Here is a 144,179-nt window from a genome sequence, read left to right as displayed (position 1 = left end):
CACTGTGTGTGTGTATGTGTGTGTGTGTGTGTGTGTGTGGGAAGAACAACCATTTTTAGAGATTTTGGCAGAAATCCAATAAATAATTTGAGACGGCCTAACTCTAGGTGGGAGAAATACAAGCAAATAAAAAAGTGTATGGACTCCAACTCGAGTACAGCGGATTTCAATTTACAAATCCAATATGTGAATAATGACACAATATATTTGCACACAGAACACATTAAGTTTTTTTTTTTCTTAATTAAATTATAATACACCGTTACTTAGCCAAAATTCAAAAATATATTAAAGAAATAAAAATAAACCTTTTCTTGATCCGATTATAAGGTCCTAAGATTACTGGGGAGATTTGGGAAAAAATAAAGGCTATCCCAACATGGAAGCAAAATATAGCATACACAAACTATAGCATATATATATATATATATAGCACACACGGGATATAGGCGACCTCTAGCCAAGGTCAACCAAGAGCATAGGGAAGGGATTTCAAGTCAGGTGATGGAAAGATGGAAACCTATTCGGAAAAACAACCCTATAGATAAAACTAGGTTTAAAAAGAAATACCCCGTTAAAAAGGAGAATTAAATTTTTTTGACCTAAATTCTTTTACATAATATAAAACATACAACACATGGGGGGGGGGGGATAAATACACATAAAACACTATAATTTTTTGGAAAAGTGGGGTGGGGGTCTGTCTGGTGCCGGCCCCCCCCCCCAGTACTTCGTCTTGTGGGGATAAATGTACGTCATTTCCTGCTGGCGTCCTCTATAGGTGGAAAATCCTATCTAAGTAACAGTGATGTATACTTTTATTTCGAGAAATTACATTATTTTTTCTGTACACTTTATAGGTTTTTTTGGTTCTTTTTGTTCAAGTATAACTACTTTTAATCATGTTATGCAAATCTGATGTATAAAGAAAAATGTTGGTGCATGGCCGGTAACTTTTATACGTCATGGCAACGGAAAATAAATTCCGCGCATGCGCATTTTGTGTGGGAGCACAAAAAAAAAACACCACACAAAAACAAGCAATCTACTAAAACAAGCCATTACGTGAGAACTTGGCCTGAAAAGAGCAAATATAGGTACTATAAAATATTGCTAGTCTCGGATTTGACAATCCTTAGTTTTTTATGCTGATGAAACATTTTTCAGTAGAATTTTTTTTCCTACAGTTTAAATGCCTAATTTTACTGTTTATAATCATACATGTTCAAATGTACTGGTCACATATAACAATATCGTCGAAATATTAACTGATACCATGCTGGATTTATATAGAATGTCTAAATAATCATAAAACTAAAGGTGTAATTGATTATAACCAATATATATTTTTTGCAATAACAAGATAATGAGATCCGAACATTGACCAAACAGTACTTAGAGAAATTCAATATCGATTAGTTCATCCTCAACCTCCAACTGATATACTTTATTGCAAGGGGTAAATGGTACCGTATTGAAAGACGTGTTAGGATAAAAGATACCGTTGTTAAAGAATATCCTGACCGACTGAGATCTTAACATCGTACATCATAGCTGAAAACAGTGCAAGCCAGTATACATATTTGCATTATGCTCACGCAAGAAATATTGTATCAACCAAATGGGTTTCTTGACCGAGCGATGTCAAGCCCTTGCGCGAATCCCGCTACGAGTCATAGGTTTCCCCGATTCAAAGGAATCCTGTACAACTACTTCTGCAAACTGGAAAGTCCAACGCGTCCAGTCTATCAGTAATGTTACTCTAATTAATACATGACCACAAATCCCAACTTCCCAATTGTATGTCAATGTCACAACTGCAAAGCTTCTCTTCGTTAACTTTTCCGTAACTTACCGCCAGTTTTTCACGCCCTGAAACTATACAACTCAACAACCTAATACAGGGAACCGTTTTTACTACGCCACCTTAGGCCTTTTAAATCATGATTTTTAGCTTCATTTCGCCTGTAACTTTGTAACATATTTACCACCACAGCAACAATAAATGGCGCCCGCCGACGGCGGAACAGTCCTTTTCTGTTGATTCCATTGTATAATTTACCAATCTCCAGTCATAAATACTGCACCTGGAGTCACACGATCAAGTCACGCAATTAGATTTGAATAGGGACTACTGAGTGACAGGGATACTCATGCGGCTCTTACCTGAATTCACCAAAAGTAAACCATGTCATCTTGAAACTCACTTACACTTCACTCCGTAACGTTTGCCCCTAGTAATTGGCTAATTATTTTGGTCTAAAGACTATAATCCCAGCACCGACTTCCCATATTCAAGCAAGTATATAAGGAATCCTTAAAATGGAGAGCGGTAAACAAATGCGCATACTCCAAAATATATTACAATATTATACATACCTTGGAATTTTATTAACTATTTTTGTTTACATATTTTCATTGTACTCGTGGATGGGTAATGTGATTTTGCGTTCTGCCTTGCTTATAAAATGTATTGTCTTTGGTCAACAAAAGTTGATTTAGAGAGGATAAGAAAAGAAGTTTTGTTAAACGATGATGGAATTAAATAAACACTGAGGACAATACCGTACGTTGCACATAAATCGCAGAGATTAATTGAGATTTTGCTTAACGGTCAATCAGTCCGCACTCGAAGTAGGGAAATAAGCGAATAGTGCAAAAGCCGACCATTGTCTGGTAATCGACGTACATCTGCCACAGCCATATATTGTAAAAATCCCATTACTACAGGTAAAAAAGAATCAACTACAGCTGCTTCTTTGGGGCGTCATGTGTGACCAGTGTATATTAGTACTGTGTTAGAAAAATATTGCGACAAACCAAAGTAAAGAAAACAGTCACTTTTATCAATCAGTCCATATCGTTTTACAAATTATACTGAATAACTGACTTCAGTAGAACTCAGAAGAATGTATTCCTGTAAGCACATCACGATTGCGGTGTTTGTACATTTATATAAAGTGGGATCATTTTACAAGCAAAGTATACATTTAAAAATTAACACTACAAATGAGACAACGCTTAAGTACATACGGATTATAATCGTGAGATGGCAAAGAATGGTTCATATGTTGAGAGGTAACCAATACACCAACAAAATAAGAGTTTGTAAGAACATCTTATTTCCTTCTTAGATATACTTAGCCATAATGCAAATTGTTTCCTAATATGAAACATGTAAACATATTCCGACCATGCTGGAAACAAAAATAGTAAATTTAATTTAGTTCAGCGTAAACTGTAAGTTAGTTCTTTCCTTTTGGCATGGTGTCTGAATAAAAAGTATATTTCTCAAATTTGCTAACCACTACACTGTCATTATGTAATTAGATACCTAATTGATGTACCATGGTTGTATACATATATCTATAAATATATATAGTTTTGTGGACATGTACGGTTGAATAATACCATCCCGTGTTTGTGTAGGGAAATGCGTACATCACAATCGCACTCGTAAATTTGAATCAATACCATCTCATGAATGGTTAGGGGCCGTCCATTTAGTATTTACACAGAGATTTGTGGGGGTGGGATAACCCAAATGCATAGCCTTGAGCATGGAGGTATGCTGATAATATATGTACGCATTTAAGGGGGGGGGGGGCGCTGAAACCTCGAAAATAAGTTGTATAATACGTAACCTGTTCGACTTGGTTCAGTAGGCTTTTGCATTTTAGCGGACATAAGACAAACTTGTCCCACCCAGTCACACTATCCTGACACCAGGCCGACTAATCCGAACACTAACCTCTTAATGATCGGCACCAAAAGAGGCAGCTGCTAGTACCATTTTTATGTCTTTAGTATGATTCGGCCGGGGTTTGAATACGCGACCCCTCGCATCCGAGGCGGACGCTCTATAGACACATTGCACCATCGGAGAAGTCGCTTAGTAAAGAATGTACGATACTGGTTCCTGTTTTTCATGACAACTCGACCTGGAGACCTACCTGATGGAAAATGAAGGCGCATTATAAGGTTATAATATACGAGTCCATAAATACATAAATATTTTTTAAATTATAATTTTCGAGCAATTAGTGTCTCTTAGCATTTGACAAAGTCTGCTTGCAGTAGCGTACTAAGGGGAGGGGGGTTACAACATACTTCGATGCTAATACTACTGATTTCAAGCATAAAATTAAAGCTAAACAACAGCATATAACATGTTTACATATATTATTAAGTACGTCTTCATTTGTCTTTCCGTGCGCCAAATACCTTCCAACACAAAGATTTTCCATATAGGTAAATTAGTTGTACCAATCTTAAACAACCATATATTTCGACATATATAATATCAATGTATAGGTTTTTCATCAGTTTAAATCGATCTGTGCCAAAAAAAAGTCGAGAAAATTAATAATAAAAAAGTTGGTATTTATGACTCATTATTGCTTGCGACTTTACCGATCTTCATATCCTTGATATGTGCATCTACCCTTCCCGTTTTGCGATAGTAGCACATACTTGGATGCTAATACTATAGATTTGAAGCATATAATTTAAGATGTACAACATTAAATAATATGTGTATGTATCTTATTAAGTACGGTTTCATATGTCTGTTTGTGCACCCGATGCCTTCCTATCCGAACGGTTTCCATATAGGTGAATAATTTATACCAATAGTAAACAAACACAGCTTTTGACAAATTTCATATTAATATATAGGTTCTCATCTGCCTTAATCGATTTGTGCCAATAGACGTGTGTGAAAATACAAAATAAAAAAGTTCCACTTTTTACGGAATATCGGGTGCGACTTTACCGATCTTCATATGCTTGCTACTTTAATACACCCTTCCCGTTTTGTGATTGTAGCACATACTTCGATGCTAATATTAGAGATCTGAAGTATAGAATTAAAACTATACAATATTATAAAATGTGTGTATATATCTTAATAAGCACGTCTTTATTTGTCTGTCCGTGCGCCTAGATCCGACCTATGCGAAAGTTTTTCATATGGGCGAATAAGTCATAACAATCGCAAAAACAACGGTTTTGACACATTTGATATCAGATGACAAATTTGATTTTAATTGATATGTTTCTAATCATACTAAATCGATCTGTGCCAATAGACATGTGTGAAAATGCAAAATAGAAGGTTTTGTTCTTTTTACTGAATATCGGGTGCGACTTTACCGATCTGCATATCCTTGCTACGTGAATCTACCATTGCCGTCTTGCGATCGTACTACATATTTCGATGCTATTGCTATATATCTAAAGCATATAATTAAAGCCGTACAACTGTAAATAGTATGTGTATGTATCTTATTAAGTATATCTTCCTTTGTCTGTCATTTCGCCTGATGTCTTCCTATACGATCGTTTTCCATACAGGTGAATAACTCATAACAATAGTAAATAAACCCCGATTTTGACAAATTTGATATAAATTGATAGGTTTCGCATCAGTCTAAATCGATCTGTGATAGTAGAAATGTAAGAAAATGCAATATGAAAGTTTTGGTATATTTGACTCTGTATCGCTTGTGAATTTAACAATCTTCATAACCTTGATACGTGCATCTTCCATTGCCGTTTGTCTCGGTATCACAAACTTCAATGTTTATAGTATAAATCTGAAGCATACAAGGAGAGCTATACAACAGTATATAATATGTGTATGAATCTTATTAAATACATCTTGATGTGTCTGTATGTCCGCCCAATGTCTTCCACAGCGAGCGTTTTCCATATTGTGTATTGTTCCACTTCCTATTTTTACACTACCTAATTTTGACCTAGTTTAATAAACACCCATTTCTACAGAGGACACATCTGTCGCAGCCTCGACATTTTTTTACACTTATCAGCATTGAGTCACTCGGACAAAAAGATTTGTCAAAAGTCATATCATTATTATTAATGAAGTGAAACAAGGACACATACGATGAAAAAAAAAATACATTTCTCCAATTCACTTTTTTCCAACCAGGAAGTCCTCTTAAAATCTTTACCAACTATTCTGACAAGGCAAATACAATTCGTTCCATACCAATCATCCAGTCTGCTACTCAACATGTGTTAGCTATGTGACTCACAGCTGATAACTGCATCTCCATCACTTTTTTAGAATTGTGTTTTGTGTTTTACGTGAATATGTCATTACTGATTTTCTGAGGTGGTTCTTGGGTATTTTACTTTGGAGTAATGAACATGAAACACACGTTTATGGTATATTTCATAAATAAATCAGCATCCTCTACATTACTGCTAATTTAAATAAAATTGCGTGTATTACTATTAGGATTTTTCTCTCAAAAATAGGCAATTTTACTTTAATAGTAAATTTTCAAACGTCCATTAAACTAATCTTGATATTTAACTTATTTTGACAAATTAATTCTTTCTAAATGTCTTCTGTCTCCTATTATTTGCACTATTAGAGAAATAAGTTATGAAGTATGCAAAACAGTTTTGTACCTTAAACAGTACATGTACATTAAAGAATTGGGGTTCTGCATATTCACAATGCCATTTAATTATTGCAAGGATGTTGTACACTAAATCTAGTATTCTTTTATTATAAGTAAACAATTGTATTATTATACCATCATGATTTTCCCCCAATTTTATTCTTTCAGCTTTTCCAACAAAATATCTGTTCCAAAACAAATTTTTTGATAAATATAGGAACAAATTCTGAGTAAACACCATTTTTCTTTTGTTGTCGTTGTTAATGGTAGACTGAGATAAGAAAATGCAGCAGCATATAATATGAACTTAAGCGAAGTTATGAACTTACTAAGCCTGGATTTAAATAAATGGTATCACTTGTATTTCTAATGACAGCCACAATCCTCTTAGTTTGGGCTCAAGACCAGCAATAGTGAATAGAGGTATTTCGAAAGACATATAACAGCTCACTCATTATAATGTTACTAATTAGCATTATTGAAAACTTCTTAGATATCAAAATAAATAGTATATATGTATGGTGCTTGTTGGCGACATTGGCAGATTATTCACTCCACATCCTGGTTCCCGGGCAGTTTTGATCTCTCAGAATAATAATCACGGGCACAGTGGCTCGTTACAAAGAAAATCAACAGATTTGGGTTCTAACCTGTAACACTATTAACATATTATATTGTTACAGGTTAGAACCCCATCACTTGATTTTCTTTGTAACGACCCCCTGTCATCATGGGCAGTAAATTTGAAACATACTACTTCCGGGTCAATCTATTTTTAAGGTGCAATATATACTAGTACATAATGGGAGGTAACTCAAGTTGTGCTATTCAATTCAATTCATTAATGAAAAAATGGAAATAAATAGGTAAAAAGGCAATTATTTATTTTGCAGATGAATATTTATCGAATATTTAACATTCAGCAGCGTAAATATGCATTTATTTTATTGATATTTGTGGCAAGAGTGCAGAAAAGGACGACGTGCTTCGTGGGCAGATGGAAATCTGCCCACGAACTTTTATCTGGCCACGAAACCGTCTGAGGACGACAAAACTGCCCACGACCCACCTTAAATAATAGTTTATATATATATATATATATATATATATATATATATATATATATATATATATATATATATACATACATACATATATATATATATATATATATATATATATATATATATATATATATATATATATATGTATATATATATGTGCAAAAGTAGTAATCGGTAAGGGAATATTTCAGGGAAAATATACGTTTCTCGATTATCTTCTATGACAAAGACACCAATTTTGTCCGGAAATCATATGGTGAGGCTACCAGAAATATATGTGTTAAAATTTTGATGTGAACCCTGTAACGGAGCTCTAGATTTACTAAGTGGACAAGGAAAGTAGCCACGTTTCATATCTCCACTGCCATGAGTGCTGAATGAACATTCAGAAAAGTTGACAAAACTGATTAGTGACTAGGCCTTAAAGCTAAATCATTCCAAAATGATGTACAAGTTTCATCACTGTCAACGGCTTGTAACATTACAAAACAAAAGTTTGTATGGTCAACTGACAGAGGACGGAAACAATAGTACTGTATTCCACGATTTCATTTCCCAGTAATATCCGTTGGGACTAAAAAAGCAAAGTTCGATACATCTCTAATTTTATTATGTCCTATTGATTACTTTTCGTATTATTATGCAAATACTTTACTAGTTTTAATCAGTCCTGAATGAGTCGTCATAGAAATTGGTATTTTTCTTCATACAACTGCAGACGTTTAGTTTACCTACACCACTTATCTTGTTAGCACTGTTACTCTATACAAAGAAAACTTGTGCTAGTGCGCTAATATTTTCTTTTTTATTTTAGCACTGAATTGAACAGACATAATTTACTACTATCTTAGCACAGTTTCGAAAACATGTTTGCAAGAATAATAATAGTCTTTAATATGACTAGGCCAGGCTTCAAACTCGCGACCTGCTGCATCCAAGGCGAACGCTCTAGTGGCTTAGGCCACCAGATCTATTTGATGTTAATTGCATGGCTTCTTTGAAAGCTTTGTGTATATCTATCTGGACGATAGGTATTTTCATGTATATTTTCAATTGCCAAACAAAACTTTGTGATTGTTTCGAGTCTTAAAGATGACATTTCAGTAAAACTTCATTATTTTGTGGGATCTGATTTCATCTAAACTTTTTGTTTTAAATTGTAAGAGTTTTTTGCAAAATCATAAAAACTTGCTAAAGTTGTCACTCCTGTCATTCATTTGTGTTCTGGGATTCTTTTACAAACGACGATTTATTTCTAAACTCATCCCTATGTTTATACATGTTTTCAGATTTTCTTCGTACCTTGAACCCATGGTTTCTGTTATGGGTGGCAATCTCTGCTCACCATCCAACCACTGGTAATTCAATAACTCAATTCGTTTAGATAATTATGGGATTGTACATGTCTCACAACACTTTTCATAGGCAATACAATCAAAAACACCTCATTCACAAAGTGACCATATATTTAATGCTTAAACTTATTAAACAGTATCATCTGACAGAGTCACATCATAGGCTAAACATCTTAGTCAAAATAATAATTTATCTATTAAAATGGCAATAAAATGCATTGTGTGCAAAATTAATAATGTTATAGCACATTTTTATAAATCGAATTACTTTTGGCAAAAAGCATTGCATTGTAAATTTCGTGAGTTATGACTGTCTATATTTGTTCCAAGACTTAAAATTGTTTACCGCCCTGGTGGCCTAGTGGTTAGAGCGTCCGCCTGGAGGCACAGGGTTTCAATCCCGGCAGAATCGTGCAATAGACTTATAAAAATGGTAATAACAGTTGCCTCGTTTGGCACTCTGCTTTAAGAGGTTAGTGTTAGGACTGGTCATTCTGTTGTCAGGATAATGTGACTGACTAGGGTATTATGCATCGTGTCTGTGGGATGGTGCCCCAGCGCAAGACGTCACTATAAACAGCAACACTGCTGACATATTTTGTCAGCGATATATCTGCAAAATTGTGAAAGCAACGTTAAAAAGCCAAATCACACACACACACACTTAAAATTGTACATCTCGGATGTTTCTTGTCTATTTTACCAGTATACTGCCAGGACATACTCAAAATTTGCTTAAATGCTGGTTGAATGTCAAGACGAGAGTTTGTACTTAAAAGTTGTGAGTAAACATGGGATACTATGTTAGTTGTCACCGATAAAACTGTTCTATTCAAGAGCTAATTTTTTTGTAGGAAAAGGTAGTCTGAACTGTATTTATGGTACATTAGCAAAGATCGCTCATCTTTAAGTACATATGGTGCTTTGTATGTAATTTTAGCATCACAAAACATAAAAATACTTGCTAACCTTTCATTATTGTCATGATGTCGTTAATTGCCAGATCACAATGGGAAGTGGGGGACTAATAATCACAGAGTAGTTAATACTTTGGTGCCCTGCCATGCTTTACATAGCTAAAAGTGTTTTTCAAATCATACTAAAATCAAAGTAATAGTTAGACAGGATGTATTTCAACTGATGGACAACTCGTAAATTCATTCCACAAAAAAAACTTTGCGAGAACTAAGTTAGTACTTAAAATCAGTCAGTATGTATAGGGTTCTAATCGGGTTGACGTTCAAGCTGTTGCTTTTTTGACAGTATGATTGATCAATTAATCTTAATATTAGACGGTACAAACTGACACCTCGAAAAAGAACAAAAACAGAAACAATTGTTGCTGATGCTTTTTCACTACTTAGTGACACAATGACAAATGAACAACTGTATTATTAACTCCAGCAAACTTAGCGAACTAATTCCATATAAATGTAAAAAACATGTTTTCGCATTCTTAGAATCCATAAAAGACCATGCTCCATGGACTTCAGTCGCAAAAGGCAGAGTAATTTTGTTTTACCAATTGTCAAAAATGGTTCATCCTTTCCACAACCTACCCTATGAAAAGAATTGTTGATGCACTGCCTTGAAGAAATCCTTTTTTTTAAAAAGAAGTAGCAATGTGAAAAAACTTATTATTTTACAGGACTACCGAAACATGAGCAAGCAACGAGCAATAATACATCATAAATCCAGCAGTTAATATTTATCTCATACGATACATTTGTTCATCATATTCTACTGTTATTGATATTTCACAATAGACTGTTAAGACATATGCATAACATTTAGACATTTCCTTGTATGTTTATGTAAGATGAATGTACCTTTGAAGTTAAATTTACTGGAGTCACTCTGATAGGAAATTCGTCGCTGTTCTAAACTGTGTTTCTTCTCTGCAACCTTTTTCCGTAAAATACAATATCTATCTCTATTTGCAAAACTTTTCCATTTGCAACATTCACCATACATAAAAGTATATGTATTTATGATTTCGCAGAAGTTTATATCCCCTTGTAGAATTAAATTACCTTGAAAAGGTGGGACGACTTTGTGTTTGTACTTAAATATGAATATTATACATTAAAATAGGAGTGCAGATCTTGACACAGTATTATCCCTGTTATGTTCCACAATACGCTACTTTATCCTGATTCAAATAGGTCTAACATAGAAGATCAAAAGTGGTTGCCGCCACTGCGTCCTCAACACAGTAAACATGGGACAAACACATTGAAGTAGAATAATGAGGGTAGTCCGTAATAAGTACCTACATGCATACAATGAAACCGAAAATACTAATAGACTTTGTTGACTTTACCAATTGTAACTTTGTAGTTCTTGTTCATAATTTCGTACATGTTTCAATATAAGTTGAATTATGCCTATCCAATACGTCATTAAACTACGAAATCGTCCTTACATTTTCTCCTTAATTATAAGAGGTGCATTTCTTTATATTTAAAATCAAAGTGGGTTACTCTACATATCATGCCATCATTACCTAACGTCAGCCTGGCTTCAAATTCGTTAGGTTATTCGGATGACTTTTAGAAGTCCGTGACAAAACTAAAAAATCTCTAAACTGATAGAATCCATTTGGCATTCTATGCCTAATAGTTTTGGCATCATTCATTATCATAATAAAATTTAAATGACGAAGTAGCTTCTACTGTAATGTAAGGTAACATTTGTACGTTCATCTAAAATCACGGCAGGGGTATTGGGTATTTACGGTTGAAATTAAAATGGTTAGTTTGCTTTAATCTATTCAACTACAAACATATATTTTATTAGCATGTACTTTTTCTTGTTTATTATATCTGTAAATTTACATCACTGAATACATTATTAAATGTTTGTGGTAACAACTATCTCAAAACGAGGTTTCTTTATCTTTGTAAATTACTCGTTCGAGGAAAGAAGAAAGTCTTGCAATCGATTATGTGTCTTGTATGCATTAAACTATCTGGGTATTCTTTTTGTAATATGGCATCTCTTAGTAAACATATGTACTTTAAGGGTAAAATTTGGATGTTCAAAACCTGGATATATATTATGATAACATTCGAAACAATAACCTGGCTAACACTGCCTCTTAGTCCAGGTCCCGATTAACAAGCCCAAGTATAAAGCACATCAGTGCCATCATAAACCAGGAAAGATGCTGAATAGGATGCATTTGTTGTACCAACACTTCCTATGTTCGACAGCAAGGTTTATAAAATTCTGCAAAGTCATGAAATAGATTCATCACAAAGTACACAAAATGTACAGTTCTCATCATTATCTTCAATTTTAGATTTACAAAGATGTTGGTCCCTTTTAGCTGGTATCTCTATTAGATTTTGTTGTACATGCATTTGATGAACTATTTTATAGCAAATAAAACTTCGACTTTAGCAGCTTTGTTCTCATTCTGTTCTTTAATAATCCTAAATTATTCTACTGTCTCAAAACTGATATCATGTGTCTTCCTTAGAGATCATTGGCAATCAAGATCTACTGTGCACGACACCACACGCGCGCTGACGTTTTCATATATGGTATCGCTGTATATCATATCTGTTAAGGTATGGTACGAAAGATGGTATTATGTTGTCATGGAAAGTCAGCTTTCATATGAGACAGGCCTGGGCTACGTGCCAAATCAGTCAGCACTGCTGCTACACCCTGTGTGTCTAATTTCAGATATCTCCTAGTCATGATATGTATGCCTTTTTATTTGTGTCTTTGGAATCAGGTTGAATCTGAACAGAAAGAGACGTCTACATGGGAATAAATTGTATCAGAAAGGAGTGATGGTGGGTGGTGTAGACCGGTTCATACTGTCTATAAAATGTTTGAATTTTTGTGTAGGAAGGAGGTCCATGGGGGTGAAGCCATGAATTACCGCACTGGATAACACCAACCATAGTGACGCCACTGGTAGGGTAATACAAAGTAGCTGGAGTAATTAGGGCTGTAAATGTCTACATTTGTAAATATTAACATTAAGCGTAGATCGAATAATAATGTAAATATTATATACATACGCAAGATAATTTTATCTTAGCTGAAATATGTTGATATCATTTTACTAGTCACATGCAGAGTTTCAATAGTGACAAGTTTATTTATCAAACGTCAGCAAACGAAACTGCTTGTACGGTATAGAGAGAGAGAGAGAGAGAGAGAGAGAGAGAGAGAGAGAGACATGTGTAACATTTACCCGAAATGTCGTGATGTCGTGCAGATACATGTGTCATTTGTGATTTTTTTAAAGATTGATGTTATCCCTATGTATATATATACGCATACATACATACATAGGTAGATAGATAGACTACTCTTTCTCTTGTTTCATTTGGTAGAATGTCGTAAGTTATTTCAATTAAATATTTATTGCGACTTTATCTTCTTTCATTATCTCTCTTTCTTTCATTACCTTAGATAATTTGTAAACGAATATTTGTAAAATGTGTACCACTCACCCATCACCATCCACACACACTAATGAGGAAGTTGGTAGGGAAAGGTGACTGGACGAGACTGTTTGAAGGAGTGGGAACAAATCGAGGAGAAGAGTATGCATGCATTTGTCCTCGCTGCAGATGTTTCCTTTCATTACCCACGGCCAAGAGTTGGTGGATTGTTTATGTTGTTGTCGTCGCTGTCGTTCTTGATGTGAATCGTGAAACATTATTTATCAAAACGTTGTCAACATATTACACACATACACATTATATTCCCGGACTTATGCTTGTTGCTAAATCATTTCAACCAGTCAAGTATGTGTGTGCATAATTCATTTACCAAACTTTGAGTATCGAAAACGTGTCAGCGTGTACAGCACTGTGTGTGCTTATGACTTAAATGTTTATGCATAATATTATTTGCCTCATATCTTTATAATTCCTTTTTTATTTCTTCATGGCGATTCCGATCAATTTCATTGGCCAGACTATTTCTAGATGAAGTATGATATTTTAGCGCTTCCAGCTTGTACAATTTTTATCGACACTGGCATGAAAATTTTATTATGAGTAAAATACTTGTAAGGTGTAATTAAGTAATGTTGGTTTACATCATTAACAATGGCAATTTGATAATTTGATGTTTACAGCCTATAATAAACAATGCTGTGAATGAGTAATTTTTTAAACAAATATATTTTTATAAGACTTGAAAAATATAACGCTGTCTATATGGTGTGTGTGTGTGTGTGTGTGTGAGAGAGAGAGAGAGAGAGAGAGAGAGAGAGTTTTGGGCTCTGACATACATTTTGACATGTACATTGTAATCTTGTTATATTTAGTAAGATATGAGATATTAATCAGGCGGGACTAACTGGTTTCGGTTCGTCAGGAAAGTTCTTATCTAGGCCTCGATTATTATACATGTTTTAAACGGAAGCGGAGCCTGAAAAAAAAACTGAAGAAGTCAGCGTTATCATCAAGGGTATATCCAATGTAAATCAATAACGTCTTGAAGAATTTAATGGTAATGATTTCGAGATATAGACCAAGGACCCCGATACTTTTCTTGATTGTTGCAGAAACGTTGGGAGGGGATGTGATGGGGAGGGGAATCAGCTAAACCTAACCAAAAAAGTTATGATTTATTAAGAATGCAAGGGCATTTCTGATGCACCATACAAGTAAAACATAAACTCTTGATCTGATAGGTATGTCAGGATAAGCTATTATTGAGTATAAAGCATGGCATTCTCTCTCTCTCTCTCACTTTCTCTCTCTCTCTCTCTCTCTCTCTCTCACACACACACACACACACACACACACTCACACACACACACACACACACACACACACAAACACACACATGCACCAACACAGAGGTTAGGTTACGAACACTCTAACGCACATGCGCACATTGGCATGACCGCTATATATCAAACATATATAAGTGTAAATTATATTTGGCCCGTTCATTTTGTACACTTACTCGGACAAAACGGCGCAACTTCATGATTTCAACATCGGGATATGTCGTTGTTTAGGGGTTTACGTCATTTCGTTAACACATCATAGGCTATAGATGATGGCTAGCATATATGGTTGCGGAAATACCCTGGAAAACCCCAGAAAGAACCACCATCCCATGAGAAGCTATTGGAAAGCTTTCTGACGCACACACATTAACCGAGCCCCAAACTCAAACCCACAAAGACAGATGTGAGACGGCAGTGGTCTCTAACGGTGGGCGCTTTAAATCACTTGGCCAACTGGAGACCGTTAATATCGGGAAAAAAGGGAAAAAGTAATTAAACAGATAGAAATAATGTTGCAGCTTAAATCACATGCGAACTTTCTACTGTGCATGTACTTTGTGTATTTGGTATATGTAGTACAATGGATGTTGTTCATAGTAGTTGAATGTCCTTTGGTCAATTTGTCTTATGTTTTCGCGAAAGTTGCTGCTGACTTCTTTCTTTTGTTAGTATGCAAGTTAGGATTACTGAGAGCACGGATAGACAGCCTTTGAGTTGTCTATTTAACATACGTTTCACAAGAATTTTAATAGTTTTGTCTTTATTTGATGTAGAAATATAAGTATAAGGACTGACAAGTAAATCTTTGTACGTACATTGCGTTTGTGTGTCCATACTTCAGTAATCATACAAAAATGAATGATAAAATTCTTAATTGCTATAGTACATTATCGAGAACATGTGTCTATGTTGTGCTCGAAATAAATAAAGTAATGTTTTGACAGCATAAATATCCAACGTCGTGAGATAACATTCTTTTGGGCTATATTGGTACAAACGGGATTAAATAGGTACAAGAGGAATAAACAGAAATGGACTAGCTTGAATCGTGACTATATGGGTAAAAGAAACTTCCATTTTGAAACAGTTCAGAATTGTTTTAACATTGTCGGACGGTATTGGTACAAGTGTAATTAAAACAGTAGTGCTAAAAATGTTTACTTGTTTGGTACAATGGGTCGGTATGGGTAAAAAGGAGATATGTAGGATGAAAACGTGTATATATTTTACGCGTGACAAGTGGACATTAGCATCAACATTATTACTCTAAACCCGACCTAAATGATTGGCGTATAGTCTAAAGTAACATTCATTCACACCATATATGGATTCAACACGGATTATTTCAGTAATGAGTCATATCGTTTTGACTTTGAACCTTTATACCTTTCTATTAAAGTTATTGAATTTTATATGGTTTTCTTCTATCATGAAAAGATCAACAGTAGTCACTAAGAATATTGCTAGTACCAGTTCATATCTTATGTTCTAAAGGATAAAGAGAACAGACTCAAAGTAGAAAGCTAAAATATTTGGAAGAAGTATTTTTTTTTTCATATGATCGACATTATATTCTTCAATGTGAAACAAACCAGACATTCTAAACCATTGTGGTGATCAATGCACACAGTAAAGTATACAATCTTTATTTAAATAGTTCTTTTAAGGTGAAGACATCTTCTCTGTGTGCACTCGCTTTGATAGTACTTACTCAGCTGCAATGATAGAAAACACTATAAAAGGATATACCTTTATTATGTCAAATTACTTAACCATATTTTGCATACAGAGCAATTCCATAGGCAATGAAATGAAACACAACTTGTCAAAGTAGGTCCGTCAGATGACTATAACCATTTTTCATGTACCTTTCACTAATATCTTGAATACAATTATTTAATCTGTTTTAAACCAGCGTCTCATTTAAAAGAACAAAATAATTGAAGACGTTCGGCTGAATTTAGGATAGGTAATCTATCAATAGATGATACATTCTCACTTGAAAATATTAAGTTTTTGCTTGTTTGTTTAAAGCTTTGTGTAGCAATAATATTGGAGAATTTTTTTTTTTTTTTAAAGTTCTAGCCTACCTGGAAATGAATGCAAATTCATGTGTGCATATAAAGGGGAATAACTGTTTTTCACCTGTAATATTTGTATCAGATAAAGGTTCGTTGTGGTTCTCCATCATTTATTAATGAATAAATTTGCATCAGACGTTCAGTTCGGTCCTTGAAAATATAGTTTATTATCGTGAAGACATTATATATTGTGAAGCTTGTGTTAAGTTATACAAAACATAATGTATTGCATTCAGAATTATGGCAATTTTCACTAATTTATAAAATTGTTATAAGGAAATAGTTCAAGTCATATTTAGCTATATATATATATATATATATATATATATATATATATATATATATATATATATATATATATATATATATTTAGTTGTTGTTGTTGTAGGGTTTAACGCCATTTTTCAGCACACGATAGGCTATACATGGCGGCCAGTATTAATGGTGGAGGAAGAACCCGGGAAAGCCCAGAAAGAACCATCGACTCACGAGAAGCTACTGGCAAGCTTTCTCACATACCAACATTGGCTGAATCCGAGACTCGAACCCACGCTGACAGAGGTGGGATGGCAGTGATTAGTAACGGAGAGCGCTTTAGACCACTCGGTCACTCGGGGCCCCTATAATATTTAGTTCTTACATTGTTGTTCAATGAAAGTAAAAGAAGAGAATGAAATACAAGCAAAGAAGTCACAACAGACCTTGATTATTGTTGAAAACAAATAAAATCAGTTCCATATCCTTTCTTTTTCGACAACCGCGATCAAATTTTCTGAAACAATACTCACATTTTTGTACTAACTTATGCTGCTGAAATTGGTGGTTACGCATATTTATAAAGAACTGAACAAGTACATGGTATGATTTGTTCTGGACTTCTGAACCCATAATTTAGCAGCGAGAGAGATGTAACAATGTCATCCCTATGTTATGTGACAGATATACAAAAGAATATGAATATCATTTTCTTAGAAACCGATGAAGTCTTGAAGTATTTTTATTGTTCGACGAGGTCTAAAAATTCTGTTTTTCTATCACATCGCGCACAATATTTTTATTCAGCATTCAAGGAAAGAAAGCAAAAAAACAATTTGATATGTAACTACATAATCAGTAAAATAAATATCAATTTTGAAGCACGTTTATTCCACAAAGATCAATAGGAATGCTAGTTGATATAGCAATCCCCTTCCATCTCATATCTATTGTTACCGTATTGATTGCTTTTGTATTATTTTCAGCTATATTATGTCTCTATTTCTTACTGCTCTATGTTATTGCAATACTGTATTTTAACTGCAAGTTTTGTGGGCCGATGGTCTACATTACCAATAATCTTTTTATCAGTGTTCATGTATGACATTCTTCTTCCTATATGAGGATGTGATGTAAAGGAAGATTGTTTCACCAGAAGTTCATTAATTTGAATGTAATGTTTGTATTCGGTGCCACAGATAATCGATACTGAGGCATAAAACATAACTTTCTGGGTCATAGTAGAAAAACCTTAAACAATCTTCACTGAACATAAATCTGTACCATAATTTAAACGGTATTTCTCTTTTTAAACTCTACAGTTTTCAAAGAAGTAATGACTATCAATACCAGAGGAGCATCGTCAGTAACGAAAATTCATATATATTATATTATATTATATTATATTATATTATATTATATTATATTATATCAATTGCTTCATTTACCCATGAATGCCAATATCCGATGGAGCTCGGAAAACAATGCGAGCTATAGTTGCAGAGAAAGAACGTTTGAGAGAAAATGGTGCATACATAGTTTCGCATCACTTACAACCTGTAGAAATTCAATACTACATTTAGTACCAATTTGATAAGCAGAATTCCACTAAATCAATTCCTTTAATATAATTGCACTATTATCCTAACGATAATGAAAGACAATGAAAGTTGCGCAGAAAAGCCATACTTAAGAAACACAAGTTACAACTATTGTAATAAACGACATAGCACTATACCACCGAAACAGAACTCAGCATTATAATGCATTTAACAATATGAAAGACATGAATACCAAAATCGTAGGTCACCGATTTAATAATGACTACCGATCGTATTTATTAAATGTAAATACAATTCACTATGCAAAATATGCCAATAAATTTAACATTCTATTTATACGTTTTGATATTTTAACACTCAAATAAATGATTTGCACTACACGTAATATTGACTTCACCAACTGCCACATAATTGTCGGGAATGTTTATCTTCTTCATCAAGGAAGGAGTGTACTAATAGCAACTGGATGAGTGAGATATATACTAATACAAAGTTGTAACAGTTCTCACGATACGTTGCAATATTGCTCAGTAAGTGGGAAAACCAGGCAGTAAGTTTAACTGTACCTGACTTTGTTATCTCCCTTTGCCTAATAGCTGTATGATGGGTATAATCCGTTTGTTGCAAACTTGCATGTGACGTAGAACGTTTTGTATCATAATCATTTCACATAAGCTAATCGCACGTGCCTCCATTGTGAAAAGTGTATGGTATGATTGTAAATCATGCCGATCCAGTTGTTTGAAGATATGCGTGTTCTACTCAGAAGCCTTTTAGGGTTGAAATTAATCGTTATAAAGTAATTTTAATAATCGAAGGAAATGTCCAGGCATTAATATGTAAACCACTAAATCAGCGATTGCATAAAAGAGCAGGGATTCCTTTCAATTTAAGAACAAATGTCAATTTCAAGATTTCCAAATTAATTATTTTCTTTATTTTTCTTGTACATAAGCAGACTTGATGCATGTGGCTTGTAATTAAGCAGTGAAACATTGTAAACAATCAATTATAAAGGATGCAAAATATGCATCCGTTATGAGCGGAAAGAGAACCGTACTCTCATATAATAATAAGCGAGCTCCATTCATCTGAGCTTAGTTTCATATGCAGGCATATCGACTGACAGTTGCATCCAAGGATGCATACAATCGTTTGTCTGATTTGACAATCATATGACAAGTAAACGATCCACGAGATGAACATCAGATAAATAATTTTGAAGTTGATCAACAAGCAACATGCCTGCTGATTGCTTGCAAGAAGCCAATATGTTTACAATAAATTGTAACTGCAGAATGCATCTGAAAGTTGGTACTTTATATGTCCGAAATTGACTAATTTATGTTTTGATCCTGTTAGTACTATTCACGCTTAGTACCTAATACTATTTGCATAGGAATGCGGTATTGTTGTATTAAAATTCATGATATAGCAGCATACTAATAATGTAAGGATTAAAGTCTCTTTTCAGTACTTACAAGTCCTGATTCGTTTGATCTTGAAAACTCTTGGAAGAAATACTAATTGTCTAATACGAACTTTCCGCAAAGGTAGGAGTAACAGTACGCTATCTAATCATTTGTTTTTGTAGTACTTACAACCTGTGTGAGCAACGATTTCAGTGCATCCTTTTCAATACATTTTATAAAATCAGTATTTCAAACACAATTGAAGAGAAGGTTCCGATGGAGCATAATCACTATGACAAAACAATTGTCAGATTTCACTAAAGACAGTATATTTCAGAGTGAATAAAACTAAGTGAACCTGCAAAAAGTAAACATGATATACTTAAAGTGCATGGATGAGACCATTCCAATCGATAATGAAACGAATTGCTGTTTTATCTGTAAAATCCAAATATACATTTACCAATCCTTTTTGATACATGTTAAGAAGGTATTTTCCGATGCTCGATATTACTTGGAGATGATTTATTTTGCGCTAGTGGGTGTGCGTGTACTTATGTATACGTATATAATATAAAAGCAAGCAAGGTAAATGAATTAAAAATTATTACAGTATATAAATTCCTAGAATGAATAATGTGCTATAAATCTTTCACTAATCTGGAAACTCTTCTAAGGTAATCCGAACGAAGCTTGTATTGATTGTGCTTGTGTGTTACCGTAATAACACTGAATTTACCACAAGTATTAATACAAATATTCCCAGTGTAATCTCGTGAACGAAGAATATCAGTAAGTGGTCAGTAAGTGTGAAATGTATCTGTTACAACAGGGGATTAAGACATAGTAAATAAACTGCATTAACAGTTACTGACACTATCAAATGTGCAGGAGGAATTTCAGGGGTAAACGAATGAAGATTATGTCCCTTATGTGCCTGTTTGGAATTTTCAAGATCTAAGTGATAGCTGCCATCGATAGCATCACACACCATATTGACTGCGTTAGTTGATGTGATGCTGACAACACCTGGATATATATGCCTACCACCGCTGGTGGCGCTGTTGTCATGTTTGGGGATACTTGGAGGAGGTGATATCGCTTTTCACGCAGAAGGAAAGAAAATAGCCATCAATGATATCATCGATGAATATTTTCCCAAAATATTCATCGATGATATCATTCATGGCTATTTTCATTTCTTCTACGTTGAATCATGGCATCTAAAATATCGGCAGATCTGCGTATGTGATCGAATAGTGATAGAGAAACAACTGCTCACATATTATTACCTTATTACCACCAAGCGGAACCATGATGTAACCACCAACAACAATCACTATTGCTATAATAGCTCGGTGAATGTACTCGAGGTCAGATGCGATCTGTTTTAGATGTTGCATCCGCGTGATGATATGTTGCTTCAGATGATCCTTGGAATATTCGTTTATATTACTGGAAATCAATTGTCGTAGTTCGTCGCTTATTCAACTAAACGCGGAATGAACGATTTTGCTGCATCCTCCGCAAATTCCATCCGAGATTCCTGACGCTGTTGTTGTTGTTGCTTGAGAGAATTACAGACGGAGAGATATTTATTGATTGCCTCTAGACGCTGTCGACCGAGTTTAGAAGTACGAGATTCCATAGTTAGTGCAGAATCGTTCATTATTATTTCTACATACCGATTTAATTACAGACTACGCTCACAGTTTTACAGTGTAGGATACTTACCCCCAACCCCCGTTTTGAAAGCTTTCTGTATGTGTAATGATTACAGAATAGTAAACTGTGTCATTAAGACAGATTAATTTCCCATTCCTAGAATTCATTACTGTATTGACAGGATTAGTAATGCCAAATACGTCTTGAAATTTGACATCATGAATAGATTGTAGCAAGTTCCACTTACCGAGAGAGAGAGAGCCATTGAAATTTCAGAATTCGTGGTTCCACATGGACTTTAGCAAAACAAAGTCATCATTTGGGTCGAAGAGCTTCCCCCGCTTTTTCAAGGTTTGATGAAAATGGTAAGATCTGGATTATGAAAGTGTGGCGCTTACATTTATGACGTCATTATAACAAGGACACCTGGAAGAACCACATGGAAACCATCTGGACGTTTTTCGAGGCAAATCTAACAATCAGCTTAAGTGAAAGTGACTTTTGTCGTGCTTATGTTACTTTTTTAGCATGTTGTAGGACATGGTCAAGCAAGACTTTCTTTTCTATCGTGGAATAATTTGTCTGGTGTTTATTCAATTTCCATAAAAGCAGCACACTGAGTGATAAACACCATTTCTGTAAGAGTATTCAACCAATCCCTACGCCACTTGCATTTACAGACGTTTTGAATGATTTAGTGAAATCTGGAGCTGACAAAATTGGGGTTCCTTTGAGTATGACCTTTAACTTATCAAAAGCTTTGAACATGGTCTTGCAACACTTTAAAGTGTATACTTTTGCAGCTCCTTCTCCAGTCGTTGTCTTCAGAGATAACAAACACCTTAAACTTATATTAAGAAAATGAAGAAACAGAATCAAAGAAATCTTACGGTGGACTCGGATGATAAAATCATTGAACATCGATGTTAGGCACATGAGGGGACAAAAATAATAGCAGATGCACTTTCACATGCTAGATGCACAGCACTGGATTGTTTTGTATTCATGATGGTGGCATTCATGTTTTATGCAATGTCAATTTTACACCAAGTTTTGATATTAGATACTAGAAAGTTTTATAGCATAAATCTTTCTTCACTTTATGGCGGAAGGTGTTACGGAATCATGTATCATCTTTTGAATTTGTAACGTAATTTGTGTTTGTGCTGTTTAAGATTATGGTGTTACCCTTAAATCAATGGTTATAACTATCGTAAAAGTTCATGTTTAATCCGTAGTTCGAGTTCCATTCATGACAAGGTCGATCAAAGGTGAAATCTTCATCTGAGCAGGTCAAGAATGTTACGCGAATTTGAATGTGGGTCATGCAACAAGCGCAAGATTTATAGTACACTTGCCCTGTATAACGCTATCACGCATGCCCTAGCATTTGATTGGTTCAATGATATTTAAAGGTCCGTACACGACTTTTATTTTGCTTACGACTGTTTGAGTTATGTTGAAAAAATACGATTTATTTCTTCGAGCAGTCCCAGTTAATCCGATGTGCTTATCAGAAACGCAAAAGAACACTATATAATGAAGATACATACCATATTTATCCTTTCAGTTATACACAGTGAAAATAAGAAGTTAGAGAGGGGTTTGTGGTGTGCATGTTGTTGAATATAGCGGAGCGGATGATCTCTGATTTAATCAGTCAGCTCTTTGAGGATTAAGTGATAATATTCAAGGACATAAAGATTTTAGCTGATTTCATTGGATGATGTGAAGATATTCAAGGCCTTCAGTGACAATAGACCCCACCCCAGTCTCCCTTCTCCCTGGACAAGGACAAAGGTGTTGTACCCAAGGACTTTGTCCCTGCTTATTTCATGGGACTCTGTGTCAAAAACGTTGCAGAGTTTCACATAGATGTTTTGCAACGTAAAAAAATATTTATTTTTTTTACTATCCCACGCTTTTTGCCTCTGTCCCTAGCTATGTTCTAGTGTAGTTATCACTAGGGGGATATAAGCAGGGATGAAATCAGAAATCCTTGAAACACAAGGTGGATCATTCGCAATTAGAGCAGTAGGTTACAAACATTTCACAATATCCTACTAAAATATATCATTAGCCACGGTAACATTCCAATATCATGTATCAATGAAACTCGCTCTATTATTAGTCGGTCACATTCCAATTTCTCTCTCTAGACTCTGTCCAGAATTTTATCAGGGATCAGTGTCAGAACTTTCACCTTCAGAATGCAATTGTTTACGTTCTGGCTGTTTACAATCATATTTATATTTCCTTAGCTGTCTTACACGCCCACCCACAATCATTTTTGTTTCAAATTACTTAAACAGCTCTGATCTAATTTTCTCTATCGGCTGTTCAAGCGGAACAAACTGCCGAACTTGTATCATCACATACACGTGCTAGCGATTGTGTCATTGCTTGCTAGAGTAATTTAATAAAATGTATTCGGTTGCTAGTGTGTATCTTTCTTTGGACTGTCATTCTTGTAATATTTCAAAATCATTTGTGATTTTTTCGGATCGAGTTGATCAGAAAGTTGTATACCACCAGTCCTGTTACAGTTGGGGGTAGGGTCATTGCAATTTTTCAATTGCAGAAAAAATCGCATTAACGTTTTCGAAATTCATTACAAAATAAATATTTGTTTAAAATTAAAACAAAAAAATAGACAGTAAGATCGGTGTGTCTGTAGTTTCTCACGTACAGTGCTACCGTTCTCATATATTTATATTTACCGATGCTACTGGTTCATGGTAATTGTTTGCAGTGTTTTACAGTCGGTGTTACAATCCGAGGACTCTCACTTGCATTGCTAACGTTCTCATATATTTACATTTACCGGTACAACTGCTGGTTCATGAGGATTTACCCTTTATGACTGTGGGTATGCAGTACTAACGTTCTCATATATTTAACGATGCTACTGCTTCATGATTTTGGTTATTTTCGGTTATTGTACCCTTTTGTTTGTTTGCTTGTAATTGTGGTACTTTTTGGTTATTGTACCCCTCGATTTTGTCAAGGACTCTCACTTACAGTGCTATTGTTCTGATGTACTGCTGCTTCATGAGGATATACCCTTTATGGTTGTGGGTATATACAGTGCTACCGTTCTCATATATTTGTAGTTACCAGTGCTACTTCTTCGTTGTTATCACCGTTGCATTCTACACCAGAACTCTCACTTACAGTGCTACCGTTCTCATAGATTTATATTTACCGGTGCTACCGCTTAATGAGCTTTTTGGTACCCCCCTCCGGTTATATTACATTAGATGTATTTAACAATCACTGTCTGCTTTACTCTTGCTGTCTATTTTTACCATGAGGTAAGAGGCTCCTGCTTTCCACCTCATGGTCACATGCACACTGTCAAGGTAATTCTTCCGCTGCTCTACAATCAATACATTTATACTAATAACTTTAAATTTGTTTCTAACCCTCCCCAATATCAAACCTTGGGGAGTGGAAAATCAGCATCCACCACATTGTTTGATATTGTGGGAAGGTGCATATGAGTTTTCAGTTATCATTACATTTTTCTGTTTAATTTCAAGCTTCGGGCTTGGAGCCCGCAATTATTAAATACGATTTCTTGCAACTGTCAGCAACGTAATTGGAATGCCAATTTAAAGTCGTAGAGTATGAAATTCCGGAACGCTAACCTCTCGGCCACGGGGCCTTCTTACTATTATGTTTCAAAAATTAAAATGAAGTTTCCAATACCTGGAAATCAAAAAATAGCATTGGGGCGTAGCTTATTCTTTGTTTCTTGACTCTTTCAAGAACTATGTCAGGAGACAAGGGACAAATGGCTATTATTACCCATAGCAATAACCCCTGGATCGAGGAACATGTACACACATAGCAATACTAGAGTACGAAATACAGAATACCCCAACAAACGGACAGAAAAGATTGTGATCTACCCATCACATAATAGTATACACTAATGAATTACTTCGCGGGTGAACCCCATTATGATCATTACTTAATTCTTGACGCTGTCAATATTTAGATACAACCGAAGCTACTGGATTGGTACTGTTTAATCTTAAGGTAGTTTTCCCCCTTCACCTACTCTTATTAATATGTTCTCACTGGGGGTGTTTTCCAGGGCAGTGAAATATTGAGAAAAAAAATACATTTTTTGTATGTGTTTGATAATGCTGAGTTGGCTATATTATCTGCGACACGTTGTACCGAACGCCGGCAAATATCAAAATAGTTTCCAGCTTCTTTCATTGATGTAAATAGTATTTCTCTGTCAGTCTCGTGATTTACAGCTCTAAGTGGTCTTGGATGCTTCTTATTTCCAGTATTTCCCTGTGCAGAATTCTGATGCGTTGTAATAGACTGAAGATTTTCTAAAGAATTATTCCTTGAATCTGAGTCGGTGTGGTCAATCACAAAACCATCTTTATTCGGGCACTTGTAACATTCATAAACAAACCTGTGTGAGTTATACTTAGTTTTTCCAACAGTGAATCTGAGATAACAGGCATTACTAACAGAACCGACCGGTCTTTTTCGTAGACAGTGCATAATGATATCAGCACGCGACACCTCAACATTTTTATTGATGCGATGCGCTCGGAACGCAAGTGTTCCAAATATACGTATATATATATGTATATATATACATATATAGATATATATATATATTATAAATATATTATATATACATATATATATATGTATATATATATATGTCTATTTATATATATATATATATATATATATATATACATATATATACATATATATATATATATATATATACATACATATATATATATATATATATATATATATATATATATATATATATATATATATATATATATATATATATATATATATATAGATAGATAGATAGATAGATAGATAGATAGATAGATAGAGAGATAGATAGATATAGATATATATATATATATGTATATGTATATATACATATAAATATTTGTCTATATTAAAATTTTATAACTAGAACAAATATGTGGCATCCTATCATCCAACTCAGGCTTGTTGATCAATTGATCCAGAAAATCTAGCTAGCCAGTCTTCAGCATATTTTATCGAAGATTCACGGCCATCATTATTTTTATCATAATACCGTTTCATTGCTCTGTATTTTCTAGTTCCACACGTCACGCACAACTGCGTTTCCTCTTGACCCCTTCGTCGTATTTCAAACACGGCTATGGTCCTTGACATTCTGGTCCTACACTCGGCAATTGATATCCACATAAATCCGTTACACAAGCCTTATTACAAGCAGTTATTGATCCGATCAACAACCACTTGCAACAATTCCTTGCTCGAGTCAATGTATATTACAAAGTGAAGTTTAATTTAAATATATATTTGCCTTAATTATATGATAGAGGAGTTTACAAGATTATCTGCGGTCAAACAATCTCAAGGTAAATTCCATCTCGACAGATTAAACCCTGGGACGTGGACTAGGAACCCATCACGGCACTTATTATTTGATGTTAATCTTGGATTGATTGACAATATCCGTATGTCTAAGGAGGAGTTTATAGGTGATAATGAAATGCATGTCTGGTCATCATTCAGAGTAAAAGGACAAATCTTTTCAGAAACGCTTCCATGAATGACCAACGATCAAGAATAATCATTAATTTTTGGGATCCGGGTGAACAATGATATTTTCTCAGAATAAAATTTATTGTAGCAGCCATCGGCGCGAACGTCGACAATGACGTAACCTGAATTAAACGTGACCTTGTTGGTGAATCAAGAAACCACACGAGTGCCAGCACCGGGGGTGTTGCCGTGTTTGATTAAAAAATCTAGACCAGGAATAATACTGGCATTGACTAATCATACTAAGAGAGAGCATATCCGGCGACTGCAGTTGTTTGTGGGATATATTCATTAAATCAGTCCGATATTAATGGGCCATTGCCGACGCGACATAGTGCTAGCACCATAACCAGTGCTATTCTAAATTGTGTCGCCCAGATAATCACATAACATTTACAATGGGAAAAAATGAACGCGTGGGAGGTCAGAGTGGGGCAACGATCAGCTAGATCGGAGAACTGAAAAAACAGCTACGATTTCCTATCGAGGTCAGAACAAGAACCGGAGAGATCTTGTACACCGCCAAGTATGTAAGAAATGGAGCTCCAATAGTATTAATTGATCATAACGCTCACGTATGGAAGCCAAGTATAAATATATTTCCACAAGAAAAGCGAGTGATGACGCTGACCAACGACATGTTTGAGTTCATCCATAAGATCAGCAAACCCTTAACAGTCTCCATGAAACGACGAAAACGAAGGCACAGAAATAACCGACCGATAATGACGAGATAGAAATATTACTTAACAATTGATTTACTGTTCCATCTGTTGTTGCCCATTTTGCTCAGAAGAAATAATAATGATGACCGATACGTGGATAATTTCTTGAAGACGTTCGGCGATTGTGTGTCGAGCATGGACACAGAAGGTCTTGGAATACCAAATATGATTTCAACGAAGTTATTTCATTTGACATGGTTGCATGTTATCCCGGAAGTTTTATTGGTATGGGAGAATGTAATGCATAGTTTACTCGTTTGTTTGGACATCCTTCACATGAGATGACCATGACACTGATAAATGGCCCCCATCCCTCTGGGATAGGACCAGATTTCGATTTAACTGGTTTTTCCGTGATTGAATCATTTGAGTTTGCAGTGCAAGTTCATCCTGGTGTTATGGTTTGGTTTGGGCGGCATTTCAATAAACGTGACCACGGGTGAACCTGATGGATTGCTTTGCGAAGAACTCGCGTAGTTGGGCTCCCATAGTGCTGCTGAGATATATGCTTGATAGGAATATCGTAGATTGTTATGATGAAATACGTAATGATGGTAGAACTATTGATGGATTGCTGAAATATTTCAAAACGTTAACATGCCTGCATCCGATACAGTTCAATGCAAGATGATGCGAGAGATAATTCCAGAGATAAAAAACGATGATTTATGGAATTCATGGTATCCTAGCGATATGATAGTAGCATCTAGAAAAAATAGTTCATCCACAAATATTCCAATAACATAAAGAAAAGTTTTTAGATCTACCTGTCCCATTGTGTTATCGCACAGCAGATACACGGAAACAAAATTATGATGTTGAAAGTCCAGGATGGTCGAAGAAACAAAAGCTCTTTCTTAAATGATGTTGTTGTTCTTGTGGATGCTGTTGGGAAAGCTGGTGCAGTATCATGCTGAACACCAGGATAGGCTATAACTATTCATTCATCACATGGTCTAACTATCAGATACTAAATTTTTGATTCTTCATGATGGTATCGAATGGTCAAATTTAGGTTATCTAGCAGTTTCAAGAGTCCGAAGAATGTCTCAGCTACGGAGAATTATCATAGACTGCACCGTGGATGTCTTGCCAATGTTAGAGACAGGAGACAATAATGAAATTCAGGAAACCATTGTTAGAAATGGTGATGATGTAATAAGGGAAAAAATTGCTGGGTATCATCGATGTGACAAAAACAAATAAGCGCGACTTTGCTCTTGATGTCGAGTTTATCATGACACTGAAACAACGGCAAAATAATCATTGTGCTTTTGTAACACATTAATGTTGTTGTATTCTTCGAATAATAATCCAAGACAATTTACCGTGGATAGAATTAACAATAGTCTCGGTCACACGTGAAAATGTGATGCTGACCTGTCTTGAGTGAAATCGGCGTCGAGGAGCCAGTGTCTTATTGCTAACGAATCATCTTTCAAAAAAGTGAAGGCGGTGGTAGTTGAGTATCTTCAGTAATTATTTGTAATTGTTCACGGACAAAAACTCAGCTATCACATCACACTAAGTAGTCTTGCAAACCACTCACGAGTTCTCATCTCGGCCTGAAACTTTTTCAGGGTCTTAAGGGACATAAGGTCGGCGGATAATTCCTTCGCATACTGATATCAATACAATCGTTCAGAAAGTGTTCTATTAAATTGCTCAACGATTGCCGGATCTCGATAAACTGCGGTGTGGCTTCGCCTGATTTTAACCTTATGTTGGTGCAGTCGGCAATGTTACTGCACCAAGAAATTATTTGCCAGGATCAACCTATAGCAAGTGTGGCAATGGCAGACCACCACGTTGATAAATTCATTCAAACGCAGAGGCGACTTCAATTGCTTTCTTTGTTGATAGAGGCTCTGCTTCTTTATATATATATACATGCAATTTTAACGAAAGTCAGCACTTATCTCTATGTGCGCGAATGACGTCTACGAGTGTTAATAGTATCATGTGGCAAAAACAAAACATCTGCCTGATTGGGAGTGCCGACATCAATATGTGCGTACTGCATTTTGTTAGGTAATGGTAGAAAAGTTTGGACTATAATACATTGACTCCACATAAGAATTATCTAAGATTAATTCCGGCCCCTAGCACTAGTTAACCTTTCATCGCAGATCGTATCAACCAGTAGGACAGAGATTCTCTCAGATTTTTATTTATTACAGACTTCAGCGTGTGAACCAACTTCCCGTCAGCAATATGTCGTTGTTGTAGATCTGGATTTGTGTACCTAACGTCATGAACATGGCACGCTTGATCAATCGCATTTATTGGATACCCTCCAGATCGCGGTTGATCTTTTTTGTCAAGTCGGATATCAAGTCGGCTTCCAGGACCACAATAATTATTCCTAGGAAGATGCTTCTCGCCAGGATACTAAGCCCAGGGGCCCCTGGTAAATTTCCAAGTGATACAGCGATACCATGACCACGTTTTGTTCCCATCGCTAGCAATGAGGAGACAAAATTGTATTTTTGTACCAGATTTCACACACTTGCTCCTAAGTTCACCCTTTTTATTCCTCATCGTTATTGTTTTTAATCCACTGGTATCAGTGGGCGCTCTGCATTGAACACAATATAAAGTCATATATTTATTATATTGATACAACATGAATGACATTTTAATAAAAAGGCTAACTCGGAGAACCAGGGCGGCAATTTAAATTATTGATTTTATGACCGACGTCAACGATACGCCGTTGGTAGATAATCTTAACGGGAAAATCAGCAATCTCGTAGTATACGGAAATGTAATGCTAGACAAACAATCAAATCCAGCTCGAATATTTTCTGAAGGCAGGAACAAAAACACCGACATGATCTACGTCACACAACGATACAGTCACATTCCTAAAGTTATCAGAGATAACCTGAATCTTCTGGCTGTATCTAATGATGTTGATACCCCAAACACTAAGAAATATCAACCAGTCTTGGTGTTCAGGAGACAAGAATATGATGAAGTTTAAAAACTTCTTATCTCAAGCGCAAGTTATTCCTCATGGATTGATCACGATAAATTTACATAATCCTTAGGCACGATATCGCATTGGTCTCGATACATGTTTGGTTAAGATACTGTCATCTAACCGCTACTTTTTTTTACACTCACACACACCAGCAGGGGGAAAGGCGATCAAATGTGGATGTCTCAGGGTCATGAACGAGGACGCATACAAAATTTGACACAAACAATTCAAGGGGTCAATAACAAAAATATGCTATTACTGAGGACTCGGTTTTTGTTTTCGACCATGGTGTCTTATTTGTTGGAGGAGTTGATTTCAGAAATGGACTTCTCCTTAGAGTTGTAGGATTCGCCCCCTCTCCCTGCTGATTTTTGTCTGGTCTCGGCACTAGAATACAAGGTTAACTTCCATCAATTATAACTGGTTTGATAAGATCATGCTCCAACAAATAATTAACTTTTTTTCTTCAGATTGCATTGTTTGAGAGGATTCATCATATCAGGATGTTCCTTTACGGGCGTTGAATTCATTATCTCAGCGTCGTTGAAAATCGAATTCGTTCGTGTTGGAACATCTGGAAATAAGGTTCATATTCTTTTGTGAGCTGTTTCAGTTAGTCCATTTCGTACGGCAGCAGATGCATAGTTTCTGGTCCAGATTTTTCTAAAACGTTAGAACTGCAACGATTCGTCAGTTCAATAGTAATTAATTCCGATTTCTCATTTGTATTTAAATACTCGTTATGTGGTACAGGTAATACTAAATCAATTTGCTTCTGTCAATTTCTTACTAATGCTCCTAACATATTACTATAATAAACTTAATGCTATCTCGCCACTCCAGAATATGGATACTCTATTTTTAAGTCCACTGTCATCGTAGCTTTATATGATCAAAAATACAAACTGTATAAAGAATCTCGAGTAGTGTACTTAATAAGAAATAAAAACAATTGAACCCTTTGTCTGTTGTTTTTCCCGGTATCTCACTGAAGACCAAACTGCGTAAAATGAATTCTCACTAAAGCTGCAACTAATATAAAACATTCCTCATAGGAATATCTTCTAGAAAACTTGCGGATGCACATATAAAACATCAGCAAGTATTGGATGCCTAACTTTGTCTTAGCTAAATGTCTGACGTAAGCTACCATTTTTCTATTAAATGGTTCGTATAACGCTGAAATTAATGACAGATGCGCTTTGACGATCTTCTGGTTGGGTTTTTCGTCCCTTTGACAAGTATGGTAAGATCCACAAAACCTAGAAATATCGCTTTTAATTTTCGGCTAGAAATATGATTTAAGATCTTGGGATGGGTCTTAATTACTCCTAAATGGCCAGACAATGGCGTTTTATGGGCTAGATTATGAACTTACTGACGAAACGATCTAGGAATACAAATTTGATAGCTACCTGACCATTCATCACCAGCGGATATTACAGATAGCCTCTATTTCCTCACATTTACTCCATTATTTATGAAGTAGCAAGTTCCTTCTTGTCTGGCTTAGGTTTCACTAACAAACATGATGTCTCTGGATCTCCTACCTCTAATACAAACAGTGATTGTCTTTTATCACCCTGATTAGATTTAAGAGACGGTGTACCTAAAAGGGAATTGCATTGATCAATACTTTCTGATTCATCCAAACTAACTTAGAGCAAACTGACCTCATTTAAAGCCTGACCCAAAAAGGTGTCCGCTAAAGGAATACCATCTTGTTCAACAAGATCATTCTCAAAAGCATGGTTTGCCATATCTCTAGTAACTGCGCAAGCTGGATATAAATTAAGGATTTCTACTTCACTAGGATCAACTAATCGATACACAGAGCTTAAAGCTTCCCAGATACTAGTGTATTGCCCAATGTCCAGCTAGGTTATTACCTAGTAACAAATGATCGTCCTGAATAAGAAATGTAATCAGTGCTCCGTTTTTCTAGGAACTTAATATATTAATATATTATATCTTTCGAACAGACAACTGGCCAACACACACACACACACACACACACACACACACACACATATATATATATATATATATATATATATATATATATATATATATATATATATATATATATATATATATATATATAATTTTTGGTAGGAAATCAGACAGGACGAAACAAAGATAGCACTACTGAATTAAAAGAACGCTTTACTGAACAAGTTTCTTCAGCAATCAACAAGGACGTGTAAAACGATGCACGAAATTACAGACATAATCGTCTCTATAAGCCATCTTAAGGACGAATGGTTAGCTGAAAAAGACATCTATGGATAAAATTGTCTCACAGTGATAACCGTATGAACATTTGCTTGGGCGAAACTACGTAAAAGACAAATGATGTAGATGACATAAACGATGAATCACATAATCTGTCGAGAATGTAAGCTGAGAAAATACAATATGACGTTGGAAAGATTTTCTCACCAAAAATATTACTGGGATATGTTTAAAAATCATATTTAGAGCAATAGTGTAAGGACAACTCCATATAAAGAATGTGATGGTTTGCGATCATAATAAAATCCCAAATTGATTTGACATTTTGCCAAAGTTAATTGAGGGTTGCAGTGACACGAATCACAGATCTGTATATAATTTAAGCTGAAACAAGGGAAAGAAGAAGATATCAGAGGTATGCATCAATCTGTTCGGTTATTTGAGATTTGGTAATTCTAAAACGCGTAATTGTACTATGGTCAAGATATAATTATAAAACAAGTTTCGATAAGAGCTATAATGATTATTTAAAGAAATATTTATAGATATGCAAATAATTGTACTCAAGTCTATGGTTTATAAGGTCGACAATCTGAAACAAATATAGAACATATTTTGCAAGCAAGGTTTCTCTCTGTGTTGCAAACATGACAACATTAACAACGTTGATTAATATCCAAATCTAAAAGTATGTACTCTTTAAATGGAATGGATACAGTTTGGAAGAAAACTTAAAGTACTACATCAAGTAACTGGCGTGAACAAATATACATTATTCCAGCATAGACTACCTAAGAAGAACGGATAAATAAAAGTAATACGAAGCTAGTTCTAAAACATGAAAAACAGCAACCAAACCGGCGCCCAATCACATTTAATTTAACAGTTAATAGATGAATTGTATTCGAATTCGAGGTCGTTGGTACTTTATTTTAAAAGTAGGCTTCATTTAATGTGAAAACTTGTATAACCGACAGTGTACGGAAACGAAACATGAAAGTATGCATACATGTCAGACAAATTGCAAACGAATGTATAACCGTTTGCTTTACGCTTGAAAATATGTGAAACAAAGCTGCACAAAAACCTTATGTCAAATTAGTATATTTTATCCGAGACATTGCACATTTAAGAAACTGTAAACAACAAAACCTTAAGGATATCACATACCTTCTTCATGTTACATATAATTGGAATGTTACGAATAATGGAACTAAAGTCAATGAAACGGATGAAATATTTCCTTTTAGAAACAAAGTGATTTCAACTTAAACGGCTGGTCAGCGTGGCCTATAACCTTAACGCCAAACCGCGAGCTTTTAGATACTTTCGTGAAATGAAGTTCTTATATTTGTTCAGCAGACACGAAGAAAGAAGAAGTAAAATCTACTATTTTATAGAAAGATCAATGACGAAACGGTGCTTTTATAGTGTGACAACACTTCGAGGTTAGTTGAATCCATGAATTGAGCTTTCTGTAGCAGAATTGTTAAGAATAACATTTTGAAATTATATGCATTTATTTAAAGACCATAAACTTCAGTTGTATTCTTTCACATGCTTACACAAGGGCGAAAACTACATCCTTCATGGAACGTGACTTTATCCGAAATTATGTTACGGGTAATGCTTCTTTTTTCTGGTAAGGTGCATGATTCAGTTTACTTGGAGCGTATTCACAACCTGTCAGTATTCAGGATAAAGATTCGATTTTTCAGGCAACGGATTTTTTAAGTGATGATTTGGCCTCACAAAACGAGAGTTGTTGTTGTTGTTGTTGTAGGGTTTAACGCCATTTGTTCAGCACACGATAGGATATACATGGCGGCCAGTGTTAATGGTGGAGGAAGAACCCGGGAAAACCCCCAGAAAGAACCACCGACCCACAAGAAGCTACTGGCAAGCTTTCTCACATACCCACATTGGCTGAATCCGAGACTCGAACCCACGCAGACAGAGATGAGGTGGCAGTGATTCATAACGGAGAGCGCTTTAGACCACTCGGCCACTCGGGGCCCCCATAACGAGAGTAAGTTAACGATTATATATACTGATAAGATTAAAGGAGCTATACTGATAACAATGAGTGAACAGCGGCTTCTTTGTTTAATAACCACGAAGACATCGATGATAAAATTATGGCTACGCCGTAGACCGACTTGTTTTCACGTTGGCCGAGATTGGTGTTCGTCTATGGATACGCAGTCATGTTTGCACATCCATCAATTTTCAAGTAGTAGAGATAAACTGATATGCACAATTGTACACACTAGCAGTAATTTAGCACATGTGTTAAGTTTGCGATATGAAAATGATGATTGCTTAATGTAACTTATATCTTGTTGATTACATTGGACACATGACTCAAAATTATTCCAGACGGCAAAGATCAGGCGGCGGCCGCTAACATAATTTGTGCTTACTTAGGTTTATCATTGAAACGTGTGTCGATTAAATCATGTGAAAATTACACCAAAGAACATAGATTAGTGACATGTTGAATGTCGTATTTTTGTAATGGTGATGACATTTTCTATTACTTACTGATACTGAATAAATATAAATCAGAATGTGCCCTAATATAAGAAGCTGTATTTGTATTACAGACATGTAAATCGCATCGTCATTAGTTAATACTGTTGTGTGATTTGTCCTGTAGAAACATGATGAACTCTGTTTTCCTTAGTGTGGCAGAATCGGTTTCTGCAATAGTATTAAATATCCTTAACTACCGACTTTAGAAGATATAATATATTTAGGCATAGCACAACACCCTATTATTGATGTATCCATTGCTCTTTCTAACATAGTGAAGGCGAAGCGATGACAACAACAGCAATAATAATAATAATAATAATAATAATAATAATAACGCTTCAGACTGAAGCCCATAAGCAAAGTCTAGCAATTGTACAGAGTATAAGGCACCACGCCCTAAACAAAGTATTAATACAACAGTTTGCAACATATATATTTACTCCACTTGTAAGGGACCTCTTTATATCTCCTTTGGAACAGTTTCTTCTTCATTTGCATCAGAATCTGTACTTGTTCTAGAATAACTTGGTGCTACTGGATTGAAGGATGATCGATTACTGTTTCCTTCTGGTCCAAGCCTGCCTGGGGTATAACAACCTATTTGATCAACATAGGAGAGAAATTGCAAGTTATGTATTATATTTTGTGTGAGAAAACCAAACGAAGAAGGAGCTTGATGAGAGTGGATGTACCATTTCAATCACAAATCCTTGCTGCAATCACTTCGGGTAGGGTATATCTAGTATTTTTGTATTTTATCAGCAATTTCTGAATTGCTTCTGTTGGTACGACATAAAAGCGAAAATGAGATGTTAAGCTTTATGGGTGGTTTTAACATATGTATACCTCCTAAAATATACTTTATTACTGATCTGTAATGCTTACTTAACATTTACATATCAGGATAATATATACAGGTGATGACATATTTCCTAAGAAAGATCCCTACCCCAAATGGAACTACAAACAAATAAATTCATCTGAAAGGTGAAAACAAAACCCGTTTTACCTGAGAATTCCTTTGGCTTAGTTTCTTCAATGGGATTCATTGAGCCTGAAGAAGGTTAATAAGAAAGACACTTCAGACTTAATATAGCATGTTAACTTAGCAAAGGCAATTATTTCCTTGATAGACAACTACAGAAAGAATTAGATGAATTGATCAGCAAAAGATATATGCCATGTGACTTCATTTGTAAAAAATAAATTCAATAATTCCTATATATGAGCTTTATATATATATATATATATATATATATATATATATATATATATATATATATATGGTTTTGGTTCAATGAACAATGAACCATAATATATATGCAATATACATAAGAACTCAAATTTTTAGGCAACGTATATTGCACATAATCAATGTAAATATTAGTATTTGACAGAGAATATCTGCAAACTAACTTTATCCTAAGCCGTTGAATAGCTGTGCAAAGTAACAGTAAATATCGTATTATATTTTAACAAACATGACATTTTTTTAAGATACAGAATTAAAAAATTATGTAATTCCATATGTCTATGTCTTACATACAATGCAACCATTTTCAAATTTTGAAAAATTCTTCAAAACTAAAACGTGTTACACTATGCGAGATAAATGGTTATACACCTTAAACTATATCGATCATATGATTAAACATTTTCAGTACGAGTACATATACTACTTTGAAAACAATATAATAATATTTTGTTTCGATGTACCTGAAAACTCCTTGGGCTCTGTTTCGTCACCATTATTTGTATGATCTACAAAGATGAAATAAATCTGTATCCTTTGGCTCGATTATTATAAACAGGCAGAAAATACGTTTCATAGTCGTATACAGATACAATACATCAATCCAGTATTTGAAATAACTGCAAATCTTGAATGTATTGAATAATGAATTGCTTTCATAAGTGGGAATGGGCTCAACACACACTCATTATCGGGCTATGTATTAGAGTGCATGTGTGTAGACATCACATTGGTGAAAACCATGTCATGTTGCAATGCAATAATTTGAGCTAAAGCAACTACAAGTTCCAAGAATTCTTCCAGGTTGCACCATTTTATACCTGATTATATCAACTTATATCAAGAATTTTTTTTTGAAAGTGTTCAAACGTTCAAAACGGAATGGAGTGGGACGCTGCTAAATCTTAGAAAAGCTAGACACAAACCAGGACATTAAGTTTTACAATGTGATATGAATGCAATAAAATACCCAAAGACTTCGTACAGACCGTTGCATATTTTAGTACAGTACTACTTCGATGGCATTGTACAAAACAAAACATATATGTATTAAGCATAACATATATTTCTGCACACGAAGGAAAGTGAATCTCAGCTTTTTAGGCTTAGTCCAAGTTTTTATAAGAAGTGTCATTGTATTAATGTACTTTGACTTATGATAAATAATGTTTAAGTTCGATTTATATACTGTCACAAGGCTGTTATAAGACCCACTGAATGTGCTTGCATTACAAAAGCAAACCTGAATGAGAATTTCACTGGGCAAATATTTATGGTAAATGAAACATCTTTCTACCTGTGTAAACCTCCTTTCTATGACTTGCTTGCTCGGGATGAACAAATGCTAACGATTGGTTTGTCAGCGCCTGAGGTTCAGCTGAAAATACAATAAACAGCGGAATATAAAGCTACTTATTTCATAGGGAATTTAAATAATTGGCCATAGACTTCCAAAGACATAAATCTACTCAGAAAGTAACGCTTAGGATACCAATTGTTACGATTGATATCTATCCAAACTACGTATTACCTGAAAACTATTACATTGTATCCGTTAATCAGAATCAGCAGTTATTGACTTAAGCAAAGTTCCTTTGTCCAAGCCTTACATTTGTCTCAAGGGTGTTTTCTTTTAGGACATTATCTTACCCAAGAGCCGAGATACTTCAGTATGCGTTCTTATTGTCAATGTCGAAAGCATTGTCTGGATCATTGGACCAAAATACATTAGAAGCAAAGGTAAGAGCTCACTGTACAGTTATTACTTAGTAAACCCTGCCACTTGCAGTTAAATAAAGCATCAACAAAACATCTTACTGCCGAGGATACACACATGTTCTCAAAAATGTACTTTCTTTAAGGCAAATATCGTATGACCTTAAATTATTTGAAAGCATAGTAATAAGGGAACGAGTGATGAGTATACCGTTTTCTTTCTTTCAAGACAAGAACATATCTTAGGTATTCTTCTGAGAGTATGGCTGCCGTAATCATAGTCATATTAACTTCCAGAGTCCATATTACCTGTCAGAAGCATGTTTGGGTTAATAAATCCGCCTTTGTGCACTGCCATTCAAATTTGTAATTGTAATGTACAATAATACCGTCACAATATATTTCAGCCTGATACAAAATTATCAGGGCAGAGCTACAAAATTGAAGCAACCGAAGCTCATTTACTGGGGAAGAAACGACAAACAACACGTACAACAAAGACCTAGATAACAACTCTGCTATACACATATTTGAATGACATGTGACATTTAAAGAAACTGAGTAAAATAATGAAAATCAAGTTAAACGAAGACAGTTCCCTAATGTTCAACCTATATTTTTAACATCTTAGCTTGTGATGGGGTGAAAATATCAAATGAATGCATACCAAAGGAATGTGAAAAGCTCGGAATCCGAATAAGGATATATATATATATATATATATATATATATATATATATATATATATATATATATATGGTTTTGGTTCAAAAGACAATGAACCGTACTATACATGCAATATACATAATAACTCAAATTTTTAGGCAACGCATATTGCACATAATCAATGTAAATGTTAGTATTTGACATGTACCGCTACAAACAAATCAAAGCAGTATTTGAAATAACTTCAGATCTTGAATGCATTTAATAATGAATTGCTTTCATGAGTTGGAATGGGCCCAACACACACTCGTTATCGGGCCATGGATTACATTAGAGTACATGTGTGCAGACATCACATTGGTGAAAACCATGTCATCTTGCAATGCAATAATTTGAGCTAAAGCAACTACAAGTTTCAAGAATGCATCCAGGTTGCCCCATTTTATACCTGATTATATCAACTTATATCAAGAAACATTTTTGAAAGTGTTCGAACTTTCAAAACGGAATGGAGTGGGACGCTGCTAAATCTTAGAAAAGATGGACACACACCAGGACATTAAGTTTTATATTGTGATATGAATGCAATAAAATACCCAAAGACTACGAACAGACCGTTGTATATTTTAGTAAAGTGCTACTTCGATGGCATTGTACAAAAAATACAATACATATAAATTAAGCATAACATATATTTCTGCACACGAAGGAAAGTGAATCTCAGCTTTTTAGGCCTAATCTAAGTTTTTATAAGAAGCGCCAATGCATTAATGTACTTTAACTTGTGATAAATAATGTTTATGTTCGATTTTTATAATGTCACAAGGCTGTTATAAGACCCACTGAATGTGTTTGCATTAAAAGAGGAAACCTGTATGAGACATTCACTGGGCAAATATTTATGGCAAATGAAACATCTTTCTACCTGTGTAAACCTCCTTTCTATGACTTGCTTGCTCGGGATGAACAAATGCTAACGATTGGTTTGTCAGCGCCTGAGGTTCAGCTGAAAGTAAAATGAACCGCGGAATATAAAGTTACTTATTTAATAGGGAATTTAAATAACTGGCCATATACTTTTAAAAACATAAATCTACTCAGAAAGTAACGATTAGGATACCAGTTGTTATGATTGGTATCTATCCAAACCACGTATTACCTGAAAACTATTACATTGTATCCGTTAATCAGAATCAGCATTTATCGACTTAAGTAACGTTCCTTTATCTAAGCCTTAAATATGTCTCAAGGGTGTTTTCTTTTAGGACATTATCTTACCCAAGAGCCAAGATATTTCAGTATGCGTTCTTATTGTCAATGTCGAAAGCATTGTCTGGATCATTGGACCAAAATACATTAGAAGCAAAGGTAAGAGCTCACTGTACAGTTATTACTTAGTAAACCCTGCCACTTGCAGTTAAATAAAGCATCAACAAAACATCTTACTGCCGAGGATACACACATGTTCTCAAAAATGTACTTTCTTTAAGGCAAATATCGTATGGCCTTAAATTATTTGAAAGCATAGTAATTAGGGAACGAGTAATGAGTATACCGTTTTCTTTCTTTCAAGACAAGAACATATCTTAGGTATTCTTCTGAGAGTATGGCTGCCGTAATCATAGCCATGTTAACTTCCAGAGTCCATATTACCTGTCAGAGGCATGTTTGTGTTAATGGATCCGCCTTTGTGCACTGCCATTCAAATTCGCAATTGTAATATACTGATACCGTCACAATATATTTCAGCCTGATACACGATTGTCAGGGCAGAGCTACAAAATTGAAGCAAGCGAAGCTCTTTATCCGGGGAAGAAACGACAAACAAACACGTACAACAAAGAACGAGAGAACAACTCTACTATATACATATTTGAATGACAAGTGACATTTAAAGAAACAGAGTAAGATAATGAAAATCAAATTAAACGAAGACAGTTCCGAAATGTTCAATGTATATTTTTAACATCTTTGCTTGCGCTGGAATGAAAATATCAAATGAATGCATACAAAGGAATGTGAAATGTTATATATATATATATATATATATATATATATATATATATATATATATATATATATATATATATATATATCTTACCAGAAATGCCACCTTGATTAACTGGGCTTGCTGGAATGTCTTCTGTAGACTGCAATGTTCTTCGGAACCGCAATTCAAACCGCTGTGCACCCACTGACTCGGTGATATCTTCGGTTTCTTGATCTGGATAATCATTCTCATCGGAGGAACTGCGTAACCTGCGAACTATATTGTCCTCTTTTGGATTGAAAGGTAATGATTCATTTCTTGCTGAAAAAGGAGATACTAAATGAGGAAACAAACCACATGAATAAATATGTCATTAATTATTACACTAAACCGCCCTTATATATAATATCTATAATAGTTATCATATGGATTATAATGTGTGTACGAACTTGAACGGGATTTCAATTGAAAATTTTGAATATGCTGCGGATCACATGACTGTAATGTACAAACTTGATTTTATACAATAAAATATTAACTATCACAAGTTTGCGCCAGACAAATTTTATAAATATGTGGAAATAGCTACTATTATATTTTGAAATCTTTTGAGATTATCACAATAATTTCCTAAACGTGTGTTTACTTGTTTATAATGGCATATATCCACTTTAAAAACTCAAATCGGTAACCGGGCACTCGATTAACTATTACACATGCATTCTAGAATAATATACAAATAATTACATGTGGTATAAATCAGTTTGATGGTGTAAATAAATTGATATAAATTGTAAGTTGAAAAATCCGTTGACTAGCAATCAATGACTTTGTATCTTTACTGAGCTTTATGATGGTTTTTTCTGTCTAGTATGTTATAATGAATATCTGCAATTTAAAAACGCAATGACTTATTAAAGAAGGATTCAAAGATGGTGTTAAATACAATCAGTATTTGTCAGTGCTAGAAATAATTTCTCAAAGTGCTCCATCTTCTATTGCTTTTATATTTTGTGTCGAAAAAAATGTGTTAGAGATTAAGTTACATGGACACTGACGATCCTAGCTCATAAGTTTCTTATTTCAGAAAGACTGATTTTCCAAGAAACTCACAGATACATTGTTGTATCTGTATTTATATTATATTTATAGATTTTCTGCCGGTTTTTGTGTGATCGGACACAAGCTAGTATATAACGATAATGTCTTTTTGTGCGGTATACCTTGGTATATTTAATACCTCCTGAGTAGAGATAACTTCCTCAGTGTAATTATATTCATCGTCTTGCCCAAAAGATGGTGCAATTTAAATTTTGGATGCGCGTTTGCTGAAAGGTTGTCAATCAATAAACACATGATCTTACACAATGACAAAAAAGTCGTAACCTTTGCTGAAATAGTTGTCAAAAAATAAACACATGATCTTATATATTGACAAGAAAGTCGTAACTTAATCTTTACGAATGTGCCAACAATATCAGTATACAAGGGCAGTATTGCAAGTTATATGCATATTAAACGTACGGTAAATATAATTTATCAGAGTTCTATATTACTTGGTTCGCTTTTGAAGGCTATCTTCATAATGGCTACAGATCCCCACAGATTCCATATTAAGAATATGTAATATATTATACAGAAGTTTTGATTTGTTCATTAAACTAAGGAACCATACAACACTTTTTAAAGTCAAGATCAGGTTACATTTTACTTTCATTTATGGTTAGTATTAGTCGATGAATTTTGAATGCGTCGTGTGAACTGATGCGTGATGAATGCTATTTTATTAATCAAAAAGCTTTGGTGAAATACAGCCCATTTTCTTATTTTATTCTGAGTTAAGTACTTCCGCGGTCTAATGCTCTTTTATGTGTAAAACTTTTCAATGCAGATATTTTCTTTCATGAGTTAGTTGCAGTGTATCCGATGATCTTCTTTCTGATACATTGTTACGTGTTTGCTATTTAAATCTTTAACTTGATCCAGTTGTTTTTTATCAGGGATTACATCTTTACTTTTTATCTGAAAGCGTGATGTATGCTGTCTCTTATTCGGTTTACGTTTATGGCCTATCAATGTCGAACTATTTTTACATCGATTGTAGAGACTATACAGGTTTCATGAATATCTTCATGAAATTGATTATTAACGTGACAAACAAAAGAGCATTTATTTTGAACGCGTTATCTCATTTACTTCAGCAATTGCCAATAGAGTGTTTAAGTTACCTCCTCTTTCAATTCAGTGTTCGATTCTTCTTTTTGCCCCAGTTATTTATTTTTCTCTCATAATTGTTTGATGTGTTTTGTAAGCAACTGGACTTTCGGATTGGTATAAACTATAAATCAAATACTGTGCTTTGTCTTGCTGTGCAAAAGTCAACCTTTGGTCTAGCTACGTTGTACCTAACGTCGGTTATTGAAACTGGTATAAATGTGTGAAGATAATTAAAGATAACTGGCTCTTTAAATGCTATCGGAGAGTGATCAATGTGAACGCAAATACGTGCTTTTTATGTCAGCAATATTCAATGTTTCTTCACTTATTTCGAATGTATTAATAGTTTTAGCTTGATCTTGTTTTTCATTGTGAATATTGACCTTAAACCTTGTACAAACAACAAATTTACGTTTAGCACCATGTTAGAGTTAGAAGAGAAGAACCAAAATCAACGCACGAATTTTCGGAATGACCTGATAAATTTCTGCTACAGCTAGATCAATTGTAACGGTACTACTGACCGTTGCTTTTCTAATCATTTGTGATGAATAAGACAAGATAAATCCGTGGTTTCTACCTGTGTATTGGCGATGAAAATGAGGTTCGCCTGAAAATGAAAGGAACATATCATCATATCTTCATATTAAATTGGACATGTAATTAAATGAAAATAAGTTGCTCGATATTGATACCTATTCAGATTAGTGTTTGGTATCTTTTCGCTCCAAGTATTAACTGGAAACGATTACATTCTATCAGTTATGCAGATTCAACAGTTATCGGTTTAAGTTATGATCTTTCTCCAAGCATTATTAATGTTCTCTCTTGGGTGTTTTCATTGAAACCATTTTTTGATTCAATATCCAAAGAGTTTTTCTTTTACCTCAATTCACCAAGACGTATTCGAAGTAAATATAAGGATCCATTATTCATTCCTTAATTATTACGAGGTATTTCTGCCGTTTGGTGGTGATGAAATCACTAACAACAGTATTTACCATTAAGGAGGCGAACGTGTTCTCAGACATGTACATTTGGGTATGTTTGTGTTAAGGGATCTGCATGTGTGTACTACCAATCAAATTTACAACTTACTGGTAAGACTGTTAGTAAGTATGTCTCTGTGACATTAACATTAATTGGTAATGATGCAGTTAACAATGATTTCCAATGTTTGAAGGGACTCAATCAGGTTGCCAACGGAATAAAGAACTTACCAATAATAGAAAACATACAACCAAGACAAAGAATACACCTGCACTATATCCAATGACAAATGTTTGTAAAATAAAGAACGAGAAAGGCAGAGTAATCAGAATAGCTAGGTGTTATATATATATATATATTTATATATATATATATATATATATATATATATATATATATATATATATATATATATATATATATATATATATATATATATATATATATATATTGTGCCCTCCAGCTTATTTTGCTAGGATATCAGCAAACGTATGTCGGTTATGAACTTCTTCTAAAACACCAAAACTATATATTTCTATTCATAATAATTCCTTTTGCATAATATTCAATTATATGTTGATGAGACACGTTTATTTCAACGAAGGAGAAAAGATAAGTTTATAAAATTCGAATGTTACTAGATAAAGGAATCCTCACTGATCTTTCCTGAACGCATTTGTATTCTTTGATAGTGTTAAAATTACTAAAACAGAACCAGGGTTATTCTTCAAAACCTGTCACATAAACAAGTAATTTATAGTATCAATACATATCGCGCAGACGTTTTCTCAGCTTACTATAAAACTAAGGTCAGAAAGAAAAACGTGTTATGTTATTGCGTTTTGCTTTTATTGGAATAAAGCTATGTCAGAGCAAGAATGATGCACAAAATAAGAGCATCGTGAGTTCCATATATATATATATATATATATATATATATATATATATATATATATATATATATATATATATTCAAACACAACCCTCAAACTTAGTGAATAAATTATCCCATTAACCCATCACTTATGTCATAAGGATTTGAGACTATATTTAATTCTGATACACAGACCTGTAAATAATAGAACTGTATGAAATATACCCCATTAAAATAGAAACTTAATTTTTAGACTAATGTTAACGTTTGAAATGAAACATAATATGCTTATGTTGGTTTGAAAAGTATTGTTTGTTTTCTTAATTGAATGAAAAAAAGAAAATACCATTCTGTCTTAATGTGTCCCTTTAATAATGAGTGTAAGCTCTTTCTCACACTTATACAATTTTACAGTGGTATATTATTGTAGAGGTCTTCAAATAGCGAATGCCATAATTGATTCTTAAACATGCCCTCTAGAATTGCAAACTGTTGCACAGTAACGCTCAAGATTACTGGGAAGATTTAAACAGTGTTTTGAATAACGACATAGCTTTCTATATGATCTTAAGAAAGAAATATAAGATGTAGTTTACACTTAATAAAGGAACAATAAATTGTAAGGCTACTGATTTAAAAAACCTTAAAGTCTGAAACATGATATATGGGATTTTTAAATAAAACATATCAAACTGTTATTTATTTCTATGCTTTTGTTCTTTTACATTGAACCAACTTATTTGAATCATTACATTTCAATAACGAAAAGCAATGATTAAAACATGACCTACATGACTATTTATCATGTGCGGAGGTTAAACAATCTGCGTGAACGAAAGGAAAACATATCGTTTGTATATATGCTGTAATTTCGATCGATACAGATCTATGCCTCATATGGCTAACAATACCATTACAATAGCACGTTAACGTTAAATTATCCAAACACATTTTAGTTATATATGCAATGCATAAGGAGCCGAAGGCTTGTATTGAATACTTGAAAATCATCAATGTTGCTCTCTCTTCGACTTCATTATGACGAATTTATTGAGCTCTTTCGAATGGCAAATGGACTATCGAAACGACTCGTCGTTAGTTTATCCTACAGTTTTACATTTCCTAAATACCCTTTCATCAAAATTTATAACGGCATTAAAAGACGAGTGCTCTTTGTATGCATATTCTCCACAACATCTTGGAAACAGAGCATGTAGCGTCAGTATCAGGAGTCCACGTCGCAATATCTTAAATAATACGGCATAGGAGAATGTATTGCATGCATTATGCAGTCACTTGGTGTATGTCAAAACGTTTAAAGCAGTTTTTTTTCAGTACCAAGTCAAAATGTTAGAACATTATTAAAGGAAAAGATAATTTAATTGGATACCGACTTATAAATGAATCGGGAAACGTCATCCCGTCATTCCAGTCATGAGAACACACTGACATTTAGCTCAATATTTGATACAGGTAATTAAAAAAGGCCTCCATACAAAGCGGACTCGGCCCAAGGATTTAAAACGGTATAAGCTTTTGCGTATCTCATGTACAACAATAAATAGAGTTTACAAATACGGATGTCATTTATCTGGAAATAAACTTTAAAAAAAATAGATTTGATACTAAGGTTCGTTCTAATCATGATTGTTCATTCTTGTTGGGTAATATGACTGGAAATATCAAATGAATGCATTTAGAAACCATTCTATCCGTGTAATAAAGGCATTAGTTTAAAGGAATCCGTGTCACAGAAACAATACATAAAGACAACCTTTGATTCCATTGATTAGAAAAAAACCCATAAGCAAAGATTTATGTAATTATTCTAGATGTTGGTGGATTGATTCGGAAGCGATTACAATTTGAGAAGATATATGGGATATGAAGACACTGAAGCGTTTCATAAGAAAATCATATTAAGAAATTGAATGTTTTCTAATTTCCGAACAATTAGACGATGAGCAGGATGAGAAAAGCCATCGGAAGATAATTACAGTTGTCATCAAAATCACAATCATCATTAGCAGCCCCTTTCTTACTATTGTTATAAATGTAATTAATAATAATAATAATAATAATAATAATAATAATAATAATAATGTATTAATATTAAATTAGTATTATGAGTAGCAGTATAATTATTTTTACAAGCATTATTACATCATTTTTGGTATTGGTATTGTTAATATTATTATTATTATTATTATTATTATTGATATTGTTGATTTTTATTATTTTTAATAATTTTGTGTAATAGGTAAAGAAGCCAGTTTCAAAGCAACAATGGTTATTCTTGCGTTAATAACGTCTTAAACTTGAAGATATATATAATTCAAAATTCTTGGACGATAAAGACTTATCACACTCTGTGGCGCACTTATACAAAATTTAATAGAGCACTTTAAATAATGTATTCCTTACGCTACAAATCAGTAGTCTATAACACATATATGGTACGCGAACTTATTCTTGTTTTAAATTCTAAATGTTAACATTGAACAACAACGATAAAGACGGCTGTACAAAACGGGATCTTTCTAGCGCGAGTCCAATCTTCACAAAGGGGAAAGTCTTACAACGTCATAAGTTTTCACATTTTAAGCGGATTGTAATGCCAGTGTCCTCGTGGTAGGAACGTGTGCCGAGCAGAAACATATTTACTTGGGATTAATTAAGACATTCAATTGTGAATACCTGTCGCTAAGAATGGCTGGCGATCAACTTTCTTATAAAGTTCCTGATACATATCCTAGAGGTACGACCATGCTACCTCATCATTCAAATATGTTGATATCTCTAAAGCCTGTCTGACGTATCTGAATGCCCAAGAATCAGAGTGTCGCTTCGCTGTCAAATCAAGAAAATAGTTTATTGCATGACTTAACATCTCACAATATTTGATAAAACGATGAAAATGTTATAATGTTGTAGGTTCAAAATGTGCTAGGTATCTTTAAAATTGTGACACCGTTTTGATAAAAAAAAGAGATTACATCAATTACGGTTTTTTTACAACTAGCTATACTTCATTCTTTATTTTCTTTCTAACCATAATTAACTGAGTATGTACTATTACATATGAGGTCAAACTTCAAAAAAATAGGTTCCGCTAAACAAATAGCGCTCAGAACGATCTATGGACATATTCTTCATTATCGGAATGTATTTTACGTTTGTAATATTTTTCAGCTGAGCAATGATAACAGGTTATGGAACCAAACTCAACTTTAGATATGTGTTACCTTTTTTGTACAAGAAAACATGTCACATCGTCGAATATTTTTTCAGCTTCTAAGATCCTTGAAATAATAATATATTTGTACGACTAATCGTGTTTGACGTGATTATGATACCACACTCTCGCTGAAGTAGAATAAGTGATATGTTTTAGGAATTTCACTGTACTGCTGAGGATATATAATAAACATATACGTTTATATTTGCATTACTTGTTTGCTTTAAAATAATTAACACAATAAATAACAGATTTCATGTGTGTGTGCGTGTTTGTCACATATTCAGTTTGTTGTGTCCTCTCTCTCTTAGATTTGTAGGCGCTTCTTTATAGCGTATATTTCATTCATCATATAAAATCGTAAAAGCTTAAATGAACACTAGAATTGTCATTTAACTTGGCGAAAAGTATTATATAAGATGCGTTACGAGAACTCAGTTTGCGTATGATATAAATCGTTGCTTCATTCCTAACTCGTTATAAGAAATGTACTAAGATATTGCTGCTATCTTTCTTTATCAGACACTTATCTATATTGATAGACCATCTGTCGTAACTAATGGGTTAATCTCCAATATATGATGGATGGCTTATCTATCACTATATTCACCTTCCTATGATGCACATCTTTCTGTCAGGATATATATATATATATATATATATATATATATATATATATATATATCCCTCGATCCCAATATCTCCCTATATTAGACACCCACATAGGTCAGAGATCAAATTGTTAGTATTGGCGTGTTAAATATATTACACCTGATCGATCACATTCATTAACCAAACACAGTATCAATGTAGAGGTGTTTACTGACATGGTACATTTCAGTAATCATATGAAATACTGAAGAGAGTCTAAACTACGGGAGCTAACATAATTTTTCAAAATGAAATTGTGCGTGGCGAAAACGATTCAATTCTGTGCGTTATGAAAACTCGCCTATGTATGTATATGCCCCATACATTGTGTTCATTCGTTAGACTGAAAAAGAAGTCAAACGTTGCTACTGTATCCTTATCTTTCTCGATCTGTAAGATAACCACGCATTCCAGGTGACCAATCGTCAGTATTGAAGATTTAAATCGATCTTACTTTCCCACCTATTCACTGACCCTCAATTTCTACCTCTCTTTCTGTCAGAAACTCTGTATATCTCAATCTTTAACCACGACTCTCTTAATCATTGGGTGTTGTTTCTTTACATGGTACATTTCATTTATCATATAAAATCTAGAGTTTCTTTTCAAATACAGAAGCTGAAATAAATTCTAATACTGATCTTTAGTTTGGTGAACACTCATGTCTCTAAATGTCAGAATTCTTAAATGCATTCCTAAATAGTTTAAGAAATGAATTTATATTTGTCCTCGGACATGCTTCGAGAAGAAATATTTATTTAAACTATTCGCAGGAATTATTAAAATACTCATTAACTTTCCGATTTATACACAGTAGTTTAGATTATTGTGAACTCAATCAATCTGGATTGCATGATTTTGATATACTAGGACGTTCAGTGCTATTCCAATTAATTTTGAGCATTATATTGTTTCGACGTGTGATACGACATTTAGAATACTTTGGAATTTAATTCAGAACAAATCTATGTGTATATTGCATTTTTACTTTGCATTTTTGAGCAATACATCGCGTGTTGATTTTAACACAATTGATGGTTTCATTTCGTTATGTTAAATATTTTGAGACCTAGAGTCGTAAGAATAGTCAGTGTTAGAACCGACAGAACTGTAGCAATGAAAAATGCATCACGTTGGACAAAGTTTAAATATATCACGAATTTTAAAATGGAATAAAACTGAATTCTTTGTAAGCCTTATTCGCACAATAAAGTTAGATGTCAGTGAGAACTGAAAAAAATTGGATTGCTACCTCGACCCCCATTTTCAGCTTCTTTTAGGATTTATAAAAGATCTACAATGGAATTTAATTTTTTTCACTAGAAAGGGTAACATTCTGTCTGTTTCTCCATATATCCCAACTTTGTTAAACGAAAACTAAAGATACGGTGGCCTTCTTTTCTGCCCTTTTGCACTTCTCTGGGAAAGATATAGGAACTGAGAGGATAGTAAAGGGTTAAAAGAAGATGTTAGTGAAATTATATATGGGCTATATTTCACCACAATTACAGGGTGGTAAGGGTTTAGAGAAGGTACATATTTTTTTGTAAATGGTTTAAATTATATAATATACATCTGTTGTATTTATACTACCTTAGATGATCAGTACATTATTACATATAGGTTCCCTTATTATATTTTGGTGTTCAATTAAGCGAACTTTACTTAAATGATGGCTTAGTTAAAAAGGTGGCGTTGATTACTTTTTAAAACATTCTGTAACAGGTTACTCTCTCTGTGTTTCACATAGCATATACACATTGAGAAACAACTCCAAATGCACAATAACATACACATCGTATAATTCCTCTAAATTTAAAACCTTACATGAAATCATGTCTCTCAATTGTGACGAATCTCCCATTTAAATTCAGTTTACTTTTAAGGCAGTCTCCAATCGCCAAAATAGACCTAGCATGTTACTCTATTACATTTCCAGGCAGACTGTTACACTTCCAGGCAGACTGTTACATTTCCAGGTAGACTCATCACACATGACATACATGATGTTATGCATATTTGATACATATTATGTGCTTAACATTTATCCTTGATTATGATATGCTCATTTTTTTCGTTAACTTAACATTGTCAGAATCGTTCAGCATTACCCGATATTGAACTCGCGCTCTAATACACATATAGCATTCACGTGCATAAAGGAACTACTTTATATTGTAAACAATGGACGCAGATGCCAGCACTTTACCTTGTGGTTGTTTAAATTTGTTTCTAAATGAAGTAAACAGATGTTTCGTGGACTGCCACATACCATCTACTTTGGCACATTCCGCTTTGACACAATATTTCGGATTTAGTCTAGCTACAGTATACAACAGACGCAAGAAAGGGTCCTTAAAAATAACATACAAGTGACAAGTCATATACCGTCTTCTTTAGCTGACGATAAAAATGGCAAACAATATACTTACAGTTTTACCTCCTTCAGTTCCTCAAAATGTACTTTCTTAGTTCTGCAAATCTGAACTATATGAGCCATGTCATAGGTTCTAATTCTTGATTACACATTTCGAAATATTACTGTAATTTCGATGATAGGTGCAATTACATTTTACTTACTGCACTCAGAATGAAATAAGCATTAAATTTCATAGCATCTTTTTGATAATTGCAATTGAAAGACTTCATGTTTTCCTCACATTATGATTTCAAAAAATTCACTGACAGATACAGAAACACATTTGCAGATGTCAACACGCTTCTCCCTCGCTTCTTCAATCCCATGTATTTCATGTGGAATTGTCACATATAAATCCAGTCCATAATCACGAAATTTCGTACAATCGAAAGCAATACCAAAATCTATCAATTTCCATTCAAATGCAAAAGTTCAGTTTTAACTACACACGCCATTTTCTTTAGAAAGTTATGTCGAGCGCGCAAATAAGTTAAAATTTATCTGGGCGGAGTAATATACGCATTCAGTATGTTGTTGTTGTGTTATGATGAATATGCGCTTGTGTATTTAGTTTGGAATGCGGCAAACGCAGTTACTTTGTTTCGTGTAGTGTATTCTATTAATATAATTAAGCATTAGGTAGAATTTTTTAAAATTGCATACAATAAAATGGTTACTGCATTTGTATGGGAAAATATGAACTCGTTTTGTCGGATGGATATACTGCACTCCCAAGTTCGTGCATTATTTCCATTCGAAAAACTCGTTCACATGTTCCTGTACAAATGCAGTAACCTATAATTATACGTTGTACTTAAGACAATGATCACGTTTTTAGAAAGACTCTTTGCATTTCAGTTTCTGTTATAGAGAAATAAATAAATTGTTGCGCAATTGTGAGAAAAGTTTGAAGAACACATCCTATAGAAATAAATTCAGAGTTCATTATGTCGGAGTCAGCGTGACACGTACAAATTATGTTTGCTGTATGGGTTAGGTTCGCTATATAATTGTTGACTGCTAGGGATGGAATCTGGTCGACTTGGGAAATGATTACATTTAAATTCGGACTCGCTCGATGAACGGTTAGAGCTCGATAGAGAGTAATGCTAACGCAAGCTCAGTATCAGTAAAATGAAAGAGTCGAGACGAACCAGTGAATATTTTTATAATGTCGTGGGTCATTTGAAACAGGTGTCATACATTGATATTTTTCAGTATATTCATTGACAAAGTCGGACTAGAAAGGGTTATTCTGACTTATATAGGAGTGATAACATTTAAGGGCGGTTAAGGTAGTAATTCTAATCTATAGCTAAAGGTAGGGGGTTTTCCCAGATGGAACTCACTGGTTTAAAATAATCTCTTTCGCGATATGAGTCTATCCAACTTTTTTCTGCGGTGGAAAAAAGGCTGAGGGACTCAGAGAAAATTAACTGGTAAGTTCTCTCATTAAATAAATCGTCCAAAGGACAGGAGGTCCGGAACAATTAGAAATCCGTAATCAGAGAGGAAACAGAGGGAAGTTTCTGATGATAAACGATCGATGGCTCTAATAAATCACAGAGTAGGTCTAAATTAAATACAATGTGTTCATTGATCTTAGTTTGTAATTATTGTTGATTTTATCCGTTTTAAATTCATATTTTCATTTTCGTTGATTTCAGAAATAATCGTGCATAATATTTAACTTATATGTTGTAAAAATGTCACACGATATTCAGTTATGTGAATTAGTCGAATTTAGTTGTTTTGCAGGTAATTTAAATCATTTAGTGTACTATTTCATGATTTTTTTCTGATACAAAGTATCTGAATGTATATGTTATTTGTTTTGAATGTTTTGTATCACATATGCTGAGGATTGACTTTCCTATGTTTGGAAATGTACTTCAGTGTCGGTAATAGGTAATGTAACATATTTCAGATGAATTTTTTATGCAACAGTTGTTTGTCATATGTTTCAAATGACAATCAATGAGATTATGGACGATCTATGTTCATGATTTGTATTTTAGCACATGTGTTTGGTGTACTTAAAGGTCTGCTTCCCACTTCTCATTTAGGTGTCTTTTGAACTGTTTGGACTTAAGGAAACAATCTAATTGGAATTACAATGCATTTAACTTAAATGTTGTTTGCTCCTTTCTCTGAATAAGTAAAGATGAAATTAATTGAATTACTCAAATTCATTTACATTTTACAAATGAAATTGTCTCGCTTCTTGATGTTCCTTCCAATAACAAATTGGCAGTTGGACATTTCATCAAGTTTGGAAGGAACTACCTTGTCTGATTATAACAGAGATAGTTCAACCAGACAGTATATATAACTAACATGATGTTTTCATGTAACAATGCAGTAGAATTTTACATGTCTTCATATGATGTCGTGTTGGGCAAGACTCCTCCCCCTTGAATAGAAGAATATCTCTTTTCGTGTATCTGTCAACACCATAGATTACCATCAATGATAAAGTTGTTTTTACTTTATTTCACTTTAAAACCACTGTATCCAACATTCTGAATATAGTTAATGAGTGGGCTCAACATGCAGGATGTGGCCAGCTTCTTGTATTTATTCAATACTGACAGAAAATTGACTGAATGACTTTCTTTGGGTTGTATCATTTTTAGTTTTAAAAAATTGTGGAGCTGATGACTATACAGCAGTTCACTATATGCAGTGAAATACGTGTCATATTCATGCATTGTTATATGTGGATGACTTAATTAAATTATAATACAATTTAAATATTTAATATTTTCTTTTTACTCATCTTCCTACTGTTAGTTATTTTTAATTATTTGGTTTGAAACATTATTGGGTAGTTGGCCGTAGCAGCTCAGTGGGTGGATCACTGTGTTTCAAAAACCAATGGTCCTGAGTTCGCTAACCTGGAGAGCAAAAGCAAAGCCGCCAATAAATACACTTTGTGAAAATATATTTCAATGTTCTCTTGGACATATCAATTCACTTCCTCATCTCTAAAAATCGGTGCTTACCTATTATTTATGATAGCATCAAAACACAAGCTTGTATGTTAAAGGGGGGGGGTTGCTGTCCACTTTTCAGTTCAAATTGTTTTAATCTAAATTGTATTTTTCTTTTTTCTTTTTCAATCTATATTTCCATCTCGCCTTTTTATTTGTACTTGCCTATATTCTCTTTATATCTCTCCCCCTTTCCTCTTTCTGCAACTCTCTCTTTCTGCAGCTGCATTTGTCTCTCTCGTCTGCAAATGAATTCCAGTAGCATTGAATGTGCAAATGTGCCAACAGTTTTAATGTTCAAGGTGATATTATTCAAAATGTCTTTGAATTAATTCACTATAATTCCAAAATATTGATCTAGTCCAATAAGTGATAATGAGCATCTTGAAATTCAAGCGAATAGTTTAAAGACACGAATCCTCTTAAATATTAACTGAAACACAACCTAAATTGATTCCTCAAAGACTGACTGTTGCCGTCATATTAATGCTTAACAATTACCGACAATTTATTGTATTAATATTGATTATCATTAAGACAAGATATATGGGTGTGTATTGTAGTTTTAGTTTAAAGGATTTTAAGCGGTCAGATATGGTAATGTTAGAAACAAATTCTACCTAGTTCACATCTGATACTGATAAAGATTCTGACCCATAGGAGTTGGAGTCTGCATTTTTCACCACTGTTGTTTTGATAAACTATTGCTCTGGTGTAAAACCACCAAATTTTTATCTGTAAAGGGCAGTCGTCTTGAGCCCTAGTTTGGGTGAACATTAAAAATTGGCTGGGGATATACTTTGTGTTGGATGTTATTGTTTGCAACTTTTATAACCCTTAACACTGATGTTAATATATGAGATACAGAAGTTATGTTTACTTCTACCATTGTGAAAATAAACCACAAACTTAAGACACAATAACATAATAATAATAAATTCATTACAGAACAAGCAGGTACACTAGGAATTCCCAAGAGGAACACAACTGTCCTAAATTCAAACTCAAGGAAATATGTTTACCCTAAGCAATGTGTCTGTGTGTGATTTGGATTTTTAAGGTAGCTTTAACAATTTGATGTCTAGCACTGGGACATCATGCCGCAGATATGTAGCATGATGTCCCACCTAGTCACATTATCCTGACACCTGACCGACCAATCCTAATACTAACCTCTTAATGCTGAAGGCCAAGCGAGGCAGCTGTTAGTAATATTTTTATAAGTCTCTGGTATGACTCGGCCGGGGATCAAACCCACGATCTCCTGCATCCGAGGCGGACGCTTTTACCACTAGGCCACCGGAGCGGTCTACCCCGAGCAATATATAATATAAAATCATATAGAAATATTAGCTGTGTATCATATTGTTTACACAACAATAAGAGTTTTTTCACAATTTAAATATACATCAAAAATATCATGGATAAAGGCCAACACAGCACAAATTAAATATACATCACAAGAGTTTTTATATGTCTTTAAAGCTGCTCTTTTATATTTCAGTGGTATCTAGAGCAGTGTTTCCCCAACTTTTTCGGGCCTCCGCCCCCTTAGTTATCCTCATCGCCTCTACAGTACCCACTAAAAAGCATTATACGACATTAGCGCACTCCCTCCGTAATTCCCCAGGGGGCGGTTCTTCCCACTTTGTGAACCACTCATCTAGAGACTCAGCTACTTCCCACATTTATCATGAGAAAAAATCATTGCATTGTACCACTTGTAGAATATGTGCAAGGACAGATCGCCAACAGATTTGCTTTTATCGCAAAATACCACAGTAACAATGGGTCACTTGAGAACAGAGAAAGGGAAACTGAAGTTAACAGCTATAGGGTGTTCCCCTGATACAATAAGTCTAAATATGTGTTTAAAAATTGACATAGAGCATGACTCTGATCAAGGAAAACTGAGTAAGTACATGGAAATTTAAAACTGTATAGAATTCTGCTCCTCTCCTTATTCCACAAGTGTACCACAAAGAAGATAAAGTTTGTGTATAATTTAGAGCAACGATATGGGGACTCTCTAGCACTTGTCTTGTTCTTCTCAGGTAATGCCTTGTTTCCACGGTGGTATTTGGCAATAAAATCCAATTAAATTGTTCAAATATTCACATGCACGATCAATTTGAGTGAAGTGATTTCATTGGATTTATCCTAGAAATAGTAAAGAAGCATTATCTGCTGGGAATAGTCCACCTTGAGGATTGACATCAAATTTTACCACACATAGACTAATGGTTATAAATGAAAATAATGCCAATCAAACATTCAATATGGCCACCTGAGCATCCATCTTGAAAATATTGTTTTCGCTACTCCTGAGTGGATAGTCTCTCCAACATGAAGTTCTCACAAACAGACTTCTTGTAATGTCTTAGTCCTAAATTAAAATGGTGCATATCTGATGTTTAGTATGGACACCATGGTAAGCATGTTAAACATCGTTTTCATACACCATAATAGAAAGTAATTTTGCCATTGGGTCTTCACGGAAAAACTTCTTATGATGTCTAGTTCGACATAAACAAAAATGTTGCCGGTCTGATGTCTAATATGGACACAACAGTGTTGCCTTGGTCCTATTAGTCTGACTTTCCTATAGAGAGGAGGGATCATGAACTTGTTACGATATGTTATCTGAAACGGTTTCAATGTAAAATATTACATTTCAACAATTGAATACTTATGATGACATATGTTCAAAATGTAGGAATAAAAAATAACTTTGAATCTGATTTTGTGCTCTTCCCTTCACCCATCTCGTACAGTTTTCATATTTGTATATCTCGTCATCAGTTACTAGTGCAAGTCCTCAATTTGATGCAGAACAATAGACCCTCGTATTGTTGTCATTAGGGTTTTCAAGATCTACTTGTCTGATGCCAGGAATGATCTAATAGTAGTGTTAGGCATGATCCCGATGGCAAGGCGAACAAACTCAGCGGTCGTAAACAGTTTATAAGGCTTGATGTTCTGCAATTTTTATACTTTGCAATCTCACCAAAGTACATATGTTATCACCTTTATGTGTGATTACATATATCACAATCTTCTTTTGCATAATGTTCGACAGTTTCCATCCCTGTTTGAGTGAATAATGTTGACTTTGTAATCCGTGACATAAAATGAATATTTAAAGCATGTCTTGACAAACAAGTACTATATACATTTATATTTTAACTTGTCGGTTACATTTCAATCAATATATATTCAAGCCCTAACGCAGGCATGGATAGGTTGCGATCTGCATTATATGTCGAGCTTCCAGACTCTAAACAATGTGCATCTCAAAGATTATTTTTACGCATATTGCCTATTTGAAAGTAATCAGGTAATACATGTATATACTAATACTGGAACTCGTGTGAGATTTATTTTACAGGTTTGCTTAAGAAAGCACGTTATCCATAATGATTAGCCATTTCTCTTTGTTTAAATGCCGATCAATCAACATAACGTCTAGCGCCCCAAGCTGTGTTTATCGTCTATTGTCTTATTGTTTACATGAACATTACATAAGGCCGATAACTATTTATTGTTTGGTAAATAAGTTTTAAAAAAAAATATAAATAAGTGTTCTAAACTCCTTCTCAAACGTCATCTCGTCAGAGATAGTTTAAATGCATGTCACCGATTTCAAAGCGACTATATGATAATTGTTAAGCAAATGGAAAATCAGTGTTCTAAAATCATTTATTTTAAAGAAAAGAAAACCATTCCATAAAGTCTAGCTTTGATTAATGTACATATTAATATGTTGGCATACTTTCGCTTAGAAAACTGAATTTAGCAACATTTTCATAAGGAAAGCAAATTAATACTTTCAAAACAAAATATTTAATGTTTCAGTTCAATGTCTTTTGAATAAAATATATACATTTTTATATCTACGTTATAACTCTTCAGTTTCATCTCGCATCCATCTATCTTCCTTTACTATTTACACTCATCCTTTTGATAACTTTATTTATCCGCATATGGTTTTAAGGCATAAACAAAGAAAAAAAAACTAATTGAAAAATGAATGTAATGCAATTTTCTTAACTTCCGTATAACATTCTTCCCAATTTTTCAACTTTACCTGTGATAAATTATTGTCATATAATGGGTCAAGAACAAATTTCCCAAAGGCAAGGTCAGTTTCAGTGAATTTGCCAAGGGCAAACTGGCTTATGAAATATGTGCTGCTCTGGTGTCAACCTAATTTTTTTTTTATTTTAATAGATGTATTGACAATTAAGAAAGGTTTAATGTTCATAAATTTTCATTGTCCACTGTGTAGACTTGATGCATATTTTTGTTATAATGATATTTCTCATTTCCCAACTGGATGGTAATGTTTAATTGTGTCAGCAAAAGAGGTCACGAAGTTGTAAAGCAGCGCCCGAGGTATAGTTTTCGGCATAATAACTTAAACTTGTATTTTGATAAGTTTTATTTGAAGGTAAATCAGTTCATAAAGCTTGTAAATAAATATCTTATGTTTTTGCAGGACAGGCGCTGTGAGATAAAACAAAATGCAGGTTCTCAGGCTGATAGTAGTCTCTGATTGTGTGTAATTAGTCCTCACAATGACGTCCACACAATGATGGAAAAGTAATAGTAGTCCTCATAATGTTTAACGAAATGTATGGCAAAACGAAAGTGTTATATATATAGCCTAGATTGCAGTTAAGCTTAATTTCCATTTTCTAACCTGTACGTTCATTCCTACTTATGGTCCGCAAAATGTAGTCATATGTCAAGGTCTTCACAAGTATATGAATACAAGTGTGTGTGTGTGTGTGTGTGTGTGTGTGTGTGTGTGTGTGTGTGTGCAATGTTGTAAATGCGTGCGCACTGAATAAATTTGGGTTAGATGAATTATTGAAAGACTGATACCATATACATATCTGAAGATCTTTTTGAAAACTAAAGTGAGTCCACTTTTAAACACGTTTATCGGTTGGGAAGTAAATAGTTCTTAGAAACATTGGAAACACTGGACTTACCCCTGCCTTAAGCAATTCCAAAAGTCGACCAATCACCTGACCTATTTAGAAATTAAGAGAGTTAAAGTTATGCAGCTGGTCTACAGCAAAACTATACAGATATAGTGATACCAGGAAATAATTTATCTAACAACAAAAAAAAGCTTGGTCAAAATTATACGATATAAGAAACAAAACATCACATTAGTTATCACAAATGTTTCATTAAACACGTACATTATATACGAGAGAACCACCAATGATTATATATTTATGTGCAGATAAAGAGAAACGATAAACTGAATGCTTTAAATTGGTTAAAGTATAAATAATACAATGAATGGTTAAAATATAACAGTATTATAATTAGAAACAAGAATTAGCAAAATTAAGAAACCCAACCCTGAAGTTAGCAATATTGACATTTCTGACAACGATTTTTTTCTCGCAAAAGGCGACTGGGCACTGAAATTTACGTTAGGATTAAATTAATAGTTAGGATAATACGTAATAGGATGAGGGGAAACTGAGCTTCTGACCTTGTCATGGGGTATCCTTCTAGGGAAGAATAGCTGGATTCCCGTTATGAATGGTAACCCGTTCTCCTAGTTACATAAACAACACAACATAGGGTAACTTGACCTGTGACCCTAATCTGCGGTTACGAAGATGAATATTGATATCTTCTTACGTAAACTAGTTCACTGGCGATTCAGAAAGCTAATATTCTGAGCTGATTGATTTACTTGGGTCTAGTGGACATATTTGCTGCCTGCACTGGACTTACCAAATTCAACCATTGCCTCAGCGATGCTAAATCTCTGAGATGAGGGCTCGAGATAGTTGATTCTGCATGGCAGCCAACAGTTACATCTTGGATCGAAATGTTGCGTCCAACCTATATACTCGTTTGTTTGTTTTCTTGTCTGTTTTTAACGGCGCACCAGCACTGTTAGGCTATTTAGCGCCATACAAAAGGTCATATGTATGATTATGTGAAAAAGAATAAAGTGCTTTGTATCGACCAGCGATATCAAAACTAAATAAAACGATAAAATGTTAACGGTAATAAATAAGTCCTCCCGATCTACGGGGAATGTAAATGGTATATGTTAATAAAGGTGGATCAAAAATTATTGAAGGTAATGGACGGAAAGTACATTACATAAAAATGCTCAAGTTGATGGCGTGAAAGTTATAGCTAAGAGTAAAAGTTTACTGCTTTCAAGAATTCTATAATACAAATGAGGTTTATTATATCAAAGAGTTCCTTCATGTCATGCACATTGGAATACTGATCGCCAGTAGGTTGTAGGTCAAAACACTCTATCGTAAAGTGTTTAACAGTGAATGGTTCATTGCAAGAAACGCACTCTGGTATGTCTTCACCTCTTAATATGTGGGAGAGGGTTATATGGTATCACGGTACCAATTGTTTTTCCATATACCTCAATGCTAATGTTTTGTGAAATAAATATACTTTCTGTCCTACTTGGGCATGCGTGTCATACACTGTCATATAGAACAATGCTAGATTGTCAATTTGACAATGACATAACCAGGTACTCCATTGCATTTAAGAGAGATAACTCTACTGGAACTAGACAGGGGTAAGAGTTATCTAGTCACAACAAGCACATTTTCAGCCATGTGTACCATATTTTTTAAAATCATAAAAAATACAAAATATGATCTAGATAGAAATTAACACAAGTTCACATGTTGCCAAGAGGCTCAACTTTTTTAAAAGCCAAACAGAAAGTACAACTCTTACATAATGCACCAATCACAGCTAGTGTTGTTCTTTAAATCTGAATACAATGTTCCATACACCTTAAGCTCCGCCCACCTGGACTTGCGCAATTGATACCGTTATACCATGTGCGTATGACCAATTCGAATTCTTGCAATGATTATCTCCTCTTTACGCATAGCTCTGTAGGAAGGAGACCATTCTCCTAGAGTTGGCTTGATGGCGTGAAGTTTATTATTCACTGCATCAATCCATGATGCCTGCCACTTCTGACGTAAAGTCTCTTTGATACTAGGTTTAAAATCAGTATACGGTATTTTAAAACCAGATGGTTCATGAGATAGGGCCAATTTAGCAGCATGATCTGCTTTTTCATTACCTTTAATACCAACATGGCTAGGTAACCAACATTATACGATATTGTGCGAGGTGCTCAGCTTGCTATGTTCAGCGAGAAGATTAGTCAACAATGGGTTCCCCAGTTGTCTATTATGCAGTGACTGAAGTACTGATAGGGAATCAGAGAAGATGATGTTGTTTAAAGTACTTTTATTTTCGATATATTGCAGTGCAAGTTCTATTGCTCTGATTTCGGCTGAAAAAAATAGATGTGCCATTTGGTAAGCGAACTTGTGGTAAATAAATAGAACAAAATGTAATTACTCGATGTAGGGTGACGCTTACAGCAATGGCTTGCACATTTGTGGTTAAAGAGATGACACTATGAGGGGCTCTGTTGTTCACAATAACAGAAATTCCTCCTGAGACCCTGTCACCATGTTTAAAGTAGGTGTTAAAGAGAGAGTAATTTTTAAATGTGATGTCCGTATCTTTCAAGAATGTTTCCTGAAGGCATAGTACCGCAGGATCTTGTTCGTTTAAAAGTAGGAGAATATCATTGTAATTTGCTTTAAGTCCTCGACAGTTCCATTGTATGATAGTGTTCTTCATTATACTTTTAAATTGAAGATTGTGGAGCTATGTTAGACCTTTCGGGGAGGCAATTTGTGTGGTTATTTCTCTGGAGGAATTACGTGGGTGAATTGTTTGTTTAGAGGTCTGGAGCTACCTTGAGCACTTGGAGCAGTATCTTCTGCATCCATGTACTCAGTGTCTTCAAACCTGTTATAGAGTTTGATGGGGTCATCTGACCCATTTTGTTGCCTGTTTCCATGAGATTTTGTATTCTTTGGTGATTTCGGTGGTGGTGAATTATTAAAGGTTGTCTGAGTAGATGCCGTGCTTTTCTGTGCTTGTTAATGGGGGGTGTTAGAACTTGGCGTTGAATCGGGTGTATCTGTTTGTGTATGAGCGTCCTTTGTTGCCTTCGGATTGTTCTTCACTAAAGTGGAGAAGAATGGGCCTGGATGGGCTGTTTTTGCCTGAACGAGTTTTCTGGCCTCTGGATAGGGTATGTTAAATGTATATTTTACCCTCTGTATTTCCTTCTCCTGTTTCCAGGTATCGCAATCCTTGGAACTGGCGTGGTGCCCCTTCCCACAGTTGACACAATGTGGAGTTGCTCTACAATCAGATTCCTGATGAGAATTGTCTCCGCATCGGCCACATATTTCGCTTTTTGAGTAACGGTCTTCGTGATGGCCGCATTTCTGACATTTATAGCACGGAAGGGGGGTTTGGAATATAGATCCCGACTTTCACTTGCAAAAAGCCAACTTTGACCACTTTGGGTACAATTGGTTTGTTGAAGATGAGTACAATGGTGTTGATGTCCTGCAGATTGTTATTACGTTTAATAAGTATTCCACGTACTGCATTGACACCTTCATTTTTCGTCCCTTCAATGATATCTGTGTCGCTGACTCCAGCCAAGACACGACAGCAAATCACGCCTTTTGACGTATTGAGTGTGGAATGAGCGAACGAGGTCACTGGGATATCGAAGAAAGTTTTCATTTTTTAATGTTTTCTGTTTGACCTCGTCGCTCGCACTCATTAAAACAACTCGATTTCAACTTTTTAACACTTTCTGGTGTGCCAATCGATCCTGTGATAGTCTTTTCGATCACAAATGGAGATACTGAGGCAAGCTGTTTTGTGGCATCTTTAGATTGTATGACCATGAAGCGTGGAAATGACTCCACACTACATGGTTCGTCATCCGAGTCAGATAGAGTTTTGGTTCGTTTGTTTTTATCTTTTTGTGGAAATATCCATGTTGTTTTTTTAAAATTCAGCACCAGTGCTCCCCGCCCACAATGGAGTCCAACAAGGGGACACTTGTCAAGTGCCGGGGATAGACAGATGCCATACTCAGTTGATAAAATTACCTTTGATTGAACCGTGAAGTCACCACCTTCAAGGGTCGGTAAAATTACCTCCTGATTGAACTTTAAGCCACCACCTTTTTGGAAGTCTTTTAAGACTTGAGAAAGGGAAAGATAAAGGAGTAGACTATAGGGGCAACTGTGATATCATGAGAGATACAAGGAAAAAGATAAAGAAGGTGAGGGAGTAAAGAAAGACTTCCTAGGGCTCGGCGTGACCAGCCGATTTGTCGAGATCGGGTCCAATCCCGATCACCCGTCTAGAAGAAGTAGAAGCCAAAGTAGTGCGTTGAATGAAAAAGCCTCTGCTCAACTACCAGGATCCTTTCCTCCCCCGACACGGGACGCAACCCACGGCAAACAGGTTGCCACTACTTATTCGCCTTTTACGACACGTAGTGGGGCACGTCGGGCCAATTATACAACCCCGAACCCGCAGGGGTGACCTATAGGCTCGTCAAGATGCCCCGAAGATTCTCAACAGTAATCAGAGGTCAAAGTACGCTGAGCGTGCAACCCACTTCAGCCACGAAGCAAGGTTTTCAGGAGTGGTGTCTTGTGTCCCGGCTCACACTGGAAGGAGCATGAGTTTGCGCGTGACACAACTTTTGCGTTTCAAATAGTGCTTGAGAGCGCGAACAGGATGTTGCATGGTAGTTTTTCTTGACCTGTCTATCGAAGAGAGCGAGCGAGTGACGATTCTTTGGTTACTGATCGACGGTAATCTATTTTAGGCTTCAAAACCTAATTGTGTCAAGAGAACCACCGATTCATCCGATCTGAACTGTGAAATGCAGGCTGAGCTTCGAAAGGATTATAACAGAGTCATGTTAAAACCTAGTTTAAGCTCCATTTAGAAACAGAGTTAGGAATTTTGGTCGTTTGGGACCAAAAAGGGCTAACATCCGATAGGTCTATACCATGCTCAAAATCGCGTGTGCCATGATACAGGAATGTATCCAATATCACTGGGCTGTAGCCTTTGATAAAGACTTGGGACAACTGTTTCTCATCATTGAGCAAGAGAAAAATGTCGGCCAGTTGAGGAATTGAGGCAAGCAGAGGGAAGATGTTTTTCGCATAGGCACCAGTTATTGCAAACACGATATTTTCCCTTGTAAGACTACACAGTGGAGGGCCTTCTTCCTCATGAAATCCCCTCCACAATCGAACTGCTTACCTTGCAATGCTGACCTGATAAAAGCCAAGCGTATAAACGAAGACGACGGTCCAGAAAAGAAACGACCACCCGTGACCGTGGTGGCTGGAAAATATTCGGCATAACATGGAATCGTCCTGAGCATATCTATGACTAGAATTAGTCGATCGGTGATCCAGGACTTGTCCCACCTAAGAGTGGTTATCAGAATCATCTTGCAATTCTGACCCCGTATCTTCTGGATTATTTCGATATCATCACTGGAGGGGTCAAATGCCCACAATCATCCCCAAATAATTGACAATCAATCTACGAGCCAAGCCTTTGGGCAGCTTGACAGACTAAGGTGTGTATATTTTGATTCCACCTCTACCAGTTGGTGGGAGACCATTCCGTGTGAAGGGCTTGACCTCTCCTGTATAGAGCGTTGGCCAAGACATTGAATCTGTCGGGAATGAGTCTGATTTGTATGTTGATATGGAGATTGTCGTATTAACGTTGAAACTGGCAAATCAGAACACACATGTCGGGTGATTTGGTGCCTCACTGTTTGAAGAGAAAGGTCACCACATTAGAGTTTTCGGACTTAATAAGCACTGTTTTTGCATGAGAGTCGATCTTTTCAGAGGTAAAAGGTGTTGATAACAGAATTCTTTACTGGGGTGTTGATGTGTAGAGGCTGTTCCCCTGGCTCACACGTGCCGCTGACGGTAGTGAAGGTCAGCAATAGGTGGGCACCGCAACCATGAGTTCTGGCGTCAGCACATACCGTTACATCTGCCCATGGTTTTTCCAACGGGATTCCCATTGTCAGAGAACCTGGGTTGCACCAATGACGGAAAAATGATTAAACATCGGGCGTGATGATGAATGTTTGATCGAAGGGAGGGGCTACATATTATCGCATTGAATAAACCAAGGAGTCGCAAAATCTCTCTCGCTGATTTTCAAGTCCTGATGGAAACGAAGAAGACAAATATTGATTATTCTGATCGAGCGAACACGATGAGTCTCTGCAGATTTTAGCTGGTTGAAAATTCGATATCCAGATGGATAAAATTATGGGATGGACGGAGGTCTGACCCTTCCCAGTTTTCTAGAAATCCTGGATGATCAAACCGAGAGAGGAGATCGTTACCGACTTGGAGTAGGGTATAACATGCCATATGTTTCTGTAAGAGGTCGTCTGTGTACGCTACCGCCATTGCAGATGACCTCGGTTAGCGAAATGCAATTTCGAAGAAGGTGCAACGACATCCCTTACCAGCTCTGACGAGGTATGATCACATTTTGTCGCCATATACAACACACGAGTGGACATATGACCATCTGTTATATTATTTAAGTACTCAGAGATCAATGCGAAGGTGTCTGTCGCCTTAAATTTAGCCGATAGCGGCGACCAGAAGGATGGTGTATCGACCTCCTCGTCGAGATCTGCCGTTTCTTTAAAGTAGTGGTAGTGGGTGGAGGACGTTCTTAAGTAATTAATACATTATCAAAGTTCTTGAGGGCTGCTTGAAAGTTAAACTTCAGTCCGTTCCATTTTCGGATCTGAGTATAATGTGAGAAATGTTTGATCTGTAGGAGTTCGGTCGCAGTCATTGTGATGAAGCCAAATTTAGGTCTATTTGCAGTACTGGAGAAGACATGCCGGGTGGTATAAAGACTGAATTCCATCTCGATGAAAACGTAATTTGCTGTCCCTTGTGGACAAGCAGTGAACATACTAATGTCCGGCATTGCAGGGACTGCTGACTGGTTTATCCGGCAAATGGTCGACCTGAAGGCTGGCGGTGTAGAATATATACTAAGGCTATCACCGGTACCGGCCGTTCCAAGGGCCTGGCTGGACGGAGGGATTTCTCAATGAAATCTGTCATAAAAATGGCATGTCGCCGACGGTATGTTTAGATGGGATGATTTGTCACTAAGATTCACTTAAATCATGGTTTACTGGACCGATTCAAAGAAAAGGTCCCCATGATGAAACGGCTGGACGGCCAGTTAAGGCAGGACAGCGGGCCACCGGTTTATTGTGCATTGGATCCAATGTGTCCGGTACAAACGACATTCGTCAGGATCTATAGGCAGGCCCAAAGCCATGCTCAGACATGCGGAGAACTTACGCCACTTGGCTGGTTAAAATTGGGGAATAATCCCAATAAGTTATTATCGCCAACAACGAACCATACTCCCCAAGGAGTAGTTACCGCCAACAACGAACCGTACGTTGTCTTCCTTAACTTTTTCGGTCTTTCATTCCCTTCAATGCCAGATTAAATATTGCTTTGAACGTACATTTCATACATTTAATGCACATTTTTCTTGAAAGAACACAAGAAGAGAAAACAAAGTATAGATTAGCAAATCGTTATGTGACTAACCCTTCTAATACGGTAGTCGAGACTTCCTATGGCCACATATTTCAGAAGCTGCATATCATAGGTGGTGTATATTGAGTATAATCAAAACAAAAGTCATGGTACACTTCCATGCTCTGCAGTTGCATATATAGCATTTAGATGACATTCTTTTGCAACGACACAAGGACAACTCAGACAGCATTCATTTGTAATTGATATAGCTACTCACTATCATATACATACATACATATATATATATATATATATATATATATTATTTGAACTTACGTATTTTAACTATTTATTTTACAGTCTACTGAAACTGCACAAGAAGGAAAAGACGGATAAATTAATAATATAGCATGTTAATAATTTGCCAAAACCACATACGTTACAAAAGGAGCAATCGAAAAGGTCAAAGTCGTTCTAACGCGTAAGTCACGCTTACTCGTAATGAGATTGCAGAGGTCAAAGTTGACGCAGTGTGACGTGGTCTTAAAATGGCTAAGTTCCTAAAGGTGAAAAAAAAAACACTCGAAATTTGGCAGAAATTATAAAATGAAAGAATACAACCTAAGCAGAATTATTAATACACAAAGTAGATAAAAAAGGAACGTTGGCTGATTCACTTATAATAAAAAACGCTTTGATTTTTAAAGGATAAACTGTACGATGTGATCAGTACAGTACGAAGCTAACAACTAGCAAAAACTTGTGGTACCAAAAGGGAAGTAGTGGGGAAGAGTTAATGCCCTTTCTGTATTTCAGATATAAAAGGAAAATAAGACTTTTATCTTTCAGAAGGGCTGCATTCGCGAGGAAACAGTGTAATAGTCTTAACATAATGCGATTGGGGAACGTATTCGAAGTAGGGAGTTAACAATCGGAAGACCGACAATGTGACACTGTCGACTGATGTGAACAGTGTACGGTAGGCCCGGAAGTTGGTGGTATATAAAACGTTCTGGCTATCAACGGTACCAGTCGCCACAAATTCTTGGTTGGACGGACATATTTATCACTGTAATCTCCAGTATAATAGTTGTAAGACGCCGACGGTACGTCTAGTCGGACGCAACTGCCGCTAAGTACGATCTATTTGGCTGGACCGTTTCAACAAATGGGTCTCCATGCAGGAACAGCTGGACTGTCAGTGCCGGCTGGACAGCTGGTGATGTCGGGACATCCGGTGACTGTTGGAAGACCGGTAACAGAGCGGCAATATTAAGATCCGCTTGTGTCCTGAGTTACAGGCCCGAAGGCAGATATATATACGCCCGCTGAGTCGCCTACTATTAGGGTAATACTCCACAAATGAGTCCGATACAAATGCAGGAGCATGCGATGGTTAAAGTGTCAAAATGAGCTGATCTGAGGCGTTGCATCGTCATCTCCTGTACCAGACGAGACATTTGTTCCAACGACGGCTGTACCCTTTCTGAATCCTCTTCGTCTGCTACTGCTGAAGTAACAGTAGTCGTAGATTGCAACTGACGAACTTTCGGAGGATGGGAAACCTCATCGACCCAGGGGAAACTTGCAGCAAAATGGATTTGGGGTGAAGGCTGAAGAAGTCAAAGCTCTCCCTCCTTGATTTTGTCCTTTGCTCTTTAACCTTAGCTGCCTTTTGGATCACTACGGCCAAAGGGTATTCTGACCACGTGCTGCAGATGTTGCATGGTGTCGCCGATGTACATTTCGTACAAAGAATGCAGGATGCTTGGTTATCCTCCCTTGCCTAAAACTTCTTAACACAAAATTTTTGGATGATATGCCATATGCCACTGAAAGGACACAAGAAAATAAAATTAACTAACAGAAAAGTGAAACGCGTTGTACCAACTACTTATGGCCCTGCTTTGAACTTATATAAAATGCTTAGTTAAATGAATACGATAAATCATTCAGAAAGTATCAATTTAGCACCTTAGAACTAAGAACGGAGTATGAGAAAAAGGGTCAAACTCGGGTTAACTTGTAACCTTGTAACGATAGCGTAGTAGGACGCGGGCGTTAAAATCCTCAATGTTGGCAAAGACACTCCAATTTCACAGAAATTGCAAAATAATGCAAAAAATATGCAGAAGACTGATAATTCCTCACAACATATATAACAAAGAACGTTGAATGGGCCAATTTGAACACAAAAACGGACTGGATTGTTGGAGGATGAACCGTATGACGTGTTCAATACAGCAACGAAGATTAAAACTAGCGACACTTGGAGGTGCTTAGGGAATGTAATTGGCAAGAGTTATTGCCTTTTTGTCTGCTTGAAATAGACAGGGTTGGATTCACAAGATAACAGGCTAATATTCCTAACTTACTGTGATTGATAAATGTAGTCGAAGGAGAAACAATGCCTGTTTCCTGGACATGTACGCTTTAGGAAGTAGAAAGGGATTTCATGCTCAACTTGACGGTCTGAACGTGTCGGACTCTAGGTTGTTAATAAATCGGTATTTTCATAGCGAAAAGTTTTAAAACTGGCAGATCAGATGACTTCCGTGTGAGAAACTCGATGGAGAATGGGCCACTTAGTTATGGTGTCCAGTTTTGCTAGTATATTTGCGCGGGTATAATTTTTTTAGACATGTTTTGCTATATAATGGTCCAGCACGTATATTATAATGATAAAGATATTGCGGCCTTCAATGTGTCACAATATGCGGACTTTTATTTTCTCTAAGGATTCGGTGTCCGTTTAAGAATACTTACATACTGAAAACAAATCTCTACAGGATTCATGTGGGCATGAGCTGACGACCATCCCAGTTAAGTTCATTTTTAAATGCTTTTTCTCGATAACCGGCTTTCTTCCAAATTTAAAAACAGAAGCATTCACTTAGTAAGAGTCAATAAATTTAGTCTTACATCCAGAATCATGTATTTATGTATTCGGGTTTTTAATTTAAAAATCGAAAACATACTGTTTTTTTAGAAAAATACTTTTCCGCCGGGAGAAATGGCTATATGCGGTCTTACAATACGCGGAATTAACCATTCTCAGCCTGAGGCCTTCGAGGGCCCTGATGTGGCACGTACAGTTTCGTAAATTGGCCCCTGGCACATTTCTTAACTTAAGACTATGGTGTGACCTTTGAGCCATTATTGTGTAATAATTGAAGATATGGATATATTTGTGCATCTGGTCTTTCCGACTTATGGTGTTCTTGAAATTCATGCAAGGCATGTTTACCTCATGTGTTCACTGCATGCTATGTAGCCAGTGAAATACCATTAGTCGACTAGAAGCAGACCTAGCCACTTATATCAGTAGACACGTTGGAACGAACAAGGCAAGTAGAATATCTCAAAAGCTGACTGGATGACAATTCTTTTGAATTTCATCAAGCTATTAAGAATGCGATGTTTTTCAAACTAATCGCCCTGGGAAAGTGTTTGTGTTTGTACTGTGAACATCACGTGTTCTCAGAAATGGTCTTCACGCATGAAAAATGCATCCATAAATTGGGGGGAGGGTGAATCAACCTTTTATTATATGAATTCCGACTGACTTTTCAGGTCAGGTAAATGATATTCTTTTGTTTGGCTTTGATATCCCTATCCAATAATATGTGCCTCTTTAACCTCATTTGTGCATTTGTTTATAACTTTTTCTATTAGGCAGGTTTATGCAACATTACATTTGCGCATAAAATCTGTCCATTTTAAATGTAATCGTGTTTATCGTATTGTTTCGCTAAAACAAAAGCTGATCTGACATCTCAACAGTATTAGTGCTAATAAAAGTGTAATCCCGTTTATATAAATCTGCCATTTCCGTGTCAATTACGCCACCGTTACGCAAAAATATTTGCATTAATGTCTCGTCGCAGTGTAAGTTTCGACAGCTCTAGAATAAAGCATCTGTCGCTTGTATAGCACCGCTAACACAGCATGTTATCTGATAGATTTGAGCCTCATTTTCGTAAAATGTGAAGGTTCTTTAGGATCGGTAAATTAATTACATGCATCTTAACAGACTAAACAAAGACAAAATTAGCATTTTCCAGGTCTTTAGGAGAGGTCTGAGTTGTACATTGTTGGTTCTGGTTATCTCAAATAAATACCCATGATTAGAGTAAAAGCGTGGATAATCAGGGGACAGAAGTGGCTGTAAGAACCCTTCCTTTGATCTGAACTAAATGAAAACAAAATTAATATGTTGGTGCGATAGCAACGTTTTATGTGCAACATTACTGACATTATCTGTGTTTGTGTGTGTATGTATATATACATATCTAATCATAGAATTAAACTCCTTGACACCTTTTATATGTTCAGCATGTTTCTCATATCGGTACATTCAATTTCTTGGCAAACAGTATTGGTACTTTTCTGCATCCCTTTTGTTGAGGGAGCAGGGAGAGACATTTTCACTTAAAAGAATAGTTTTCAACCCTTTATTCCCAATAGAAGTCTGCAAAAGTCCTGTCTGTATTGCATTATTTACACAGGCAGTTTTTCTTCCCCATCCTCTCTTCGGCATCTCTTCATACAGTTGAAACATTCTTGATGTATAACTGCATGGTGAACATATTGCTCTCTTCCACCACGCCAGACGTCTTTTCTCTTCATGTACGAAGTCCCATGATAGAAAACCTTTATAGTCAGGGTGTTGGAACTGGTGCTCTCAGAACACATTATTCCACATCTCGGCATTTTTTCCTGTGTGCACTAAGCGATATGTGTTTTGTTCACCAGATATGTTGTTGTGAATAGATGAAAACAAGTTTCATGTCAGAAATATAGTTTCATATTTGAAACAAAAGTTATTTATAAAGCCAACATTACTCTGCACTTACTATCAATTAATAGTAAGGAATCATTTAGCTGTAAATTAGAGATTGCTATTTGGTTTGCAAAATAAAGGTGTATTACCTCCCCTTTGACTGTCATTGAGTGATTGCAAGGTTTGCTTTGTTTCTCTTTTGTTCAATAATTTATGCATTTTATTCAGCTTTACATTAAAAAGTAAGTAATTTAACATTGCTTATAGTGGAAAGTAGCCACAGTAATGATGTTTAGACTTTTTTAAAACTTTTTATGAGCTTTGGGTAAATGTAGGTATAGATTTATGTATTAGACAACTTTGATATGCAATTCAGTTATATTACTTAAATTTAACAAGTAGTTTACGCAGTGATAAGTTTTATCAGTGTGTGAATATTACATAGAAATATGGACTTGTCTTGGCATAGCAAAGTTATTCACATATTTTTCCACCTTCAGCTTACTTATTAGCTTGAGCCGCAGCAGTTTGTACATAGGCTTTCTGTCTTCAACATCAATGTCAGCATTATAGGAACTTTGGATGGCTTTTTCAAATTTGTCTCTTGTTGTCCTTATGTAACAGACCTCATGTGGCTGTGTCTTTTGGGCTGACGCACATTTCCCTCTTGTTGTGGGGAACATTGCCAGGCTTGAAGAAATTATTCTATCTATTCTTTGCTTCCTCTCCCTTCCCCATAATTTTATACTAAAAAGTATCACTCTGTTATTTAACTATTCAGTATAATAAAGCTTAGGGAACTTTACTTTGGCTGTTTTACCTTTTTATTAAGATTTGGGATGACGAATCACATGTGATGATAACTTAAATACGTTTGGAATGTCAGCATCTCTTGATGCTTCACGGGTGTGTGTATTTGTTTTAGTCACAAAAGAGCAATGGCCTCTTATCATTTTGACCTGTCATGTGGCACAATTATTTGTTTTGTTTGATTGATATGAATAGGGATGCACTGCATCATATTTTTGTGAGAGACAGCAAGAAAAGAAATGCATATTTGAAATTTAAAACATTTAAAACTTGTCTTATAGCCAGTTAGAGATGAAAATACAATGCGTCATGTAATTTTATACCCTGTGATGTCATACTTGCTGATGTCAGTATGCTTGTGTTTCTTTTGTGTAGCATGCATGCCATAGAAAGATAACTTGAAGATACAAAGGCAGAAAACAATTATTTTAATAACAAGAATAAGCCACTAATAAGTACAATACAACACAGCAACATGTAATGCGGATGCAATTTTGCTATAGACATTGGTATCACATAAAATACCATTGCATTATTATCCATGCACAAGCATGGCCAATTCTTTCTTACAATTATGCTCCAATATCAATGTGTAAAATACAACTTTTTCTAAAAACTTTAAATCTGGTTATAGGACACACGGTATTAATTATATGGAAGAACTGTGAACCAGTCTAGAAATGAGTGAACAAATAATAGAGTATTTACGGGTTTGGTGGTCCATAATTGGTTAATAATGAAAATTAAAATTTTAGTAAAAATATCTTTTGAGAGCTTATCCTATATGTAATTCAAAAAAAGTATTGACAAATTTCTACTGATGCAATTTTAGTATTTTTACAGGCTTGACGCAGGAGTACTCAATAATGAAAGTAGCACCTGATTCATTTGGTACAGAATCAATAACATGTGTTTCATGCACATGTAGATAAAGAAACTGCCGCGGCGCATATGGTGTTTTCCACACATAAGCTTGTACCAAGGTTAGATGCGCATGGAGAATTATAGGTCTCATCATCAGCACCCAGAAATTTTAAGTTATTGAATTCTGAATATGATAGTGTTTCCATTTATTTACTATCGGAGTTGAATTAGTACCGTGAGTCCTGAATTCCATCACGACGTGCTCTGTTAACTTGATTCTACGTGACTGTGAGCGTTTAATACATTAATAAAGGGTTACAAAAGTAGAAAGAGTATGCAGATTGATATGATAGATAGTAACGGTCTTTATTAATTATATAATGGTTCCAGCTTACATACTTATTTGTATAGAAAGAACGAGAGACTGGAAAAAATTGGACTTACCACTTCCTTGAATCTGCTCCCAAAATCGGGCAAGTAGTTGACCTGTTTAAACATCAATACAGTTACAATATTAGCGAAGTTCAACGTCGGCAAGAGAGAGAGAGAGAGACAGAGAGAGAGGGAGAGAGAGAGGTGGGGTTTGGGTGGGTGGGTAGGCAGATAAATAGGTTTAGTAGGTAGATTAATAGTAAATAGATAGAAAGATAGATAATTCGGTACATAGGTAGTTAGGTAGATAGATAAGCAAATATGTAGATAGATATATAGATAGATAGACAGGCAAATAGGTAGGTATGTAGGTAGATAGACACAAATATTTATAGATAGATAGATAGATAATTAGGTAAGTAGGTAGTTAGGTAGATAGATAGGTAAATAGGTAGGTATGTAGGTAGATAGATAGATAGGCAAATATATAGGTATGAAGGTAGATATATATAAATATGTATAGATAGATAGATAGATAATTAGGTAGATAGCTAGTTAGGTAGATAGATGATAGATAGATAGATAGCTAGATAGATAGATAGATAAGTTGGTAGACGGGTAGTTAGGTAGATAGATGGGCAAATAGGTAGGTAGATAGATACATAGATATATAGATAGATAGAAGATAGGTAGATAGATAATATGTAGCTTTCTCAATCAGTGCACATTGAGAAAATAAGAAGTCTATGTATAACGTAAGCATGATAGTAATAGAATATGTTTTCATCAGTACGCATATACACATATGGCATATAGAGCACCACAAATGTTTTCACAATTGTCCAAACAATGTAATAAATATAAATAAGTATAATATATCTTCTCATTTAAAACCCGAAGTATTCCCCAAAGCGATCACGTTATCACACTACATGTAGGCAAGCTATTAATGCTATCTGGGAATTGTGGGCTAGTATGGCGTGTAAGCTCACTTTTAAGTCACGTGGTGTAGCAAGGAGAAGAAGCTGAATACCTGCTATTTCGCTGATTACTGTAAGGAGATATGATCCGGGAAATCCCGCTAATTTGCTATCTCCTCTTTATTCCTAGCATACCCCGACCGAATTAAATAAACGAGTGAAGCACCTCTGGCTATTTCGCTATCTGTCACAGAAACCCCGTATATGAATAAAATGTCTTCTCCCAGCACGGCATTTGGCATATTGAATAATACAAACTTTTTTCTCTCCGGCTTAAGCTCTACGATGTTGACAGCGCGCAAATATGGCTTCTGCTCACTTGTTTAACTTATAATTTATATAATGTAGATACGGCATCAATCATTGGCAATAAAAAACTTGCTTGGATAAAACTTGGTTTTAATTGCATGTGGTGGAAAGTTGCTTTGGCACATGTTGTTCGGCTAGTCTGGATATGTGTTTGAAGTGCACTATCATTTGCGTAAGAGATACACATGTCACAATGACTGGATGTCATTGGTATGACAAGTTTTAAAAAAGACACACACCCCCAAAAAAAAAAAAAATTCTGCGGTTGCACATTATTTTGCTTTCGTCATGTATGTATGAACCATTCACCGCACCTTCGTCCTCCTGACGATGTACCGCAAACATGGTCCCAGTACAAAAAAAACTGTATAGTACTATTGTAATTATTCAACATATACATTGCTGTCAACCATTTAGCTAAAGATCAAAATTAATATCCTGCTAAGCTTACTATTTGAATGCGCCCGAAAACAACTGCAAACAAATCGATGAAGTACGAGGAATCTCAGCAATTGGTCACCATTCATATGATTAACTGACCTCAAAGATATCTATTTAAGCAAGAGTGCTATTGGTAAAGTGCATGTAGGACTCTAGCAACATTAAAATAACATATTAGTAATAGTTTTGAGAAGTTATCACGCTTGTGAGGCGCTCATTCATCTTGCATAAACTGACAAGGTGCACGCGCCTCCCAAGAAAAGGATTACTTAGAGCAACTGACCTGACCGGCACCAGTACAACACATTATAACCTTAAGGAGAATCAAAGAAAAAGACAAACTCATATCGTACATATCTTATATGGTATCATTCTTTGTCGCGTATGTTCCATATATTAAATACTCAGTAGGTAGTTGCATTTCTATTAACAAGACGTTTAACATAAAACGTGATGGTTTGATTGTGAGTAGCACTGGAAAAAGGCGGTGCATAAATCCTGCGAATGAACGTGTACTGGTCGGCACCTTTGCAACACATTATAAGCTACGGTACAGTTATTCAAAAGCAAAGACAAAAAGAAGAACGAACATGTCTTATCTAGTATCAATTTGTTTCGTGTATGTCCCATATATTAAATACTCAATGCTGAAAGGCATGTGTCACATATGCAAACATGTTTTAATTCTTCACCGTTTCCAAATAGTTTAATATTTTTTAGAAATTGATTTGAATTTTATATAATGATATAAACAGCAACATTGAAGAAAACGTCCAGTAATTAAAATATTATGTTGCAAAAGCGTAGTATAATAATTTGCCATTAGTTGAAAACAACAATCCTGAAACGATGTATTGGTGCTGGTAAGTTAATGTATACATTTTGTTGGAGAGATATATGGGCATTGTCAACTTAATCTAACTATACAAACTAAGAGTTATCTTGGAAGCTAGTTGCTTTCTGAACTTATTTGACACGATAGCTGCGTTCCGTTTATTAATTTTTCTTTTTTTGTTGGAGCAACGTACTCAACAGTACCAATTAAAACTCAAAAAGATACATAGATAATCTGGAATCGGAAATTATTTTAAGTTTTGAAACAAATTGCATCATGTTTTGGTTCTTGAGAGCCTCGTCTAGCAAAACTGGAGATTATTTAATAAGATTCATGATCAATATTAGAATATTATCCGTTTCATATTATATTAATGACATAGGCTTCGTTTAAGCAGAAAGGATTCATATTGAAGGTGGAAGAAATGGTTTGTGCGATTTCATTAAATTTTGGCTCAGACGCTATATCTTTCAATTCTTGCATGTAAAACAATAGTCCCAAATATAATTTGAATCACTAACACAGAATTCTATAAATAGTAAAAGTTAAAAAGATACTTTTCTTAAAGGTTATCAAAGGGTAAAAGTTTGGTTTCATCATCCGTATATTATCATATTTTGAACAATTAAAGCACTGCCATGAATTTAAAAGAAAGGGCCAACTGCGATGTTCAAAAACACGATTTTAATTGATGAAGATATATTTGCGCATTCAAGCGGTCTAATGTAACTGCTTCTAGGAATCAACTTGCTGTTATGCCCAATGATTATTCACTTCACCTGAGATACTGAGATCTGAGATTTTCAAGCATCCCAGACCCAATGTAGCCACCTTTATCTATGGATAGTACGACTTCTTTAGATGCGTTTAGAGATTTGCGTGGAGAGATAATAATGGGTCTCTCCATATGTCGCTTTGGAATAATCCGACTGCCAGAGTTGCGGCTACAATCAACAAGTAATTCGCCCGGACTAAGTTTGTTCACTCTTTTTCTCTGTACCCAAGGCATGCGGTGATTTAGCTATCACGAAAGATCATAGCTTGGTTAGATTCTGCCTCTCATCACTGCATTCAATGATAATCGTAACAAATTACCTTGTCTTGGCGACTTGTTCTCGTTTCAGTCAATATTTACACTATCCGCGGTGCGCCCAGGTCTCACACAATAGGTTAAAAGATATTTTCTGCATACTAAACTATTTGTCACATGTGCACCACATCAGCCTTGTAACCAACTATGGGCGAGATATTTACGCTATACAGAGTGATACACTCGAGTGAATAATAACCTTTAGTCATCTGACCCTTAGTTATCAATGCCATCAAACGGCGCTCTCCACCAAATGTTCACATGTTACTATCAGCGAGTAGAAAATGCCAACTGGTATCCTTTGAAGTTGTCATTTTCCGATTATAAGACTTTTGAACTTTGCACAAGTGGTTATAACCTTGTGGTCACCTGATTCGCGTTTGAATCAAATCAAATATAGGATATGAAATGAATTAACATTAGGTCAACTGACCTATATTTAATATTCATGTGATCAACCATCTTTACGACCAACATGTCATGAGCGATTGCCTATTATCAATAGTTATGATCAAATGTCCGGGTACCCATCATCATTTCCTTTATAAACCCAAGCATTGGGTAGTTGACATAAATGTTGCTAACGATCTGTGTTCATATTTAAGTTGCTTCCAGACGATGTTTGGGAATATATTACAAAATGCAGAAACTTAAGCAACATATTTAATGACCATAAATATTATAGCATTATTTAAATCAAAATAATACGCACATGTATTATATTATAATTCAAGTGACGCTATCCCACGTTGCAACCAATTATTATTTGTAACGGAGAGGTTCTGAGTTAAACCAGGGTCGAAGCATTGGTGGCAAATTCTGCTAACACGTCAGTTCAACAGTGAAATACAGAATATAACAACGTTCAACTGGTCAATGTTATCTCTCGCAAGATGTGAGTATCATTTAATTATAGTCGGGTTATAAGCTGGTCGTCTGGCTTATCTGAGCAGTTCATGCAACTTTAGAGCACAAACAAAGTGGAGTTACCACATTTCAATAGTGCTGGAGGAGAACGCTGTTGAGTGCAGTTCAGTCAACTCTGTCAGCAGATGTTTCACTAGTTTGGCTTATGTCACCAGTTGTAGTGTTTGCACAGCTCCACCTCAGGAGTGAGTGGATTATTCCTGGCCAATATGTATATTGTCTATATGTCTCAAAACGATGTGACATAATCAATTTCATATTCGGTTGAACAACACTTAAGTCTATAACAGAGTAGTTGAAGTCTACGTAGTTTGGCATGGCAACCGACATGGCAACATACTGGTTAACATGGTAAGGATGGGATTACATCAGACACGCATTTTAAACTGAGCCTATACGACATCAACAGGAACGTCGCTAACCACTCTAATTCTAATGCACATTTAGTCCCTATTATATTGGGATAGACAGACACAGATCGCACACGTAAGCTGCCATGCTAGATACACTAAAATTGTGGATTTGGTCTAAACGAAAGAAATCAAACATTCTCGTTGCACTCTCATACAAATTACAGCTATCATCAGTTCCACACCCGACACAAGTTTTGCGATAATATATACCAAAGACGTCGCATATTTAGTATTTTGTTGTCTTTATTATTATTATTATTATTATTATTATTATTATTGCTGTTTTTGTTATTATTATTATTATTAGTATTAGTATTATTATTATAGGTATCATAGTTCATGTCCATTGTCCCGACACAGGGTTATCTTAACATCCTCAGAGCCTCCTTACATAACACCACGAGGACAAAATTTCATTACCAAAGCCAGTAGATGGCGATGGTCTCCCACCACGTTGCTTCCGTCCTTGTTCACAACTAGAATTAGGTCAAACATACTGGTTCGCTATGTGATAGACACAAGAACCCTCTCCTCTATTATTTTTGCAAACCTTCTTAGTGTCATATCTATTGTTATACATTCTTATATGATGAATTTCCATTTTCCATCTGTGAAAATGTATTTACCAGGCTTTTGAACAGATTCAGATGAAACACAAAAACAATTCAGTCCAATGCAACAACAACTTTGTAAACATTGGTATGGGATGCTATTCAAATGGTTATTACAGTTTACACGTTTGAATGGACAGATATTGATCGAAAATATTATGTTCAAAAGTCACCAGCCTTAACATTGCGTTTATTAGGATTATACAAGGATTTTCATTTTACTGGAGACCACCTCGTTGACAAGGGCTATTATCACTCTACAAAATAAGGCCATCTCCTTTTAAAACGTCAATGTGCAACGGCCTTAAAAACGCGTTCAATGTAGTCTAGTATGCATGCTGTGAAAATGCTCTGGAAATAAGCTGTGATAATACTCTGGAAATAAGCAGCCCGAGAGAACTGACCCTCAGTTGGAAGCGATGTATATTGATGAGGGTGATGGTTTTCCTCCACACCATTTACCTTTGATTAATGGCAAAGGTCCATGCAGTGTTCTCAGAAATATAGATATGCTATTCAGATATTGCTAGTAGTATGTGTTTTATGCTTGTGTTTGCTTCCACACAAAAGAAAATATAAACCCTTCCTCGAATGCTTTTTTATATAGTGTTGAAAATTCCTACTCCTTTATGTGTGATTGAAATACGTTAGTGTATAGTGAGTTAGCAACTATTGTATATGTTTGTGTGTATATGTGTATTATAAGTGTATTATGGTGTACTCGGTTTTGCTTACAATATAACGACAGGATGTTTTTGTGGCAGTGGGGAAATTTTCACTTTGTTTATAGGAGATTTAATTCACATTTTATAATCTTTTTTTTTCTTCACACTATACCCAGTGTTGGTTATTAGCTGTAGGATTTGGTAACAATGTGTTCAATAATATATTCATATTAAACATTGTATTTCGCGTCAGAGGCTAAAATGTTTATTCACGCATCGAGTCCCGTCATGGTAGACCGTTTAATACTACCATTTTCTGTTAGAGGTTATACAATTCCATATTTTGTCAACTATGGAGCAATGTTTTTTTGACCACATGGCTCCATTTCAAAATGTCTGCCTTAATGTTTCTTTCCAATCACGTAATCTGTTCATGTGTGAGGCCATTCTTCCCTTTATGCTACTAGATGGCTTAATTATACTATTTTAAAAACTGCATCTACGTTCATTAAACGTTTGCATTATACCGCTGTATTCTAAATTGAGCCATACCTTCTCACTAGGTACCACCAAAAAATAGTAATAAATTAACATTTTTGTATCCAAATCGTTGCAAGAAATATAAAATATAGAAATTCGTCAAGATTCATCCAGATTATTTTTTCTATTTATTTTTATCTTTCTTTCTGATATTGTATTCTCGCCAGGCAAATTTAATATCATACATACGTGCATTTTAAGTTCATTTTAACAGAGTAACTTCTACAAAACACTGATATTTTTACTTATTCTGCATGTGTAGTGCACATTATATGAATTATTGGGGAAAAAAATAGTAGATAGCAGGCCAGTGTCCTTTTTTGTTTCATAATATTAGGGCTTTTTCTCAATCCCAATAATAAATATTTTGCTCATGGTATTGATGTTACCTTGTGAGGAAAACAAGATAAAAGTCATCAAAGGTTAATGAATGTGATTGCATAGATACCTACCCATCGTCTGTGAATACCGAAACCAACAACGAAAACGTTTTGTTCTACTAAGAACTGCGAGAACTAGTCCAATGCAACTTCCTTACTGGATGAAGTCGGTAACTGGTGTAATATTTTCCGCAATATATAACACAGCATCGACTTAGTCGGTAAACAAATTATCTTTGTACCATTTATAAATTTGAAATCCAAAATTGATAGCGCACCCAAATAAGCACCAGTTAGTACAGGTGTTTACTGCACGACTAAAACCAGGTGAACGAGATCCTTATCAATATACGTGGTACAATACGTGCAAGATTGACGAAACGCACATGTTCATGGCGTATTAGAACGCATAAGGTTAATTTATTGTAACTTTCGACGTGTATGAGTTAATGACACAACATTTTCAGATACCGAATGCAGAGTCTACGGCAAGAGTGGTGTAAAAATAAATCACGTAAGAAAGTATTTTCTATCTTTAGCATTTTTTGTTTCTTACTTTAATTTAACCAATGAAAACAAGTTTGTTTTCGTTGGGGTTGTATATGGTATATTAGAAACGTCTACCGTAAATATTTTTAAGAGAAGAGACTCGAACCGCGCAGAAAGAGGTGAGATGTGAGTGATCCGTAAGGACGAATGCCTTAGATCACTTGGTCATCAGAGACCAATACAAACATGACAGTCACAAACGGAAGTCAAAATTCTAGTCGGCTGTGTTTCTTTACCTCATACCCCTTACCACTTTACCTCCTGACCCTACCCCTACAACCTAACACCTTACACACGGGAACATATCTCTATTATTTACGTGTATATATCAATTACGTTTGTGTTGTAATATTGGCTAAAATTAAAGGTCCTTGTTGAAAATACAGATATAGCGGAATCCTGTATTACCTACACTCTATTATGATTATATATCCAGATTTAACAACATCCTAGACGTACATGCAGCAGTTGAATATATCGGGACTAAACTTTATAATCCACTGATGGAATTTTGAAAGATACTACTCGAAGAGTTAGCTTATAACTGATTACATGAGGGAGAACGACGTGAGGCCGATTACTATATTCCTGAAGGGTCTAGTCTCAATGATAAACACACCGTTAGTGGAAACTGTTGCTACACTTAAATGACAAATGAGAAAACATGAAGCTGTTCAGACGCTGTTTAATATCGTAAGATGTATGAAATATGAGGAGTGAGAACAAATAGCAATACTTTCTTTACATGAAGTAAATTCTTTCTGAGAAAAAAGATATTGAACAGTTTGGATTGATACATTTTGTTTTCGATTGAATGCGTGTCTTACATACACAAATATAGCCCTTCGCACAATATGATGTAAGAGTGACAGAGTTCAAGCAGTTGAGAGGGTGAACAGACCACTTGCTTTAAAGTCCTTTTATAAAGAATAAAACTTCATAAGAAGAAAATGAAAAATATAAGCGTACTAACGTCAAACCGAAGCCTCTAATCAAAAATGAGTTTCTCTAATTGGGTTATTTTATTTTGTTACTTTATCTTTGTCGTTCGTGTTTTTCTAAATTTGTATATCCTATATTTACCCACCGTGACACCTTATTGTCTTCGCACCCTCTCTGCTGCTGTAATGTGTGAGTAATTAAATCAGTATTATATCAATAATGGAATCTCATACATCTAGATTAGCTCGAGAACGACTAGAGTCAATAAAGAAATATATCCCTGTTTGTGATGCTGTCAAGCAGCAACTACAATCACGGCAGGAGTCTCAGGTGGAATTTGCAGAAGGCGCAGAACTATTATTTAAACCAGTGGTCGAACCAACAAAGAAAATTGTTACAGCAACTGAGGCGGTTCAAAAAGCTCTTGAAACATTGCCTTTTGATATTGTTGTCGTCTTCTACCACCCCATTAACCTCCTCAACCACAACCTGAAGATGAGCCACAACGTCTGACAATAGTTAGAACTAACATCATGGAAAAATTGCATTCTTCACCAATTAAAAAAAGCGGATATAACAACAAGTGAGAAAGAAGGAGCAACTGTAAGTGGTCTTGTTACTCGAGGAAGTGGTCTTATTTCTAAATGTCCCAATAATGTCCTTGCCGATGTTGAATGATTAGAAATTCTGATTGGTAGAAAACGAGCCTGTAATAATTCCCCAGAAATCATTAATCAAGTAGCTGATGTTTGTCAACGATCATTTACAGGCGGTATCGTGGACATTAATGTTTATCGGTCATGGATGAAATCACCGATGATTATCACATTGCTAGAGTGTATACAGTTAGATCAATTAGATGATTATACATAATGCTCAACGTGGACCTGTAATGGTCAGGGTGATAAATTCGCGATTACCAACATACAAAGCGATCTACGTTGATGGACTCGGCCCTGTTGTTCAAGGTCTATTTAGAAGGATAGCACCAAAAGCAATACCGATTGCAAAGCAATTGGGAGTGAAAGTTATTGACGTTGTTCGTGATAAAGGTATTAGTGCTGTTGGTGATGTTGCTAGTAAACGTTCTCGGCAATCAGGGATAGATTAGTACGATTAATACGACGAAAACCGTAACCAGTAAAAGTTCCCAGCACAGTGGTTGAGCCTGCAAATGTTAGTAAAATAATACATCAAGCTGCAAATCAAAAACTAGTAGAGTTGGCTGGTGTACCCATATAAAAAAAACATATAAATACAGGTCTGGTAGCAGGAAGTGGTCTTCGTGTTAGACGATAGCAATTATAATAAAATGTTCAAACGTGTATCCGATCCAGCTTTTTGACATGGACGCAAACATTCTCAGAGATGAATCTGTGCGTGATTATCCGTATCATTCTTATGAAGCACAACTGTCAAATCAGCGTGGCCGAACTGAGCCGCAAGTTCAGGATATAAACAGATATTTCTTGCCCGCTGAAGCATTTATTGAAGTAGAAGGAGAACTTGTAACAGACGCTGTCGCTAATACAGCATACGGAGCTGATATCAGATTCGTTTATTGTTAATAATGGCATTATGACGTTATTTAGAAGTTATATATACATTATATACATCACTGACGGAAAAGAGATCGAATGAATTCAAAATAATGTTGACGTTGTCACAACGATGTTGGGTCTAGCAAGATATTCAGATGATCATACAATATCAGCTGCTCCGTCAATGATGTTTGTTAAGGATACTTTTAACCAATCTGATGACAGACAATATCTTAAAGTACAAGCAATACGAAACACTGCAGCGGATCCACAACCAGCTGGTATGATAGACAGACCCGCCGATACATATCCGATATTACAGAGTGCTAACCTAAATTACAACTTAGGATTTACAGCGAGTTCTTGTGAGAAAGGGTGATGATAATGATGATATCATGCGTGAGGGTGGCGCTGCTGCTGCTGGTAAAGTATTATTTAATCTTTCGCTGTGGATGCCGGTAATCACTCCATCGCTTGCTGAAGAATACAAATTACTTTCATTTATGGACTCAGGCGGTAAATCGATATTATCATGGCTGACAATAACCACAGAGAGTGTTCAAGGTAATGTTGATGGTTTATTCACATGGCATATAGCATCACAGCAAGCTGGTTCTGCACCGCGAAATATATGTATTGCTTTTCAAAATGTTACACGATTAAACTCTCCCTAACATAGTCTAATGATATTTGGAGTGAGTGAAGTTTACTTTAGAATAAACGGACATTAAGAGCCATCTGAAGAAGTGTTATTAAATTTTTGATCAAAATTATGTTGCACTTGTTTGTCATCGTTTGATGACATTCATGGGACGTGATTTAACTTTTGATTCCGGTCTACAAATATCACAGCTGTATTTTACAATGCTGTATTCGATTTATTACTTTTCATTGGATCATTTAGACTCATTTAGACAATCTGTCTTTGATATACACTTTCGAGCTCGCATAAAAACAGTTGGGAGTGTTAATTACATAGCAATCGTAGTTATTCTTTTAGATAACAAGTGTTACTTGAAGGTATTGGTGGACGAATGAGAGTTCATTGATTTCCCAGTATAAAACATGTAATTAAATCGCTCATGATATTATAATGTGATATCATCATGTTAGTGTCAGGCTGACTCCTGGTCAGTTTAAAAAGCTTCAATCAGTAACAGAAAGGAACTGTGGAAAAAATGTTACTAAAAAAAGACCAGATCACTGGTGGAAATAAATATCGCTGCGGCTCCAGGTATTGCAAATGCAGCTGCACTTGGTGCTGCTGGAATGGCATTAAAGAAAGCTCTGAAGATGATATTGATCTGATATTAATGCCTATTTGTATTGAAGAAAACGCAGATTTGATCCCTTTTTTACCTAATGGTGAGATTTATCGAACAAAATTTCTTCATAAAAAGTGAAAGATCTTGCGTCAAAATACATCAACGAGCATGAAAAGTTGCTCACTAGTTGCTTTACGATTCCATCAGTCGCGGCTCACTTTGCTAGAGAGACAAAATCCTGGAAACCTACGTATTTTGATTTTTTCCATGATATACTATTGAGTTGTGTCGAATATGGACACGGTGGATTATATACCAGATAGGATTATAAAAATGTTATCTCGATTGATATTGTCGCATGTTATCCCGGACGTTTTCGTGGAATGGGAGGGTGATCTAATTAATTTGAGCGATTTGTACATCCAATACACAAGATGACTAGGGTATCAATAAATGGACCATTACCAGATTTTGACAAGACTGGATTCGCTTGTATCTAGTCATTTAAGCTTGCCGAAGATCTTCATCCGATTTGTTTTCTCTGGTTTGGTATTCATAACAAATGTGGGCACCAACAATATTATTACGATATATGCCCCATGTAAAAATATTAATATCTTTGGTTGTAAGTGAAGCAATTATATCATATCGTCCGCGGAAACACGTTTGCTTACCACAGCAAAAGAAATATTCTGATGATGAAAATCCTGAAATAACCGAGTTTGAGAATAAAGAGCAAAAGATCTGGGCTGAAAAATAATTTGTACATTGACACAAGAAGGATCATATGATCATAAATGACATTGTATAAGATTAATTATAGATGATGTTCAACTAGATTTTATAATTACAGATACAACGAAGCAAAATGTGTTTATAGGTCGGGAAACAGTTTTCTTGCCAAATTGAAGAAAACTAGGTACAATTTTTAGTTATATTGATAGTAAGTCACCACCGTTTACTCATTAAAGATCTTCAATACTCCAGTATGTTTCGAAAAATTTATTATCAATGACAAACAGATTTCCTGATAAGGCGGTTAGAGCCGCTACGTATTCATATTATATCAATAAAAAACATGCAGGATTGTTAGAACAATTACATATAGGCTATTATGCGCCTTGGGGCGAATGGAGAATAAAACAAGAAAATGTACCTACTTATTCTGAATCTGCCAACGTTAAAATAAAAAAGAATTATTACAAAATAAAATAAAATATCAAAATTATCATCAGCACCATCGATATATGATCCTGTCGCCAGACATAAGACTGTTTATCTCAGTGAACCTGAGGTTCTGGTAAAACAACACCTGTGATTGAGTTATTCTTCAAACTATATTGATATCGTTGTATTAATACCTATACATAGACTAGCCAGATAAAGGAACGAACGAGGTGTTAAATTTTATACTTATGACAGCTTCTTTCGATGGAAGGGAGATCATTAACGTTTGAATGAATGGGTGAATGATATATTCCTAGATTATTGTTGGGGATGAAATATACTCAGTACCGCTAGAAACATTAAAAATATTCCTTAATTGTCTGTTGACAAGAACTACTGTCATGGTCAACGGTCACATTTTGTTGGATTGTCTCCACACAAATGGCTGAGGAATTTTATAGATTATTATGAAGGAATAAATGATGTTCACAGAGCACTTTATCCTGAATTAAAAGAATTAAAGAAAGTTAAAAAAAATAATCAGACTATAACCAAATAAAATTCAGTGCGAAATAATTAATAAAATAATTTCAGAAACTCCTATTAACAATGTTTGGAATTTATGGAGACCAGATGATTTCATAGCTGCAAGTTGAAAGATCGTACGTGATACACTTCAACAACAATTATCTATGTCACAAAAAGAAAAAAATTCAAATATACCTGTACCATTGTGTTATCGACCAGCAGATACACGAGGGCAGAATATTGAAGTTGTTACACCAGGGTCATTAGAGAAATAAAATCTTGTGTTAAATGATATTATTTTAGTTCCTGTCAGTGTTGTTGAGAGCGCGTTAACGCCTGACGGAGTCAGGGACAAAACTACGTGGACTCTATGATATGCTATAACAGTTCATTCATCTAAAGCATTGACTATTTCTGATATTAATATTTGGATTGCTGATGACCGTATAGGGTGGTCAATTTAGTTTATCTCGCAGTGTCTCGATTTAGACGAATATCTCAGCTACGGAGGGTTATCATAGACTTTAGAGAAACTGCTGTTAATAGCGATGATGTTATTGATAATGATGCGGTAAGAACAAAATTAGTTGGTTATAAACAGTGTAACAAAAAAATAAACCTGACTTGAACCTCGATGTTGAATTTATCATTACGCTGAAACAACAGCAAAATAATCAATGTTCAAGCTGTAACACAGTAATGTTGTTGCGGTATTCAAATAATAATACAAGACAATTTACGCTTGATAAAATTAATAGCAATCTTAGTCACACACGCAAAAGTTTGAAGCTGATCTGTCTTGAATGTAATAGATGTCAAGGCGCTAGTTCACAAAAGTGAACGAGGTGGCAATTGTTTGTCATCAGGAATTGCTTGTAAACCCACGGTCACTTCAATAAAAAAAGTATCAGATTTGTTGGCGTTTTGGAGGAGCCAAGTTCAAAAGACCTATTTCTAACCCAGAGCATAAAACAAAATTATATCCAAAAGAATGATCGGCTTGAAATATTGAAATGAAAATTTTTGTTGACCAGAAGCAATGTTTTCTGAGCATACTGGACTCGCTGTCTGTGTTTGCCAACTTCGCCACATAGATTATACTTGTGTCTTCATGCGGGCTGAAAGTTTTAAATACGACTGTCTGAATTGCTAGAGTTGACGTGATCGAGGATAATGTATTTCCTATCAAAACATGACGATACTCAAAAATAAAGCTATCCAAATTTAGCGCATCGCCTACGCTGGCAAATGCGATGAGAATGTAGCCGTTGTTATTAAAATGTTTAGTGAGAAATAGTATGCCCTAAGATACATCTAACAGCTCCATTCTCATTTTGCTCATATAGGTCGTTGGTAGGATGCTCTTTCTAACATCATGACATATAAGTATTTTATCTGTCTAGTACAAACGCTAATAGGTGGCATCATAATATGTTATCTTTTCACAGGTAAAACTGAAAATGAAGGCATTATTGGCAACAGTAGTATGTGACAATGTGCGCGCCAAAAAATACATTTTTGCTAAAGCGCACTCTCGGATTGGGAACTAGTCATGCTAAATCTTTTAGTAACCTTAGCAGTTATGGAACATTCGATAACGTACTTCACCCGGTCTACAGTTTTAACAACTTTCAGAGGCGGACTTCAGCCGTATCAAAGTTACTGTATGACAGTAACAGTATATCTCCCCGGGACCACAAGGGCGGTGTACACATCAGAAGTCAACCAAGCTAACTGTCTCAGAATCATGGTGGACGCTAGCCGAAATATAACGTTGTGTGGTCTGTTCAGTGACACTCCGGACATTTTCTATAATGGGACTTCATGTGATATTCGGTGGATAAAAATATTTCTCAGGAAAGTGGTGATCATTCGTGTTGACTTAAATGAGAATGCATGCAATGGGGGTAACTACTGTTCCCTTAAAATAGACTGAAGGCAAGGGAGGTTACTCGTGTTGCATTAGAATAGAATAGTATAGAATGCGAACAAGGGAGGTAACTCGTGTGCACCTATCGTCATTTTAGTATAAAATCATTAGGGCAATCCTTTTAAAAAGAACATGGTTATGCACACTAAATTTGTTTCCTGATGTGTGGATGTCGTGACTATGAAGCTGGTCCTTAAGCGGAGAAAGTGAGATGTGTTCCAGTAATAAGAACATGTTTGTGGCCATAGCAGGTTTCCAAATTACTATCTTCTTTGTCTGTAAATAGCTTGTTTCTACCTCACAGTATCTTTGACAATACTTCTGTTTTACTGAGGGAGGCAGTTTATGTCTATGTATAGTTGACATGTTGAATATCAACAATTATCATTTTGCGAATTATATTCTAACTGGTTACTGTTTTGTATGAATCCATTTGAAGTGCTTACAAATAATTGTCTTAGTGATGTTTTCTTTTCGTACGTAGGACAAGATTGTCGGTAGAAATGTGCCACGTAACATACAATTGTTTCTACTTAGAGGTAACCTATGTTTATAAATCTAACACACCTAAACCAATCAGGATACAAATATACTTTATTTTTTATAAAAAAATGATGTTACAATCCAGCCAGTCTTTAAGAACTCCTTGGCCATATTACACCACTGTGGTCCATGAGTTTTACGTTTTTAGGCCACAATGGTTGATTGTAGGATAAGTTTAAAGTTTCGCAAAACGGTGAATACTAAACTATTTGTAAAACTAAACTTTCTTTGTTATTTTATTTTTCTATTTTTTGTTGTTTTTTTTAAAAAAAAAATTAAATAAAAAAAGCTTTGTACCTGATTTCTAATTAGACACTAAAGCCCTTTACTAAATCCTGCTCGGTAAACTTTTTACTTCAACTAATATATATTTCATGTAAGTATCAAATACTAACCTAAAATTCCTCAACAAGAACCAGTAAATAGTAAATGTAAACCTATGGGAAAATAGGTAAAGTTATATTTTAAATTCTGCTCATCGAGGGAAAAAAGTTGACAGTCTGAAATCCAGCTATTCAATTTTTATTAAATTGTCCAGCTTCCATACAACAAAACGTATCTAATATTTTATCTAATATCTATAAAATAGATTTTATCTTATCTGTACTAACAAGATGATTAAATTGAGAGATAATGATGTATAATTTCTCATAAGGACCCCATTTATGACTAAATAGTAAACTTGTGTGGTTTCCGTTTCGTTACAAGCTCTCTGACACTAAGAGGAGATCTCATGATCTAGTTCCTGTTCAAAAATGAGTGCTTGTCGTTTGTCACAATGATAATACAAAACAGAATGATTAGTTAAAAGAGGCACACTATGATCAATACCTTTTGATTGATCAAAACTAGAGACCTAATCAAAAGACTGACATATAAGTATATCTGCTAAAGGAACACTCTTCTCATCAACATCATTCTTAAGAGATCCTTTTACCAGAGCTCTAGTAACAGCACAAGCTTGATATAAATCAGTGATTTCATTTTCCTTGGGATCTACTTTCTGATCCAAATAAGGCGTGTCTGTTTTAAATGGGTTAACGATATCTTTAACTTCGACTAAGGAATAGCCAAATAATAAACGAAGACCCTCGATGCTAAAAGACGACACTGTTCGGCCTCTAGCAAATCCCAGGAGAAAGTCTGATGACAATTTTAGACAGTTTCGAGAGGAACATAAACAAAAAGACACTCAACTCTCTGAATAAAATCTCACTAGAAGAACAATTAAAAGAAATTCCTAAATAAATTGTTTTAAAATTTGAACAACTTTGAAATTTTCTGAAGTATTTTTAAATAAATTTGTATACCGGTTATAACCCAAATTTTGTGTTAAGATCAATGTTTTCTAAGTAAAAAGAAATGTCTGAGAAGCAAAACATGTTTAGTTCAAGTCAGCAAATAGTTTAAACAGACTCCTCTAAGACTCGTGTTAAGACATGGTATGAGTACGTCTAATCTAACCAACAATAATATTAAAACTATATACACAATATGAGGACCAGGTTGAGGGTCATCTTCATGGAAATGTCAATCAAACCGCAAACAACATTTGTGTAAAGAACAATCTAAGATCAGAATAAAGGCTGAAACTGGAATTCAAACCTAGTAAACATGTTTAACTGCATGGCATTAGGCATGTATGCACAAACTCCTAATCTAAATTGTGAATAACGATCAATGACACAATACATTTAAATATATATAACATGTTATTATCAACAAGAACCAACGCAAAATACCCTCATAAAGATTTATACAATAAACGCTCCTTATAAACCCTCATAAAGATTTATACAATAAACGCTCCTGGGGGGTGCGTGGCCTGGGCCTGACGTCCCGCTTGCCAAAGGAAAGTGAAGCGTCTCTCATAGCCTCTCCTTCCCAGGTGTAGTGATCGCCGCAGGACCACAGTCTCGCTCTGCGGGGCAGGAGGTTACTTGCATATGGCCTCTCCTACACTATTGTGTCCACAGCAGCACCTTCACGCGGTGCCCCCTGTTTTAACAGAGCCTGCTGTGTGGCGCGACCGAGTACCCGGCGGTATAACTGGGTGGGCAGACTGGGCTCATTAGCCTTGGCAGGCAACCAGTCTAAGAGAAGGGAAACTCTGACCCCAAACCCGGGCAGATGAAGCTCGTTAGCCTTGTCAGGCAGTTCATCTAGGAGAAGGAAACTCTGATTCAAAACCAACCAAGTCCCATCCATTGGATTATGGCTCCACTGCCTTGTGGATATCTTCGGGAGAAGGAAAGGCTACGGGAGTAAACCCAGACAGAAAATCAGGAGTGGAGCCCCTAAGGCGGCTGGGGGTCGACTACGACCTCCTTCCGGCAGCTCCTGCATCCAAACTGGTGCCAAATGTCATGCTCAGCATTCCTTTGGACCCCACCAGCAAGGACGAGAGGGGGATCCTGACGTCTGGGCAGCCCAGGATCTCCATATTCCACGCCCAGGCTTGCGCCCTGGAGAGGACACTCCAGTCTCGCTACTGAGTGAGGAAACAACACGGAAGCTGACAGTTTACGGGTTATAAGTCCCACCCGATTGGCGTAGGGAAGGGGCGCCACGGGTCAGCTTTGACGGTGGGAGGGATCATCGTGTCCCACTGGCCAACTATCGCCCGCCTCAAGCCGGGCAGCCCCCGGTCAATAAGGTGTTGACCCGCCATCGTCTGCCTGCTCCAGTGGGTGTCTGGAGCTCAGTGTGTTGTTCAGCATGACAAGCAGACGGTAATTCCACACCAGACAAAAGAAACAAGAAACCAATAAAGAAGACTCCAGCTCTTCGATTTGCAAGCTGGAATGTGCGCACCATGTGTACAGGCATCTCCGATGACCTCAGAGAAGTGGACGACACCAGAAAGACGGCCATCATCGATAGAGAACTCACCAGACTAAATATCAGCATAGCTGCCCTCCAGGAAACCAGGCTCGCCTCTAGTGGCTCCCTCAGAGAGGAAAACTACACCTTCTTCTGGAAGGGTCGAGAACCTGAGGAGCCCCGTCAGCACGGAGTGGGCTTTGCCATCAAAAACAATCTCCTGGCCTCGGTTGAACCTCCAACAGGGGGCACTGAGCGTCTCTTGTCCATCCGCCTCACCACTACTTCAGGTCCTGTCAACATCATCAGTGTCTACGCCCCAACCCTCACGTCATCAGAAGACGTGAAGGATCAGTTCTATGAGCAGCTGGACGAACAGATCAAAGGATGCCCCAAAAATGAACCACTATTCCTCCTCGGCGACTTTAATGCCAGAGTAGGTGCGGACCATGAATCCTGGCCTACCTGCCTCGGATATCATGGCACTGGAAAGACCAACGAAAAGGCCAGAGACTGCTGGAGCTATGCACCTACCATGGCCTGTGCATCACAAACACCTTCTTCAAGTGTAAGCCACAACACAAAGTGTCATGGAAACACCCCAGATCTCATCACTGGCACCAACTCGACTTGGTCATCACCAGGCGCTCTGCCCTTAACAGCGTCCTCTCCACCAGAACCTACCACAGTGCAGACTGTGACTCAGACCATGCCCTTGTGAGCAGCAGAGTGCGACTACAGCCACACGTGCTACACCGCACAAAACCAAAAGGATGTCCTCGCATAAACACTGCACAGATGTCAGTCCCTGCCAAGGTGGAGGAGTATGTGTCTGCCCTGAACAAGGCTCTCCAAGACCTGCCTGAGTATGACGCTACAGCCAAGTGGAACGCCATGAAGGATGCCATCTATAGTACAGCTATGTCAACGTTTGGCAAGAAGGAACGACCCAGCCAGGACTGGTTCAATGCACACCTATCAAGGATGGAACCACAAATCGAGGAGAAACGAAAAGCCTTCATAGCTTACAAAAAATGCCCTAATGAACGGACGCTTGCTGCTCTCAGAAGTGCCCGAAGTAACACCCAACGCATTGCTAGACAGTGTGCGAACGAGTACTGGCAACAACTGTGTGAAGGGATCCAGCGCAGTGCCGAGTCCGGACACATCCAAGGCATGTACAGTGGCATCAAGAAGGCTCTAGGCCCTACAGTGAAAGGGGTCGCTCCCCTGAAATCCCTGACGGGAGAGAAGATCACAGACCGTGGGCAACAGATGGCCAGATGGGTGGAGCACTACTCAGAACTATACTCCAGAGAAACGTCAGTCACTGATGCAGCCCTCAGCAGCATAAAGAATCTGCCCACCATGGAAGAGCTCGACAAAGTGCCAACCTTAGAGGAGCTCAGCAAAGCAATCGACTGCCTTCCAAACGACAAAGCACCAGGTAGTGACAGCATCCCGCCCGAAGCTATCAAACGTGGAAAACCAGCATTGATTAAACCACTGCACGAGCTACTTTGCCGCTGCTGGGAGGAAGGAGTAGTTCCCCAAGACATGCGTGATGCCACAATTGTGACCCTTTACAAAAACAAGGGCGACCGCAGTGACTGTAATAATTACAGAGGGATCTCGCTCTTGAGTATTGTTGGTAAAGTGTACGCCCGCATCATACTCAACAGGCTGCAGCTGCTGGCAGACCGTGTGTACCCGGAATCACAGTGCGGCTTCAGAGCAGGCAGGTCGACGACAGACATGATCTTCTCCCTACGACAACTCCAAGAGAAGAGCAGAGAGCAAGGTCAACCACTCTACATGATGTTCATCGACCTCACCAAGGCCTTTGACTTGGTCAACAGGAAGAGCCTTTTTGAACTTCTGAGTAAGATCGGTTGCCCCCCAAAACTCCTCAGCATGATAATCTCTTTCCATGCAGATATGAAGGGAACAGTCCTGTATGATGGATCATCCTCAACTTCCTTCCCAATTAACAGTGGTGTGAAGCAGGGCTGCGTGCTGGCACCAACACTTTTTGGGATCTTCTTCTCCCTGCTCCTGTCCTACGCCTTCGACTCGTCCACGGATGGCATATATCTACACACCAGGTCTGATGGGAGCCTGTTCAACCTGGCACGACTGCGCTCAAAGACCAAAGTGAGAGCTGTGCTCATCAGGGAGATGCTTTTTGCAGATGACGCAGCTCTTGTGGCCCACACCGAGGAAGCCCTCCAGACACTGGGAGACCGTTTTGCTGTTGCCTGCACGCACTTTGGTCTCACAATCAGCTTGGAAAAAACAAATGTCAGCGTGCAAGATACCACCATTGCCCCTTCAATCAAAATCAACGGTGTCACCCTGGAAGCAGTCAACAACTTTACCTACCTAGGGTCAACCATCAGCAACACTCTCTCGATTGATATGGAGCTGGACAGAAGGCTTGGAAAGGCAAACACCATCATGGCTCGATTAACAAAGAGGGTTTGGGAAAACAACGCGCTGACAGAGCACACCAAGGTCCGAGTCTACCAGGCCTGCGTTCTCAGCACCCTTCTATATGGAAGTGAGTCGTGGAGTACCTACATGAGGCAAGAACGCCGGCTCAACTCCTTCCATATACGGTGCCTAAAACGCATCCTGAAAATCAGCTGGCAAGACCGTGTTCCACACAGCGAGATCCTGCAGCGTGCAAGTACCCCCAGCATGTACTCCCTGCTAATTAAACGCCGCCTTCGATGGCTGGGTCATGTCCGACGCATGGAGGATGGAAGGCTGCCAAAGGACATCTTATATGGACAGCTGGCCACTGGCATGAGAAGAGTCGGACGCCCCTCACTCCGTTTCAAAGATGTGTGCAAGAGGGACATGAAGGCATGCAACATTTCTCCCGATGGCTGGGAAGAGCTGGCTGAGGACCGAGGCACCTGGAGACTGATGGTAAACAATGGCATATCAGTCGCTGATGCGAGGAGAGGCCAGCTGGTGGCAGAGAAACGTAAGAGAAAGAAGAACGCAACAGCAACCACAGTAATGCAGACTTCCCAGTATGTCTGCACCAACTGCAGTAGGGACTGTCACTCACGTATAGGCCTGCACAGCCACAGCAGACGTTGCCAACAGAGACAGGCAACACCCCAAGGGCGCTATTCGCATGGTCTTTCGAGACCGAGTCGCCAATGAATGAATGAATGAATGAATACATATTAGTCAAGTATATACATGATTCTATAATAATAAAAACTACATAAATGTTTGATTCAGTTTTAACTGTTTAACTCCCTACTCCTCCTTCAATATCCCCACACGGTCAACGGATGCACTATTTGCACTTATTCAAGTCCAGTGATACAATCATGTGTTCCTTAATCCAGAGCATGGTCGGCATTAACATTAGAATAGAACAGACAAAACAAAGTGAGAAATGAAAATGGTATATTATTTCAATGCAATTACTACATTCTTATTCAAGCAAAACTAATTTGACTCATGCGAAAAGTTATTAACTGAAGCATGTCGCACAATGAATAGTCCTAGAGCAGCAGGTGAACAGATCACATTTTAGAATGTCCATTTTGGAAAACTAAGGCTATTACGAAAACGAAAAATATTACGCCAATAACGCGAAACCGAAGCTTTTAACTTTTGAGAATCTCTCCTGAGAGTCTCCAATAGTTTTTCTTGCTGGTTAGTTTTTATTTTGTTACTTTTTTCGCGTGGATGTTTTTTGTTCAAGTAGACACGGCGTTTACTGCATTGAAGTCTCATTGAGGACACACCCTTTCTGCTGCTATAATTATATAAAATTATATCAAAAAATAGTACCAGCGCTGGAATCTCATACAGCTACATTAGCTCGAGAGCGACTAAAAGCAATTAAAAAGTATCTTCCAGTCCGTGTATCTGTCAGAGAAAAGCTACAAACTCGTCGGGAGTCACAAGCTGAATTTGTAGAATGTACATAACAGTCATTTAAGCCTGTCACAGCGGCTACTGAAAGAGTTGCAACGCCTACTGAATGTTTACTTCCGTCAGTAAAACATGCGTTAAACAAACTGAAAATATAACAGAAATAACTAAATAAAACAAAAAGGATTTATGAAAACTTCCAACTGATATAGCTGCAGCTCAACCTCCTGTAGGTCAAGAAATACTTGAAAATATTCGTACTGAAATCGCCGGTGTAAAACAAAAAGTTACACTTAAACTTAAACTAATAAAAGACAATATTGAACAGATTGCAAACTTTAACGAAGCTGTTATTAAGCAATTAAAAGAAATTGAAGAAAAAACTTTACCTGCTAGGACATAGGAAATTATGAATCAAAAAGACAGAATTTTAAAACCAAAGTATTCTACCATAATCAAAGATACTTTTATCAGGTGGATATATCGTATATATTTCAACAATAGACAAGCCACATATACAAATACAAAATTTAAAGGATTTATTAAAGAACTACAAAGAATGTATGATAAAGAAACAAAACAATATGAATCACAACATCAAGAGTCACCACTTCCCTATTCGCCACCCCCACAACCTCTTGAGCAAGAGCGTTCCTATCAACTTTCTGTACCTCTGCAACAAATAGAACAACAAAACTCTCAACCCGAACCACATCCTAAATTTAAGTCTCTGAGGTTATCGCCACTACATACAACAATGTTTACCAATGAAGGTCTTAGATACTTGGCCAAAAATCCGGATGAATTAATCAGTCTTGTTGCGCGTGAATATAATTCTAGAGAAAATTATTTAAAACCTGAATTTGTTGAAGCAGTCAAACCTTCAGCTTGGATTTCTGCATTATATTTTGCCGCCAGAAAATCACAGGTTGATATAAAAAAAATCCCGCGTATATAGAAACAGGGTGTATTAGAAAAAAAATAAAGCAACAACAAACTACTTGACCACAATCTCCATACCAATTTTAAGGTGCACCTACAGGAAGTGTTTCTTTTACTCAAGGAAGCGGTCTTATTGCTCGTCCTAATAATATTCTCGATCACGTGCAACGAATAGAAGTTCTCATAGGAAGAAAACGTGCTGGAAATAATTCTCCGAACATTATTAATGAAGCAGCTAATATTTGTCAACGATTGTTTACAGGCGGTATCATGGATATTTCTATTTACCGAGAGCTCATTGATGAACTCGTTGATGACTATCACAGTGATTAGATAAATGAATAATAGATAAGATGATCATACACAGTTCTCAGCGTAGACCCTTAATGGTCCGAGTAATAAATTCACGATTACCCGTTTATACAGCGTTTTACGGCGATAGACTTGGTAATGTTATTCAGGTGTTATTCAGAAGGATGGACCCAAAAGCGGCATCGATCGCAAAACAACTATCAATAAACGATATTGACATTATTCGTGGAAAAGCAACGATTACTGAGGCTTCTAATAGTATCGCAACAAAAGGATATCCACGTGTACGAGCACAAAATTGCACGATTAAAATTACACATGGCAACACACGCCTACGCTAAATTGTCGTCGTTGATATCATCAAGCTTTAAATATGATATGAGATTCTGAATTTCAAACAGCGCTTAAGACATACAATGAAATAATTGATTTAGAAAATGGCAGAAAACCACAATTATATCAGTAAACTCCACTAACCTTTAATCCAGTATTAATTTTCCAGCCGTGATTCCAATAAAGCAAATAGCTCTTGCGCAGTTGCGAGTATACTACAGTTGACCCAATATCCGTTCAATATCATTTGTTGGCTTACCAACAAATAATTCGTTGGTATTTGCAAATAAAAATAAACCCAATGGCGCTCCTGATTGGCAGTTTGTTGGAATACCCACGGTAAACGTTATAATAACCTAACAAATTAATGATGAACTCCAGCGTACAATAAAATCGGTAATTGGACGGAAATCCAAGATAGCTATAACGGTTCATGAACCAACGCCATCGGCGACGATATAGATAAATTCACCGGATTATGCTGTATATATATATGTATATATATATATATGTATATATATATATATATATATATATATATATATATATATATATATATATATATATATATATATATATATATATATATATATATATATATATATATATATATATATATATATATATATATATATATATATATCAGTCGTCGATCAGAACCGTGCTAAGATGGCCCAATGTTGCACCTGAATATCAAAGACCACCCGAACCAAAACAGTCTGATTTTATCACAGACGAAATGACGCAGCAGGGATATACTCTTTATAGTTTTATACCGCAAGTTCCGCCCGGATATCTGATTGTGCAAGAACCGATTAATCCGGTTTACTTACGATGTCATAATCTGCTATTATCAAGAATAAATTTCAAATTAAATAACCAGACAGGCCACTTGCTTGACCTTCGTGGAGCGGTTTTGAGTTTAAATTTATATGTTAGTCTTAGGGATTTTTAATTGTAGAGTGTCAAGGACAACACATACTTGAAGAACAGGAGAGAAAAAGGCATAATAATCTCCCTCCTTGATTTTTATCCTTTAAAAGAGTCGGGGGAACGTTTGTACGGACAAATCGGCTAAAATCAGTAAAGAGAAAGCCAAAAATCTGACATACTTTCACTTTCTTTGTCACGAAATGATTCTAAATTTCACTTTCATTACTATAATCTCTGACAGTTTCTGACATAATCCTTCTTACTTGTCTTATGTGAGTGTTGATTGTCTTTTTTGCTTCGTATTCACGAGACAGTTCTAATCTAATTTGTTCTATTGCGCGAGAGAGAGATACGAATTCCCCAACTTCAGTTTCTTTTACTCTTGCCAACGATTAAAACATAACCCCTTGAATTCGTTTTACAATTTTGTATTCTGATGGTAGTGTGTATTCCCCTACAAATTTACGTTCTTGTAATGTTTCAAAATCGGAAATAATATTTTTCAGGATTTAGTTCATCAGATATATGTATGCCGTCATGTTTAAAAATTTTAATAGCAGAAAAAATATCATTGATATTTTCATAGTTCATTATACAGCATATAATACATATATATATTTAAAATATATTTCTTAACCATGTTATATAATACAATTGTGTAAATCGCAACCTCTAGATTACTGAAAAAAATATTTCACTTACCTCTGCTGTTTTGCACTTCAGTCTGACTGGGACAGAAACATTCTCCATATTTTATAGTTATACACAGAAGTTTCCAGTGAACCATGTGAATTGAGTTATTTTGGGAATTCACGCGATAAGTCATTTTGGGAACTTACATGATGAGTTATTTTGGGAATTCACGCGATGAGTCATTTTGGGAATTCACATGATTCACTGGAAACATCTGTGTATAACTATAAAAGACGAAATTTTTTCATTCCCAGTCAGACCGAGGAGCAAAACAGCAGAGGAAGGTGAAACATTTTCTTCAATGTGTTATGTCAATTATCACGTAGACATTTAAATTGTATGATTGCGGCGGCTATAATGACACAAAAAAGTAATAACTCAGTAACAAACGAGATCACGACTTAGTTAATCTACCGGAGAAAACTTACCATGACGGAGTTATCTCTCTTCATTGTCCGTATCTAACAGTGTTGGAACATAGTAAAATAAAATCCATTATATTCTCTGCAACACGTTGTACCCAGCGTTGCTTAATACCAAAATACTTGCCAGCTGGGACATTGACTAAAATATTATATCTTCAACGGTCTTAGTATTTACAGATTTAATTGCTTTCCTTGCAACCGTTTTACATCTCCCAGTATCCCCACGTGCTGAAGTTTTGCTCTGTGTGATACCTTGAAGATTATCCAAAGAGTTATTGCGTTTCAGTCTGTCAATATGATCGATCAAAAGGCCTATGATTGTAATAATTTTTCTTCCCAACAATAAATCTAAGATAACCAGCATTAACAAAAATACCAACTTGTTTTTGTTGTCGACAGTTTTAGACCACACCATCACGACATGCTTCCTAATTCTTAATGATAGGAAATCTGACGAACTCTTTTTGCTCCATTATATATATATATATATATATATATATATATATATATATATATATATATATATATATATATATATATATATATATATATATATATATATATAATATTATTTGTCTAAATTATCGTTTGTTTAAATTATTATTGTACAGAACCGTTCTATATAGTCTTCAGGGTTTCTTATACCCTTAACGTGTAGATTTTCATCAAGATTCTTGACAGAGTCAAGTTTGTTACTTTTTATCATAATATTGTTTTAGTACTCTATCTTTTTACCATCAAATTGCACACACAAGTGCGTTTTCCCTCTAACTCCAACACCACACCGTAAGCAGGGTTTTGGGATTAGACACCCTCTCCGTATGCTTTGCGAATGTTGTCCGCAGAATTCATTTACATAAGATTTGTTACAAGCATTTGCAGACTCTATCAACAACCACTTGCACTGATTCTTTGTTTGCATCATTGTATATATCATATTTTTAATTTAAATACTTGTATAAAACATAATATGGAAGAGTTTGAGAGTTTATCTACAATCCAGCCGTGGAAAACTTCGTTTCCTGAATCCAGATTCGAACATGACAGAAGAACCCCAGACTTGCGGAAGCGAACTCTGGCTGATCCGATGCAAAATCTGAATAAAATTTGTTTTATTATAAGAAACATATAATTCCAGAGTTGAGTGGATTATACGTGACAAACGTGACTCTTTCCTTGCTTATGGGAAAACAGCTGTGCTAAATAAAACTTCCGAACCAGGTATGTTGACTGGTATTGATACACCATATTACGAAAGAGCATTTCCTATAACAGCAGTTATTGATGGAATTTATTTGCTAAATGATACACCCAACGTCGATGATCTTGCGCCAATGGGATTGTCAAGACTAAATACTGTAGCCGTTCGAGTAATCGACCATTTTAAAAACGCGATACGTGGAAATGGGTTAACGGATAAGCGACGTTATAAAATAAACGAGTGGGCTAAATTAGTCAAGGATACTGGAGCTACAATAAATGATGTCGCTGAATTAGGATAGAAATTAAAATTCCCAATAATAATAAAAACAAGAACAGGAGAGATTTTACACTATACAAAGAATTAGTCGAGGAGAGTTCCAATTGAAATTAGTAATCATAATTCGCACGTGTGGCCTAGCGCAGTAACAATATTTGCACGAAATCGAGCCTTAAGTTTCTGGCGGAAACATGTTTGATTTTATTCACGAAATAGGTAAAACCGATCCTGTATCAGTATAGCTATTTCGGTGTTCCGATGATGAAAAATACGATCAATTTGTACGACCTAACGGCGAAATATATCGTAAAAAATCTCTTCACGAAGAAATGGAACCTCTTGAGCAGAAATTTTCAACAGATAATACTGAAAAATTACTAAATAATTGTTTCACCGTTCCGTCAGTTGCTGCTCACTCTGCAAGAGAGAAAAATTCGTGAAAGACAACACGATTTGAATTTCTCGAAAACGTGCAGCTAAGCTGCTGTGAATACTGAGTATGAACACAACGAGGTTATCTCCGTTGATATGGTCGCGTGTTAACAGGGAAGTTTTCTTGGTATGGGAGAGTGTTCTGGATATTTTTAAAAGATTTGGACACTCCACGCACGAGATGACTAGAGTATCGATAAATGAACCCCTACCCAATTTTGATCTAACTGGATTCGCCCGTATTGAGTCATTCCTGTTTGCTAAAAGTCTTCATCCGATCTGTTGTTTTTGGTTTGGTAGTCACTTTTCAGAAAAACGTTGGGCACCAATAGTTTTATCACGATATATGTTCGATGCAAAAATACTGATATCGCTGATTGTTAGTGAGGCAATTATATCATACCGTCATCAGAAAGAGATTTGGTTACCACAACCTGATGAAAATAAAACCACAAAGGATCTTGGCAGAAGACTAATCGGTAAAGGCGAAGCATATGATCATAAATGACATTATACACGATTAATTATAGACGATGTTGAACTCGATTTTATAATTGCTGAAGCAACGAAGAGAAATATATTTGTAATGGGAGAAAACGCTTACTTGTCTAAAAGAACTCGATTAGGTACAATTGTTGGTTATATTGATGGCGAGTCGCCTCAGTTCACTCTTTTAAGATCCTCAGTGCTCGTGTATGTTTCGATAAATTTATTATCGATGATAAATAGATTTCCTGACACCGCGGTCAGAGTTGCTACGGATTCATTCTATATCGACAGAAAATATTTAGAATTGCTGACTCATTTTACAAGAGCTACTTACGATGTATCACGGAGCGAATGGAGAGTAAAACAAGAAATGTTACATAATTATTCTAAATCCACAGACATTGAAATCAAACATATTTATGTATATCAATATTATCAGGACAAATGTCGAATGCGCCATCTGTGCATGATCCAGTATACAGATACAAGACTGTTTATCTACACGGAACGGGACGTTCTACTAAAAGAACTAGAGTGATCAAATTATTTAGACAGAGCTCAGATGATATGGCTGTTTTAACACCTACACACATACTCGCAAGAGAAATGAGAGAACGAGAAGTAAAATCATGTACTTATCATAGACTTTTCCGATGGAAGGAAGGTGCATGGACTCCTGACCGAATGGGCAAGAAAAACATTCTAAGGATAATCATTTGGGATGAAGTATGCACAGTATCTAAAGATACATAAAAGTGTTTCTCGATTGGCTGTTATTGGATAATACAGCTGTGATCAATGGTGGCGATCATGGTCAACCACCGCCGTTTGTTGGGTTATCTCCACACGATTGGCTAAAGAATTTTGTAGATTATTATGAAGAAGTAATTGATGATCCTAGATCTCTTGATCCAGAATTAGGGGAGTTTAAGAAATTAATCAGACTACAAATTCAGAGTGAGATAATGCGTAAAATAATTTCGGAAACTTTTATGAACGATTTTCTGCAAGTGTGGAGACCAAATGATTTAATACTGGCAAGTAGAAAATACTTCGTGATGCACTTCAACAGCGGTTATTTCAGTTGCATAAAGAAAAGTTTTTAAGTCTACATGTACCATTGTGTTATAGACCAGATGATACATGACGGCAAAACATCGACGTTGATATACCAGGATCATCAGAAAAACAGAATCTCGTGTAAAATGGTGTTATCGCAGTTGATGTTAGTGTGGTTGAGGATGCACTTGGCGCGGATAAGACTCCATGGAATACGCAATGACAATTCATCTCAGATGTTTGGATCATCGATGATCGTATCGATGATCGTATCGAATGGTCAAACTTAGTTTATCGCGCAGTGTCTCGAGTCAGAAGAATATCTCATCTGCGGAGAATTGTCATAGATGTTACAGAAACTACTAACCCAATAACGAAGTTGCTAGCGATGATAAAGTAAGAAAAAATGACCAAAAAAGAAGCAAGACTTTGGTCTCGATGTTGTATTTATCATGATATTTAAACTTCAGCAAAATAATCATTGTGCGACCTTCAACTCCGTAATATTGTGTCGGCATTCGAATAATGATGCAAGACAATTTACTGTAGACAGAGATTATAGTAGTCGTGGTCATACACGCGAAAATGTGATGCTGACCTGTCTTGAGTGAAATCGGCGTAGAGTTGCTAGCCTACAAAAGTGATAGCGGTTGTAAATGTGTGTCTTCAGGCATTACTTGTAATTGTTCACGTGTAAATCCACGTTGAGGAGCAGTTGAAACTAATCTGTAGATTGCGGGTCAACCCGTGGATCTTACCACGCTAGAAATTGTATGCGTTGTAATACTTCAGTTAGGATCAGTTGCTCTTTTTTTCCACCTTCAAGTTCACCGGGTTCATATAAATATTTTACAGTAACGTTACGCAATACTGATTGTTTAGAAAAATCATGTCGTTGTACAGGTATGTTTTTTGTAATTGCATTAATGGGTTTCATAGAAGTTGTTCGAGTAATTTTATTATGTAATGCAGCTATCACATTTGGTATTCTTGCAACCCATTCGCGAGATCTCCTATTGTGAATTATTTCCTTTTCACATTGATATCCAAATAACCGCTCAGCAGATGTTCGATTAAATCGTTCAACAATTGCCTGATCGCGATGAACCGCAGTGTGTCCTCCTCTGATTTTGAAGTTATGTTGCTTCATGAGCGATGATACTGAACCCTAAAATTCTTTGCCAGGATAAACTTGTAATAAATGTGGCCATGGTAGACCACCTTGTGGTCCAGTTCCTCGTTGACAAATTCATTCAAACGCTGACACTACTTCAGTTGCTATTTTTGTTAATAGCGGCTCTGTTTTTTTATGCCTACTTGCAGCGTCAACGACAGTTAACGCGTATTTGTATGTTACTTGACGTCTTCCAATTTTAATAGTATCATGTGGTAAAAACAAAATATCTGCTTGATGAACTTCATTAGGAACGCCGACATCAACATGTGCATGCTGAATACGTTTAGGTGGTGGTAAAAATTTGCCATACTGCCTGACGCGCTAATCATTTTTCAGCAGCATCACGTGTAACATTTGTTGCTTCAGCGAGCTTACGAATCGCTGCCCTCTCTTTCCAAATCCTCTTGGGCTATATTAAATCGATTCCATTATAATAATAATTGGTTGATTAATTATCGGCTCCTATTACTAGCTTACCTTTTATCGCAAATCTCACCAACAATTAGCTAATGATACTTTAAAGGATTTTTTGTAGGTTTTTACTTGTATAAGCTACTTCATGAGCGTGACACTAGTTATCGATAGAGTTTACTGGATACCCACCAGGTTTTGGTTGTTCTTGGTTATCAAGTTGGATATTACGTCGGGTACCAGGACCACATTAATTATATCCCGGAAGGTCTTCTCTCCTACGTATTTAGCCCATGGTGTTTCTGGTAACTGTGTTAAACGCGCGGCAATATCACCTCCATTTTTTAACTGTACCTGTTGATTTTTCATTGGAAATAAGCTTAAATTGTTTTGTACCACATCGTTCACACTTGCCCGTAAGTGCTTGTCGTTTATTTTTCGAAATTGTAGTTGTAAGTCCACTTGTGGGGGGGGGGGGTATACGAGCCCTGCATTTCACACAATATAAATCCATATTATAAGTATATTAATGTAATTGATTGTTCGGCAACTAAAGCGAGGGAATCAGTTAAACATCATCCAGCGCTACCAAATTATATCCAAATGATTATTATTACGACGTCAGGGTCTGGTAAAACACAACTGCTACTAATTTGATAATGAGATGGATCAAATGGAATACGTTGTATTTAGTTGAACCATCTGTAGATGATCAGCGGTGTTATGAGGTACTCAGGGATTTTAATGAAAATGCAAAGTTGTTCAACGAAGATGTTATCGAATTTTTTATTGATATTAATGAAGCACCGTCGGTAGCCGACCTTGATGGGTTTATTAATAATTAGTTGTATACGACGAAGCAATGCTATAAGAACAGTAACATCCAGCTCGGATATTCTCCCGCGGAAAAACATAAAAACACAGATGTGATCTACGTTACTCAATGATAAACAAGGTGAAATAAGGTGATTAGGAATACCTGTAATATTCTTGCTATATTTAATGGAGTTGATACACATACGCTAAGAAATATTCATCAGACTTGGTGTAGTGGTGGTATGGAATATAATCTTTTCAAAAATTTCTTTTCACGGGCACAGTCAATCTCGCATGGATTTATAACAATAGACTTACGTGACCCTCGAACACGATATCGTATTGGCCTTGATACAATTTTTAATGAGTGACAGCAGAAGAAAGGGTGCGACCTGAATGAGACGTCAACGCAGTAAACGTCGTGTATATTTGAAAAAAACACTAACGCGAAAAAGTAACAACAAAACTAACCCGTAAGAAAGACTCTTGGAGACACTCTGGAGAGACTCTCAAAAGTTAAAAGCTTCGGTTTCGCGTTATCGGCGTAATATTTTCTTTTTCGTAAAAGCCTTATTTTTCCAAAATGGACCTTTTAAAAAGCGGTCTGTTCACTCACTCTGCTGCTCCCAGAATCATTAATATCTCAGATGGTTTAGAAAACATATGCAGCTGATAAACTTGACACATATAGCGACCATGCCCGATAATTGACTCCTATGTTTTGCTAATTGAGTGCCCTGGTTATATATATATATATATATATATATATATATATATATATATATATATATATATATATATATATATATATATATATATATATATCTGTGTGTGTGTGTGTGTGAGAGAAAGAGAGAGAGATCTTCAGCTATGTAACAGAAAGTCAGTGAAACCAACACTTTATTAAGTTTAACAAATAATTTATTTGTCTAATTTCAAACTGAACATTCAAGAATAACATCCAGTATTGTGAATTATACCCAAAATTATCATAAATATTTTAATACAACTACAAAACGATTTAATGTTCCCAGTGAACTACAATAATCTTGAATGTTTTGATGTGTGACAATGACATATTCCAGGATGTCTTTGATTGAGCCCTGTAAAATCCCAAAGTAGTATTTAATACAAAACAATACACTGAGCACATTGTGATTCGTGACGTATTTGAAAAAAATATTTCGTCTAAACTTATATAATCTATAATTGTTTCAAAGACTGATGTTAAAACAGGAATAATTGTTTTCCGAATCGAAAATATATTCATTTTGCTTTACATTAGACACAATAGACTTACCTAGGGAAAATCTTAGGTCTGTATTTAAATCGCAAGTAAATCTCCTGTTTACTTCATTAAATCATTCAAAAATGAACTAAATCATGGACAAATTTTAATCACACATACGTCCTTGACCATCCTTGCTCTCCAAAATGTTTACAATTTTGTACAAGTAACTGTGCAAAGAAATCATATACCTTGCGTGACTAAGTCCATTTGGGTTTCATAGTGTTTTGTTGTTGTTGCACAGGTAGGTTCATATGCAGATAGGTAGAAATGCTAAGTTAACTGCTGAGAAGTTTTAGTTGCACGGAAATCGCCTTTCCATTGCAAGACCTTTTCGTTACCTCAAACTTTGCACCAGCTGGATACACTCTCTCATTTTCGTCAAATTCTGCGTAATGTTCAATATTTCTTGGTTGATGCGAGAATTCGCTGTATTGGCAATAATAAAGGTTACCTTATTATCTTCTGTTGCACCCTTGTACGTGGGGAATGGTGTGGCTTTTCCTGGGTCCACAGAGGATGAGACGGAGGCTAACCATGTAAATTGGACCCCTACCTGATATGTGTCCATATCTTTTTCAGTCAACAACATTCTTCGACTATACAAGTATTTGTCTTTTGTTAATCTAGTGCACTGTCGGATTATGCATGATAAAAGCGTATTCATAACAAAGACCAGAAAAGAAATGGAACATAATTTGTAACACCTACATATTCAGACAAGACAAGTTTGAATTATGCTATACATCATTAAAGGACAACCTGAAGTATGTCACACATAAATAGTCCTAGACACTTTAAGATTATACAATATATGCAGAGAATTTATCAAATCGTTAACTTAAAACTCAGCATAAAACGTCAGCCACGAAACAACAAAAAAATCCTGAGCCAGAAAAGAAATGGAATATAATGTGTTCTTGTACGCAGCAAGAGTGATGGGTATCAGGCCAAGTCCATTCCATAAGATGTTTGTATACCAAGGTTGGAAGGTCTCCATCTCTTCGTCTACTTTACATATATATATATATATATATATATATATATATATATATATATATATATATATATATATATATATATATATATATATTTCACAAAGATGCCTTGACTATAGTGTCTTGCTTTTTACAAATCCAGCTGAGGAAACATAGACAATAATGCAGATACTATATGACCGCAAGCAAAGTCACCACATTGGTGTTGAAATTGTCCATGGTGGAAATGACAATGAGATTAAGCTAATCTACTCTGAAAACCTTTATCGGCTGACGAGAATGAACCACGGATAAATTTTGTGTCACTCCTAAAGCAAATTAGATTTCATATTGTTTTTGTTTTTTATTTGTTGCACAGATAGGTCCATGTGTTAGCTTGCAGATACGTAGGTTTGACCAATGAGACTATCCTGAAATATGCTCATTCAACTGCTTAGAAGTTTTAGTGTTACATATGTCGTTCCTTTCCATTGCTGCCTTCTTGTTACCTGAAATTTTGCACCTGCGGGATACACTCTTTCACTTTCCGGATAATGGGCATACTTTTCAATATTTCTTGGTTGGTACAATGAATCCGTTGTATTGTCAATGGTAAAGATTACAACATTTGTACCTTCTACGCCGCTACATGTCGGGAACGGGTTTGCTTTTACAGCGTCGACAGAAGATGAAACGAAGGCCAGCCAGGTGAATTTGACACCTACCTGATATTGTTCTACATCTTTTCCTGTCAGCAACATGTTTCGGTAGGACGTGGTATTGTCACGCTTCAGCTCTCCCCAGAAAAGGAGAAGCATCTGGTACATGACCACATATGGACCCATCGCGAGATCAATGGCTGATGGCTTGTAGTCACACTCCCGTTGTCTTCTTAAGGCTGTGTTCATAAATGTATAAAGGTATGTTGCTTCCTCAGTGTAAGCCCTGATGATGTGTCGGTAAAATTCCTCTCTGTCCGAACATTCCTTAACTGCTTCTGCCGATTTCTCACAAACAACGTAGAGGGATTCGCTTATTTTGTTTCGTACTTCTATCCATCTATCACGAGAGATGTTCAAATCGTTGAAAATATCTCGAAGTACCGATAAAATAGACTTCCGAGGGTCAATCGTTTTGGGATAAAATGTGTTCTTGTACGCAGCAAGAGTGATAGGTATCAGGCCAAGTCCATTCCATAAGATGTCTGTATGCCAAGGTTGGAAGGTCTCAATCTCTTCGTCTACTTTTTCAAAGTTATTCTTGTGCTCTGTGAGTACGTTTTTCACTTCGGTATAGCCATAAGCATCTGCTATTGTTTCCGCTGTCATACCACTTGTGAAACCTACTTCCGATTTACACTCCTTCGCCTTCAACAAAAAATCACATGCATGAAACATGAGTAGCTTCCGTACAATACTCGGATCTTTCCAGTAGACAGCCTGGTGCAGAACTGCCCATCGACGATTCTCTGGAATACAGTTTAAAAGGTATGCCTTCTTAGGTTTCTCTGGAGTGCCGATTATGCTCCAGACGTCATCCCACTTGCCGTATTTTGCTGATAGTAACAGGGTATTAATTTCCTCCCTCTCTTGTTCGATTTTGTTTTTGAATAATCTGCAAAATGACACCAAGTTGCAGTAGATATTTGCAAGCATCTTGAAAATATATTAGCTGATAAAAATATGACTGGGCACAATATACCCCCACATAATATATTGTTGTTGAATAGTAGATTTTTATATTTGTGAATTCTGAATCATGAGAGATCGAATTCATGTACATTTCCTTGTCAACAATGGATTATGTGGAGTCAAGATTGTAAGTTAATAATAATAATAATAACAATAATAATAATATAAACTATGATAATGACTATAACCGAATTTGATTTTGATCTCGTTCAATAATGTTTTGAACAGTAACTCGAATCGTCTGTGTTTGATTCGCAATAATAAATATTAAGGTTCCTAAATTCTAAGAATGCTCGGAAAAACAAATAAATGTAAAGCACTATAAATAATCCTTGTGAGACATTGGTCATGACGACATCAAAGCAAAATATGAGCCACCATTTGTGTGTGTGTGTGTGTGTGTGTGTGTGTGTGTTTGTATGTTGTTTGTGTTTCTACCAGAGGTATTTCTACTCTTTCTTCGATACACATCATATAATCGGTACATTCATCACATGTCAAACAGTTTTCAATTTAAAAAGCAAATATTAACAGCACGTTAGGCTTTGAATTTGAAACTTAGTAACCATCTTGTGTGCATCTTAAATTGATGGTGAAGATCATGTAGATAAGAAAACATGACAAAAACAGGTATACAATATACAATTTAATATAAATATCATTGGATTAAATCATGAAGTTATTCTGCCCGAGTTTACACTCAGGCTACATTTGATTATTTATTCCACGATAGTTAATATTAAAGCCAATAAATGGGTATAACAAATAGTGTGATAGCGAAGAATATATATATATATATATATATATATATATATATATATATATATATATATATATATATATATATATATATATATATATATATTCTAAAACACAACACAAGGAAACTAATAAGTGTGTGATGTGTGTGACGTGATTTTTAACGTAGCTTTAACAATTTTCAGTCATATCGCTACGATGTCTGCAATGTGGCAGTTTATAGTGATGTCTAGCACTGGGGCATCATGCCACAGACATGTAGCATGATGTCCCACCCAGTCACATTATCCTGACACCAGGCAGACTAGTCCTAACACTAACCTCTTAATGCTGAACGCCAAGCGAGGCAGCTGTTAGTACCATTTTTAAAGTCTCTGGTATGACTCAGAAGGGGATCGAACCCACGACCTCCCGCATCCGAGGCGGACGCTCTAACCACTAGACCACCGGAGCGGTCGAAACTAATATGAGTAAGGGTAGCTAGTTGATGACATAAATGGTAAATGGCGTGAAAATAATGGAGAAGCAAGCAAAGGGTCTAATATATTTGATCTATATCTAAGTCTAATCTGTATTTGGTATACCATTAAATGCGTAAACGCATTTCCAAATGTACCACCAATATATCTAAGATCATAGCCTGTAGCCAACACAACAAATTTAGATTTAAAAGAACCTTATATATCAACGGAATTAATGTAGGTTACGTAGTACATTCTGACGCTATAAACCTCGTAGCTATAATTGACGAATATATAAAATGTAGATGGTAAGATAGTATTCGTTTGAATGGCAAATGCGTAAATTGACGATTTATAATTTGCATAAATGAATATTATTTAAAATTTATATTGTTATATTCCTTTATTACTAATTATTGACCTTGAATACTCACCAAGTCTAAAAGAATACAGTTTACTTTTTAAAGACTCATTACTGCATAATATGAAAAAATAAAAAATGCCAAGAATTCAACAGGTGGGTTGCAGATGTGAACACACAAATTTCTAACCAATAACCTGGACCGGCATATATAGTCTAAGTCAACCTTCCATATTTCATTAAAAGCGATGTCGGTTTTGTAAAAAAAAGTTAACCCACAGGATTCATGTTTACCTGCTCGAAAAACTGCACATAGTACCGTTGTAAAGCATGATTTCATTTATACATTAAAATTGTCGAAGATGCACATATTCGGGGAAGAAATATGTTTAGTGGCAAATGTACCTGTACATACGATATTGTATTGATCAAGATTATGGAGAAGGACGAAAATCAAGATATGAGAAAAAAATGGAGCTAGACGCTTCCAGCCTATATCACAAATGGCTTAATTTAAACAAATTATCCAAGTACTAAATCTAGATGGTACTATAATTATCAGTCGATGATTGCAGCAAATTTAGATCTTAATGATATCGTACATTAATGATGGAAGATTGGATGTGTATTCAATGTAATTAATACGAGCATGGAAAGTTATCTTGGAGAGTAAATGTGCAATTATATACTTTCATTCATGTTACCTTTAACTTGGTGTATGACGGCAGTGCATACTCTCACCAGAAACAGGTGTTATTTATTGATAATGCTAAGTTCAAATACCTATTATTGTTAAACCCAGTGTAGGAGAGGCCTAACAGTGAATCTCATATCGTATCGAAAACCATTTTGTCTGAATAGGCCCATTGAATATAGCTTGCACTGATATCAGTGTAACTATTTGGGCGAAACATTCTATGTATAATTTTATCACGATCAAATCTATACGTTATCTTAAGTGTTTCCGAAGAATGTGTCTAATTATGTTTACAAACTGCGTTTAAATTTGTGTTCTTCAGAGGAAATTGATGGTTTATAAAAATATTTGCATGTAAAACAGTGTTGCTGTCCAATACCGTAATATAGATTATAATTCAGTATCTTAATAATATCTTCTGAAGGGACGAATGCCAAATTTTCTTATTTGCCAACATTTTGCAGATTTTGAACACATTGTAATCCAAGAACTCGGCTATCAAAAATATATTATAAAATATAAAAATATATATAAAATTTCTTCAAAGGAGGAAATTGATGGTTTATAAAAATATTTGCATGTAAAACAGTGTTACTGTCCAGTACCGTAATATAGATTATAATTCATTATCTTAATAATATCTTCTGAAGGGACGAATGCCAAATTTTCTTATTTGCAAACATTTGCAGATTTGGAACACATTGTAATCCAAGAACTCGGTTATCAAAAATACTATGAAATCACCTAAATACAGTTTCATACAAAAGCCATAAGTTTTTTCTTGTTGCGATCATATCACTGAAGGAATAATAATAATAATAATAATAATAATAATAATAATAATAATAATAATATGATAATAATAATAAAGAGAAGAATGCATGTTTTCAACAACTGTCACATTCTCCAAAAATAAACTGGTAACATTTTCATTAAATTATTGGATGAAATATTTTGATTTCATTACCTACAAATAAATGCTGAATCTTAGAGTCTATAACACACAGGTAAGAAACATAATTTTGACATCTTCAAAAGCACTTTATTTTTTATATCAAGCTTTCAGGAAATGTTCAAATATAATATAATTCAGTTAATGTCATTTTTTATGCCTCTACGGCAACCAAGCGTCTTTGTTCACTAGCCAGAGAGAAACATGTTTTATTCCTTTTAAAATCTGTAATGGCAATTATTGTCAAATATTAGAAATAAATTAAATACATTTTAAATTTTTTTCTACCACTGTTGTATGATTGGAGAAAACAGAATTGTCAGTTAAAGGACAAAGCAGTCCTTTTGACTGGGAGGAGTGTGATCCATTGATTTATTTTCAAACTAGAAATATTTTTTTCTTCTAATAACTCAAGATAGTTAATTCTTTCTGTAACAAGATAACCGGGTAGGATTTCGGATTTAGTTATAGTATTGGTATATCAGATTCTGATGCACTAAAGGCGTATTTTAATACGCATATATAAATATTGTTTCAACATTAGGTTATATTTCAACAATAGGCAATTGCTTCTGTGTTGTTTAAAGCTGTCATGAATGTCCACTGAACTACGTCGAGAATCCTCTCTCTCTCTCTCTCTCTCTCTCTCTCTCTCTCTGAAGCTTAAGGGAGACAATAAGAGGGATGTGGGGTGCAAGAAACAAAAAAACTGAATTTGCATTAAGTAACCTACAAGAACTTGGAATCTGGAACATCTGGGTGTACAGGTTCGAAAAGCTTTAATACAATGTCCACAGTACATAAATATATTATATATGCAAGGAAGAATACACATAGTGTAATCTATTTAATGCTTTGTTTATTTGCTGTCTTTCGTCAATTTTTATAAAACTTCTAATAAGGGTCTAAAACATATTATATAATACTGAAATATCCGAATGCCACTCAACATACCCTCACGTAACCGTTCTCTGTCATTGTCAGGCTTGGTAAGGCAGCAGACAAATCGACGGATAAAGTAACACAAGGATGGGTAATTAATACAAAAGCGTTTATGGCAAGTCTATCCAACCCCACCACCACATCGTTCTCTCTCTCTCTCTCTCTCTCTCTCTCTCTCTCTCTCTCTCTCTGGATCTGCGTAGAAATGTACCAGTTAAAACATGAGTGTGACGGCATCTTGTCTCTGTCGTGCGACGATGACTCTAGACCGATGTATTATGAAACAATGTAGCTACACGATGCAATGGAAAGGGGAAAGTTTGAAATGAGGGATAGAAACAATTATATGGTTAGTAACATTGTTAATTATATCGAAATAATGATTTAGATCAACTGTAAATACATTTGGATGTTTATATTACCTCTTGCCAAAAAGGATTTAGCTTATTTTAGTTTAAATACTCCAGCCGCCATGTGAAAGCCAGTGCATTCAATGTTCCATTAGGTATCCATGCTTTGTTTGACCTGGTTCACTTTCTTCATTTAACCCATCTTTGTGATTGAATTATAAGTGTGTTTTATATTTGTGCAATCAATATGAATGAACATAAACGTATAAAACTAAACGATGCAGCCTATCAATTAGCAAAGTGGATTGCGATTATTCGCAAATGGTGAAGAAATACATTTTGCAGAGTAAGCACCGGACAAGGCTGTGCAGATTTTATTCATTCCGTCAATATACAGTCGAATGTAGTCCATTTTAACTGCGTTGGAAATGGAAGTAAGTGCAATGTATGATATGAATAAAATATATGTATTGTAATGTTGACCAGTCGGTATGTAAAGCGTTTGATTAATTGGAAAATCTTAAAACCTTGTTTCCTATTAATGAAAAATGTATGCATCTCGTCGCATGTCAATTATAGTATAGGATTCAAATTTGTCAAATACTTGAGGTGAAAAATTAAAATTCAGTACTTATTTATTACATGTTTTCATGTTGGCTCTGTTTATTTATTTTGTGATATTTTTCATAATAAAAATACCTTATATTAAATTCGAAAAGAGAGGTTATGTGTGGTATCGTAGTTTAAAAGCTAGTTCATATTAAACATAGACTGCTCCCTAAGATATAGGAGTAGCCGCGAATCATCATGGAAGAATATTATATATGCATTATCAACATACGTGCATAAACCGTGTTTGTAAGAGCATGATACTTGCTCGCTTTTGAGAAAGAATTAATACAAACAAACAAAGCAATGAGAGCAACAATATTACAGTTTTTAAAACTACTATCTTGATATAGGTAATAACGGGTTAGACATCTGTATATGTATAATATATGTGTGAGTTTGTGTGTATTTTCCAAAAGTATAGAAAGGAAGTAAGCTTACCCGTCACTCTGGCATAGTAACTTTTGCATTTCTAATCAAATGAGATCTTCCGTGTCTTTAGTTGATGCTTTTCTGTTATCGTCAGTTAACCGTCTCAGGTAGGGAACAAGATTTCTGTAAATAGAGTACCAATTATAGTGCATATCTTCTATTTTACTTGTGGATCTATGATGCAACATGACATGCTATTAATATTGCCTTTTATTTCACAAATTCATGATTTAAATCCTTCATTATTTTGAACGACAAGGCACCATGATGTTTGAAGTAACATAGAAACAGAAAAATGAAAATTCTTTTTCCTCTAATACAAATATTTTCAAAAGATCGCCATGACCTAGCAAGTGCATTGAATGAGTTAAGTCTTCGTCTTCACTATTTTACATTTGCTTTTGGTCTTTTGTACTTGACCATGATGTGAACGTATTTCCAAAAACGGAATCATTGACATTTTTTGATCATTCAGGTGCATATGCAAATTATTTTTCGTATTATTGCAATCATTTCTCTAAGATCTGAAGCCAATAGAACATATAACCATACAACAATTCAATATACTGTATGACAATTCAATATGGTACCAAATATAGTTATTCATAATGAAGTATTTGTCTTTTTGTCCAGGGCATAAACATTACAGAACACAAATTGTTTCATTACTTTGGATTCTGCGAAAACAAAATAAAATTGTCTCATGGAAAAACCATTTGAAATCCAATGCGAATATTGAGTTCTCTCAGAACTAGTTATTATACGTTGAACAAAAAAAAATAACAGTCCTTCCAATTTGTGTTCATGTATTTATTATGAATGTTTTTTTACACTGGACAACAAATATGAGTACTTTCAATTTCTATTCATTTATTCATTATGATTTAGGTATTAGACAAAATAACAGTGCAAAATGACATTAGCATTTTCATTGAATGGCAATAATAATATAATACTTCTAAACACATATAAATAATCATTTTGATGCATGCTGAAATTTGGAGTAACTGCACTGCAGTATTCAAACGTAAAATCCAGCAAAGAATGTCTTATAAATCAAAACAGTGTAGCCCTGTTCATGTCGAGTATTGATTTCTTGCGTATGTGTCTGTCGATTAAAATAAATCGGATTGTTATGATACTTGTACCATTTTATTCAAATATCTTTAGGATCTTTATTACAAATGTGCAGGGTAATTTCATGACGGATCTGTCGTATGCAAATTGGAAAAGGAAGACGTCTTTGTTCTACTTTCAAGAGAACATTTGTCAGTATAACCTGCAACTTACAACATCGCATGAAACAATTAAAACGACAGGACAGTGCTTGAGACTTTGCTCCTCTTGTCGTCATTTTATGCGAATGAATTAACATAAAAAACACGTTTATCCTGGAAGACAAATACCTTTTTGGTACCCAGGCTAGTGGTAAGTTCAAAGATATGTCAATGAACGTGATGATGAATTAAATGTCGAACTGTTTAATAAGATTAAAGAGTTCATAGCAAAGAGCAATACCAACTCGACAAAGATAAGAAACATTTATTTCAGGCCTTGTTTGCTAACTTCCGTAACTAAATCAGAAGGCTATGTGTAATCCTTTTTTTTGTGCACGATTGCAGAGGAGAAAGAGGAGTTCACGGAACGGTTCAATTCCCTGGAAGGTATCACTTTGGAACACGTCCAAAAGAACAAAGGAAGATTTTTTGCAAACGTCATGCCAAATTTTGTGTGGGTGAAACGATCTAAACGTCAGATGTTACTAAAAAATGAAATCTTCCCAGATCGAAGTCGATATATTCAACTCACCGACGACAAAGGAAAATCCATTAAGACGAGTTCGAAAAGGTCATTATTGCAGCCTACGTGACAGTTAACGCTTATTCACAATTGTTTTCTTTCTTGTAACCTTTAGGAAATCGAGTTCTTTACTTTCACGTTGATAGCCCTAGAGCACACAAGCATCAATGATGAACGATCAGGAGTTTAGACCGATGCATATGCGGATGGTACAAGTTTAAGGCTGCCAGTGGTGAATCAGAAAGGATAATTTCAAACCAAATAAAAAGTTGCAGACAGGAGGTCAGACTTGGCGTGCTAAAAAGAGGATTTTAAATGAGGAAATGATCTAGACTTTCGCTTGGAAACGTTGGATGTTCACAACATTTTCGGTTTGCAAAATAACAAATAGTCTGTCGACTCTTGGGAAAATACGAGTACATTTTTCCGGCCATAACACGTTAATCTACTAAAACGCTGATATCCAGTATGTAAACGGAGATAGCCCCAAGACGCAAAGTTTATTATAAATACAGATGCAGACTAAGTATGACGAATTCGAAAGATTAAAAGTATGGGAAACCTAATTAAGTTACGACTGGAACCAAGATGCCCGTGACATGGATTCGGTGCTTGGATACAATAGGTGGATGCCTATGCCAAAGACAATGGCCATTACTGGTAAAAGAAAGAGTCAAGTGGGAGAAAAGGACAACAATGAAGTTATGATAATACAGATATAATAAGCTAACTTTTTAATAAGCTTGTTTCTCTTCATAATTAGCAAACCTGATGAGTTTTCACATTATTAAGTAATTTCAGTATTTCGTAGCCCTTTCAAATCTTGGATAATTTGACAGTTTAGATAATGACATATTAAAATAACTTTAAACAAGCAAATGACGTTTTGTAGGAGTCAAGGTCATCCCTGTACAGAAAATACAATTTGGCTTGAAATAGCGAACGAGAAGGAAGAGCGTGTCTTGTATGCTTATATTGTAGATTATTTACTGCATAAAATTAAAAACATTGAGGTAGGTCATATTGATGTATTCAGGTAAGGGAAACATTGGTTTCGCATAAGAACTTTCTTCCAGAGGAAGGTCCATGGCAAAACTGTGAATGGCGACAAGATCACATTCCCTGACCAAAGGTTGACGTCATTCAAACCGTCCGGTCAGCAATCGTGAGTGTCAACACTGCCTTACTAGTGTGTATCGAATGTCAATAAAATAACAGTCGGCATACAATTTTCTGTTCACGGGACTCTCGTCCAAATTTTTAAGTAATTTAAATAACTTTGTAAACCGCTAATATCTCATCTGCACTGGGTGCTTATATGTCTTACAAACACAGATGTAATGATGGGGCATAGATCAGTTACTTCTGGCTAATATTGAATGCGGCACTGTATTCAAGTAGGTCCCTTGCAATTAAGGTTTGCTTCGTCTATGTACAATCAATACTCATTACTTACTGAAACGTGCTTGATGTCCCTCAAAGAAAAAGCGCTTTGGCTATATTATAAAGATTTCCTTTTAAAAGGTTGGTCAATTTGATCAGTTGCAGTGTGAATGTTGTGTTTAAAATTTGTTCAAATGAATATGCACGCCTGTTTAATAACTTGTGAAAAGTTATTTTTGTTGTGTTTTTCTTGACTACGACCATTTAATAAAATGTATTGTATCCTGTATTATGTATCTTGGAATGTCGCTGCTCTTACGTGTCCTAATAACAGAATTCTCGATTTGTATCCCTGTCTTTTGTATGATTTATATATATATGCATAATACAAAACAAAAGCACTTTACATTATAGTTATTGATACAGATAATTTGTAATTGCGTTTTTCTATTGTTTTGTACCATTTGTACGTAAACAAACATTGCTATTGAAATTTACACCAAGTTCAATCATTATTATTATGAGTAGTAGTAGTAGTAGTATTGTTATTATTCTTATTAGTAGTAGTAGTAGTATTTTTGCTGCTGTTGTTGTTGTTCCGGCCCAACTATTAAGATGATAATATTTGTATTGTTAGAATACAAATATCGCGATAAAAATATTTTATCATTAGAACAAATATAAATAAAAGGAACCTATTCGCTTCCAGCAACATCTAAAAGTATCCTTATTAAAGACAACTGGCCGACGTCCCTCATTACGATCTGATATTATTCAACGTATTTGTGTATAGATGGTAGTCACATCTTCAAAGATTATTCATGTTACGGTAATAGGGGTGGGGTAAACTTGCTGCGGTCTGATAACCTAAGCACATGTGCACCAGATATATGAAACTGGCTAAATGTAATAGAACTCGTAAAAGCAAATTGCAAGTTGATCTTGATAATCAGCATGAAGTGTACTCGATTGTAGTTCTTTGATATGTGAAATAAATATTGTTATGTATATTTAATTTGCATTCTTGCTAGTTTTTAAATTCATTATATTATCTGGGTTTAGAAAATTTGTATCTTGTAGCAGATCTTTCCGAAATAAAGTTCATTGTCTACCTCACCAGTGTTATGTATATTTGACGTAATTATATCTGATACAATATATATTTATTTCAATTTAATTGTTTGTTTGGCAGTTTTAATTACTTTATTTTTCATTACATGATATTGTAATGTAAATTGTCCACTAGAGATGATACCATTTTTAAGAAAAGAGTTTGACCTTGACTGTTCGTTTTGTAAACATCATGCGTTGATCTATATCCTGACCCTGATTTAAAATTAGTAGCAACCACGTAAATAAGTTATATTTTTATTTTAAAATGATTGGTTGTTTCGAGGTCATGATGGGCCTACGTGTTTAAAATGTAAACAATTTATTTCTAAATGTTATTTATTAGAGTAAAATGATTGGATTTCTTCATGGTCACACTGTGCATACGTCATCATTAACAAGTACATAATTTCGATGAGGTTCTGGAACATGATCACGTCACCCTCTTTTGCGTTTTAGAATACGATATAACCTTTGTTTTGGAGAGATATTCTCAGTAGTAGTTGAGCTTTTTCTTTACACTGGAAGATGTATCTTGTGCTGTTTGGAGTTATTTCAAATTACTTGGATTCAAAAGGTTTACTTCTTTTCTTTCGTGGAAAATACGTATGTCATATGAAATTCTCAGCAAAGACAAATCTTATAAAATTTGTATTTCCAAAATCGGAGCGATAACTCTTGTTTCTACAAGGAACTGTAGACGTCAACACAACAGACTGTAGCATACGTCATTGTTTTCCATCTTGGATTTTTGTCGGGACTCGAGCTTAAAATCATTAAAATATTGTGATATTAGGACTTTTAAATTTGTATTCGTGGATTATTCTTGGATTATTTTTTGATTTGATTCTATAAAACGGTAAGTTCATATTTTTTCATTTTTACAGAATTGTCCAGGGGAATAAATTATATTTTTCAAAGAATATTGTTTGCACTCTTTCTTGTGTTACTGTTTATTTGATCCTAAACACGTAACACAGAATCATTTGCTTTTTATTATGTAAACAGCTAAAAACAAGGTTTACAGTTCTCAGTGAGTGTAACATTTTAAACTAATCTAGAATTTTGGCCCTCGTCAAGCGTATTCTTTTATGTCTTCTTGTTTACTGGAAAATAATTTATTGGAGCTGTAAGGTCTTGAGGCAAAATCATTAGTTTGTGTTAAGTATATGATTTGGTCTGAAATTTTTTAATTCAAATTATTTTTCTCTGGAAATACAAAGCGCTCATTAACTTTCTTTAACAGAGACGTTCACTGGGAATTTTAGAGTGGTTTAATAAAATACTATGGCACATCATCACGATTCAAGTCATTGGTAAATGTGCACATTACAGAATTCAGCCCACTTGAGCGTTGGCTTTTATTTGAAATTCCACTTAAGTTTATAAAGAACATTGCTCTTTAGGACGTGTTAGAATTTTTAGGACTAGCTGGGATTTAACTAAAACATCAGTAACTTTTTGTTCTTTTGCAATGGAGTGTGTTTATTTTCTACTCTAGGGTAATAAATGTTTTGTTGAATGTTACAAAACTTGTTGGTTTTAGCTCTATTATACTACTTAGTTTAAGACCATAGAGACATACTAATTTGAATCATAAGTTCTGATATTATAAAAGAAATATCTAGAAACATGTTCTAAAATTGGAATTATATTTATTAGAAATTTCCTCTCTACTCTCATTTTTCATTTTCTCCTTGACTAATATATTTTTTTAAAATTGTAAATTACATTTACAATTACTAGCACAAATCTTGAACTTTGACAATTAGTCCTTATTGTTTTGAATGATAACATGTTCCGCTTAATAACTGATTTTGCTTTATGTCGTTGAAAACGATTTCGAAAACGAAGTCCTAACAGGTACATCCTTCTGCTTCTAACTGAAACATATATCGGTGAATTGAAAATTTATAAAATTTTGATATTCCTAAATTTTTCATTTTTACTTCCTTGGAGCGATAATAACGTTTTATTGATTTTTATATTTCATAATTTTCATCTTAGTGGTAAATTTTGATTCTATGAATATAGACAACACACATACATCATTTTAATTATCATACAGCTACAGATGTCATAAATGTGTAAAACTTTGGCTGAATTTGTGTATCTGTCATTTCATAGTTTTAACTTAGAATAACTAAGCACAAACGTCAAAAATGCTCGTGTCTTTGCAAAAATAGAACAAGTGATTGCGCTATTAAACGTGTTCTTGGCTCTATTTCAGTGTGAGAAACGATATAAAAAATAAACAAGACAGCCGTTATGTTGGCCTTTTAAATAACTTCGTATAAGGAGATATAAAGCCATTTCGAAATGTTAAAAGAACGCTTTTGCAGTGAAGGATAAACAAAGGATTATAATATTGTTTGGATTTCTTTTCATTGCTACTATGAGCGCACTTTTCTAGGTTTCGGGCTACGAGAGTATGTCAAGCTATGAGAGTATGTCAAGCTAGGAGACTATGTCAGATAATTAATAAGATAAACATTTTTATACAGTTCTCCTTGAATATCTCAAATTTTTATTACCGAACCGATGGGTGCTTTTCATAATTTTACAAATGTTTTTAAATTAAGTGAATTTATAAAGCAAGTATCTTACTGTCTGCATAGAAATTCCTTTATATTGTAACAAAATATATATATTTGTATAACTAGTTCTTTGTTTTTACTTATTATCTACATGCATTTTCTTAGGTTTATTTTCAACCATATATGTTGCTCTTAAGAGTGACAACGAAACTTAAAATAGTTATGTATTAATATTAAAGTTGAGTATAGTAAAACGTGTTTATATTTTTCTCTGACAAGATGTTATGTTTTTCCATACATTTAAATTTTAATATGTGTCAGGTAGCCCATCATTAAAAAGTACCTTGTTGTAAAATGTGTCTACGCGGCCAGTAAGAATATATTGCAAGCCCATTACTTCAAAAGTATAAGTTACTGAGCTTTGCATTAACGACTTTAAATGACATGGTCCAAACATATCTGAACAGTTGATTTTACATTAGGATGATAAATTAAATGAAAGGTAAGGGTGAAAACATGTTGTCTGTTTAAACGTCATTTATCATGACGTAATATGCTTATGATGAGTGTTGTAATTCAATTTTGTTTATATTAAAAACAACGATGTGCATGTTCATAAGAACAATTCTTTTTTTTTTTTTTTGGGGGGGGGGCACCAGACAGATGCTCCCCCCTACTTAGCCAATGAGTAAATGTTTTTATGTGTTACTGATTCCCCCCGATATCTTGCAGTGTGCTTTTATTCAAAAGAATTTGGTTTAAAAGTTTAGTAAATTTTTGCCGGGGTATTTTAAATCCCTAGTGTCTCCTATAGGTTTGTTTTTCCGAGTAGGTTTTCATCACCTATCTCAAAGTCACGCTCCTATTTTATTTTGTGACCTTGGCTAGAGGTCCCTATATCCCGTGTCTGCTATTAGTGTTTTTGATATTTGTTTGTGTATGCTATAATTGCTTTCATGTAGGGATAGCCATATATCTTATTATTCCCAGTTGTCTTATGATCCTTATTAGCGGATCTTTATTTTATTTTTTTAAATTTATTTAGAGATTAATTGATTACATTTTGGAATTATTAGGTGAAGTAGCGGTGTGTTACATTTTCTTCAGAAACAATTTTGTTATTGTTTTAAAGTGTGTTAAATATGTGTCTCTCTTCACAGTTTTTGTTTATATTTATCCAGTTTCGAGAGAGCTCTGTATTTTCTTTAATGTTTTATACTTCACTCCCTCGAAATTGTTGTTTATATTAAATCATTAGTTACGAAATCAGAAAGTCTTTCGTAATGTGGTTTAAATATATATATATATATATATATATATATATATATATATATATATATATATATATATATATATATATATATAAATTTCCAAGAAGAGGGAGGGTGCGGCTGGTGCGAGTGCAAGCATTTTAAGGTAGCTATCACATGGATAGTATTCATTGCACTCGCTACTCCGCCTTAACTCTAATAATTATAACCTGACCAAAGGCATACATCGTTTCCATAATATAGTTACTAATTTCATATAACGTCTTTTTTTTTTAAATTCCCATCTAGATATAAAAAAATTTGTTTCTCATACATAGTATTTTTCCTAATCTCATTTATAATTTGTGTGCAGTCTTCTAATTTTTTTTTACATTGTAACATCACATGAAATTTATTAAAAGGTCCTATTCTGTACAGGAGACATTTTGGCGGTACTCGGACCATACGCCGTCTCTCTGCAACCTCTCCTGTCAACCATGCATTGTGCATGGATTTGAAGCAGAGGCTTTGGATTTTCAATGATCCTAATTTTTTCACTTTCCCCACGCCTATCCCAATTTACATATGTATTATCTTTTTCTATTGTACTTTTTATGCTTTTTGTCATTTCTTCCCTAATCCAATTATAAGTTAACTGTTTTTCTTTGTCCCATAATTCCTTTCTATCTCTATATTTTAGGATTAATTTTTTATCACTCCTATATTTCCTTGGTATTTCTAACTGTTTGCATAGTTTATTATTTTTAAAAATGTCGTTTCTATTTCTCTTTGAGAATCCATAACGATATATATAAATACCTTCCCATGGACTCTCAGGCTCTGCTCTTATTCTCTTAAGTCTATTTTAAAAAAATTCCTACTTTTATTATAGTGGGGCTGGGGAGTCCTAACTCCCCCCCCCCTTTCTTGAGCCTTATACAATATATCCTTCTTTATATAGTGTAACTTATAGTTTTATCTAGTGTATTTAAAATTTTTACTATTTATATCAATAGATATTAATATATAGTTCATATGTATACGTTTTTGCTACTTGAGTTTTTTTCCATTAAACATAATGGCGTTCGAGCCCAGGTTTTCACTTTTGATTTGATTGCTTCTTTTATCTTTTTATTGTTTTCCTTCTCTGCATTTTCTCCAAAATAAACCCCTAACGCTGTAACCTGCTTTTTAATTAAATGTGGGGGTAATCCCGAGTAATTACCTTTCCAGTTCCCTATTTTTAAGAACCAATAGCGGCAATTTAAATTTATTTAACCACTTGATTAACTGTAAAACGTAAGTGTTGGCCATTAAAAAAGAAATAAAGCATCTTCAAATGGGAATATCAGATTTGAATGTTTAATGGGTATCTTTTCATATATATTATATTTACATTTAAGGAACATATAGTTTGGAGCCTATATCATAACATCTATACAAACCACTTAAAGAGCAGATATCATAATTTTCATTGCACATCAGTACAATTATATGTTATCCCCTATGGAAACGTTTTCTTGGTTATCTGTACCGTAATGACACTCGTTGTCGTGATACAATCCTTGACATGCTTATTCACCCTTATATATTATCATCTTTTGTTCCTTTCTTGTCATAAAATGGGAGGGGTGGACACTAAATACGATCGTAGCCTCTTTCATTACATTCATCCATCCCACGTTTTCGTTTCCACACAATAGCTCCATTCCTGGATTTGAAACAATGATGTGCATATGTAATCGTCTGAATTTGTGTGCGGGCAATGTATAACATCTCACAATATTTGCCTCAGATTTTACTGGATTTCGTCCAAATTAGGTGTTTAGCTTGAATCTCTGAATTTTCAAAATCCTAAACTCTAGTTTAAGATTTATACTTAAGTATCAAATAATCCCTGTTCAAACAAATGCAAACAACTGCGTTTTTTAGTGAACAAAAAAAGCATACAATGTGATCGTTTATCCCAATCATTGCAAATTTACAAAACAAATTATTGTATCCCATTGTTAAAGCTTATGCCTAATCAAGATGTATTTCCACGTGTGTAATTACCATGAGCAAATTTAATTTGGCACTTCGGTATATAAATGTGTGACTACATTTGAGGGATGAATTGAGACTTAAAGGAGTTTTACTGGCAATAGCCATTGTCTGTGCTACTTTCTGAATTATGGACAGTGTTGACAGACAAGTTGATTTTCGTGATATACTGTCATTCCCTGTTTACTCTGATTCGATGCGTAGAGCCTGAGATTGATAGTTACATGAAATAAAGCATTCAATAGCACATTCCAGTACACTCAACATTTGACATCGATCAGTAATTAGCATTTCATTCTTACGGTTGAAAGAGAAATGATTAATACGCATTGTTCTGTATTGAATTTATAGGCAATTTATGAATATTGGTAGTAATACCATAAAAATAGATCTGTATAGCCACTCTATCAATATTATTATTTTACCAACTGATAAATCTGTCTGAAATTAGTCGCCAACGGGATGTTGGTGCTGGAGTTCACAGAAGCATTGATTGATGTACAATAAAGTCACCGTGACACAGAAACTAATTATGACAGTCTAGTCTGAAAAGCTAACTGTTACATTTTGAATCGAATGAATATAAGATGTGGTTAGTAAAGTTTATGACATGGGATTTTAAAGTATTTGGCAGTGTACCACGGGAATTGTACCAGATGCACATCTTTGTTTCTTTCTCGGGCACCTCCAAAACAAATATAACACAATACCTTTTATACGATGAATTAGTATGTTATGCAATAGGAATTTACAAACAATAATCTGGTCATCTTATTTCATCTTTATGCGCATAATATTTATTCTGACTTAGAAATTTTGAATAGAAGAATACATGCCACATGTATCGGTGCCAGCACAAACTTAAATCCAGTTAAATTCTCTGTGTGTGTGCCCCAAACTTAATCACACAAAATCCGTTCAACATATAAGTATAAAAGTTTTTGGTAAGGTTATATGCATGGTTTGATTCAAATTTTGGCCACCACAAGAATTTTCAATCTTTTCTTTTGTTTGGGAAGCACATATATCTGGACAAGAGTAATAAAACAACACCACAACTTTGGCCTAATTTATGTACTTGACTCAGAACGGTATCACTTTGGCCTAATTTGGGTACTTGACTCAACCTATCACAACTGTGTCACTTTGGCCTACTTTGGGTACTTCACTCAACCTATCAATACTGCTTCATTTGGGCCTAATTTGGGCACTTGACTCAGTCTATCACAACTGTATCGCTTGGTCATAATTTGGTCACTTGACTCAAGCTATCACAACCGTATCAATTTCGCCTAATTTAGGCACTTCAATATATATTGACTAACTGTAAAAAGGGGTTGGATTTATGGATTAAGCTTCCAAAACCCTTGATGCTATAGTATGAATTGTAAGTTTTCCCAGTTAAGTTATCTTAATTATGTGTTTCAAAATGGAATCATCACAAACGAAACTGTCACCAGGCTATAATTCAAGTATGCGCACACACACACACACACACGTACGTACGTATGTAGGTAGGTAGGTAGGTAGGTAGGTAGGTAGGTATTATGTAGGTATGTATGTGTGTGTGCTATGCGGCATATTAATTCCACCTATTATACAATACCACGCGGACAAGCTGACAAAAATTAAGTCAATAACCTGTATTCATGCATTTGTTAGAACATTGTGACCATTGATGAAATATAGGTGGAGCTATAACCAATTAAGTCCCATTTAAACCCTATTATGCAAAAAAACATATAGATGGAGGTCGTTATGTGGTTGTTTTTGTTTTTTCTTCAAAGTATGTTATTCGCTGAAAACGTTTGCATGCAAATGACAATTCATTCAAATTCAAATTTTTAGTTAACAGTGACTATTCCAACTTGAAGTCCCTTGCCTGCATCCCATGTGTGGCTATTAGTGCATCCGTCATGAATAGCCGATTGTCTTGTCGGATGATCAAAGTTACTCTAAGGGTAAATATGAGCTAATGATCTTTTTCCTTTTTTGTGTTGCTTCATTTGAACCCCAGCCGATTACTGGATGAAACGTATTTATCTTGTAATGAATGTGTATGATATAACATATTCAAATACATCAAAGACCCAGGCCATCAGTGGGAACAAAATACAGTAGAGGTTTATCGTCTCAAATGAATGGTACAAATGTAAAATAACTTATATTAATGAAACTTATTTCGTTTTAGACCACTATACAAAATATGGATGCTTTTGCAATGATTCATTTAAAAATGTAGGTCCATACTAATATTATCTCTTTGCAATTTTATATAAAGTAGTTGAAGCTTATTCAAATAACATTTGCATAAACGATCCTTTCAGATTCATTGTATTTGCATTTGTATCATCTCATCTATAGAATTATTGGTTCTGATTAGTCAAAGCCAGTGCATAATTACTCTGATTGGGGTTTTCTTCGGTTTGTATTACTACTGGCTTGTTGTTTGTACTTCGTGTATGTTTTTCTTCCTCCCTTTCGAGGTTGTTTAAATCAGCTTGTTTTAAATGCTACCTATTTTCCTTTATTTCTGTGTTATAGTGTATTGCATTGCTGGATAATGTCTACTTTCTATTCAACTTACATTGTTTTTCACGTATTCCTTTATCTCTGAACTGTTGTCTCGACAAGTGAAACCTTGCTGCTACGCCATGCTAAATGCAGATTGTTTTGAAATAAGAAACAATGCTGCTACGTGGAATCCAGTCTATGTAAATGTCAACCTTTGGCGATTCGCGGCTTCTAATGCAGCCTGGATGTAAATGTTAACCGTTGCAGCTTCGCGGCGCTTAATACAGCTTGCATGGAAATATCAAACCTTAGTAATATACAGAACCTGGATAATGGGCAACTTATTATGTCTTACTCCGTTTAAAATTTGTAAATCAGTTGTTATCCACTCTAAACAGTTTGCGATAGGTCAACCCATTTCTTATCATCCTAATTTGTATGGAACTCCGTAGCCACTAGTCCTCAAACTAGTTGCAAAATACAACACTGACCTGCGCCACTGACCTTCCAAAACAGCTGTTATAAAATAACATAAGTTATCTTTGGCACTAGTCTTGAAATTATGACAGCTGAACTCAAATCCTTTATGAAGACAAAATCTCGACTATTGTCTATTGTAAAAAATATTCCTCAAGGCTGCTTGTCTGGTATTATGTATCTCATATTCATATTTACTGATAATTATATATTTAGTAAATGTCAAGAGGTAATTTTGCGTCTATTTATAGATCCCATGCAACTTTACGTTCTTTAATATCATAGAATAGATTCTATAAATGTACACGTATCCAACAATATGTAATCACTACAATTTATAGTCATGAATAGAAATTACAAAAATGAGATCATGCACCAAGAATTACAAAAGACAAAGATATGCATAACATATAGTTTTAATATCATACGTTCAGACAGAGAAGAGAGAGAGAGAAAGATATATTTTAGTTATTGTCATATTAAACAATTATCAATTTTAGGCAATAGTTTAAGTTTTTAAAGACAAAAATGGAATATAACACGAAATATTGTAATAAACATTGGGTACTTTGGGTGATTGTTATTTATGTTTACAGTTTTGTTGATAGTTTTTATTAGATTTTCTCAAATATTTGTTGATTATGGGAGTCGATATTGGGAAAATATTTTGAGGAAGAATTTCAATGTGTTTTGCATTTAGTTGCATTTCTTATGTAAGCATGTTGGCTACTGTAATATTACACTGAAGTAATACTGTGTGTTTTGTTTGCATAAACAGTCCAAAGTTGCATATTTTGAAGAGGCGATGTTATAGCTTTTATTAGAGCAAAGACAGGTGTAGATATCAGGACATTAGGTATCAACATCACCAGCATGAACACGCGTCGCCCAAGTTTTTGAAGATGATTGGGAAGAAAATGTGTTTTTTCAAAAACAAAGAATAGGGAACAAAGGCGGATCTGAAGGGGATGGTTGATCTAAGGCACAGCTACGAATTCATTCCGGAACGCTACACCTAGATACAACGATGTCTATATTGTACATGTATCCAGTGATCAATATTTGTTTTTATCATAATATGCTAAAATTTATCTTTAAAAAGTCTGCTTTGTTGTAAGGAGAGCGGAAGAGAGAGGCGAGCACAACCTCCATATATTTCTCTAACGCTAGATCTAGATGATTTGATTAATATCTGGTACCACATTCCAAATACGACACTCTCTAATTCAACAATGATGAGGTGTGGTGGAATGGGTTGAGAGCGACAACTACCAAATCATTATCTAACACTACATGCTGATGATTATCTCGTACACAATATCCCACAAAACTGCCATCATGTATGGAGGGGAGGGTGAAGATGGTCAAGCACATGTACCAAGTCATTGTTTATAATTATATCGGATAATGATTAGCTGGAACTACGTATTCCACACAGCTCCACAGTTTCAATCTTTCTGGTAAAATATGTGCAAAAATGACGAGAAACGATTGATGCATTTGCATTACCATATTTTAAATAAAGGCACTGACAACAATTCCAATCTTACCTTACAAAAAGCTCAGCAACTGAAGGATGTACAGTCCTTGGCTGCTTGCAGTTATGTGTCTGTCCTTACTTGCAAACATGGGCTTAGCGAGTTATCATTTAGAGTCACGTGTATTGTGTTATGTCCAAGGGTGCAGAGTTACTTGATTCGTTAAGTAGTATTAAAATTGAGCTTTTAGGTTAGATATCGGCAATATCAATACCTCAGCTTTTCACTACTTTTAGTCCTGTTGTCACATGTGACGGTATGCGCTTTAGGGAAGCCAATATAGTTGAACGCTAGCTAGGAGAACTCAGAGCAAAACTATGTTAATGTTATTATTTATTTATTTGTAAACTATTACATTAAAAAAATACAATTGCTACGACAACGGCAACACAGTAAACAATGCCCCTCAACGTGCAGACAAATTCCCATTTTGTATATATAGTGTCAGTGCCTTCACCGTTAACATTTTTAAAAGATACTCTTTGCAAACATGAACACATTTTAATAGCGTCTTTGCTTGGCAAGTACGCGTTCGGAATATCTACATGATCAGTTATTAATTTGTCTTAACTTTTCTGTAATGAACATACTCATACTCATTAATGAACATACGCGACTACGTCCGCAAGGATAATGGCTACTATCCGTCGGCATTAAGGTCATCTTTGACTATACAACGATTTCCTCCTGCCTAACTTGTGAGGAGCGATTTTGATATTTAATTGCGCTGCCGTTCCATGAAGCACTCTCACAGCCAGGCGTGCTTCAACCACGAGCTCTAATAAGTTAAAAATGTCAGCTTTTTATGTCTCTTTGCATTTGTATATTACACCCATGCAAGGATTCTTTCAGTTGCTGCACTGTTAATGTTTCCTTTACAACTGGTTGTGGTTTACCCGGGACAACTGGGAGTGATTCATTTGCAAGTCTTAATAAAGCAACTATTCTGGTTTTTCGCATACGTTTGGTATTTTTGTATGCTACTCAGCTGATGAAAGGTAGGCATACTGGCATATAAAGAAAAACTGTCAATACTTGATTTGAGTACTTATAGTTTACCAGGAACAGAGTCTTCAATAGCTTAAATTCTGACTATTATAAGATTGATTTGATAATAATAATAATAATAATAATAATAATCATTCATCGTCAGCGTACAATTAGTGAGACACTGGATAATGATCTATGTGTGTCTAGAATGAAGAGAACAGGTCCAAGAACAGACACCTATGTAACACCACAACATAGATTAACTGGACTGGGGTGTATTCCATTCGCAGTCACAACTTGTGTCCTGTTGACCAAGCAGAATTTGAACCATAATAAGGCTGTATCTTGAATGCCAAATACATGCTTTTGACGGTGAAGTAATATATCATGGTCTATTGTGTCAAATGCTGCAGACAAATCAAGGATGATGAGGACTATAATCGTTATCCTATCCAAATCAAAGAAAATGACATTAACTACTTTTATAAGAGTAGTTTCAGTACTGTTGGATTGGCAACATGCAGATTGTACATGGCTAAAGGTACTGTTTGAATTCAGATGAGATACAAGCTGGGATAGAACAACCTTTTCTAAGATTTTTTATATGAATGGGAGATTAGAAAATGGGTGGTTCTTCTTTAAATCGTTATGCTTGAGTGTCGGTTTCTTCAGCAGATGCTTTACAACTGTAGTTTTGGAAAATGATGGGAATTCCCCTGATAAGAGAGAGGTATTAATAACATCAGTTAGTGAAGGCAATAATGGATCTAAGCACTCAAGCATCAGTGATGTTAGCATTCGATCAAGTTCACATAACTTTGGTGCATTCTTCATCGCGGGTGTACGTAATAAAATCATAGAGACAAATTAAAATGCTGCTACTAGTCGCCGCTGAAATTATGTATAACAACTGTATGGTGATGATGAGTCAATTGAAATTGTATTGTCAAGCTTATCTCTAACTGTTTGTACTTTGTCACGGAAGAAATTTTGCAAACAGGTCTGAAAGGTCGAGTAGAGAGAAAGTAGTTGGAAGTGTTGTAAATTTGTTCCTTGACATTAGCTTGTTAGTAATCTCCAAAAGCTCTTTGCAGCTGAAGCTTTGCATGATCTAAGTACTGTAATGGACTGATTTCGCTCCAAGGACTATGTTTGTGACGTGCGTCTTAGCGGCTTCATAGATTTCCTTATGAATAGTGGGTCTGACGGAAAGCCAAAGTCTCTCATGTTTACGGCGGTCTCTTTTAGCAGTGCGAAGCTGGTCCCTAACACTGCTATACATAGAGAACACTTTTGAATTGATCCTCTGCACTTCATCGCTGGGGCATGTTTGTCGAGCAATGAACTCAGGCAGTTATCGACTTGTTCTGATGTAGAAGGTAGGCATGTTGTTAGAGTTGCTTGGATGTCATGCGTTAGTTTGGTTCTATTTATCATACGGATCTTTCTCTTGGTAGCAAATAAAGGTGGAGCGTTAGGGACTGATAAGTCAAAATGGCGTATATTGCACAGGTGACCTGATGCAAGTTCGTACGATACCAGGGAGGAAAACGTAGAATATTATCATCAGATCGATAAATAATCCAGTCTAAAATGTGTCCATGTGTATGGGTGGGTTGGTTAAGTGACTGATTGAGGTTGACAACATTAATGGAATCTAGGAGTTTTGATGTGTTAGGGTTTCCTGGACAGTCAAAGTGAAAGTTGAAATCTCCAAGAATAATCAGGTTGCCACCTATTGAATTTCCATTATCCAGGAGATTCGGAATTGGCTGAAAAACGAGAGAATCAGTCAGCTTGTTTTTCTACTAGGAGCAGGGTAGAAGAGTCAGACAAAATGGACTGAACTTTGTGTAAGTGTAATTGTTGTTTGGACTAGTTCAATGTTGTGGTGTGGTTAAGACGTTTGATCATGGAGTTCTTTGTGATGACAGCGATTCCTCCTCCGCGAGAATGTCGGGGGAACGTCTTCATGGAGTAACAGGTAGGTGTTAGACCCGTGCACTTTGGCCCATCGCCCGATGTTTTTAGACATGTTTCTCTCAGGAAAAAGACGTCGATATTCTGATTGTGGATAAAATTAACTATTTAGCTTTTCCCGTGGTCCGTTTGATTAGGCATTCAATAATGCAGTACGCAGAGGTATCTATTGGACAGTTGACAAAAAGGTTGACGATTTAATATGGATTTGAATTAGGTTATCTAAATTAACGGTCGAATTTTTAAATTGTTGAGCCGTAAAGAGCATAAGGGATATAAAGGAATTCTTCTTCCTGTTCTACGCCGGCTGTTTAAATTTAAGTAATGATGAATGTAGTCCCGGTTCGTTTAGTCTAGAGCACAATGTAGTGTGGAGAGCCAAGGAGTGATCATTTAAAGCACTTCATGAGGGTCCATCATGGCATAAACGGGCTGACTGGCGAGTATCATGCGATGGCGGTTTGTTCAACAGCAAAGGAAGTTGTAGGAGTGGACAGCTGAGAAAAAGTCTAATTGTTCTCGTTTCCAAAACAAGGAGATGAAGTAACACATAAGGACTGAATATCCAATGCATGATGAACGCAATAACGTAGACTTATACAGGCAACAAGCACATATATTATCAAAACGGCACACACAAAAAAAACAACAGAACAGCTGCTTCACGCCGGTTAAGCGATAGTGGCCATCTTCTGTATCTCTTCCACAACAGATGACGTTTTCGGATGTTTCTCTAATCATATTTTGGTAACTTAATCCTCTCGACGAGATCCGCATGGCTGGCAGAGCTGATTATGCAATGTTACTCCGATAACACATTTAAGGCCACGTCGAGCAGCTAGACCAACACTTAATTCGTTTTATATTATCTGTATTGACATATTCTGCCGCAGAGTTTACATTTTCGAAGACATACATATTTTTTGCTCGAGATCGGTGAACGTATATGCTAATGTTATGTTACAATGATAAAAACACCTACAAAGTTTTAACTTAGCTGATGAGTGTTATGTAATCATCTCTCACGCTAGAGTTACAACTATTTTGGCTACCCCATAGCAGATAAACTTCCGTGTGACGATCAGAGTAAAAAGTGTAAAATCGTGGGGTATATAAGGCGTTGTCCCATCTTCACTACCCAAATCTAAAATCTCTTTTGCGATACTACTGAACAACTGAAATATGTTATGTATGCTCAGAGATACGCTTAGGTCATATGCCTGGAGGAACGATAACATCCGAATTTAGGAGAGCAAGGCATGGATAAGTGGTATGAGATGTGAAAATTTAGACTCTGTCATCCTAAACGTGTTATTTATATGTATGGAATAAATGTGTTAAAGTTATGTGCACATATAGCACTGTGTGTGGGTCTTGTGATTATATACACACTATACTGTTATTTGTTAAAACAATTATATGCTTCATGCTCTGCTCAATGATGCTATTAATTATTTACTATGAAACACTTTTATTTTGTCGCATGAAAAGAAAAGTAAACAACGATATGCTGATCCTGTTTAATAGCTTCTGTAACCGTTCAACAAGAGAAATATTTGTAAGGTATTACTGTAATAATACATAAGCTGAGTCAATACATTTTACTATATGATAAAATACTACATTTGTTTTACTATTTGAGTAAAACATCAATATTTTCGTTGTGCAATCACTGTGAATCATTCAACCGTTGTCCTTGTACTGTGTAAGGTCATTTATTCGTATTTTCTTTATTGAGTCCATGCGTGTTTTGTTAATTGATCAAATATTTGGATCATATACACTCACATATTATTCACAAGTTATTGCTCATTCAAGTCGTTCGTTATTAAACATTGTGTTTGTTTCACCATCAGTTGTGTTTTGTTTTAATCCGAAATCCCACCCGGTTATCTTGTTACAATCACGCAAAACAAACACTGTCCTAACTGTAATAGTTGCTGCACTGAAATGTCATTTTTCACTTAATGCAGAAAGTGCTCAAGCAGCTCGGCGTTTTTGAATCTCAAGTGATATTATCCTTACGATCTTGTAGACGACTTGTCATTGAGCCTTTATTAGCGATGGATTTAATTTGATTTCATGGAAAACGATTCTCAAACCGTAACCACGAAACCAGTGTATCAATTTTAACGCACTTGATCTGCTTCTTCATGCGCAATTAAAGATTCTTTAATACCAAATAAATACCTGAATATTTTATGCATTTTGAAAGTATCATTCTTTATAAAATGTAATCGAATGGTTCGAAATAAAATGGCATAGTAACAAAACCATCGGTTCCTGAATCGGCCCCAATTTACTAAATTGCACACGCAAAGTACTAACGCACATCGTTCAAGAAGTAGTAACCCATGTACGTAGGTTAAAAGTGGCGCTAGAATTAAGAACTTGCAGGCCAGACTTGAACAATTTAGATAATGTCGTATAAAAACTTAAACGATACATTCAAGTGTGTTTGTACATTAAAAGGGGCAATATTTTGTAAGATAATGTACAAGCAATGTAAACGCATGTCAGCTATCTTATTATGATCACATTCGTCTACACTCCATATTTTCTTAGTCCACCTCTATTAATGGAAATTTTGATTTAGATGAATTATCAAGTGTATGTCAATACGGCTAAATTGCCGATGAAAAAACAACACATATATGTATTAACGTTTCTGCTCATTTTCACCATCCATTTTACCTGCAAATTTCACATTTGTTTTATATCTCTCTTGTTTATACCAACTTCATATGTTCTATAATAATTTCATTTGGACGCGCAGACGAATTATTAACCGGTGCAGGGAAATAAAAACATTATATATGTTGTGCAGCATCTATAATTACAGATATACGTTATCTTGAATTTTCCTTCCGTAGTAGAGACCTTATGCACACAAAACATAAATCAATATGCACATTGAGCACCAAACATCTCAAAACAAACTTGCACTCTTTGCTAGATGTTGCTAATGACCACTAACCAATATTAAAACGATAACATACTGCCAGATACATACATACATACATACGCACGCACGCGCGCGCGCGCGCGCACACACACACACACACACACACACACATACATACATACATACATATGATTGTAAACCATTGCATAGACCTTACATAGGCTATACTACCGTTCCGGTGGCATAGTGGTTAGACCGTCCGCCTTGGATGCGGGAGGTCGAGGGTTCGATCCCCGGCTAAGTCATACCAAAGATTTACAAAAATGGTACTAACAGCTGCCTCGCTTGGCGCTCAGCATTATGAGGTTAGTGTTAGGACTGGTCGGACTGGTATCAGGATACTGTGACTGGGTGGGACATCATGTTACATGTCAGCGACATGATGTCCCGGTGCTATACATCACTATAAACTGCCACGTTGTAGACATCGTAGAGATATGACTGAAAAATTGTTCAAGCTACGTTAAGAATCTAAATCACATCACATCACATGGGCTATACTACTTTTAGGACTAATTGTACTGATATAGTAGGTACTAACTGACGCAGGCATATGAACTTGAGGCGTCAGGTCTGACCCTTGTCTAATTCGGTTATCGTTGTGTAAACAATTTAGGGCATGTACTCCTATGTGGCATTGATGGTCGTGGTATGATTTGAAATGGATTTTGACATTCTATCAAAGTACGAACCAGTTGTGTTCCATGATACAGTATCGTTTTACTAAACCAAGAGCAAGGTTTACACTCTTCACCATCCGCATTTCCTGACCAGCAACAAAGTACTTATCAACGTAAGTAATAATAGGTAACGTGGCAGCCAACTGATGTGTGTTTACTCCGCTATCTGGTTGGAATGTAAAGGGCAGCAAGTAATCAATATCAAGTAATGCCAAAATTTAATCTAAAGTTTGTGTCACTTTACTTTCATCTAAAGCAGCAGGTTTTATAGTCTGGTTCCCTGCTTCAAAGCATGGAACCAAACTATAGGTATTATGACCGATTGTTTCTACATCGCGCAAAAATATATGTGAACGAATGTTCTTGTTGTTGTTGTTGTGGGGTTTAACGCCATTTTTCAGCACGCGATAGGCTATACATGGCGGCCAGTATTAATGGTGGAGGAAGAACCCAGGAAAACCCCGGAAAGAACCACCGACCCACAAGAAGCTACTGGCAAGCTTTCTCACATACCCACATTAGCCGAATCCGTGTATTAGTGTATATACAGCAATAGCTGATTGGAAACGTTTTATATTCCTGTGAACTTTATGTTGATTACATTGTTCCTAAACCGACTTGCTAGTCATTCAAAAGGTACAGTCTGATATAGTAATGGCATTCGCACTTTTTTCTAACACTATTTTAATACCTGGATCAGAGATTTGGCAGTTTTCCCCCCAAGATTAAAAATATGCCTGTTAAAACTTCGTGTCCGACATGTGAATACATTGAGTTTTCACGTTTCTTATTGTGTATTCGGCAGTGAAATTTTAATTGCGTTGACACCTTACATTTTTTAAATAAATCAAGGCAAAATAGGAAATAAAATGTGTACATGCACTTATATAAATTATCGGTTTAGACAATAAAAAAAGGTACAATTGAAAGGTTTTGCATATTATTGCTGGTCAAGTTTAACAAAATTAAGTTTAACACTCCTAGTAGCAAAATCGAGATGATCCCTAATTTTTGCAAATCTTTAGCTCATATAAGGGAGACATTTCTCGTAACAAACTGTATTAGCATGATTTAGTCTAAAACTGTTTTACTCTATTGTACACTATAGTTTTCTCCCACTCTTTGAAAACCTTGGTGTTTGATGCTTGATCTCGTTTCAGTCTTATTTATAAATCTCAAAATTTTATTCTGAGGTATTTGGAACATGTTTTAAGACATACAATAAAGAAGAGGAATGGTCGAAGGTACGATGTCGCATAATGTTTTTTCTGGCTTTGAATGATAAATATTGACTAAGGAGACACTTAACCTAGCATTTACTGTTTTAATTATACTACTGAATACGCCTTTGCTCAAACTTAAGTTATTTATATGGAAACCTAAATATTTAATACACTTATTTGAATTAATTATGTGACCAGTTCATGTTTTCTTGAATTTTCAGACTTTTTATTTTAATTTGTGCTTCTAGGCAAATAGGATGCATTCTGTCTTGCCTGAATTGAATGATAGTGTGTTTGGCAGTCAACCAATTGTTGTAGGATTTTATACTGTTTCCCTTGCTTATCGAAATTTACAAGGATAATGATGTGCAAACATGAAATCACTGTCACGTGCCTATCATAAAGCCTTACAATCAGCGTCTGTGTTCGTTATCATATCATTTACATAACCCAGAAAGAATAGGTCATAAAATACTGCTATGATATTCAGTTCATAGTACTGTTAAAGGTCTAGATACTGTATTGCTAATACTGACAAAATTTATATTTTTTCTTAGATACCGAGTATAATAATAATAATAATAATAATAATAATAATGAGGGCTTTGTATAGCGCCTAATCTTTAGAAGCTCTAAGCCCTTTACAACATTAGACAACGCCTATTAGATAAAAAAAACAAAACATATAATGATATGATTACAAAAACAAACACCATGAAATTAGAAAACATAAAAACATGTTGAGAATATTTAAGGTCGGAAACATTATTTGGTCTTTAAGTTTGTTCTTGCAGTCGAAATAAGTGAGTTTTGAGAGCACTCTTGAATGGGATCACTTTGTCTTTGTATCTAAGAATTGTGTAATTTGAATTGTAATTACATTTCTAATTAAATAATATGTAAAATAAGGCTTTCTTGGATATAGTTTTCTATTTCTTTATGAGGAGACCTACTTTTTGTGTTTCGGATTTGTAACAGGTTATAAGTTTCATTTCTAAAACCAAAAACGAATAACTAATTTGGTCGATGATTGTGGGTTTGTATATGTTAGATAATATCATTTTTTTATTTTTGCAAACACGTTTATTTTTAAATTATATGATCTGTCTGATTTCTGATTGTCTGGCTGCTAACACTTTAGTGTAGGAACGGACCTTGTTTACAAGGTAGAATATTATGTAAATGAATTTATGACCCTCATACTGGTTCTGTTATTGTGTCCTAATTTTGTTTAATGATTGTTTACCTTCGAATTTATTTTCATACCTTAAACATTCCACTTGTGGAATGAATCTTTTTAGCTGTGTTAAAATATTATTTCAGAGGATTCATTTATTGCAATTATTCAATGGAATTTCAAAGCGCTCTAGTGTAGGATAAAATCACAATTTTTGGGATTACTGTGAATTCACTGAAATACATTATGGGGTATATCATTGTGATACATCCACCCTGCACATCGCCACATTCCAGGCAAATGACACATCAGTACAGTCATGACTGGACGTCATTGGAAACACCACTCTCCCTCCTTTGGAATGCTCTATGATTCTGAGCTTCTGATGGAACATTTTTACATTTGGGATTTAATTCACAGTGCTCTAAGTGATTTTAAAATTGTTACTTTGTATTCTAGAGAAACATTTTTATAAAATTAGTTTGTTTTCTGGGTTTTCGATCTTAGAGGCGTAAAAAATTATATATATCATGATGTTTACAAGATGTCGTAGAGGGTACTAAATTGAAAGTAACTCAATCCAGGGTTTGACGAGAGAGCGAAAACATAAGAACAACCTGACGAAAACAAATTTGTTTGTGCCGCGATTTGCAATGTCAGATTATGCAAAGCAAACTGTATAACTTCCCTGTTAGCATAAATAATGCTCAGGGTTGTTGCATCAGAAACAAATTGTTCCTAAACTCATCTTCTTATGATTAGCCAGCAATTTAAAATTCCCTTATGTTGGTACTGCAACTGGACGACTTATTAACAACCAGAAGTTAGCGGAAACACCACGTGTCTAGCACCTTTTTCCAGGTTGTACACAAACAACATTGTCGGCTTATGCGTAACATATTTTGTGCATGCTCGATTACTCTGAGGAAGCAACAGCTTGAGAGAAAAACACGTTTGTTTGATTTGATGAGAGCTTAGAAACATGACTAGAAACGTTATTTAACGTGCTTGTTATTAACATCTTGTTTGTTACAGCATCGGAATTGTCAAAGGATATAAAAATATTGTGATGTCCCTATCAACATCAGGGAAGAAATCAGCTTATTTATGACTTGTTCCGGGGCCGAAGGATCTTATAACGTGCGCTTTGGTAATAGCTATGTGATCCACAGTTTCAGTCCTGGGTCACGTATGGCAATCAATCCTTGGCGGTTAATTTACTACCCTTACAATTATGCCGAAAACATCATATGAATCAACTACAGAATAAACAGTAAACAACGCGAACTTAAATAACGAACGTTTAACATTGTACCTGCATCTACCAGCGCAAAACAAAGCAGTAAACTCGAATTATGTAATGACCCCAAGACAAATTAATCGGATAAATGTCATTGGATCATTTTGAAACGCTATTTGGCAGAATAGCTGCCATGTTTCCTTGCATAACAAGACAAATGATATTTCACAATAGTTTACAAAGAGTTCAACATCTTCGGCAAGACCGTCGTAGGAAAAGGAATTTCAGAGAAAGTTACGAAATAATCGGAGCACGTAATGACTATCACTGCTCCAAACGTATGTTACTTAAACGTTGCCAATACATTATGAATCAGCTGGATGTGAGGTAGGTAGATGCCTGTATCATAGCTAAAGCTATCGAATATTATCATGAGGTTTGGTCTAGGAGGAAGTTTTGTAGAATATATTTGTAAAATCATGTTGTAAGGATTAACCACTGATTATATCAAGCTATTTAGTCATATAGATACACCTACCACAGAATACAAGTAAGTGGAGTATTTGGACGGGGGTCCGCATCGAATGAGCACACCTGGTACAATAACAATTGATACGAGAATGGAAGATGTTTTCTTTTTTCAGCAAAAGATAAAAAGGAGGATACTTGTAAACTACCGCTGGTCCACCTGACCAATCTGCTGCTAATACAAACGTGGATTTGGCAAACAACGACTGGAGTTTATTAAAGACGACGCGATACCAACTTAAAAATCAAGTGCTCGAGGACATATCTGCCTGCAACCAGCACAGTTGTGAATTTAACTTAATGAATGACAACCGCAGCAGACCTTTGGCATCAAAAATATATAATTGGTGCAAATATAAAAGAAAACCAGCACATATAAATATATTTAGATAGTTCAGAAGGCACAAACAATAAATCAGTTGAATCAATGACACGCAAAATAGACAAAATATGCCAAGGACAGTATGTTCTGGTGTAAGCCAAAATAACAACACGTACAACTTAACGCAGCTTGGATTAACCTCAAAATGCTAACGTTAAAAGCTTCTTCCAAACCAATGGCTCAGTTTGGCTGATTCTCCTAACAATATTACTTATAAACCCGACAATGTTCTTTGCACTAAGATCGCTTGGAATAGCATCAGCTCCTTTGGCGATATAAGGCGCAATTCATAAAGCAGTAAGTGGTTGGCTCACAGAGACGCAGAAGAACGTAAACTATGCGTAGAGGTTTGTCTAAACATATTAAATATAAATGCCGCATTAAGTAGTTAGTGTCTCTCTCTCTCACACTCTCTGTCTCTCTGTCTCTCTCTCTCTCTCTCTCTTGCTTGCTCGCTATACCTCTCGGATAATAAACGTAACAAACGTATCTTGGCTGTTTCCAGCAGCTCAATATTAATTAAACTTTCAGCACAAAATATGTACTTAGGCGTCAACAGAATTATGTTGACAAATCGCCAACACGACAAAACTGAGAAAAGACAGTGCAGCAGGAAAAGGCATCATAACTAATTTGTCTGCAACACAACGTAAGAAACAAGACAGAATATTCATACTACTCTCTCTCTCTCTCTCTCTCTCTCTCTTTCTCTCTCTCTACTTGTTCTCGTTGGTGCAAGTGCACTCGCACTAGGGAAAATATTTAGGTAGTTGCGCATGTAAAATAAAAGTGACCGCAAGGACAAGAACACAACGCCACTAAGTAACTATGACATTGTAAGAAAGCTCTAGGACATAAACACAGTTCGTGGTGCATGTTGAAATGATACACTTCCTGCACAAATTAAACATTAAGTGAGTTAAATCATTAACAACCACGGTTATAAAGCGGTTCTAGAACAGATTGGTTTGAGTTTGTCAGCAAGCTAGATGAATCTGGCTCAAAGACGTTATAATCGTTTGGTCCGCCACCATCTGACGGTATCGGAAAATGCTTCTTAGGCGACAAGCAAGGTTAAGTTTCATATTCATTGCAAATTCAACATGCGGATAGTTCAGCTTGCTGCGACTGCTGTATTTACTTCATCAAATCACTCTGCCGAACGAATGTGCAATGGAAATTTTTACTCAAGTTCAGACAATATAGTTTTACGGAATCTAAGCAAGCCGGAGGCCTGTGCTTTTGGTCTAAAACTCAAGTATAATGACCGCATCGTGATGCTTATCGTGCATGAGGAAACAGAGAACATTGGTGGAACTCTTTCTCAAGGTACAAACGGCCGTTCCTTGGTCTCATCCATATCTGCCAATCTGACAAGAAAATATTCCTATATTGTCAAAGCGGTAGTTGTCAGAGGCTGTTATGAGCAGCCTATTGATGTTTGGACACCTGAGGTCAGAAAGCAGCTTGCATGTTGCTGATATATAATGTACGACTGCTGGAATGATATTTGTTCCCAAGGAAACAAGGTAGCTGGCAATTGTATTCTGTGCAAGCAGCGCAGAATGCATCACAAAGTATTTGATTTGCACGTTCTGATTGAAATCAAATACCATCTCAAAAGGCGACTGGACTCGGCCAGGACACACATATATCGGCCTATATAATCCTTTATACAAATAATTTGATAATACGAATCTGACGTTTACTAACCAAAAACACTACCACGAAGTAGACACTACTGCGATGAGACATGGCATTTACATGAGAAATCGTCAAAAAGAAGAAGGGAAGAAAGCAATGCGATTATTACGTTCGATGAGCTGGCCGCAATATAACCACAGTGAATGAGAGAACTTATTTATAAAACTTTATCAGAGGCCCTATTGGACACAAATATTAACCATAAGCTCAGAAAAACTATATTGGCCAAACGGTCGGCCAAACATAATTAGGCTCCAGGGAAAACGATAGCATCAAATACCTGCTAAATATTAATCACGTTTTCAGTAATTAGGCGTGACGTTTGCTAAAGTTAAATAAGACAGACGCGCTTGCATATTAGCCACGTAGATGATCAAAGATCTGGATGGATCACAGCGGCGAATTTTACAGACATAGCTGGAAAAAAACAGATTCAACAAGTATTAAACTTTAAGTGGCGTCACGGCAGTTTTCGTATAAAGATCGAATATGACGCCGAATAATAATAGGAGGAAGCATTTCGCAAAAGAAAAATAAAACAAAAATATATCTCAGTGTGCTGCAGTCGGTAGTGATCGAACTGAATGAGACTAAACACATGAATATTGGGATGATGCTTCCAGAACATAGTGACACAAAATATCAAGACAATGAAGCAAGCAAATAAATCTTAACAGAAAAGTAATGGAAGCGATCAAGTTGGACATAGAATTAGGAAAACATTTAAGAGAGATAGGTTATAGGGTTAACTGGAGCAACACTATATTTGCTGTGTCAGAAATATTATAGTAGAGTTTGGTTACACACCGAGTTGCAGTTCATAGTGTCAAACGTTTACCAGGATCATATTATAAACAAAAACTATCAATCGGACGCGGAACGGAATCACCCTACAATACAAGACCAGATAATTTATACCGTGCAAACATATGCTTGTTATCTGCAACAATTATTTTTATTTGGCATCTGTGCAATCTTCATGCAAATACCAATCCATAATTATGTGGTGTTCATATAATACATACCACCCTTATACAGGCTGACAGGATGCCGCCATGGCTTGCATTCTAGCAGAATAATTTTTTCTTTGAATAATCGCATCTTATAAACCTTTGACGCCCATTAGAAGTTCATTTCTGATGAATCTGTCAAAGACTTCGTTGAATTGCTCAAATTCTTCGTACCAGAAACGAACAACATTGAATACACCCTCGTGACGGATGTGTGAAACAAATTTGATACA

The 144,179-nt window shown here is 35.5% G+C and overlaps 2 protein-coding genes across 4 annotated transcripts; both read right to left on the bottom strand.

The window, feature by feature from the left end:
* Positions 1-33,104: 33,104 nt before the first annotated feature.
* Positions 33,105-81,406, bottom strand: LOC149790007 (uncharacterized). Of its 3 annotated transcripts, XM_089973394.1 has the most exons (9): positions 81,276-81,406; positions 74,085-74,126; positions 44,105-44,134; positions 41,419-41,628; positions 40,243-40,323; positions 38,233-38,313; positions 37,400-37,444; positions 36,693-36,737; positions 33,105-36,280 (listed from the first exon to the last, which is right to left on the bottom strand). In XM_089973394.1, the coding sequence occupies exons 1-9, from the start codon at positions 81,277-81,279 to the stop codon at positions 36,144-36,146; spliced, it is 675 nt and encodes a 224-aa protein (XP_089829520.1). In that variant the 5' UTR covers positions 81,280-81,406; the 3' UTR covers positions 33,105-36,143. The 3 variants fall into 3 exon arrangements, with proteins under 3 accessions (XP_089829520.1, XP_089829519.1, XP_089829521.1); XM_089973393.1 differs by lacking the exons at positions 74,085-74,126; positions 81,276-81,406 and adding an exon at positions 48,086-49,093; XM_089973395.1 differs by lacking the exons at positions 40,243-40,323; positions 74,085-74,126; positions 81,276-81,406 and adding an exon at positions 48,086-49,100.
* A 27,134-nt stretch (positions 81,407-108,540) lies between these two features.
* On the bottom strand, positions 108,541-109,816 carry LOC149790006 (uncharacterized). Its single transcript, XM_089973161.1, has one exon. The coding sequence runs from the start codon at positions 109,814-109,816 to the stop codon at positions 108,608-108,610; it is 1,209 nt and encodes a 402-aa protein (XP_089829287.1). The 3' UTR covers positions 108,541-108,607.
* Between the last annotated feature and the right edge of the window lie 34,363 nt (positions 109,817-144,179).

The sequence above is a fragment of the Sinohyriopsis cumingii genome, chromosome 10 (assembly GCF_028554795.1).
Source record: "Sinohyriopsis cumingii isolate HCF-2022 chromosome 10, ASM2855479v2, whole genome shotgun sequence".
Taxonomy (NCBI): Eukaryota; Metazoa; Mollusca; class Bivalvia; order Unionida; family Unionidae; genus Sinohyriopsis; species Sinohyriopsis cumingii.
This window is presented reverse-complemented; position numbering and strand designations above follow the sequence as displayed.

Excerpts from the sequence above, each read along its gene's own strand:
- LOC149790007 (XM_089973393.1), bottom strand. The coding sequence starts at position 48,137 with ATGTATCAGGAACTTTATAAGAAAGTTGATCGCCAGCCATTCTTAGCG. Across the intron at positions 44,135-48,085 it reads CCAGCCATTCTTAGCGACAG|GCGAACCTCATTTTCATCGC; the intron begins GTATTCACAATT and ends TTTCATTTTCAG. Across the intron at positions 38,314-40,242 it reads TAGAAAGGAGGTTTACACAG|CTGAACCTCAGGCGCTGACA; the intron begins GTAGAAAGATGT and ends TTGTATTTTCAG.
- LOC149790006 (XM_089973161.1), bottom strand. The coding sequence starts at position 109,816 with ATGCTTGCAAATATCTACTGCAACTTGGTGTCATTTTGCAGATTATTC.